Consider the following 143,827-nt stretch of genomic DNA (forward strand, 5'->3'; position numbering starts at 1 on the left):
CAAAGTCAATAACAACAAATGGGTCTAATTCAAAGGAATAAAATGACACAAATCAAATCACAAAGTTGACAAATTATGGGTCATTTCTTTCGCTTTCGTGACATGCTTCTAGAATCGTCTCCGTTGTTTTTTATGCTGTATTCATTTTTCTTTCGTCTTCAACATTATTACACAGGCATATTTGTCAAATTTTAACACTCACATTCATTATTATTATTATTAAATAATAATAATGTGACCGTTGAATTCACAGGTTCATATGCATAAAGGAAATATTAACCACAATATCCAAGCTCATGGGTGCATGAAATGGAGGAAGAACTTCGATTATAATTTGTGATAGAAATTTATGGCTCAAGCTTAAAGAAGTTTTACGGTTCAACTTTAAAAAACACCATGTTGCATGGAAATAAATGTTGGGTTGTATATAGCTAGCGTAAAAGTATGGTGAATACTATAGAGATGACAATATTACATTATATGAAGGGTCAACAAGTAAAAAATAGGTTTAAGAATGAATTCATTAGTTTAGTCAAATAGTTCGAGAAAAAGGAAAACAAAGGAGGTTGCAGTTGTACTCAGGGGCGGATCCAGACTTTCATTATACGTGGAGCTAAAATTTCTAGGTCCTTAGATTCACTATACTCAATCCAATCATACAAATTAAACCAATTCTTACAAAATCTACGTCTTTGTCTACCATGATCAGACCAAGGGTAAACGAAATTGCTAGGTTTATAACGACCTTTTTTAAGGTAAGCTTTACGTACCTCATCTTGGATGTTAGGATGATAGCTTGAAATTGGAGACCTAAGTCCTGGATCTGTTTCCAACAAATTGTAATCAACAACTTGAATACCCTCATTGGCCGAGTTAGGTGTAACTTCATTTTGTGGTTCACTTGGATGTCGAGTATTTGATGGTTCTTGACTAGCCGAAGAACTAGCTTTGTCTCTAGAAAGCACGGGAAAAAATTTCTTCATCCTATAAAAGTAAAACACACAATCATTGTTACAAGTAAGTAACAAGAATATCACTAGTCATTAAATCATAAACAAATACAAAATACATATATATCGGGATACATTATAACAGCTTCATAGAACTCTTTGTCACATTTGATATAGCAGCATTATCAATTGTTCAATAAAAGATGGCTAGTTCAACCATTACAATTCTTAGTATAGTTTTCTACCTTATGTTCATTTCACAAGGTAGTATTTTCTTCCACAATTTTTGTAAATTATTATTCAAAACTGTCATAATTTTTTTTGGTGATTATCTCAGGTTATAGCCTATGTTCATTGAAAGATATTTCAGTAACCCAGTATGAGACAGGAGTAGTGGAGAATAAGCCAGAATGGACTGTATATATCTCCAAAAAATATCATTATGCTCAAAGAAAATTGCTTTTCTGACCCAGCCACTTATTACCATTTCCACTTATTACCTTTGAGAGAGATTGCAATTTAAGAGAGAAAGAGGCGTGTTTAGTTACGGTACAGGAAGGAAATTGGAATAGAAAATGAAAGAGAGAGTGAGACACACATCTGTCTTTTGTTTAATATACCCTCTGATCACTATTATAAGCAAATGTTTGCATTTTAGATTCATTCATTGAATGATGTATGTGACCTACAACAAAGACCATATATATCATTAATTGTTGAATGAACCTAAAGTGTAAACTTTTGCTTATAATAATGACCGGAGGGTATATTTAAAAAAAAAAAAAAAAAAAAAAGGGGAAAAGCATGTGGAGCTATAGTCCCACATTGCTCCTACATGCATCCGCCCCTGGTTGTACTCCCTCCGTAATGAAATATTAGCAAAAATAATAGTTAAAAGTTGATATATCATATATGTGGTTAAAAATTTAATCCACATGCATCGATTTTTCGACTAATATTTTTGTTTATATTTCATTCTGGGTACATAAATTCCTATCTTCCCTTATCGTTGAAGACAAACATATGCAGATTCATCAAATATGCGAGTTAGAAACCCAGTTGTTTTTTTTTGGTGTCATGAAACAAACCTTTCTGGCTTTTTCCCTCCAAAGAATTTAATGTGGACAATGACCATTTTAGCAACGATGGCAACATATCATATCATGGTATAGCTTGAACACATATTTTGTTGAGCTTGGATTTCCTATCACTGCATGCATTTATGCAGTCAGAGAATAGTGACTGTCCGATCTAGATCGAACGGCCCAGATCTTGATCAAACAACCACAAATCTCCTAGTTGTGTGAATGCTTGAGTTAAAGACTGCAGGGATGAAATAACTTACTAGAATTAGTGCTCATGCCACATCTATGCCTCTGGTATATATATTACTAATATCAATTGGTTGCTTTTGTATGATATTATTAAGAAGTGTAGTATATTTGAATTATTTTTTGGAATTAATTTATAATGTAAAACTTCTTTACATATGATTGAAATAACATATCACAATCTACACAATCTAAATATTTGTGAACATGTCATAGAAACTAATATGACAAGTGACATTATTATAATTAGATGAGATGTATGAACATAAAAGTTTTGCATAGCCAGTAATCTCAATTTATTTTTCTATCTAAAATTATTTTCATAAAACTCATTCAGATTTTTGTCAGGAGAAACCCCTAAAAAGTTACCAAATATGCACTAAACTTTGATTTTAAGACAAGCACATATACCACTAGGACAACCAAATCTTAGGTTTTTGTTGCTTAAAGGGGACAATCTTTTATCTTTCATTATACTTGTATAATTCTGTGATTATTTCTTCGGGTTAGAAGATATAATCAGCTACAAACCTATCTAAAGCATCGATACCACAAGCTTAATAGGCCTGTTTGGATTAGCTTATTTTAGAGCTTATGCAAAACAACTTATGCAAATAAATACGCTTTTATGTATTATTTATAAGCTTGTTAATGTAGTTTATGAAAAAACAACTTATGAAGGTACGATTTTCGTTAGTGAGAACTTATGAATTAAGATAAAAACTTATTTATTTGCATAAGCTCTTTTTCATAAGCTCAATCCAAACGGGGATATTACTGATGTGGCTTATGGAATGAAGTGTAGATTTTTAAGTGTGACAAGAAAAAAGGTGCAGAATTATGCAGGTGAGTAAGGTGTGGCTGAAGATATGACAGAGGCAAAAACAAAAGCTGATTCCCAATTGAAGTAGCTAACACTAGCAGTTTTCAAAATTCTATCTTAGTGGTCTTGCAAATATACCAGTTCCAAAATAGCAGATTTTAACTACATGATGAAGCATAAAGGATGTACAATTCAAAATGAAATGGTCCCATCAAGCATCTTCACTCTTCAGCATCTTCTTGATCAGCCAAGTAGAGGCTTCAATCAGGCCCCATAACCTTACACCTACACAATATAAAGTACACGATCTAATCAAAATGTGGAATAATGAATGATTACTTCTCCTATCCGCATTGCCACCAACCAGTGTTGTTAAGTAGAGGCTATAGGAGCACTATAGCATAACAGAATATGAACAGATCGCTATTGTTCTACGATACGCTAATTAGTACAAAATGTTGTCAAATAGCGGCTGTAGCGGCGCTATACTCTGCTATGTCGGGGAATTATTTTCGCAATCAGTGATTGACAACACTGCCACCTAATAACTCAAGAGACAAAAAGCTAAATTAACTGATTACCTTACAAGGATAAACTTTCCTTCTTTGTACTTCTGACTCTGCTCATAAGCAGCCTCCTAAAAACAAAATAAAATATATAAATACAGGTAAACAAATAAATCACAAACCATGAGATTCAAGAACTGGTCCTTACATATTTCCACCCAACATTGGACCCACATGTAACACAGAATATGTCGACGACAGTATGCAATCCTGTGATCATCATCCGTTCTTCTTTCTCTCCGTTGGTGACATTCACACTGTCATAACATGGATTAAAAAGATGTTATTTCTAATGCCATCCAACAGTAGCAATTGCACGATTGGTACGTAAACGTACTGCAAACATATAGGTATTATTGTTTTTGGATAGAATAAGTATTAATTTTCATTTCTGTGCCAAAAGAGGTAGGAAAATACATTTATATTTTAGATGTAATCCTGATAACAAGTAACATACTAGCGATCATATATTTGGCAGAAGTATTTTACTCTGATATTCTAAGCTAAATATTTAACACAATGGTGTTTGCAGTTCTACAATGGCACCTACTAATGTTTATGTTAATTTAGCAGTGAGAAAGTCAAATAACACTTACACTTTGTCAAAAAGATAAGCCTTTCCATCCCTGCAATGGAAAGTCTAAGAGAAAACAAGGGTTAGATTGTCAGCAGGTTCTGATTTTTAACGTAATCAATGCAGAGAACATTTACTTTTTAACCAAAAAACTTTCAAATCAGGACATCCAATTCCAATTCATATTCAGATAACCACTGAAAAGACTGTAGTCCAAGAAATTCACGATTAATGAATTTTGAATACACTGACAGTGACAGAAACCCGGGTTTGAAACAAGTTCTGATGGGAATAGGGCCGTTCGAATATGGATGAAAAGTCATATTAGGAAAAAAGACCGAGGGTCAATAACTAACAAGTGTTTTAATATCGTCTATTTGAAAAAATCTTTCAAACATGACATCTTTATTGACATGCCCTGTTTGCGAAGTAAACTGATATCATTATTGAATGAACAAAATCATCTGCGCAAGGAGACTTCTTTCTTAGAAACACCATCATTCGATCTGAACAAAAATAACACTATAATGACATTGTTGCAATTATGAACTAGTGCACTCGCAATGACGTAACTTCAATCGACACTTTATTACTCCAATGACAGTATAATTAATCAAACAGATTATCCTTCTATATCTGAAGATTTACATGATGACATAATAAATTATCAACCCAGCACAATAAGAAACAAGGATGGATACCAACAAGGTAAAATTCCAAATACAGAACATGACGTTGCCATATACATAAACACTAAAGAATCAAATAAATAATTACTATTGAAAGCTGTAAGTACTATTGAGTTAAATGTGCATACATTGTCGGTGTAACACAGTGGCTTGTCATTCATTTTTCATTCGATGTCAGTGTAAAACTAGTTTGAAACACTAAAATAGTGCATATCCTTATCCAATTGTTATAGTATATGATATATTTGATTAGAGATTTCATATTAAATGTTAATATTGGAAATGTTTCACACATAAACAACAAGTAAAAGACATCACAAAAAAGCACTTATATACATTAATAATCATCTAGAAAAACCTTAATTAATATCAAATTTATCAAGTTTAAGAGAATGGAAAATAAAAACCTTGCAAATAATATCATCAACAAGAGCAAAATGAGTCTGGCACTGCTTGCAGCTATAGAAGTTTCCTTCAAGATTAAGGTTTTTGAAAAGTCTTTCCATTTCTCCTTTTACACCAATCTATCAACTTGAAACCACAAAAAAAACAGTTAACATAAAAAAAATCAGCAACCCAGAAATGTTAATGAGAAAATAAAGAGAACCCAGATAGCATAATCCTCAAATAATCAAATTGGTAAAGTAAAATACGATCTTGAAAGCATACAATGTAACGGAAATGCCAAGAAAATAGGGTTTGATGGCGTCAGTTACCGAGAGAGAGTGAAATATGGGAAGTTTCTTCCTTGTGCCCCAAGACACCCACTAATTTAAGGACTATTCTATATTTGGGGCAAAGATTCTCTAATGCAGTAACTAGTGAGTATTTAAAGTGTTTTTTTTTTTTTTTTTTTTATGGAAAGTGAGTAATTTATTTTAACCCTCCAGTTTGTTGGGAAGAGAATCTTGATATTTTAAATCAAAGTTATAAGTATAATTATAAACTGAATTCAACATAAAAAAAGTTATTATCATAATGTTGTTTATATTTGTTGAAATATCTATATATTGTATATAAGAATTAAGGTTTTTGAGTTTGAAATTATAAAATATATTCTTAGTATAAAATATTCTCATTGTTAAACTTATTTATTATGTTTAGGGTGTGTTTGGATGGAGGGTTTAGGAGGGGAAGGGAGGGGAGGGTTTGCTTTTCATTTTTAAACTAGACCACCGACCCGTGCTCCGCACGGGTCCTATCAGCTAAAACATACACAAATAAGTTACACCATTATATAACATGTTTATATGAATAGGTCTATTTGTTACGGTTGAAACAATGCACTTCACAGTTCATATGATGTGAAATATGATAAATTAAACGCATGATGGTCACATTAGGTATGTAATTAGTTGCTAATAGCCACAATACATCAATATAAATATAAAGTACTAATCACACACCAAAGAGGTTTTTATATTGACAACAAAAGTTGAACCCACAACCTTGCGGGCGAGTCAACTGAGTCAACCTTCATTGACATGCTTTTTTTTTTAAAAGGATCATTCACATGACATATTTTTATCGTTAAAATTTATCGTTTTTTTTGGTTAAAATTTGTCGTTTTTTATTTTGGACAAAAAATTGTCGTTTTCAATTACAAATTACTAATTTTCATATATGACATATTTGTGTTGGAATCCAATAGCAAAACATAATAACAATGTTAGAAATTCTCTTAAAGATAGTACGTTGCCATGATAAGAAGCATGTGCAACTTTTGCATCACATTAATAAGAAAATAGTTTCAGAGAAAGCAAACAGAAAGATTAAATTAATCTCAGCAATAAGGAAAAAAATAATCGTTGTTTTTTTTTAAACATTATCATTGCAATTAATTATACAACTCTCGTATTGTTTTGAATTCTCATCCTCTTCAAAAAAAAGGTTTTAAAAACCAAATTTAACCAAACTTGATGATTCAACATATTCAACTATGATATAATGTAAAAATTTAAAACCAAGTATCGGATAAGTTCCCGTAAACATTAAATCAAACATATGAGAGATGCAAAATTAAACATAAATAAAACAATAATAAACATTAAAAAGGTGATTTGGTAAAAGTCATTGTGATACTTGTCTACCATAAATTATTAGTAATAACAATAATTGTTTCATAAAACTTGCAACAGTACTGTTTCTATAAAAGATTAAGCAGCAGGAGCAAGATTCTGCATAACCTTCAATGCCTTATCTAGAGACCATCCTTTCATAATTAAGTGTTATCCACCATTTACTGCAACATAGACTGAACAATCCATTAATGATATTTGAGGCAAAGCTTCACTACTCCTAGAACATGCCTTTCAACCCTTGCCATAAGCCTATAATGAGTTAATTTCTACAATTGAATCAGCTCCATGACAATGTAAAAAAGCGGCACCAAACTTGCAAAATTCCTTTAAATAGTAAAGTAACATCCTGACCAGCTCCCTTGCAGCATGATTTTACAGGTAAAAGCTGTGATATTTCGCCTTCAATCCAAAACTACTTCAAGAAGACATCTTCTATTTTGAGTCCTAGTCAAGTTACTTTTAACTGCTAAGACTTTACTTTTACAAAATAGTTCAAACATTCAATCCTTGCAATTGATTTTTGGGTTCAACTGTAACAAACAACAAAGCAATCGAATGTATAAAAAGGTAATGCAGTTTGACAATATATATAAAGGGAGGAGGAGAGGACTTTCAAGATCCTGTATGAAGAAAGATATTGCACAAATCAAAAATTAATTTGATACATCTAGTACAAAAGAAACACCAGATAAAATCACCAAAGCAATTGTTGTTTGAAGCAGGCAAAAACCGATGAGCTAAAAATATCCAGCTCAAAGTGCACATGCAAAGCCAATAGCCAACAAAACCAACAAAAAACACATGATCACAGACACTTAGATAAGACTAAATACAATTTTTTTCAACAAAGTGACGTTTCATACATTTGAAGGCACGTAAAATAAACAAAAACAAACTCAGTATAGAGCTCATTACATATATCATGTTTTTGCATTTATAAATGAAAAAAATAATACGCAGACCTCAAAATAGAAAATAGCTAAGGATACACATGATTTAAAGGACTTGCAAATGAACTTGCATGGAATGCTAGGGTTAGATAGTCTTTTGACAAAACTCTATGTCATCCATTTGTGAGCATGGTGGTGGTGAAGCTTCTCTTGGTAATTGGTTTGGTTTGGATTTTAGTGGTGGCAGAGATAGTCGGAGAACACCACCTCCTAGCCGCTGTTAAGAAGATGAGGGTGTACAAAGTAGCTGTCGGAATTAATGAGAGGCAAATGTGAAATGAGGTTCAATGTTTTATGAGTGAGCACAAAATGCAGGGCTGAAAGACAAATATATAAAACAATGTCGGCAAACTTTAAAAGTGATCATTTGATGTGCGGACAAATGATGTATCAAATGAGATGATCCACTTGTACTACTTGCTATAGCAACAGTGAAACACAATAATAAACATGCAGCCACATGTATAATTTCGCTCATAGTATTTCATCTACATCATAAAAAGTCACCTTTTATAGCCTTTGTTGTTTTCCTGCTTCAATGAATGAGCACCCCCAGTTTGACTGCTCAAAGAGTGTCCTTGATAATGCTTTATGGTGCACTATTTGATGAATCACTCAAGCTTGGATGGATTTCATTTAAAGTCTTCCAAAAATGAAAATACTACTTTGGAAAGCTCGTTATTAGAACTAACACGACTCTTCATTTTCTGCTGGAACAAAATCTGATTGGAGAGAAAAGGAAGCAGTAGTGAGATAACACTTACAAATGATACTGAAGCAAAAATATTCATAGTCTATAATTTCATATGTTAAGTATAATTACTCTATTCATAGAGCAATATAAGCGCTGTGTTATCTGATATAAAATGTTAAAAGTTGAAAAGAATAGGATAGTTTAAGGGGAATGTGGCTTACATGATAGAGGGATTGATGGACCAAGCAGAACAATTCTATGTCACCAAAATCGTTCACGGTGGTCTATTGATTAGTTTGGGGCTGCGGTGAGATGGCGGCTCAACCGCTTCCTGGTTTTGAACCCAATTACCACCTCTTTTTGGCTGCTCAGCCCCACCATTCAACTTCATTTGATTCCACTTTATGCTGTTGATAACAGTTTAATAAGAAATTCAGAATAAATATATAAAATTTCATATTATAAGTTAGAAAACAATCTGAATTAGTCATATAAAAGAATGATTTTGAATAGAGGAGGGATATATTGTCACTGGTGTGCTGGAGACATTGGATTACTTTTGCTTAACTACAGCATCTTGTCAATGGAAAATACATAATCTAATGTGGAGAAGAAATTTGACGCATAGATGGAAGTCTCAATCTAAATCTCAGCTGTCAAAAGCTGATCAATCTACAACTTATAAAGATACACTGCGCATGAACTAAAAAGAAAGAAATACAGGAATTCAAGTCTCAAAATAAAGTCGTGTTTGAGCAGTGTGTATAATAATGGCTTGACTACGCATAATTAGAAAAGAGTAATGCAACTGTACAGTGATAGTTTTGTAAGCAATTGAGTCTAACCACTTAAAACGCATCTTTAAAGGAAAAATCATAGGAATTCAGATCCAATTTGAGCTGGAACTCATCCGGTAATATCATAGTTAGAGAGTTTTAAGATTTTGACAGACATACATAAAGCGACAAAATTATTCAGGAATCTTAAAATTCCAAAGTTTCATTGATGTGTACATTCAAAGCTAAGTTAAACTACTTTGGAAAAAAGAAGTTATAATGGGAAAGCTACCCCAAGGAACTACATGTGGCGAAAACATGGCCTAAATGAGACTGGCTAGATTATGTAATCTAAGGAAAGAAGAGAATGAGTGTCTCAGATGGCTAGATTCATAAAAACCACAACAGTGAAGTGAACATGTAATTGCTCACTCTTTTAACCAACAATATCATATTTGGATAGAACTGAACATATGCCCTTTAATGAGAATAAACAGAAACAAACAAACTCAAATAAATGACAGTATCATGCATTATTTGCATTCTGGAAAAAAGCAACAACTCAAAAAAGGTCATTCCTGCTAATAATACTTGCATTCTTCATTGACCATCATTCAATGGAATAAGTGACTCGTACATTAATAAAATTAATAAAATAAAAGACACGATAACAGTACAAACTATAAAAGACACAATATAAGGGACTTCCGGTGTCGTGCGAGAGTTGATGAAGAAACTGAATTGAGGTTTACAAAAGTGGCACAACACTCAATTACACATCATAAGAGAAACAAATGCATTACCTGAATGGTCGGAACCAAATCGTCACAGCAACAAAGGAAATTCTACAAACAGTGATATTCACAACCTGTCAAAACATAAGAAATTTCACATTAACAAATGCATCCACCATCCTTGAAGTGTTTCTGTCAAATTACATAGATTTATTCATATCTTCAACATCCTTTATCAATTTCTTTTAATTAAACAAAATCCTGTCATTATTTTTACCACTTTTCATTCTCAACAACACCATTGTTTACCCAATAAAACCACAAAAATACAAATTTAAATAATTTACTGTCAATTTGAATGAGACAGAAACAAACCCAAATTTTTTTTTAATTTTAGAAATTAACAGACATGCAACTGAATGTGATCGATTTAGTACCTGGAGAAATGGAAACCAACAAATCAAGATGCAGAGGATTTCATGACTGTATTTGATGTGTGATTCTCTTCAGGGTATGATCACTTTCTCAACTCACAGTTCTTGCAGCGGTTTTCGGGGAGGTAGACGGAACTGGAGGAGATGAGGATGAAGAAAAGAAGCAAAAGCAGCGATTGAGAGAGGAGAAGAGCAACAACTATTGCGATAGAAGAGCGAAAATGAGAGAGAAAAACAGAGGTTCTGATGTGAGCAGGAAGAAACTGTTGTGTCGGATTCAGATACGGTTGCGGCGGAGGTTAAATGGCCACAGGCGATGGTGCGTGTACGGCGGAGAACTGCTATCGATGGTAGTAAATTAGGTTCAGAGAATGGGTGTGACTGTGAGAGAAAAGGGAGAGAGAATTGGGGGGAGAGGGTTGGAGAAGAAACGCGTGAGAGAAAGAGAGGAAAATTTGTTAGGTTTATGTGAGGGTTAAAACAGGAAATTTAATCCCTAGGTTTAGGTTAAAATTAGGGCTTCAATATTGGCTTGGGACAACTTTTATATATAGAATGATTACGGACACTATAATATGTTTTTTAAAATGTTAACATATTAACATGATAATCAGTCATATAATACCTTGTCAAAAAAAAATCATATAATACTTAAATCACAATTAATGTATTTTAGAAAAACATGTTATATAGTTCATAATTTAAAAATGAAAAGTAAACCCTCCCCTCCCTTCCCCTCCTAAACCCTCAATCCAAACACACCCTTAATATAACAATAAAATTTTGCCAAGGTACGGTATATTAATATTTGCAACAATAATATATTATATATTATCATAAAAACTAAAATATTAGTTTTTTTTTTATAAATTAGTTGTATGTTAATAATCAGTCTTTGAAATTGGTATCCAGTGCACAACAACAAATGTTAGATTTTTTCCCTAAAAAAACAAATGTTAGATTTTTACTGGGTGTAAATAAATATAATATGTGATGTTCGGATTCTATGATATCCGTGTCAAGCACCGGGAACTAACATACTTTAAAAAAATTAATAAAAAATTATTATTTTAAACCAAATTAAAAGTTGATTTATTCCATCACACTTCACCACTGTCCACTACAATCCAAAGTCCAAACCACTTGTTACTGATGTAACAATGGTTTCGTGGTGGTGTGATCGACTATCAAGGTTGCGTCACCATGGTTTCATGGTGGCGTGATGTAACCATGGTTTGATGTGGTGTATCTCGCATGAGGATTCGTTGTAGCGTTTCTAGGTGTGGTAATTCTCGCATTTGGGTTCATAATTATTTTCTCCCTTTTAGGGGTTGTTCGCTACGCTTCTCCTCATTCGTCGGATTCGATCTATCCTTTTTCGATATGACTTTCGTTTGGTTTGTGGAACATGGTTTTGGTCGGTTCAAATTGCTTCATAATGCGTTAAGAGTTTAAAGTGAAGCATCATCATCTATGCAGCCCACACCACCATATTCAGTGGACTTTGTTTGTTGGGATTCTAAGTTTCACAATCTAGACAATATAGGTCGTATTGTTGTTCAGTTTGTTCATGCAATTGTTAGTTTCCTTCTTTCAGATTGGATTTAAACTTTTCTGGATCGAAATGGCTTTAGCTTGGCGCAACAGATGTTTTTTTGTGTTTCAGTTTGTTTAGTGGTCGTTGATGCTTGTTATTGTCGCTTTGGTCACAGTGGGTTATTGGTTAGTGGATGCTTAAGTCTTGGGGGACGGTTCATTTGACAGTTTTCAAGATCTGGTTTCAGTTTTTTTAGGCTCGTCTATAAATTGGTGATTGTGAACGTTCACACACCATATTATTTTTTTGCAATCAAGTTTCATGCATGTACACGGTTTCCTAGGTTGTGCTCGTGATTGGTGCTCATTTTCTTCGGATCTTGTTTTATACCTGTTAGAGTTGTTTGTTTATTACATGTTTTAGTTTGTTCCAATTTTGTATATTTTAGCACTATCTGCAATACCCGTTAAGGTGTGTGAATTTATTGGAACGGGTTTTTACCCCCGAGTCTTTGTATTTCCTTTTTATTTTAATATATACAATTTCTTTCGCTTGGAAAAAATTTACACAATAAAAATACATCTCACATAAAACTAGTGTATATTTAAGTTATTTGACATATAAGTCATTTAGGTTTTATTATCTAAATGCTAAAATGATCATATAATCATACGATGTTGATTCCTATGAAAATAAAACCCCATTTAAATCAATAAATAATGGGGTCACAAGTGGAGACATTGCAACTGATCAGATTTCAGCAATCAGAAGCAATGATCAGAACATCAAACTAGATGTAGCAGAACCTTGAAGAGGCAATAGAGCACGATTTGCTAAAGAGTATGGACTTGATTACATGGTCTATACAATAGAAAAGGATTCAACTAGTCTTTAAGAAGCGTCGTCTTCCTTGGATGTTGATCTATGGCAAAAGGTCATAAATGATGAGATGGATTCTCTAGAGTCTAAGAAGACCCGACATTTGATATACTTGCCCCCTAGTTGCAAACTGATAGGTTGTAAATAGATTTTGAAAAAGAAACTAACACTCGATGGAGTTGTTGATTGATTAATACAAGGCTCTCCTTGTAGCCAATGATTTTAGGCAAAGAGAAAATATAGATGTATTCGACACTTTTTCTCCAGTCACAAGGATAACATCTATTAGGGTACTAATCACTTCTGTTGCTATTCGTAATTTGGAAGTACACCAAATGGATGTTAAAATCGTTTTTCTAAATGGTGAGCTGGAAGAAGAAACCTATATGGAACAACCTGAATGTTTTGTAATCCATGAGCAAGAAACTAAGGTCTGCAAGTTAGGTAAGTCTTTGTATGGTTTGAAGCAAACCTCTAAGTAATGGCATGATGATTTTGACAACCTAATGATAACAAATGGGTTCAAGGTGAATGAAAGTGATAAATGCATTATTATAAATATGATGATAACAGTTGTACAATCATATGTATCTATGTAGACGACGACTCACTCATATTTGGTTCAAATATTCATACTGTAAATGATGTGAAATCATTATTGTCTAACAATTTTGATGTGAAAGACTTTGGAGAATCTAATGTAATTATGGGTATTAAAATTCCCAGGTCATAAAAAGGAATTTCCTTAATCAACCTCACTACGTTGAGATATCTTGAGAAAATATAATTACTTTGACTAACTGCAAACCTCCCTATACGCCATATGATCCAAGTGTAAAAATATTCAAGAACACAGGTGAAAGGGTGAGACAATCAAAATATGCAGGCATCATTTGCAGCCTTAGTATGCCACTGATTGCATTAGACTCGACATTGTCTAATGTCGAGGGACGGTTGTGCAGGTTTATCAGTAGACCTAGTAATGAGAATTGACAAGTTATTGGTAGGGTCTCAAGACACCTAAAAAAACCATGAACCTTGGATTACATCATCAAAGATTTTCTGCTGTCCTGAAAGGATACACAAATGCATATTGGAACACCTTAAACAGATTCCGGTGGATATATTTAACATCCCTGAAGCACTCATGTAACGCCACAATGTTTTATATACACTAAATATGTTCTTCTTAGTAATTTCCTTGATTCATTATTTATTTTTCTATCTAAAATAATTTTCATAAAACTCATTCAGATTTTTATCAGGAGAAAACCCTAAAAAGTTACCAAAAATGCAATAAATTAATCAATCACTAAACTTTGATTTAAGACAAACACATATACCACTAGGACAACCAAATCTATAACCAAAACTTTGATTTTTGTTGCTTAAAAGGGACAATTTTTATCTTTCATTATACTTGTATAATTGTGTGATTATTTCTTCGGGTTAGAAGATACAATTAGCAACAAACCTATCTAACGTATTGATAACACAAGCTTAATATCTAATATTACTGATGTGGCTTATGGAATGAAAAGTAGATTTTTAAGTGTGACAAGAAAAAAGGTGCAGAATTATGCAGGTGAGTAAGGTGTGGCTGAAGATATGAGTATGACAGATGCAAAAACAAATGCTGATTCCCAATTGAAGTAGCTAACACTAGCAGTTTTCAAAATTCTATCTGAGTGGTCTTGCAAATATACCAGTTCCAAAATAGCAGATTTTAACTACATAATGACGCATAAAGAATGTACAATTCAGAATGAAATGATCCTGAAGTAAGAAAATCAAGCATCTTCACTCTTCAGCATCTTCTTGATCAGGCGAGTAGAGGCTTCCACCAGGCCCCATCACCTTATACCTACACAATATAAAGCACATAATCTAATCAAAATATGGAATAATGAATGATTCCTTCTCCTATCCGCATTTACACGAACCAGTGGTGTTAAGTAGAGGCGATAGGAGTACTATAGCATAACAGAATATGAATGGATCACTATTGTTCCGCGATACGCTAATTAGTACAAAATGTTGTCAAATAGCGGTTGTAGCGGCGCTATAGTCTGCTATGTCGAGGAATTATATTTCGCGATTGGTGATTGACAACTCTGCTACCCACGTTAATAACTCGAGAGACAAAATGCTAAATTAAAAGCTAACAATTAGGCCTAAACATTGTTAATTAACTGATTACCTTTCAAGGATAAACTTTCCTTCTTTGTACTTCTGACCCTTCTCATAAGCAGCCTCCTAAAAACAAAATAAAATATATAAATACAGGTAAACAAATAAATCTCAAATCATTATATTCAATAACTGGTCCTTACATATTTCCACCCAACAATGGACCCACATGTAACACAGAATATGTCGACGACAGTGTGCATTCCTGTGATCATCATCCGTTCTTCTTTCTCTCCAACGGTGACATTCACACTGTCATAACATAGATTAAAGAGATGTTATCTGTAGGACTCATCATACACAACCAAGTCTAAAGGTGGTATAGAGTTTCTACTGCCATCCAATAGTAGCAATTGCACGATTGGTACGTAAACATACCGCAAACATATCAGTATTATTTTTTGATAGAATAAGTATTAACTTTCATTTCAGTGCTATAAGCGGAGGGAAAATGCATTATATATTAGATGTAATCCTGCTAACAAGTAACATACTAACATGGTTATATATTGTTTTTTACTCTGATATTCTAAGCTAAATATTTAACACAATGGTGTTTTCAGTTCTACAATGGCACCTACTAATGTTTATATTAATTTGGCAGTGAGAAAGTCAAATAACACTTACACTTTGTCAAAAAGATAAGCCCTTCCGTACCTGCAATGGAAAGACTAAGAGAAAACGAGGGTTAGATTGTCAGCAGGTTCCGATTTTTAACATACACGTGTAGTTTGCAAATGCTGTAATCAATTCAGAGAAATTTTACTTTTTAACCAAAAAAGTTTCAAATCAGGACATTTCAATTCCAATTCATATGCAGATAACCATTGAAAAGACTGTAGTCCAAGAAATTCACGATCACGATTAATGAATTTTGAATACACTGACAGAGACAGAAACCAGGGTTTGAAACAAGTTCTGATGGGAATAGGGCCATTTGAATATGGATGAAAAGTCAAATTAGGAAAAAATACCAAAGGTCGATAACTATCAAGTGTTTTAATATAGTCTATTTGAAAAAATCTTTCAAACAAGATATCTTAAATTTTGTACATTTTGGTTTCTGATTCTTATCTTTATTGACATGCCCTGTTTGCACAAATTACAAACTTCCTCAGGAAGAAGTAAACCAATATCATTATTGAATGAACAAAATCATCTACGCAAGGAAACTTTGTTAGAAACACCATCGTTCGATCTGAACAAAAATAACACTATAATGACATTGTTGCAATTATGAACTAGTGCACTCACAAATGACGAAATTTCAAGCGACACTATTACTCCAATGCAAATATAGTTAATCAAACAGATTATCCTTCTACAGCTGAAGATTTCCATGATGACAGAATAAATTATCAACCCAGCACAACAAGGAACAAGGATGGATACCAACAAGGAAAAGTTCTAAATACAAGAACATGATGATGCCATATACATAAACACTAGAGAATCAAATAAATAAGCACTATTGAAAGCTACAAGTAAAACAGCAACAAGTATATGGAATTTGGGACTATATCCAAATAGACGCAAGAGTTACAATAAATGTGAACTCACAAGCCAAGATAGAATAGGATTGAAAGCATTATCGATTTCGTTAGGGAAGCACCTATTAAGGAAATGATGGTAAAGACTCGCTGTAAGTGGTTTGGAGTTTGGACACATATCGAGAAGGCTAATAGAAACACTAATAAGGAGGAACAATTAGATAGAGGAAACCAAACCATTAAGAAGGATTTGAATGTAGTAAGTGTTCTGTTTCTAGGGATGATTAATGATAGAACTTCATGACATTATTTGATCCATACAATTGACTCCATTTAGTGAGAAAAGACTATAATCATTACAGATGAAAGGTTATGCACCGTCAGTGCAAAGTTAGTTTATAGTGACAACAAATCACAGCATCCCAACACTTCAAATAAAAAACTAAAAAAGGTAGTTATACAATTATTTGATGTGTTGGCAAATATTGGTTGGTTGTCGGTGTAAAGTAACTTTACCCTGACACTGCATGTCCTTCAATCTCTAATTATTATGAGTTTAATGTGTATATATTGTCGGTGTAAATCAGTTTTACACCGACATCCATTGAACCCTCAACTCTTCCATATCATACCGTTACTCTTAAAAATGCAGACAAAAAAGCGGGTGATGTGGTAAAACTGTGGGTTCTCATTCATTTTCATTTGACGTCAGTGTAAAACTAGTTTAAAACACTAACACAGTGCATATCCTTATCCAATTGTTATAATATTGGAAATGTTTCACACACAAACAACTCCTCAATAGAAATGACACTAATCCATAAACCCAACATGACCCATTTTTCTTTCACTCGGTACATCTCTCTTACCATGATCAACAAGTAAAAGACATCACAAAAAAGCACTTATATACATTAAATAATCATCAAGTTTGAGAGAATGAAAAATAAAAACCTTGGAAATGATATCACCAACAAGGGCAAAATGTGTCTGGCAATGCTTGCAACTATAGAAGTTTCCTTCAAGATTGATCAAGAAAAGCCTTCCCATTTCTCTTTTCACACCAATCTATAAACTTGAAACCACAGAGAAAACAGTTAACATAAACTCTCTTCAGAAAACCACCCAACAAGGATAAAAAAAAATGAAAAAAAAAATCACCAACCCAGAAATGTTAATGAGAAAACAAAGAGAACCCAGATAGCAAAATCCTCAAATAATCAATTTAGTAAAGTAAAAATACGATCTTGAAAACATGCAATGTAACGGAAATGCCAAGAAAATAGGGGAAAATGAAGAATAATGATAATGTGAAAATGAATGCGAAAAAGGGTTTGATAGGGTTGGTTACCGAGAGAGAGAGAGAGAGTGAAACTTGGAGTTTGTTGAATTTGCCAATGTTATGGGAAGTACACTTTCGCTGTGGGAATCATGACAGTTTCTTTTCTATTGCATATACACTACACACGTCCTTGTGCCCCAAGACACCCACTAATAAGGACGAATACTTAGGGAAAAAAAAAAAAGTTAATAGGCTTTTACCCCGTCATTTGGACGAATGTTGGTATATCCCTCGTGAAAAAAACTTGATTCCCACTTAAAACATTTTGGTGCATCCTCAAACCATCTGATCAGTAATTCGCTCAAGCTAAATACTGGTCTGATGGGAGTAAATATTTTGGGGTAAAAACAATTTTTGGTACACCCTTCAAGTCATATGACTGGATTAATGCGCTGATATGGCACGATGATGTATTATTTTTTTTAGTTTTGATTTTTTTTTATTCCACGTTGCATATATGTCATTTATTCCTAAAAAACCATCAAATTTGGTTTTACCCCCTTTCATTTAACCTAAAACCTAAATCACAAAATCAGAAAGTGAGAAGAAGAAGAGTAAATTGATATTATTAGAATGCAAATGTGATAGGAACTACTATTTTTTATGAGGATAAAGAAATAATATACGTAGAATAATAGTATGTAAGTTTATAAGTATACTTTTTTTTTACCATAAGTTATTAATTTTTTAGGACTTATTAATGTTTTAGGTATAATTTTTTTTAGAATTTCTCATCAATGTCCGGGTCAATAGTCATGGGGTCCGACCGATGACTTATTGGCCAGACCAGTGACCTAGCATCTTAACCGGGTCGATCACCGGTCCGAGTTTTAAAACACTGGTTCATCCCAACATAGCTTACACTACGGAGGTAAATGCATAATAACTTATTAGTACTTTCCCAAATTAAAATTCACATATATGGGCTATTTTGGCCAATGTAAGGAAGAGGAATGATATCAACACTCACTTTTCTACATTCCCTTAGGTACTAATGTATGTCCTGTCACTTTATGTGGGTTCAATTTTCAAAGTGTAGTAGACCCACAAATCACAATGATTTAAACCAATAAGAGAGTTAGTATTAGAGGGTGTGTTTAAAAGAGAGTGTTGATAACATTACTCATGTAATGAAACTTGAATCCAGTAAACAACTAACCTTTCAACAATTTGTAATCACTACTTAGCAAAGAAAATTATAAAGTTAATATACATTGAGAGAATCTAAACCTAACTATTCATCTAGATAACCATAAGAAATGGTTTCAGCCTTTTAGGCCTGAATTTGAGTGATGTCAATTACTGCATTAACTAAGAACTAACCAATTACATGATACGATGAACCTTTGGATGATGATACTTTGCATAACCTGTAGTATATCGAGTAGATAGCTACAATGATATACAGAATCAGAGAGAAAAATGAAATTTAAAATCATAAGAGAATGGTAAATGAGTTTTAAGATCTCATCATTGAGCTAGACCAGAATGATGAACGCCAAGAGCTAAGGCGAAATAGCCCGAGACTTGTAAGTGTTAAAGTCATTGGAAGTTGACTTGTCTGTTCTGATTCACTTGAATATCCATTTGTTTCTATCACCATCCCAAGCACACTCTATGATCTTTCGAGAATAAAGCTCAAGGTCTGAACCTTATGAAGATTTTAGATTTTCATTACGCATTTGAATCGAAACGAATGCAACTAAAGAAACAGGACAAACTATTTTAGTTGGATGCATTGGCAACAAACTAGAAGTGACCAAATGATAAGTGGAACGAGAAATATTCAATAACATGCGTATAAGTTGAAAAATATCACCTCAAAGAGAAAACCAACTGAATTCAGAGCAGCATATTTCAACTTTAAGAGACCATCATGCGTGCGACGTACATAAGGATCGTCCCATCGCCGATCATAAACTTTGTCAGTAACAACCTCCATTCACTTCAGTAACACAAGGGAAAGAAAAAGGAAAGACTCCTGTGGTCAATCACTTCTTTCTCAAGCATCTTCCATTGTTCATAGAAAGACCGTTGCTCGAAGTTTGTATCACATTAACCATAAACTTGTTAATAAGGAAAAAGACACAAATTATCAAGGTTAAAAAGTTAGAAGAAAAGCTATACAAACATTTGAACTGAAGACTATTTTTCTTTTTAATTTTGTTTATTTTCTACGGACCTTCTAAGTTGTCTTGTGCGAGGATAACTCTCAATTAAGAGTATTACTTTTCCCACCCTACTGCCTTCTCGCGCGCCCTGTAAAAATTCCAAAAATACCCCTAATCCGGATTATGTTTTCCGAACCAGATTGTTAGTTACTTCCGGAACATAAAATCCGGACCAGATGTTGTGCGCTTTTTTGTGTCTTTCTTTGATGTCAAGGGTCTCTGTTAACCGTTATATGAACCCCACACAAGCTGAAATGTTATTGCAGGGTTCATATGAACGGTCAATAATGACCATGACACCACTGACACCCCTAAAAAACTAAAAACATTTGAAGAAAATTGAAGAAAAGAGATGAAGAGATTTCCGGAAAATTAAATCCGAACAAAAACGATATGAATATTTTGTGTCTTTCTTTGATGTTAAGGGTCTCTATTGACCGTTATATGAACCCCACACAAGCTGCAATGCAATTGCAGGGTTCATAGGAACAGTCAACAATGACCATGACACCACAAACACTCCTACAAAACTTAAAAAATTTGAAGAGAATGGAAGAAAAGAGGTGAAGTGAAGAATGAAGGTATTTGTTGAAGATGGAAGCCTATTTATAGCCTAAAACAAGTCCTAGGTCATTAATACAGTCAATGAAAACGTGTTAGTGGTTGTAACCGTCCAAACCCACATTGATGGCTCTCTTTCAAAAGTGCTGAATCATTCCGGATTATACATTCCGGAATGTCCTTAGCCCTACAAAGAAGTGCCAACTTTTCCCTCGTTCACCATAATCGCATTAATCCGGAAAGTATATTCCGGAAACCAAAGGTGCATTCCGGATTGTATTTTCCGGACCACATCAGTGTCATGGCCGGTGGTCTGCACCACACGTTTTTGACAGTGGTCAAGTCAAAAAAACGTGTTTTACCATGTTTTTTGACTGCATTTATGGTTTCCCAACCATTTTTCACCCACCCTTCCCTATAAATACCCTTCCAAACCCCACCATTTCTCACACCATCCCTTTCCTCCTCTTCTTCCTTCTACAACCATGGTTTTCCATCGTTGGCCTTTCATAGATAAGGGCCTCGTTGAAAACTTTCAGGGTTTGTATGAACGTTCAATGAGGATGGAATCGCGCTGCAACGAAGGGCGGTTCACCTGTGGGTCATGTGGGTCAGTGTGGTTCTTAGCTTCGCTTGTCTGGGCGTAAGTCTGAGCACCCCCCACCTCCCTCAGGGGCATTTGTTTCTTCTTCCCGCCCTCCTCTTCCCTCCTCCTCCGGTTTTCCTCCAATAGCCAAGCTACTGCTATGTCATATCACATAGCAGTGGTTAGGCTCTTAGGAGATTAGAATTAGGCTCTTAGGAGATTAGAAATAGATTTAGGATCTTATGTAATAAGCTTAAAAAGCTTGAAAATTATTGTAATGTATTGTTCATATATTAATAAAATGAGTTGTTTTTATGTTTGTCTTTTTATTTCTGTTTTTTATTTTATTCGCATTTTATTTTACGAATTGTAGAGCTTAAAATTGCAAAAGTTCTGCTAAAATACTATTCCGGATTTTAAAATCCGGAATCATCTGAAAAATACAAACAATTCATTCCGGAATATGAAATCCGGACCAGGGGTAAAATTGGAAAAAAATAGGGCGCGCGAGGAAAGGCATAGGGTGGGAAAAGTAATACTCCTCAATTAATGGGGCATTCATATGTAAGGTCGATGATATGGGCTACAAACCCAATCCAAAACAATGTTTAACTATATCAATGTAAAAGTAAGTTGAATTAATCCATAAGTCCAAGCTCAACTGACAAAATATCGAAATTGTTACATCGGATGCCATCCCTGATCCAGAAGTTGAATTAATCCACTTGTGTGTGAGTTTAAAATGGCTTTGCCATTTCGTCTATCTACCAAAAAAAAAGTAAGTTGAATTATAAATGAGCTTTACTATTTATCTAGAGAGTTTTTTTTTTATCAAGAAAAGGTCTCAGCCAATTAAATTTGTTATTTGTCGGAAATCAAAGAGGTAATGATGTGTAATTAAGGAAATGTGTTAGAATTCCAGAGACAAAATTAATTATACTCGAAAGTAACCAAAAACACAACTAAAATAAATTATGATCCATTTAAAAGTAAAACCAGATATTCACTAAATATATACCAATTTTCCATACCACATCAATTACACATTTACTTGAAAAACTAACGGGTCTTGTTAACCAGTGCCTCGGGGGCACTGGTTAAGGAATTAAAAGTAGAAATAAAAGTTATAATTTGCATTGAAAAGAGTAATTTTTTAACTTTTAAAACATAGAATACACAAATTCCAAGGAAATGTTTCCTTTTATAACTCCTTAACCAATGCCCCGGGGCACCGGTTAACATTTCCCAAAACTAAATACTTAGTCTTCTTTGTCAGAAAAATAAATATTTAGTCTTCTTTTGAGGTCTTATTTTAGGTCTTTTTTAAAAATAAAAGAAAAAAGGTAGGTTTTGGATTTTTCATTATGCATTTTATTTAGATTTAAATAATAGGAATGATATGAATCACACAATGTGTGAGCTTACGGGCCACAAATGCATGACTTTTGTCTTTTAAACTTTAGGTTAAATATGTTTTTAGTCCCTATAAATATATCAACTTTTCGTTTTAGTCCCTCTAAAATTTTCCTTCAACTTTTAGTCCCTATAAAATTTTCAATCTTTACTTTTGGTCCCTCGTTTAAAGTAAACTCATATGTAGAATTCATATTTATAAATAAAATTTTGCAGCAAAATGTATAATATTATAAGGATCTCTCCCAAAAAAATTTAGAATTTTTTTACCAAAACATGAATTAAATATGAATTTTTATATTTTTGGCAGTAAAAAATTCATATTTAATTCATGTTTTGTTAAAAAATTCTTTTTTTTTTGGAGTGATTTTTACAACATTCCATAAATTTCTGCACAATTTCATTAAAAAATACAAAAATTTACTTAAAAATAGGGACTAAAAGTAAAGATTGAAAATTTTATAGAGACTAAAAGTTGAAGGAAAATTTTAGAGGGACTAAAACGAAAAGTTGATATTTTTATAGGGACCAAAAACATATTTAACCCTTAAACTTTTATAAACAAGACTCGACATTAGTCTTTTTTTATTCTACGCTAGACACTACATGTAGAATTTTTATTGTTCAACCGTCAACGGTAACCCTTTAGCTCTCAATGGATCGCTCGATTCCCTTTAGGGATAATATATGTTTACCCCCTCTAATATTAACGGTTTTTGGTTTACCCTCTATTAAAAATTTGTTTAGAACGTTGTGGATGATCGCTTGATGCTCTCATCAAGTGCGTCACTATATCATCAACATTCATTGAGAGCTAAAAGTTCATCCTATTTAAGCACTACCATAAGGCATAAGGATTGAAAATGTAGTGCATATATGAGTACTCATATGGTCTCGTTTGACCATAAATCGTGTTTCCACATCACTCTTCTCCCACCTCTTTACTCTCTACGACTGTCCAACACTTATAACACTCGTAATATGCTTATAAATTCATACAAATGCATCTAAAACAGCTAAAGTAAGACAACGAAAGCCTTATATGAATGATGATTAGTAATTAAAATCAAGCTTTTATGCAAAATCAAATGGAATAAGGAAAATAATAAATGTGGACTACTCGTAAAACATACAGCAACAAAGTTCATATTTCATGTTACAAAATTTAACGGTTAACTTTATACATCTACACAAGTCTTTTTTAGTCAATTGTCCCATATGTGAACAAAACCATTATTGGTTCCGGTGAAGTGTTGTCAATTTACCATTTGTAACTTTAATTTTTGACACACAGACTAATATTGATGGTCGAACAGACATGTGAATCCACCTTGTTACCATAGGAGATATACAAATGTCTGCCGCATGATATCAATGAAAACATAGCCTTGTTATATGCTTTACTAATGATTATATAACACTTTAGTAATCTGACTCCATATTTGAGCCAAATACAAGAAAACCATCGTCTGCGTCGCCACGTTTTATGCACTCTATCTATCCTTGTTGATACGTAACTTAGATAGGTTGTTGTGGATGAATCGTGTGTGGTACTATGATCATGATAGAATCATTTTATGTGTTAGTATGACAAATGTGTGTGACAAAATATTCACCAAACACAATCTCTTTTTTACGTCTGTGTTAAAGGCTGCATAGATACCGCTGTCATACAAAAGAAAAATTATGTTTCTATTCGATACGATTTGACCAACTCGTGTAGTTTGTTGCATCAAGAGTGAGGAAAGAGATAAAGAAGAGGGAAAACAATGTCTAAGGTTACGATATTGATGGTCAAATGCATGTTTTCAAGTCATCGTGTAACACAAGTACCGTTGAAAGAAGGAAGTGTTGAGACGAGATCTTTTGAAGAATATGAGTGATTTCCATAAAGGAGGGTGAGCGAGTATTATTTTGAAAGTCTTGGTTCCATTTATTAACTCTAATATGAAATAAAAAGAGTAATTAGAATGTTAAACTTAATATGAGCTATTTTCTAGTGGCTGCAACACAAGTAACTTCGAAAGAACAAAAGTGTTGAGATAGGATCTCTTTGTTTTGAAAAATGTGAGTAAAGAAACAATGTTTAATACTAAATACTTTTGTACATTATTTCCTATGGCCCGTTCATTTTTTTTTTTTGATGTAAAATTAAAGAAATAATGTCAGATACTTATTAGTAAATCAAAGTTATCGGTTGTAACCCAAAAAAGAATCAAAGTTATCGGTGTGATTAAAATGTTGTGTGCCTTTCCATCAAGAGAATAAATGTGATAGTTTTTTTTTTGGAGGGGAAATGTGATAGATATTTGGTAAACAAATATATTTTCAAAGCATATCCTCTCCAAAAATTATATACATTTTGAAATTTGAAAGCAAACTATTAAATTTAAGTTGTGTTTGATTTCAGAGAAGGAATGAAGAGATAACTGGATAAGAGAGAGTGTGAAAAGAGATAAAGAGATGATAAATATAGTAAACTTGGGGTTTCATTTGGTGTTGTTTTTGGATTTCCAAACTGTTGTATTTGGATTTCCAAATTCTATTATCTACCGAAGTTGTTACTAGGTTGAGTCACGACCAGGTCGTTCTCTTTAAGACGTTTCGTGGCACTACCCAAAATTGTGCAAGGTAGACTATCAACCACGCCGCCTCCAGGATAAAACAAGCCCAGCTACAACTGTTCGATTAACTACTGCACTGTAGAAAATCGTTCGAGATTTACATCTTCGAATATGGTACTAAGACCACTCTTTAATACTGAAACCACTTTAATATGGTATTATTACCATTCTATATGGTGCTAAGACCACTCAAATATGGTGTTTTCCACCATTCTAACCTTTAAGTTCTCCAAACTTTCAATATGGTACTACAACCACTCAAATATGGTGATACCACCATTTCTCCTCAAATAGAAAAATATTTAAATAATTTATATACTGTTAAGATCATTCATAATTCCGACGGGACATTATTATTACAAAAGGGACTATGATCTTAATAGTACTCTTTATTCCGAAGGGACTTAGATTATCGAAGGGACTATGAACTTAAGACCACTCTTAATTCCGAAGGGACATTAAACCGAAAAGGGACTATGGTCTTAAGAACACTCTTAATTCCGAAGGGACAGAAAGAGTAGAAGCAGAAGAAACTCGTTAACACAAGTCGGAGGGAGAAGAGAGAAACCGCACAGGAAGCATCAACTGTGCGGTTTGGTGTGTTTTTGAACTGAGTGGAGTCCTCTATTTATATAGAGATTCTATAACCGTTTTAGCACAAATTGCGACAACAGTTACTCTTAATGGATAAAGTTAAAATGAAGTTTATCCATTAATCAGTTCAACAACACTTGTGGATAGGATCAAAAGAAACAAATCCACAAAAGTGGAGGAAACAAATTATTGGATTTGAATGAAGGAAATATAAGAGATTTAATTAAATTCTTATTCTTATCACAACCACCATAAGCTAAATTTATGGGAAGTGATATTCTCGAATAAAAATAATAATTACTATTATTTTTATCATTATCAAGTATTTAAAATTAAATACCGCAATTTAAACACTACTAATGTGTGTGTTCTATTTTATGTGGGACCCCCACACTCTATTTTTTCAATTCACACAACATTAGATCAAAGTATGATTACTTGGTGTTTAATCTTCCAATTTATTTTCCAACATCACACTAATGTTCCAACAATCCCCCACTTGAATTTAAAAAATGGTTTCAATAATAACGTCAAAACGTTTCTATAAGGTTGCTAATAAACAAAGGTGTCGCCTACAACTTGAACCTCTGCATAGCGAGTAAAATTCTGATTAACAAGAGTTGCTTACAGCATTGAACTCTATCTCAGACATAGAACCCACACACAAACCTTTTCATAAGGTGTATTCTAAAAGCCCGTGCGTTTATGGCCTTGCACGTGTATCCCGGTTTTAACGAACGCTCTAGGTATTCTGCCCCGAATCCCATAGGAACCGGCCCTTAGTTCCACATTCGTATAGGTGAGTACTCCACTCCAAATAGAGTATAGATCTCATTAAGAGTTTCTATTATCTCATCCTTCTGTCACTACAGGAATCATGCTTTCTTACTTTTAACATAGCATGTTCTATCACTTGTGACTTGTTATTACCCATTGAACCTATTTCTTGGGATCTCCAGTCATGTAGGTTGGGTTACCATCACTTGTGACCTTTGGGCATTAGTCCCATCCTATTGGGTGTGTTTAGGACTTTCTTTTTAGTAATTTCTTTCGTCAAAGGATTGACTAATTCTTTATCAGTACGTACATGATCTAGTTTAACCGTTCCTTTTGAGAGTAGCTAGCTCTCCAATACTTTATGTGTTCATGACTTAATAATCATCTCTTACCATTGTGGTAACGATTCTCAGTTTTGTAATAGCTGCAGACTATCACAACAAATTAACACTTCTGGAAACGGTTTTATCCACTAAGGGATCTCAACTAGCAAGCATCTTGTTAACTTGCTTCTCCACTAGTTTTCTCTAGTGTTCTCATCTCAGATTCATTCCATAGTGGACTGAGTCAATATCATTTGTTTTAACAAACAACTCCTCTAGTGATGCTCAATGTGCAAACACTAGTCGCTAAATATTCATCTGAAAGATGTTCTATTTTATATCTTGTACTATTTAAGTTCAATAGGTTACTCCTAGTGAAGTAATCCTAGAGTCATAGTCTTCTTAAGGCACCTCATGACTCTTTCTATAGCATGGCAATGCTTTTCTTTTGTCTACTAGTAAACTTGCACAAGAGTTTTACGACATCGACAATGTCGGGTCTAATACATTCATTGGCTTCCCTAAGGACTGCCAATGATGCTCGCATATTCTATTTGTTTAACTTCATCTCAAGTGTTCTTACACTTGGATCATAATATATGCTTGCAAGTTTGCACTCAAATAATAACATTTTCTTAAGATCTTCTCAACTTTGTGAGATTTATCAAAAAAGTTCTCTTTTCTGATCTAGTAATCTTGAAACCAAGAATTACTTCAACTTTGTCTAGGTCTTTCTTATCAATGTTATTGATAAACAATGATTTCACATAATTCATAACATGAATCTTTAAACCAAATATGAGCAAGTTGTCTTCATAAAGACATATGATCGTGCAAATATTATTTGTCACTTTCATTCACTTTATACTCATTCGATAACATTAGAATGCCAAATTTTTCATGTCATTCCTTAAGAATTTATTTTAGACCTCACAAAGAATTATCTAACTTACATGTCTTGTTTTCTTGTCCATGAATCGCAAAACTTTCAAGTTGTTCCATATAGATTTCTTCTTCTACTTCACCATAAAAAAAGGCAACTTTCACATCCATTTGAAGTACTATCGAGTTATGAACGGCGACTAAAGGGACTATTACTCTTATGGATATGATTTTCGTGACTGGTGAATGAATGTCGAAGAAGTCTATATTTTTCTCTGTCTAAAACCTTTGACTACAAGGAGAGCCTTGTATTCATCAACCGTATCATCAAGTTTAGTTCCTTTTTTCCAAAATCCAAATATAACCGATTAGTTTTGCAACTATGAGACAAGTCAACCAAATGTCATGTTTTGTTAGACTCTAGAAAATTCATTTCATCGTTTATAGCTTTTTGCCATAATTCAGCATCCAATGAGGATATAACTTCTTTCAGGCTTAATGAATCTTCTTCCAATGTATAAATCAAGTTCATACTCTTTAGCAATTTTAGCTTTCTTACCTCCTTGAGGTTCTCTAACATCTCGTATGATGTTTCCATAACTATTTCTAATTACATGAATGTGATTAGATATAGTGCCCCAACTAGTTCTTAATTTTTTAGAAGGGAATTTATTTTGCCCCCCCACTAATGTCGTGCTCCCATTAGAGCCTCCACTAGTGCCCCCACTATTCTTTAGTTAAAGGGGTAAACATTTACATAGAAATCGACATCTTTTAAATTCTATGATCACTTTAACATTTAGGTCATAAAACCTATATGTTTCGTTATTTATCGCATACCCGATGAATACACATTCATAGGCTCTACTAGTGAGTTCAACTCTCTTGGGTGCGAAATCCGAACTTATGTCAGATAATCCCAAGTTCAAAGATAAGACAAGTTGGATTGTCTTTTCTTCAAAAAAAAATTAATTAGATTTTTTGTTCATAGACTTGGGTACTCTATAAATTTTAATTTTTGTTATAAAAATTGAACATATCAAGCGTATCAATTTTATTTTTCCAACATTGACAGTCATCAATAAATATGATAAAAATATCATTTTATCATTTCTAATTTATGTGTCATCAAATTCACACATATCATAATTTATTATGTTTAGAGATTCATATTCTCTAAATTCTGATTTATATGAACTTTTGGTTCATATATCTTGACTGTAATAAATAAAATTGTATAATCATATAACGTTGGAATTAAGTCCAAGTTATTCAAGTTTAAAATTAAACACTTGTTCATGATCAATTTTGATATGTCAAATATTAAAATCACACAACTAATGAAATAGAAGGAGAATTTAATTTTTAACATACCATCAAAGTGCAGTCTTTTCCCACAAGAATGCATGGTACACAAGTCTTTCTTTAAGTCTGAGTTAACTCAGTCTTATTCAATAGAAATCTGAAATTCAGATTCTTTCTTATTTTTATATGAAATATTTGAAGCAAATTTCTCATATAAATTCTTGCCGTTTTAATATGCTGACCAGAGACTATGTATACCCAATTTGTCAATGGTGTAATTTGATGCATAAGCTTATGGAACTTCACGTAAATTGTTTGAAAAATACATCACGTAAGAGTATTAAGTTTTATATAAAAAAAACTTTATCATTGTAATTCTTGTTACTGTTCAGTAACAAATGAAACAAATTATTTTTCTTGTTAGTAACAAGAGTACGTGACGAAACCAAATTAGTAACAAATTATTTTCTTTTGCGGTCCAAACATTTTTCATATGTTTTGTAACAAACTAAACTTGTTTGGTTCTGTAACAAATAATTTGTTTTGTAACAAATTATTGTTTCACTATATGGCTCTGATTTCGAAACCATATTTCAAACAAATTCAACGTATTTGAATTTTTAGTGTTGTTATTTAAAAACAACAATCACTTCATCGTTTCAGTCAAAAGATGTATTTCTATAGCTTGATTTACCCTTAATATATTTAGAGACAACTTAACCTTAATAAGTAACTTCTTCGGTAAACATAGTAGATCGAAACGTCTTAAAATTGTTGTTTTTGGATTTCCAAACTGTTGTATTTGGATTTCCAAATTCTATTATCTACCGAAGTTGTTACTAGGTTGAGTCACGACCAGGTCGCTCTCTTCAAGACGTTTCGTGGCACTGCCCAAAATTGTGCAAGGTAGACTATCAACCACGCCGCCTCCAGGATAAAACAAGCCCAGCTACAACTGTTCGATTAACTACTGCACTGTAGAAAATCGTTCGAGATTTACACCTTCGAATATGGTATTAAGACCACTCTTTAATACTGAAACCACTTTAATATGGTATTATTACCATTCTATATGGTGCTAAGACCACTCAAATATGGTGTTTCCACCATTCTAACCTTTAAGTTCTCCAAACTTTCAATATGGTACTACAACCACTCAAATATGGTGATACCACCATTTCTCCTCAAATAGAAAAATATTTAAATAATTTATATACTGTTAAGATCATTCATAATTCCGACGGGACATAATTCAGAAGAAACTCGTTAACACAAGTCGGAGGGAGAAGAGAGAAACCGCACAGGAAGCATCAACTGTGCGATTTGGTGTGTTTTTGAACTGAGTGGAGTCCTCTATTTATATAGAGATTCTGTAACTGTTTTAGCACAAATTGCGACAACAGTTACTCTTAATGGATAAAGTTAAAATGAAGTTTATCCATTAATCAGTTCAACAACACTTGTGGATAGGATCAAAAGAAACAAATCCACAAAAGTGGAGGAAACAAATTATTGGATTTGAATGAAGGAAATATAAGAGATTTAATTAAATTCTTATTCTTATCACAACCACCATAAGCTAAATTTATGGGAAGTGATATTCTCGAATAAAAATAATAATTACTATTATTTTTATCATTATCAAGTATTTAAAATTAAATACCGCAATTTAAACACTACTAATGTGTGTGTTCTATTTTATGTGGGACCCCCACACTCTATTTTTTCAATTCACACAACATTAGATCAAAGTAGGTGTTTAATCTTCCAATTTATTTTCCAACATCACACTAATGTTCCAACATTTGGCATTAGAGAAAGAAAGAAGAAATTAATTTCACTTTCTAGTAGTTTAATTATTTGGATTAATTTAAAGTATTTATTTATTTATTTGAAATTGTATTAAAATTAATTAATTTTGATATGTTAATAAAAGTATTTATTAAGTTAAAAGTATTTATTAAATTAAAAGTATTTATTTAAATTTCATCAAAATGTTTTTTCACACTATGTTTAACTCCACTTCAAGAAGGCCGATAATTGATTCTTGAGGCGTAGAATAAATTTAACATATTTGATTGATTTTAAGTAGAAATGATTTTGCCTCTAAAATTGATTTTTATACATAAATGTATAGTTGAATTCACTTTTAAAAGAACGTACCCAAACACAAATCACTATACTTTCAACTCAGATCGCTCAAGATCAATTCTTATAATTGTCGAACCAAACATATTGGTATATATATTCAATTAATCATGAGTGCTTATGTACTACATTCGTTGCACGTGTGTTTGCAAAAATGTTTTTTATTTTACGCATGTGTGCAACAAAAAAAATAGATAAAGGCAAACGAAAGACCAAAAAAATAATTAATGTTGTTGATATTTATTGTCTAATTTTATAATGGTAATTGATGTAATTTGTAATTGATGTATGTTTATAAGTTTTTTTTAATAAAAATAAAATGCCTTTTATTTTACGCATGTGTGCAAAAAAAGAAATAAAAATACAAAAGAATAGATAAAGACAAATGAAAGATCAAAAAAATAATTGATGTTGTTGATATTTCTTGTCTAATTTTGTAGTGGTAACTGATGTAATTTATAATTTTTTTAATGAAATAATAGAACATTGCAAAATTTTATGCAATAATTTTTTTAAAAAAATTACTTGATAGATAATAAATACAAAAATACATAAATGTAATAGAGGTTTAAAATTACAACCACCTTGGATTTTTAACATGTATAATATTAATTCTCATCTAACATACATGACACAAAAGTCATATTTAATACATGAAGAATGCGAGAGATATGCATATTTTGCTAAATTATACTTGTGGTTCATGCATGTAGTTGGTGTTGTTTGTGATTTAAATACATGACATCAAGAGTCATGTTTAATTTATGAGAATGTGTACTTCATCTAATATTCAAAATTGATTTTTTTTAATTTAAAATTAAGGGTTAATTATTGAAATTGACCCTGTAATATATGCAAAGTCTGAAAAATGACCCTGTAAAACAAAAAGCACATATTTTAACTGTGTAATTTGAGATTCTTATTATTTTTTACCATGTAATATAGTTGAAGTCTAAAAAAGATACTTAGATGTTGAATTTTTTTATAATTTTTTTCAGGCATGTTTTGGACGTTAAAATATGACTTTACACAAAAAAAGAAGAAGAATTTTTGAACTATGAACGAATTAATTATGAAATTTTAAAGCGCCAAAAACTCAAAAAACAAAACAACAAAAACTCATCCTAGATATCGAATTTTGAGTTGATTGTTTGCAAAAACATATGTAGAAATACATAAAATGGATCTGCAAAGTTTTGTAGCATTTCAAAGACGTATCAATTTATTTTAATTGTTTTTGTATCGTAAAATTTAGTATACCTATAGATATAAAAACATATCAAACCCTATTTTCTTTTCAATCAATAATCTCTTACTTATAGAGCTGTCAAAACGAGCTACCCGGCCCACGACGGGCTAGGGCATTTGCGGGCCGGGCCAAAAAGGCCCGGAAGATAAACGAGCTTAAAAATATTTGTCCAAGCTCGGCCCTTTGCGGGCTATGGGCTTTCGGGCCGGGCCGGTTAATTAAAGCTTTTAATTTAAAAATAAAATATTACACTAAAAAATTACCTACCGACAACTCAATTAGCAATTTACCACAGTTTTTTTTATAAAGTATCTCACTTTTTAGAATTGTCACTCAAATTTGTATTTATAACATTTGAATAAAGTTATTTCTTTGCTTCTCCAAAAAAAATTGAATCATGACTTCATCTTCATGGTGGGTTATAGAAAATTATAATGTCAAAACATTATTATAAATTAAACGGGCTAGCCCGTGACGGGCTCGGGCTAAAAAGGCCCGGATTTAAACGGGCCCAATTTTTTTTGTTCAAGCCCTACATTTTTCAGGGCTTTTGCGGCCCGGCTCGGTAGACCCGACCCGTTTTGACAGTTCTACTTACTTATATCAAACTTCAACCATAAGCTTTTCACAGCAAAACAATTAGAAAAAGATGATTGAACATAGAAAAGATGTTATAAACAAAACACATAAAAGTTACATGCTACAGCTGCAAGCAAAAACTGTGGCACAGTAATTTGAAAGTATGTAACTTTTATGCGTTTTCAATATAGGAAATTGACCGATAAAGAAAAAGCAAGCCATCAATTTACACAAACTCAGAGTCCTCTCAAAGAGCAAGCAATCCAAGCTAAGAATACATGCCTTAATATTTTAGGGGGAAAAAAACCTCAAAAAACTTCAATTTAGTTAAAAAGATATAATATGACAAACTAATTGTTAATGTATCTCTTGTTTAGTTGGTTAGAAAAAAGACCTCATATCTTACTCTTGTTTAGTTGGTTAGAAAAAAGATCATTGTAAATTTTGCTTTAAACCTATAAACGCATTGGATCGTCCTTCACAAACTAAAAAACCTAAGTTCAAAAGTGACAAATAATATGACACAAATAATATGGCAAAACGGTGTTGAGGACCATATCCATCTGGTATAACCAATTTGATCTTTAGTTTTTTTTTATTATTAAACCTTTGATTTTAAGGGGATGACTCCTGTAATCCAAAATTCGTTTGAGAGGTAAACAAAGTTTGATAAAAAAATACCCAAAAATTAAACTCGCTATGTGGTTATACGAGATGGTTCTGAATACGTTGTTTTGGTTCGAGGTTCGTATCTTGTGTTGCATTGTGTGTCCTGGCGTCGTTCTTGCATGGTGGTCCTTGACTTGACCCATTAATTGGGCAATTATTTCTATGCTCCTAACGAGCCTTGATGTTGGATTACCCGTATGATAATTGGGTCGAACCTTTTGAGCTCGTACCATAGCATATTTCAACTACTTTTCAAAGCACGAAGAATGTTAAAAAAGGAAAAAGAAAATAAGAAGAGTGTCTTGAACATTTTTTTTAACACTCTCTTTAACATTCACTTTGTTATTGAATGAAACACATGCGAGTCTTACTTTGAAAATTGATCTAACATAAAATTGTAAGACCTACATAGACTTCCTCCAATACAATAATGAGTGTTAGAAAGAGTATTAGAAAGATAATGTCTCTAACATTTCTAAAAAAAAAAAAAAATCTAAAACAAAACATTTCTAAAAAAATAAATTTCAGTTAATAACTAGTCCAAACTTTATCATCTCTATATCACTAAATAGTAGTCTTCTTTTGCGGTCTTCCTTTTAGGTCTTGTTTATAAACAAAAGAAAAAAGATATGTATCGAATTTTTTTTATGCATTTTATTTAAATAATAGGAATAGTGTAAATCACACCATGTGTGAGTGTGAGCTTATGGTACGGGTCGCAAATGCATGGCTCTTGTCTTTTAAATTTTTATAAACAAGACTCAAAAACATTAGTCTTTTCTATTTAGACACTAGATATAGTATTTTTATTTCAACGGTAACCCACTCGACGTTCCATTAGTATTAGTATTATTATTCCCAACGGTTAATCTGAATTAGATCACACACTCTCTCTGACCGGACTATGTTCATAAGTCATGCTGATCGTTGGATTGTACGTGTCCAAATGATTGATTTGGAGTTTTTATTTAAAGATGAATATAAGGTGTTATTTTTATTTTTGAAATTTGATTGAATATGTATTCAACATCTAATTTGCATACGAAAGTGCAAATTATTGTTGTGGAGTGCCCCTTATAAAAAATATTAATCTAAAAATTAAAATTTTAGAGAAAATCAAAAAGATTTTTTTTTTATTAATTAAAGTAGCACCATTCTACAATGAATATGCTATTTGAATTATACAAGTTGAATTTATAACAGCTCATGAATACTTTAAGAATAATATATATTCATGAGAAAATAAAAAGGATTGTATTACAAATATATCATCTAAGTTAATAATTTCATTAGCTGCTTTGAACAACTTTTTATTTTAAAATATTGGTAAAATTATATACAAGAAGTAAAACTTGAAAGAAGCACCATATTTTGATAGTTACTTTTCCAATGGAAATTTCTATAAAATATTAGTTTTTAGAAAATTTCTATAAAAAATTATTAGAAAGCTTCTTTAGATGTTTGTTATCTAAATTACTTTTTGTTTTTAAGAAATCTAAATTACTTAGTTAACTAGTTTAGAGGGCCGACATTGCCCGGGTTAGATATTAAATAAGTTTTATAAGTTTGTGTGCACGAATACACGTGTCAGTATATTAGATTGAATTTATTTAAATTTAAAATTATAATAATATCATAAAAATAAATATAAATGATGAGATGAATGTCAATGCAAGAATAAAAAGTGTAACAAAATAAATATAAATAATAATGAATTAGTCCAAGTGGTAAGAGTTTTGGGTCCCTTTAAACATGTGGTCATGGGTTTGTTCGTGGTCCATGCGTATGAGAGAGAAAAATCAATTGAAAGGGAAGAAAGTGATTGATATATATATATATATATATATATATATATATATATATATATATGAGAAATAATAAAATTGGTGTTTGGCAAACCTGAAGAAGGAAAAATGTTAGATGAAAAGAAGGTTTGGGGTTTCTCCTTGTGCTCAAAATATGTAAATATGTGATTAATGAAAATTAATTTATTTATAGTTAGCATTTGCATTAGAATATGTTGCTAAAAGATAACATAATAACTAATCGAACCTTTTTTTATCAAAAAAAAATTAATCGAACCTTTTTTTTCCTCAAATATAAAAACTAATTGAATGATATAGTGCTAAAAGATTAGTAATAACTAATTGAAGCTTCTTTTCCTAAAAAACAAAATGAACAAATTGAAGGACTTGAAAAAATAGTATATGTGATAATAATATAGGTGATTAATAATATTAAAACGCTACTGTTGAATCGAAAAGAGAAAAAAAAAATAGTATAGGTGTTAGTTCAAGGACGTGAAACAGAAACAATAGTATAGGTGTTAGTTCAAGCACCTGAAACTCGTAGGTGTTTGTAATGGATGCCAAAAACAATAGTTCAAGGACCTGAAGAAAAAAAACAATCAGTAAACTCACTCGTAGGTGTTAGTTCCCTTTTATATTATATATAAAAATAAAAATCTAAGCATAAGTAAAAGTAAAAGAAACAATAGTATAGGTGTTTGTCAAACCTGGAGAAAGAAAAAGCTTAGATCAAAAGAAGGTTTGAGTTTCAGTTTTTGCTCAAAATATGTGATTACGTGATTAAAAAATTCTACTTTATTTATAGTTAAAAAAAAAACAAACTGAAACCCTTTTTTCCTCAATGAAAAAAACTAATTGAATAATATGGTGCTAAAAGAGATAGAAAATAATTGAAACTTCTTTTCCTACAAAAAAGAAATATTTAACGGATAGTATTGAAAGTATTATATATAGTTTGTTGAGACATTTTGGCTACATAAAATATTAGGAATTAAATATAAAATTAAATAAAAATATTTCAGGTCCTGAAATATTATTATTAAAATCAAAACGCTACTGATTAATAATATTAAAACGAAAAGGACCTGAAAAAATAGTATAGGTGATTAATAATATTAAAACGCTACTGTTGAAACGAAAAGGAAAAAAAAAAGTATAGGTGTTAGTTCAAGGACTTGAAACAGAAACAATAGTATCAGTGTTAGTTCAAGGACCTGAAACTCGTAGGTGTTTGTAATGGATGCCAGCAACAATAGTTCAAGGACCTGAAAGAAAAAAAAACAATCGGTAAATTCACTCGTAGGTGTTAGTTCCCTCTCATATTATATATAAAAATAAAAATCTAAGCATAAGAAAAAGAAACAATAGTATAGGTGTTTGTCAAACCTGAAGAAAGAAAAAGCTTAGATCAAAAGAAGGTTTGAGTTTCAGTTTCCGCTCAAAATATGTGTTTACGTGATTAAAAAATTCTCCTTTATTTATAGTTAAAAAAAAACAAATCGAAGCCTTTTTTTCCTCAATGAAAAAAACTAATTGAAACTTCTTTTCCTAAAAAAAAGAAAGAAAAAAATAAAGGAAAGATTTAATGGATAGTATTGAAAGTATTATATATAGTTTGTTGAGATATTTTGGCTACACAAAATATTAGGAATTAAATATAAAATTAAATAAAATATTTAGTGGATAAGATCAAAAGTTTGCTGAGATTTTTATGTCAAATAAGATGTCAAATAAAATATAGAAAAAATATAAAAATATTGAGAATAAACGTGGAAGTGACACGTGGCATAAAAAAAACCTTACTTTATATATATACTATTGATATATATATATATATATATATATATATATATACACACACACACACACACACACACACTATATACTATTGATTGATTGATTGATGTGTAGTTTGTTGAGATATTTCTGCTACATAAAATATTAGAAATTCAATAAAAATTTAAAGAAAATACTGAGTGCATAAGATCAAAAGTTTGTTGAGATATTTATGTTAAATAAAATATTGGTTTTTAAAAATAGAAAAAATAATAAAAATATTGAGAATGAATGTGGAAGTGACACGTGGCATAAAAAACATTACTTTATATATATATATATATACTATTGATTGATTGATTGATGTATAGTTTGTTGAGATAAAAAATACTGAGTGCATAAGATCAAAAGTTTGTTGAGATGTTTATGTTAAATAAAATACAGGTTTTTTAAAAATAGAAAAAATAATAAAAATATTGAGAATGAATGTGGAAGTGACACGTGGCATAAAAAATCTTACTTTATATATATACTACTAGTTTAGAGACCCGGCGTTGCCCGGGTTAGATATTAAATAAGTTTTATAAGTTTGTGTGTACGAATACACGTGTCAGTATATTAGATTGAATTTATTTAAATTTACAATTATAATAATATCATAAAAACAAATATAAATATTTCAAAAAAAATTAAAAATAAATATAAATGATGAGATGAATGTCCAATGCAAGAATAAAAAGTGTAACAAAATCAATAATGAATTAGTCCAAGTGGTAATAGTTTTGGGTCCTTTAAACATGGACTATTACTTTCCCACCTTATTGCCTTCTCCCGCGCCCTGTAAAATTTCTAAAAATGCCCTTGTGCATTCCGGATTTTAAAATTCGGATTCATGTTTACAATATCAGATTTTATAATCCGGAAAATTCTTATGTATAATCAGCCATCAGACTCTCTCACATTTCAACAGTTTTGAGATTTCCTTTTAAAAACAACAAAAAACTAAGTAAAAAATGCTAAAAACCTGTCAAATAAAATCATAAAAATATAAAAATAGTACCAAAAAATTCTAAAAATCAAATAAAACTAATGGAAATTTTTTCGGATTTTTCTGAGAACATAAAAAATTAATAAAAATGAATGTGGAAGTGACATGTGGCATAAAAAACCTTATGTTATATATATACTATTGATTGATTGATTGATTGATTGATTGATTGATGTGTAGTTTGTTGAGATAAAAAATACTGAGTGCATAAGATCAAAAGTTTGTTGAGATATTTATGTTAAATAAAATAGAAAAAAAAATAAAAATATTGAGAATGAATGTGGAAGTGACATGTGGCATAAAAAACCTTACTTTATATATATACTATTGATTGATTGATTGATTGATTGATGTGTAGTTTGTTGAGATAAAAAATACTGAGTGCATAAGATCAAAAGTTTGTTGAGATATTTATGTTAAATAAAATAGAAAAAAAATAAAAATATTGAGAATGAATGTGGAGTGACATGTGGCATAAAAAACCTTACTTTATATATATACTATTGATTGATTGATTGATGTGTAGTTTGTTGAGATAAAAAATACTGAGTGCATAAGATCAAAAGTTTGTTGAAATATTTATGTTAAATAAAATAGAAAAAATAATAAAAATATTGAGAATGAATGTGGAAATGACATGTGGCATAAAAAACCTTACTTTATACATATACTATTGATTGATTGATTGATTGATTGATGTGTAGTTTGTTGAGATAAAAAATACTGAGTGCATAAGATCAAAAGTTTGTTGAGATATTTATGTTAAATAAAATAGAAAAAAAATAAAAATATTGAGAATGAATGTGGAGTGACATGTGGCATAAAAAACCTTACTTTATATATATACTATTGATTGATTGATTGATGTGTAGTTTGTTGAGATAAAAAATACTGAGTGCATAAGATCAAAAGTTTGTTGAGATATTTATGTTAAATAAAATAGAAAAAATAATAAAAATATTGAGAATGAATGTGGAAGTGACATGTGGCATAAAAAACCTCACTTTATATATATACTATTGATTGATTGATTGATTGATTGATGTGTAGTTTGTTGAGATAAAAAATACTGAGTGCATAAGATCAAAAGTTTGTTGAGATATTTATGTTAAATAAAATAGAAAAAAAATAAAAATATTGAGAATGAATGTGGAAGTGACATGTGGCATAAAAAACCTTACTTTATATATATACTATTGATTGATTGATTGATTGATTGATGTGTAGTTTGTTGGGATAAAAAATACTGAGTGCATAAGATCAAAAGTTTGTTGAGATATTTATGTTAAATAAAATATTGGTTTTTAAAAATAGAAAAAATAATAAAAATATTGAGAATGAATGTGGAAATGACACGTGGCATAAAAAACCTTACTTTATATATATACTATTGATTCATACTTTTATCAAAATATAATTGATTTTGCTGTTGTTAATATGCGTAGGAAGGATTGGTTCCTCTTATAGTTCATCAAATTTCGGATTTGCAATTTAACAATCCAAAATTTTGCTCATAATATACGTCTATTGAGCAGCTTTTAGAGTGATACGGGAAAGGGTTTATCTTTATCATAGGTATATGTTTTCTCTAAAAGTTGTATCAAAATCTAAAAAAAAATTTAAAAAAATTTAAAAAAGTTAGAGCGTACAAATGTAGTATATAATTTCGTTTTAAGGGGCATAATACTCTCCAATGTTAGCACCAATGAATACTCTCCAATGTTGCGTTTTTCTTTTTTGATTCCTTGTTTTTGACTTCTTTTTTGATTCCTTGTTTTTGACCTTTTCGTTGTTATGTTTTTTTGGTCAAAAGCTTAACGATTAGAATTCACCTTTTTCGAAAAGAATAATTGGTTTTCCGGGGTTCAAACCCCGATATATAATAATGCATGTTTATGTCAACTGAGCTTTGTTTACGGGGACTGCTATTTTTACTTTTACCATTGATTCTGATATATATAATAAAGTTTATGCCATTTGTCTTTTTGTTATTTTTTCATTTATTTTTAATTTTTACCATTGATCTCATGGTCATTACATACTCAAATAAAACACATAGACGGAAGTAATATCAAAATGACTCGGATTCAAATCTCAAATTTTACAAAAGATACCCATAACTAAACCACAAAGTTGCAACATCAAAAACTCATTTATTTTAATATGTGTTTATTTTATCTTATACTTTTTTAATTAAAAATTATAATAGAAAGAAGATAAACACTCTACTACAAACAATCTTATAAATTTCATAAAAAAACATCTTATAAAATAAATGATTTCAATCATATTTAAACTTGAAATCAATAAATAAGAGCTGTGTTTTTCAAACACTCATTATTTCATAAAAATAACATAAAACTAAAACAATGTTGTTTTAATTTTATGGTATTTTTATGAAATAATACTAAAACGATTATAGAATGACCAAGTAGTTAATCTCAAATCGTTAATGAGATCCATCAAATGTATAAATCATTTGAGAGAAATCGAGTTTAATTTTTGAATGGTTTTCTTTTTATCAAACTTTGTTTACCTCCCAAACGAATTTTGGATTACAAGAGTCATCCCCTTAAAATCAAAGGTTTAATAAATAAATAAAAAAACTAAAGATCGAATTCAATTGATGAATGAGTTTCAATTAAAAACGATCAGATTCATTAAAAACATCCAAATTCAAATTTTACTTGAAATAATGAAAGTGTGTATTTGGTTGAGCGGTGGTCAAACACCACCGTGAGTTTAAAGTTCTCTCTATTGCGAGTTTTAGAAGCTTCAATGTGGAGTTTCTACTCTACCGTAAATGTTTACCGGCACAATTCAATAATTCTCCAAACACTCGTTGAATCATTGTATCCTTTCAACTAAAAACCGTAGAGTTAAAAAAGTTAAAAGTTGGTAAAAAGAAAAAGTATATGCCAACATTTTTTTTTTACTGATTGGCATAAACTATTTTCTCCGAACAAAAAAAGTATACGCCAATAATTAGTAATTAATAATAATCATTGATGAGAATATCTTCTCAAACCAAAACCGGCTATAGCAGGTAAAATCCACTCATTGTGGATATGGGTTGACTCTCATTAGCGGCAAAAGTGACTAAAAACATTACCGGCTATTCCGGTCATATTTGGCTGTACTTGTAACCCTCTTTGTTTTGTTCCTAACCTTTGTCTCTTTGATTCTCTTCTTGCTGTGTCTTCGGTTCTTCTGCTTCGCTTGTTGAAGATCCTCTCTTCAACCCTTCATCCATTTTTAAGGTAACTCCTTTTCTCTTTTTTCCTCTGCTTCAATATCTCTTTTGAAACTTTTTTTATTTTTTCTTTGTTTTTTGTGTTTAAGGTTTATGTTTTTTTTAGGACATGAACAGTAAATAATGATGTTTGATGAGTTATGAGGAATAAATAGCTAAAAAACTTGATTTTTTGTTTTGTTTTGTGTTTAAGGTTTGTGTTTTTTTTTTTTTTTTTTTAAGGTTTATGTTTTTTATGACATGTAACATGAAGTTGTTAAGTTGTCAAGAGAAAAGATGCTGAATTGTTGGTCAAATATCTGAATTGAGGATTATGTGATATTTGTTCATGTTGTTGATGATTATTAATACCCCTTTTTATGATTAATGATTATTACCTTGATATTATGTGATATGGAAAAATTGAAGGGAAATTCATTTGAAAGTTTGTGATTGTATTTGTATGAATTATGCTTTGTACTTAGGTTTTAAATCACAGTCATGGTTTGGTCAAATCAAGAATTGTGTTCGAATGCGATTGATGTGACCTCAATGACAGTTGTATTATGGTCTCCAAGACGAAAAAAACTTTGGTGTTTTAATTCAAATTGTGATCACTGACTTTTTTTGTTGGAAACCCTGGCTGTGACTACAAAACACTTAAGCTTGTGAAATTGATTTTGGTGGTTGATGATTTTTTTTTTTCAACTGTAGATCGTCTTGGTACTAGAACGAAGACGATGACAAAGGGCAAGGGAACAGCAAAGACTTCAAGGGATGTTTTGAAACCAGTTGATGACCGGTTAGTTTCTGTATCATCGCACTTTATGTTAACTGATATCGTAATATGTAGTGTTTAGTTTTTCATATGACTTTGTATGTCATTGTCCGTAAAGGTGTTGGTGATTTACTTAACCATGTATAAAAGTGCTATCAATATCTGATTATAGATACTTTATAGCGGAAGTCAGAGGCCGATATTTTTTTGGACAGTTAGCCGTGGCTACCGCAAAAGTTTCTCCTCTTTAATAGATAGATATATACATTTAAGCAGTAATAAATGTGTCTATATTTTTTGCTTCGCATATTAACTATGATTGTTAAGCCACGTAGCGACAAGCAAAGGCTTTTAAAACATGAGGTTGTGAGTTGGAGTCCACCGTGGCACCTTTTTCGTATTTCTATTGTATTTTGATTCAAAAAATGTTCTGGTCAAGATCTGAAGACTGGTGTATTGATGTGTAATAAATCGCTTAGAGAGTAATAAATGTGTATATATTTTTTGCTTCGCATATTAACTACGATTGTTAAGCCGCGTAAGCAAAGGATTTTTAAAACACGAGTTTGTGAGTTCGAGTCCGCCGAGGCACCTTTTTTCTTATTTCTAATTTCTGTTGTATTTTTATTCAAAAAATGTTCTGGTCAAGATCTCAGCCTTCGCCTAGAGAGTAATAAATGTGTATATATATTTTTGCTTCGCATGTTAACTACGATTGTTAAGCCGCGTAGTGCCAAGGGAAGGTTTTTTAAAACACGAGGTTGTGAGTTCGAGTCCGCCAAGGCACCTTTTTTTCATATTTCTAACTTCTATTGTATTTTTATTCTAAAAATGTTCTGGTCAAGATCTGAACCCCTCGCCTAGAGAGTAATATTCGAGCAAAATTAACCACTAATTAATGATTTGTAACAGTTGTTTGAAATAGTTTTCTATTCATTCTATGCCTTTTTGGCACTGCTAAAAAGTTATTCAAGCTCCGCCACCGGTGGAAGTCGTATTACGGGAATAATGTACTGATGAACATATATGTCTGTTGTTTACAGAAAAGTAGGAAAGAGAAAGGCTGCTGCTAAACCTGAGAAGGTGCCAAAGACTAAGAAGGAGAAGAAGGCCAAGAAAGATCCCAACAAACCAAAAAGGCCTCCCAGCGCTTTCTTCGTCTTCCTGTTAGTATCTCTGTCTGTCACTTTCTGTTGTTATAGCTCCTTTTTAAAGTTTTCTGACTTATCTTCCATTCTTTTATAGTGAGGATTTCAGAAAGACTTTCAAGGCAGAGAACCCTAATGTGAAGGCCGTATCAGCTGTAAGTTACATGTTGAATTGCGCCGTTGTGTATCGTGATGTATCTTATTTTAATTCGTGTCTGAAAAATTTGGTGTACTTTGATTGTAGGTTGGAAAGGCTGGAGGAGAGAAATGGAAATCCTTGACTAAGGCTGTAAGCAATGCAATCTTCGATACAAATAATTGACTCATGTCTTTTTTAAATATTTTATACTCTTTATTATGTCTTTTTAAATAGTATTTTTGTTAGTAGAAGCAGTTTATCAACTGTGAAAAATGACTGCTTCTGTTGAATTTCCACTGTATTAACATATCTGTGTCTGTCGACATCATTATACTGAAAAGAGGATTTATTCTGTTGAATAATGGATTTATAATTTATTCCGTCTGATCCTAACTTTATTATTTTGAATGTAAAGGAAAAAGCTCCATATGAAGCCAAGGCTGCAAAAAGGAAAGTTGAGTATGAAAAGCTTATGAATGCTTATAATAACAAGGTAAGCATATCCCGTGTTTCTAGTTTTGTTGTTTCTGTGCTTTGATTGTCTTGTTTATGTGCTTAACTTTCTGTAATGTTGACAGCCAAGTTCAGCGGACGATGACGAGGAGGAATCAGACAAGGACAAATCTGAAGTTAATAATGAAGATGAAGCAAGTGGAGAGGTAGTCTAAATTCTTCTTCTTCTTATACTTTCATGAACTTTTAGCATCATGAGAAAAAACGCTTTGAATATTATAACGATTGCTACCCCACAACGGTGTTATGGTTGTCCATCAAACTCTAAAAGGGTACCGCTCACCTTACAAGCCAATTTTTAAGAATAAATTAGGCTCAGTTCAAAACCTAAGACGGTTCATTCTTCATATTCTACAGCTTTATCTTCCCAAAAATTTAGATGACACGTTCCAAAGTTTAAAGGGGCATAAAATTTGTTTCCGCATATTTTTCTTTGAAATAAGAAAAACTATGAAAAAAACCTTCATATGGCATAAAATGTGTTTTTTTACCATCTCTCCTTGTTGTACAGGATGACCACCAAGATGACGAGGAAGAGGATGACGAGGACGAAGATGACGACGACGATGAAGACGATGAGTGAGATTTGTGTGCATAACTTGAAATATGACGTTTCATTGGTGGAGGGAGGTTTTTATGTATTTTCTAGTAGAGCAACTCATGGATATCTGTGTTGATTGAATATTTATCTCTTATTGCTGGTATGATAATTTGCCAGCCACTTGAACTTCCCTCAGTTGTTGGTTATTGTACTTAAATTATCCTTTGTGCATTGTGCCTCAAATGTGTTGGCTAAAGTATTATATAAATTTCATTTTGATCGATGCTTTGGTATATTTGTATGTAGTGAAGTTGCCTGCACACTATGCATGCACCAAACTTCGTTTGAATAGTTTGTCGCATTTTTATCTCACTCTAGCTGTTGCTTGTTATGGATTTAGCTCCTCCAAAATAAGTACCGGTAGTTAATAGGCTTAATTACAGTTTTGGTCCCAGTATTTTCACTCATTAACGGAATTGGTCCCTCTAAATAATCTAAATAATCACTCAATTTTGGTCCATCTTTTAGATTTTTTGAACTTAAAAAAGGGGATATATCATATTTAAATTGAAAGTTTTTATGGAGTTTTGAGGTAATTCCATGGGTATACATGATTTCATATCATCTGATCATATGACAAGTCATTTAAAAAAATATAAAACATCATCATTTTCTTGTCCAAAAAATAAAACTTAAATACAACATATTTGCTTATAAGTTATGTTTCACATTTGTTTAGCTTAGTTTAATTTTTTATTGCACCTATTGGTAAAAGAATCGATACTTCGCCTTTAAAAAATAAAACACCACACTACAAAATAAAAATACATTTCAACAACGCAACGTGCGGGTCAAAGTCTAGCTGAAATGGTTATTTAGATTAGACTGAATTGTTACTGCTTTTATGAACAAGAAAAAATTTTGGACTATGAACTCTCTAATTGAATTCCAATGAAATGAGTAATAAATTAAAGGAATGCAATGACAATGCAACATGTATTTACAAATATAATCAAGTTTGAATGAGCTTCCACTAAGAGGCAACCACAAGTGATGATACCATGTGAATATAGGGTCTAGCAACAAGAGGCAACTTTTCTATGTACATAAATAGTCTTTTCAAATTCTCCTTGTTGATTGAAGCAAGATCATCTATCTCACTGCTGCTCATGTACATCCATAGGTCACCTGAGTTTACTCTTTTAAGACAGTCTCGACAGAAAGGGCAGGATTCAGATCTTGCATGCCTGAAGGACATAAAGAGAATTCGTAAAATTGAAGAAACCATCAAATCGTAGCAGTTATAAGTATAATGTAATAAATTGTCGACGCAATATAACGGATTTAGATGTCTCTGGCTCTGCAGCGGCATCCCAACCACAATTGCGGCCGCATTTTACCGCAATAACAAAATTTGCAGCGTGACCCGCAACCTCAATTTAGAATCATGTAAACAACCATTTTCTTTTAAACTAATTAAAAAGATTGTTGAGGCTGGCCAATGTAACTGCGACGTCAGTTTAGAATATTGCATACAATTGGTTTCTTTCAAACTAAAAAGATTTTGAGGCCGGCCTCAGAGAGAGCCCACTAATAGATCTTGGATAGGCTCTGATATTATCTAAGAATTTGGATTGGGTTCAACTCAACCCTACAAAACCGACGTGTAAAGTGAGAGATATCTCCCACTTATAAACACATCTTCGGACTATATCTCATATAAGACACTTATAAACTCAACCACCGACAATGCAACAAAAGATCAACATTTTACAGCATGAGATGGCCTCCAAAATGTAGATTCATGTTTGGCTTGAAACACAAAGACCACAATAATATTTTAACTCGTGGTTGCAACGAGTATGACTGTATGAGTCACATTCTACCCTGCATGTTCCACTTTCATTCAATTGTTTAGCCTTATTATCATTAAAGTTATTCTTCACAAAAAATAAAATAAAAGGTAGTCGCAAGTAACTCACCAGTCTCGGTAGCATTTGATGCACATTGAATGATTGCAATTGGGCAATACAACTATACTGGTAATCTCCATGCAACAAATATCACACTCTTCTTCTTTCTCTACGTCAATTTCAGAGCTCTTTCCTTTGTCTACTAATTCTTTAGGCTTGTACTTAGTAGCACACAGATGTTTTTGTTTCCTATCCTCAACATCGGTGATTCCTCTGTGAAGTTGCAATAAAGAGGGAAACACCACACCTGTTAATAAAATAGACTTGTATATGTAATCAAATTTGCATTGCAAAGTTAAACTTGAAAAAACTTATACCAGAAAGCTATATTCAACTTATACAAGAAACTATTGTTTAAAAAAACCAGTTATTACAAGATTCGTTTAATATATCTATATTTATTTTCGTAAGTACTTGTTGAGAAATTTGCCAAATTGACTCTTGGTAACACTTAACACTTACCATAGAACTCCTTCAAACTTGCTTTTCTTTCATGAATAGACATGGTTGTCTTCCCATCCTTATATGCCTGCCACAAACCAAACATGTACATCATTCACTAGCACGGCAACAGAATAATGTTCGTCGTGGTTTTGCACTATCATGTATAACAATTGATTGTATGTATTAAAAACATTTCATAAAAGGAAAAAGAGATAGAAATATTGACATACTAAGACCATGTTTGGATAACCAACTTAATTAAGCGGCACTTCTCATACAAGTGCTTATGTGTAAACTATTTGTACACAAAAGTTAAAATAGTGTCAAACTGTTTTCATAAAAACTATAAGCTGTTTTCGTAAGTTATAAGTTGTTTCCATAAGCTCTTCTAAACAGTCTCATAAATGCTTATGCTAGTAGATAAACTCAAAAAAGTCATTCCAACATTCCAAACATGTCCAAAGTAAAGAGGAAGGGAAAGAACCTTGTATATAAAAATTTTAAGCAATCCTAAGGCTCCGGCAAGGTGACAGTCAGTCCACTGAACCAAAAAAAGGAAGAAGTGTGCAGCTGGGCTGTAGGACAATCTCATTTGAAGGTAGGCACCATCCTGATCACTTGGATAATCAGAAGCTCTGGTTCAAAACATATTTGCCACAAAGATTAGTTAAAACAATGAATTTTTTCAAATTACTTTTGGTAGAGAAATTTTAATTTCAATATTGTAAAATTGAAGAAAACTCGTACTCTGGTATGATTTTCAACAACCCCATTAAAAAAAAAAAGTAAATTTCATTTATTAAGTATAAGCGAAATGGGAAAAGTCTTTCAGTTTGCGATTTGCAATCCAGATTCATTGCAGTCAAAGAATCATGTACATATTTACGTACGTAGTAATGCAATTTGAACTGTCCTATCAATATCAGACGGTCCACATTCCAACTTCGATAAATTGAGCCTAAAACACAGTGTGAATTTCGTAAATGCAAGAAATACAAATCATTTTGTTTCATACAAAAAGCACCGACCATTATACAAAAGAAACATAAAAAGGTGTTCTTCGGTTAACTCAGGGGTCCTCTTTACAACGAAAAGAGTCGAAATTGCCATAAACTGTGGCATCCCTGCTACAACATTGTGGAAAAACACCAAAGTATTGGAATGCCTAATCTCCTTTTTCCCCATCAAAACATGTCAAAAAGAGCTCCAATAAGGGGGAAAAGGGCTCTAGAAAATCATGCCAAAGGATTTCCTTGATTTGATCCATATTTCACAAGAAACATACACACCCCAGCTGCTTTGCTTCAACCAAAGGATGATATTAATTAACTAATCTTATTATTACCCCATTTCTACAATTAAGTCCCCACCTCAACTCATCAAGGAGACAATATTTTTTTCATTGTCTTAATCCTCTTGTTCTCTGAGAAAGGGGTCTTGATAATCTGAAGTTTACCTAAGAGGTAAGTAAAGTCTGATCAAGGGTTCCACTTACGGCTCAAACTCGTGTAGTTCTAATCCATTTCGACCTTCACCAGAATTTAACCACTTGATGATTCCTCAAGTTTAGAATTCATTTGTCTCTTGGATCATCTTTAGCAATGAGGCAATTAATTAAAAAATTACACCAACAAATTAAATAAACAAGACACAAACATAATTATATTATATAGTTTTATAATACAAGGTTCCACCAACAATAAAATATCATTTACTTAAAAAGCAAGTTATTAATTTCCAAAATGAGTAGTAACCAAAATCATATAAATCAATTCAATATTCATAAACAAAAAAAATAGTGATGAGAGGAATGATTAATTACAGTGTATTGGCAAATTGAATATCAGCTTCAAGAGCTTTGAGAGAATCCTTGAAAGACTTTCGCATGATCTCTATTGTTCCTTTTTCTTCTATTTCTTTCTTCCTTCTTTTGAGAACAAAACCCATTCATAAAACTCAAAAACTGTAGCACATTAAAATTAAAAAGCCATAAATAAATATAGTGACCAAATTAATTAAACCAACAACAACAACAAAAAAAACAAGTTACACAAGTAGAAGCAATACCTCGTTTTACATGTGAAGGAAGATCATCGAACAAAACAGCATCCTAGTACCAAACCAAAGTACTAGAAAATAGAACAGTCTCTTAGATGTAGAGAGAGAGAGAGAGAGAGAGAGAGAGAGAGAGAGAGAGAGAGAGAGGGATTAACTAACAGAAGAATGTGTTGTGTTGTGTACTCACTTGAACTACACGTAACACATTTATTTTGTACCTTTATAGTTACACGTATCACACGTCATGGTCATGCAGCTATGCTATGAGTTTCTTATTTAATTACTATAATACCACTACCTTATTTTTCCTACAAAATAGAAATAGAAAATTCATGCAAGATTTATTTCCCTATTTTCCCCGTTATCAGTGTTGATTTGTTTCTACTTACGACTAATTCTCACTCTTTTTCAGCTCTTGTGATCATTATTATTATTTTTAAGTAGAGAAAGGAAAAAAATATTAATTATGTAAATACCCCATTTTTTTTTTGTTTATTTGTTTAAGTCTTAGCAAAATTTATCTATATTGAAATCGTTTTCTATAATGCACTCACTTTAGTCCTTTTGCAAAAAAATGTAGTCTTTATTTTGACGACTAAAAAGCGGTATGTATGTGTGTGTGTGTGTGTATATATATATATTTTGCACATTGTTTTTTGATGATAAATATTTACACATAATTTTTTATATAATAAATTTAAGGTGAGGGGATAGTACTTATCTCAAAGTAAGTCCTTAGAACTCAAGGGATTTAAGGCTACCTATCTATTTAAACCTTATATCTAACAAATTATTTTATGATCTAATGATTTAGTTGTGATGCCATTTTATGTATTAATCATTAGGCCAATAGCAAGAAGAAAATCTAAAAAAGATATATTGTCTATGGTTGTGTATGCTCTCAAAGAAATTTAGTGCAGGCTAATTTAAAAATGAGTGCTTCGAATATTAATTTTTTTTCTTCCAATATTTTCTCTTTTATTAAAATTTAAATGGATTCTACCATTTTATGTTGGACTCATTTAAAATATGAGAGTAATATTGATTTCATCTAATAATGTGGTATACAATCCCTAACAAGGGGGTATACAACCTTTACTCAAAAAAAAAAGGGGGTATACAATCTGTGCTTTTGGTTTGTTGTTGGTTTCATTCATTATGGTTGTGCCATGACTCTTTAGTTTCAAGCACCCCTTGTGCCGGTTACATGATATTTTCGGTTTAATTTATTTCATTTTGTCTTCTTAAAAAAATCTAATGAGTTAGCGAGAGTTAGAGTGAATGTTGCAAAAAAAAAAAAAAAAAGAATTTTTAGGGTTTATCTAATTTATTTTAGGGACTAACATTTTTCTAATTGAAAACGGATTTAAAAGCAAGACATAGTAAAAGTGATAACAAATCTTAAGGGTGTTTGGATGAAGGGTTTAGAAGGAGAAGAGTGGTGAGGGTTTACGTTTCATTTTTAAATTACGAACACTATGAAATGTTTTTTAAAAAGTTAACATATTAATATGATAAACGATCATATAATACTTCAATCACACTTAATTTATTTTAGAAAAACATGTTATATAGTCCGTAATATAAAAAAGAAAAGTAAATTCTCCCCTCCTAAACCCTCAATCGAAACACACTCTTAATATAAAATAGTACGGATAAAAAAACTAATTATTTACTAATAATTGTAAAAAAGAACTAATTATTCACTAATATAGTATTATGTCGGTATGTCCTATTATCTTCAATACAATTGTAGTTAATCAATTTTGATGCTAAGACGGAATCCAAGCAAATTTAATCCTAATAATGTAACTATTCTTTTTTGTCCAGACGATTACACCAAAAGAAAGGATATTTTAGCCTATATTTGCAAGTTACGTGGTGAATCAGTTATTCAAGAAGCTACCATTTAATTTCTTACTCATTTGGATTTTAAAATGATGGTTGATTGGACATTAAACATTTCAAATTTTGATTGATCCTTGCGGTAAACCAAACAGCTACCACCATTTCCTATATTTTTTAAGATGCAAAAGAAATGTATGGAGGAGAAAATATTAAAGGTATTTTATGTTAGAATTAACCTAATAATCAATACATAACATGTTCAATACACATATTATAACTACAATCAATATTCAATCATACGAAAGCCAAATAAACAAATGAGTATATATGTATGCAATTTTAGGATCTATGACATATTTATCTTCGATGATTATAGGAATATTTTTGAAACACAAAAATATAAAAAATGAGTAACGATCACTCATTGACTTATGATTCTTCTTCAAGGAGACTCGTAATGTCATTGAAACTTTTAAGATAGAGAGATGAGGTAATACCCATTGTGTATGGTATATTGGGGATGATGACCAATATAAAGTGTGATGATTAAATAAGATTCTTATTATTTTGAAACGGTCATTCTAAGATTATATTCGAGTCTATATTGATTAATTAATTAATTGTCCAAATTGTAATATAATTATTCTAATTAGCTAATTTGATCGCTAATCAATTAAAGATCTTAATTGATGAAAACTAATGTAATTAATAAAAAAAAAAATATTAGCACATTATGATGAGAATATAATTAAATAATGCAAATATTGCATCATTTTAATCAATGTTTTACAATTGGATTAAATTCTTTATAAAGAAAAGGATCAAATTACTCTACTAAAAAGAGGATTAAATCAGATATTTCAACCAAATGAATTGAGAATTGACTAGTTCATAGGTTGGTTCAATTTGTTTTAACCATTGTCCAATCTAACTAAATTGAACCAATTTTGCACTACAATCAATTTTTTAAATATTTATTTATTTATTATGGTTTAAGTCATTTAAAGGAAGCGGCAAATGTAACCAAAAAAAAAAAAGGAAGCGGCAAACATCACCAAAAAACTTGCACGAGGTTTCAGTTTCAAACCCAATTAGCCCTACAAACAGGCGCCGTCTACGGTGGGAGACCTTGATAGGTCTCCTACCAGTGAGAGACCTCATTTTTTTTGTTTTTTTTTTTTTGCAAAATGAATGGAGCCATTGGATTAAATCCAATGGTTGAGTAAAAAAGGACAAAAATGATGCTTTTGTTATTTCATTCTTAAATTAGGGGTATTTTGGTAAAAGCGATAATAAATTTAAAATATTAAAATAATTTACCGGAATTTTTCGAAAAAAATGAAATAATTTTTTAAAATTGAAATTTTCGTAAAAAAATGAAATAATATATCCAGAATTTTCGAAAAAAATGAAATAATTTTTTAAAATTGAAATTTTCGTAAAAAAATGAAATAATATATCCAGATTTTTCGAAAAAAAATGAAATAATTTTTTAAAATTGAAATTTTCGTAAAAAAATGAAATAATATATCCAGATTTTTCGAAAAAAAATGAAATAATTTTTTAAAATTGAAATTTTCGTAAAAAAATGAAATAATATATCCAGATTTTTCGAAAAAAATGAAATAATTTTTTAAAATTGAAATTTTCGTAAAAAAATGAAATAATATATCCAGATTTTTCGAAAAAAAATGAAATAATTTTTTAAAATTGAAATTTTCGTTAAAAAATGAAATAATATATTTTCAAAAAAAATCAGATTTTTTAATGATTTTCAAAATTATATATTCCATTTTTTTTCATTTTTCAAAAAATTATATAATTTTCCATTTTTTTCATTTTTTGCAAGGAAAAAAAAAAGGAGGTCTCTCACCGGTAGGAGACCTATCAAGGTCTCCCACCGTAGCCTTTGCCCTACAAAACAACTCTAAATTTGAAGAGATAGAAAAAGAATGCAAACAGCACAATACAAAAGGCATCCCTACACCTACCATTTCTTATAGATGCATTTTTTAGGATCAGTACATACTTGCCAAAGAAGAACTGATCAAATAACCAACTTTAGGTCACTTTCTTAATGTGGTCCACCAATTATACACAATCAGATTCCTTATTTGAGAAAATTTACTAATAGTAATTTGTTACATCTCAAGTAGTCTCTAAAAGTGATTATAAAATCAAATGCATACCCTTTTTACTCCTACGTAAACCTCAATAGCAAAAAACATAGGGTAAAGAAAAGAACCCTAACTAGTGAGTGAAAATACAACTTCCTTTTGATATATACCATTTGTTGTAGCAAGGACAGTTGGCAATTTCTTTAGGATAATACTTGGCCTTACATTAACCACTGTTCTAGGCTACTTCACATACTAGTCTAAAGTTACCATATATTAATTGAAGAAGTAGTGATTCAACCAATTTTAATTTGTTGATAATGACATGCCAACCCCCTTATTAATTAACAATGAGGAATACCTATTAGTAGAAGTTAAATGTTGCTTGCATTAGACTACTAGGGAGATACCTAGATACGTTCTACTTAATAACTTCACACTTCATTTCACACGTGTACATGACAATATGAATAGACCCTACACACGTGTACATGTGATAATATATTTATTTCCCATTCTCTTTCAATGGATTTCATTGGTGTTTTTGAATTCAGATAGAGTATTAAAATTGGTTTTGTTTTTCATTGATTGTGTGATTTCAGGAAAAGAAAACTATAGATATTTGGCTACATTGAATTAAAATTGATTTTATCTTTAAACCTTAGTTTGCCAAGAAGTAAATAAATGTAACTCTTCGTTAGATTTATCAAGCATGTTTTTGGTGTAAAATATCCAAACATAAACAACTTTATGTAAAATTCATATTTAATTTAATCAGTTTTATAAAATCAAATTCATTCAAAATCATCACATTTGTCAAATGCTAATTCAAACACAATTTTAATTTGCTTTTACACCCTTTGCTTCTCCTCAATCCTTGTTGCTTAATTCCATAAATTATTAAAAAAAAAATACAAAACTAAAAAATCAATGTAAGTAATAAAAATTATGCAAGCTCGGAATGGAATAGTAGTGGCTAGAAATATCCCTTCATGCTTTAAAAGGAGGTGTCCAAGCGAACTTAACTCGGTTGGTAGGGACATTGCATAATATATGTAGGGATTGGGGTTCGAACTCTGAACACCTCACTTATCCACCATAAGAGGTGAATTTCTAGCTATTAAGCTACTTGATAAAAAAAAAAAATAATAAAAACTATGACGTATTATGTTCATTTAATAATTTGTCCAAAGTCAATGGCATTAATTTTATCATTGCTAAAATATTATCATTTCATGACACTACACTACAATTGAGATTTGAAAGTGGATGCATACATCTTTCTATTCTGATAGAGAAACAAATTAAAATGTGAGAGCTAGCTTAGCAAGGAATCTTTCCAAATAAGGCACTGATCTGTTATTACGATAACTCCAAACACTAACATATATAGAAACATATTCTTTACCTGCATGTATAGAAAGCACTACAAGCATCTACTTAATCATCTTTGAAGAGGAAATCAATTTGATAACATAAGTTGTAAATACTGTCTCAATTTTCTGAATAACCTCAGGTGAAAATAAATATTTTACTTTGAATGCTTGTTAATCTGCTTATGCATTGAATAATTTGGCTGATCACAGTTTGGCGTTCAACTCTCGAAAACCCCGGGATCATTAAGAAAAATGAAGCATTTTCAATCTCCACCATTTTAGAATTTAAAAAGTATTGATATCATCAATTGAAATTTCTTTGGGAACCTTCAAATTTAATTGTTGAGTATCCCATTCAGCATCTTTCAACTTTTGAATGAAATCATCAAACCTATTTTCCAATTCCATTAGGCTACTGGCAAGTTGATCACAGACGTTACCCTTTCTCTCCCAATTCTCACTAAGCCAGAATGTCTGCCATATGCTTCGCAATACCGAGACACTTGTAGCTCCAACCTTCATAAGTTCAACTAGTACTAATCATATAACTGTTCATAGCATAATTGTTGATCATATAAGTGCTTATGTAAAAGCTATTTCTATAACAAAAGATAAAATAAATTCAAATTGTTTCCATATAGACTATAAACTGTTTTTCTATCCTAAAGAGCTTATCAAAATAAGTTGTTATCATAAGTTCTCCCAAACAGTGTCACAAGTACTCAAGTTGTAGATAAGCTCAAATAACTATTTAGCTATCAACGACCATTTATCCTAAAATCTTCAACTGTAACGATCATGGAAGGTTTGTATATCTAATATTATAATCTAGGTCAAACAGGGAATGTTTTCCAATTAATTCTCATAAGCGAAATAAGGCATACCTTGAAAGAAACATAAAACTTCAAATCATCTAGTTGCTGATTTACCACAAGAATATATTTCTCATTTGCATATAACTTTAGAAGAGCCTCTACCTGCACACCATTATGACACGTATTATGAAATTCCCAAATGTAAAATAAATAATTATGAATTTTTAGGTTTCCTTCATAAAACTCTGATAATAGCAGCAACAATGATTGTATACCATAAAATGAGATCTCTCCATTCCATCCATCTTGTCTAAGGGTGAACCGAAAATTATTATTGGCTTCATGAACTGTGACCACACTAATATATTCTCTTCCTTGTTGCAATCCAAGCATCCTGAAATAATTCCAATCGGAAAATTGAAAAAACTACCTTGAAGAGTAATAATTCAAAAGAAACCACTGAATTTATCTGAATGTAACCTGGAACAGTGGAATGTAAAACATGTGATTTTACCAGTATGCGAGCACGCTTAATATTTATCTGCAAAAAATAGTTACAACAAGGTAAATAACAAAACAAATCGTTCATTAGAACAAAGATCGGTGGATTTGATTTTTCATTGTTAAGATTGGTGGATTTGATTTCTTATTTGTACTAGATTCCACATTAGCCCACACAGTACATGCTTACCGTGTTAAACTGGAGAACTGAAAGTGATTCGTAGCGTAGCCAAAGATGAAGAAGCCGTACAATCAACCAAGTTGATGAAAGTACAGTATATGATTTTACAAGGCCGGGTGTATCCTGCGGTCAAAAGCTAAAAGAATGTAACATGGCATCCAACGGTATTGTGGTGCTGCCACGATAAGAAATAAAGGTATCCTAAAAATTATGTGGTTTACCAGTATCAATATGCCCAAACCAAGACCAACCAATTGAGCTACAACTTCCCAAACTTCTTCCTGAGATATTATGATGAAACAATTGTTGTAATTTTGTCATGAATACCGGTGTATATAATGTAGAATATAATACTGTCAAAAGAAAAATAATGTAGAATATAATAAGAGTTATTATTCAAAGCTTCCTACCATTAGCATAATCTTAACCTAATTGCGTCATCAATAGCTTCCTACTTACATGTGACCCATTGGATCAGAGAATCAATTAAACCCAAGAATCTTGAATCAGTTTTTGGCTCAAATTAAGAAAAACTAGATAAGGTGTACATGAATTTTGAAATTAAAGTTAGCCTCCAACATTGCATCATTAATACAATAAATAACACAAATAGAGTTTCTCCTGATAAAAATGTATTCATAGATGGGAGAGTTATATTTGATGCTTGAAAGCATCAAACTCCCAAGGCTTTATAGATATGAAATATGATCATAAGTGAACATGAGAGCATATATTACCTTTGCTGCTACCTCTCCCAGATTTACTGAAATTGCAAAGTGGCTTTGAATCACTCTAGAAGAAGGATCTTTTAGTCCTCTTGCTATAGCCTGTTTTAATGTCAAATCCAAAACATTACACAACTGTATGCGCTTGTTTTCAATATACCATAATCATTATTGTGAATTGATAGAGAGAAAAGGAAAATTGCATCTGAATTTGTATTATAAGCTTTAGTTGATTATAGAGAAGTTTTAATAGTAATCTGCTTGGATAAACAACTTAATTAAGCACTTGTAGCATATGCGCTTATCATATAAGTGCTTATGTATAAACTATTTCTATAACAAAAGATAAAATAAAGGCGAACTGTTTTTATATAAGCTATGTTGGAGAACTGAAGGCAATTAGCTAAAAACAGCTGATGGACATGCCATAAATGGTTTCCATAAGCTCTCCCTAAAAGTACTTATGCTAGTAGATAAGCTCAAATTAGTCAATCCAAACAAACCCCAAGGTTTGAAAAGAAGGCTTTACAATCATAACATAATATAACAATCCTAACAATAAGCTACATCTTTTATACTAACCAAGAACCTTCTAGAACCTATCCTGGCAAAGACTATGTCCAGTTTCACGTGTTTAAATAGAGTTAATTACCTTAGTAAGATTTCCAAGAGATGCCAAAGGAAGAAAGTATCCGGGATATAACTGGGTTGTCAGATCAAAAATGCTGCATGAGATACCATTGTGGTAAGGGTTTCTTTAGAGCTATATTTCATTTGCACATTTCCATACAAAAACAAGAAGGCATGTTCAGACCTTCCAGCACTGCCAATGAAGTCTGCATACATTCTCCATTGTTTTGGATCATCGTCGAAAAGATTTCCAAATCGCCCACCTGGAAAAACTAATAACAGTGAGTTACAAAGTAAAACTTTAGCACACGATCATCTGCTTCCGTAAGTTTTCTTCATGAATTCCCAGACCAATGAATAAGCGCCCGACAGCTCCAATGCCGTCCTTTGAGACCCATCTAAAGATGAAAGCATAAAACATTCAACCAACGATATAAAAGTCAAAATAACAAATAGTGGCAGCATAGAAGCATTTCACATATTGATATGTGCATGAAAATGCTATATTAGTAAACAAATGAGTAAGTTTTAAAGTTGATAATTCACCTGATGGCAGCAGCAGAAGCAGCTGCTGTGGTTCCAGAGAAAGAACCAACACCAACAGCCTGCAAGTGAAGGGGAATTTTAACACAGGACAGAAACACAATCATCATTCCATACATTTGTGATAGAAAAATTATTTTTAAACATAAGATGACATGGTGAAGGAGCACATTGAATCGCACAGCACTTTGTTGCACGCTATGAAGCATTGCACTTCTGATTGAAGGGCCTGTCAAGTGTCCGGTTGTTGTCGGATACCAACATGTGTGGTTACATTCAACTATTCCATTTTCTCAAATTATTATCAATGTTGACGTGTCAGTATCCTATCCGGTGTCCGTGCATGTGCTTCATAGGTTGCATGATCACATAGAACCACAAGTAAAACCTTCCATGAAAAAGTTTATTGGAACATATACAACGACTTGAGGAGATGATTTCCTGATGTAAATCAATATACTTTTGGGAAATTCAATCAAGATATTTTTTTATAACATTTGGCCGTAAGCCTCATTGACATGCACAATGAGACTTTGGCAGTAATTATCAAACTTGCTGCTAAGAGCACCAAGTCGCACAAACCAACCATAAAATCTAATCAAATACTCACAATGCAAACATTCTTGGGAAAAAATCAAGAAGCTTGAGCAAGAATGACATGCCTTTAGGAGACTTGAAGTGACTATGGTGTGACATATCCATCCAGTCACATTGGTAGGGAACTGTAGTAACATGTATTGCAAATAATCATCTGAGACTGATCCTGCATCATATAGAGAATGGTAAGTAAACAGGTTACCCTCCAACTTCATCTAATCAATGAAGTTACAAGTCTAGTCATTTCTCCGTGAATGTGAAACATCGACTGCAGTTTTTAATATTTGTTTCTTTTAGTATTCAGCTTTTGAACTCTTGTGCAAGTGTCCCTTAGTTCAGTCCTAATTGTATCATTAGAAATTTATCTCATGTTGGATAATATTTCTGTGGCATCAAGTTTTAAAGCATTTCATACTAAAGAATGAGCAATGAACCTATTAAAGGGAAGATGTTGCAATGAGAATATGTATCCTATTTTCTAAAGCTGTGAAGTCTAACAAGAAAAAAACAACAGAAAAGTTGTTTAACATATTCTAGATAATTAATAAAAGAAATGTATGTTAATTACCGATAAAATCTTTAATCCTATCTGGAAGCCAGGATAGTCTTTTATCAGGAGAATGCAAAACCCCAAACCTGTTTTGCAGAGACCTATCCTCCTCAACTAGAATGGTTTGCAATTGCGAATCATCACCAATTACGTATCTGTTCATTAAAGAGAGAGAAAATGTAATAATTAAAGTTTGTTTTAGAGAAGGCAACCACTCTGAAATTTATGCAATAATAAAAATTTTAATAAGTTACAAGCATATTCCATGAAACAAGCAAGGTTTTAAATTGTGATTGCAGTCGCTCCCGCATTTATTCGTGATCCTTGATATTGCAGAAAATAATGGACAAATGTGGCTGCAAATGCATTGGCAGTAAACACAAAAGCCTTGGCGTTTTGGTCAAAATAGCAGTTCCGACAGCAAACACAATCTAAAACCTTGGCAACAGGCAAACACAGCCATGGGTATTTCTTATTTATAGCTGATACCTATGATACAAGGAAACATATACAAACACTAGATAGGATTAAATGTAGCCACATGTGTCGACACTGACATGTGTCAAACACCAGATACACCTTCTATAAGAAGTATCGATGCTACATAGGCTTGTGCTACATAGCAGCTATAGCGCTATAGTGCAGCGGAATTAGAACAAATCCCTATTGTTCTACCACACCCTATTTAGTACCACCAAGTGTTGTCAAATAGAGGCTATAGCGATGTTATAGCCCTATAGCGTAACTAAATTAACATTTCGTTAATGTTTTATAATAGCTGATTCAGACATTGTTTCTAACGAAGCAATTTGCATTTCATTAATTAATGTTTCATAATAAAGAAATAATTAATGTGTATAAGTATTCCATAATCTCCAAACTTCAGAAGACAACAACCACAAGCATTGCTGCTGCTAACACATACTCTGTAGCACAGACACTTCTGATGAAAGTTGTGTTAGTGTCCGATATGTGTCGGGGTAATTACATTCAAATAATTCATTTTTTCAATTTTTTTACCAGTGTCGATGTGTCGTATCCGGTGTCTGTGTTTCATAGAACACAAAAGAGAAGTACACAATAACAACAAATGGTATAGTCAAGCAAAAACCTCTTAGCAGTACCATTGCTATATCTCTCCACCAATATCACCCTTGATAATCCTTCACCTCTAAACAAAATAAGATAAACTTAATTAATACATAAAAAGTTAAAACACACATTAAACTCAAAACCTTAATTTAATTAACTCAAATCAACCCTTAAAACATGCAAAGAGGTTAGTAACAAACCCTTTATTAACATCATCATCTTTGAAACTGGAATGTTTGGAGGAACATAGAATTTGAAAACTACGAGGCTTAACTTTCTTCAACTTCTTCAAATTCAGTGAAGAAGAATTGAATGCAGTTGAAGATAATGAAAATTGCAAAGTTTGAGACATCGAAAAAAATTTAGCATGCTTAGAATAGTTTCATTGCTTCTTCTTCTTCTTCTTCAGTTCCAATATCCAAAGCTTGAAATGCAGAAAGAGCCACGAGTCGGATCGGAGCTTCTACTTGACCCGACTTGACCTGACCCATGTTAGAATTTGGAAAGTTTTTAGATAGAATTAAAATAAAGTACTTTCTGCACCCCCCATCTTTCACTATATAGCCCCCATAGAGGAGAAAGTGTTGATGGTCGAAATGCACTAATTAGAGTAAATATGCAATTACCCTCTTGAAATTGTAAGTTTCGTCAATTACCCCCCTGAAATTAACAAAACTTCAATTACCCCTCTGAAATTGCACAACGTTAATCAATTTACCCCCTCCGTCAAATTTTTCTGTTAATCAACATGACGTTTTGCAAATACCCCCCTGAAGTTTTACACTTATGTGCAAAATACCCCCTAAACTTGAAAACAAGCATCATACATCCTTTTAATGTAATTGTTCGCAAATTAGACAAAATATTGTAACATGGGAAATTGAAAAGGAAAAAAAAAACAATTGTTTTAGTTTTTCAAATCATATAAATTTAAGAACAAAGACAATTTTAATACACCAAAGTAGAATAAGTATCCTTGTTTTGGTTTTTTCTTTCCAACTGATTGTGTGTCAACTCAAAACAGTACCCTTAGATTATGCTAAACATTTCTGGATTCATGAGTATGTACCAAGCATTGTTCCTTTGGCAGCATAGCTAGCTAAAGCATTCGTCACACCAAACTGAGATATATACTATTAATGCATACAATGGTGTTATTTAGCATAGGTTTTAGCTAATTTGACTTAATAAGAAAGAACATCTCCAAGAGTTATGATCATTGATCAATTATGTTTACCAACATCTATCACATTTCTCTTTCAATTATATTAAAATTGTCTTTGTTCTTAAATTTATGTGATTTGAAAAACTGAAACAATTGTTTTTTTTCCTTTTCAATTTCCCATGTTACAGTATTTTGTCTAATTTGAGTATAATTACATTAAAAAGGATGTATGATGCTTGTTTTTAAGTTCGGGGGATATTTTGCACATAAGTGTAAAACTTTAGGGGGGTATTTGCAAAATGTCATGTTGACTAACAGAAGAATTTGACGGAGGGGGTAAATTGATTAAAGTTATGCAATTTCAGGGGGGTAATTGAAGTTTTGTTAATTTCAGGGAGCTAATTGACGAAACTTACAATTTCAGGGGGGTAATTGTCTATTTACTCGCACTAATTAATTATTTAAATTTAGTTGTTTGCATTTCCCTTATGTACTTTTTTGGCTCAATTGCTTATTTTTTCACTCAAGAAAGTGCACTTTATGGTTACAACCTCAACATCTATAGAGATGAGAATTTTTATCCAATACACTATTAGAATCAATTATGTTTATTGTATATCCATTAGGCATTTATTAGAATAAATTATGTTTATTGTATATTCATTAGGCATTATTAGTTTCTCTATCAGAATCAGAAACAATTGTATATGTATCACAATTCTCATCAATAATAATCAGGAGATTACATTTCTATATGGTATCAACTTTACCGATCCAAATCTAAAACTCTCTCTCTCCAACCACCGCTTCCCTTCCTTCAATCCTAGCCATGCCTGTGAGCACCAATCCCCCCCATAAACGATGCTGACGACACTTAGTCAGTGTCAAACCCACCTGCTCATACGACATCAAAATCAAACTTTCACACTGCTTTCTCCATTACCAACGTCAAAACCATCATCCCGGTCACGTTGGATAATGATGCTAATGTCTATCTATCCTGGTCTGCACTCTTTTTGGTGCAAGTCCGCGTTCACAATCTTCTTTATCACATCATCCCACCCTCTGATGAAACCGCTCGCAAAGTCGCGGCTGCAGCCAAGGAAAAGGATTCCGATCTATGGAATCGCCTTGATGTTGTGTTATTGCAGTGGATGTATGCAACTGTCACACAAGATATCCTTACCTGTATCCTTGTGATTAATGACACTGCTGAAGAATGTTGGAAATGTATCGCAACCATGTTTAATGACAACAAACATGCTCGTGCTGTTCAACTCGAAAATCAATTCAGCAACACCAACCTGGAAGATTTTCCATCCACCAAAGCTTATTGTAACCACCTTAAGCTTCTCTCCAACCAACTGACCAACATTGGCTCTCCTGTTACTAATACTTGTTTGGTATTAAAAATGATCGCAGGTTTCACTGATGTGTATGCTGGATTCGTGACATATGTCCAACAACATGACCCCCTTCCTACTTTTGCCGCTGCAAAATCACGATTAAAACTTGAAGAAACAACCATGCTTCAGTGTGCTTCTCGTGAGTGTAGCTCTTCCAACACAATGACACTTCTGGTCAAAATCGCCTCAGATGAAACTGTCATCCCTCCCACCCCCAGAGGTCAAAACCGCGGTAACCGAGGAAGAAGGAACCACCACAGCAGTGGTGGACGGAACATCGGCCGGGGTGGTCAAAATGGGCCTAACCACTTCGGTGGTGGTGGCCGCGGACAACAACAAAAACAGTGGCAACAATGGGGCGGCCCTTGGCAACAATGGGCTCCCTGGAACATTCCACCATGTCCTTACACATCCTACAATTGGGGTAGGCCCAACAACAATCCCAACCCTCAGCAAGGTGGAGTTCTTAGACCTCAACAAGCTGCTTTCAATGTCAACACACCTAGCCCAACTGACATTGAAAATGCCATTCGCACTCTCAACCTTGCGCAGCCGGACCCATCTTGGTATATGGACACCGGAGCCACTTCCCACATGACGTCCTCACAAGGTAATCTCTCGTCTTATTTTAAATTGAGCAAAAATAATAAAATCATCGTAGGAAATGGTCATTCTATTCCAATTTATGGTTTTGGCAGTACACAAATAGCACCCCCCCCCCCCCCCCCCACCCTCCTTTGTCCTAAACAATGTGCTACATGCCCCAAATTTAATCAAAAACTTGGTTTCTGTTCATAAATTTACTACAGATAATAAGGTTTCGATTGAATTTGACCCGTTTGGTTTTTCTGTGAAGGATTTTCAGACGGGGATGCCTCTAATGAGATGTGAGAGCCAAGGTGACCTTTACCCCATCACTACTGCCACCTCTCCTAATAAAGTCGAGCCTCCCTTTTCCTTTGCAGCTTTGTCATCATCCCTTTGGCATGATCGTTTAGGTCATCCGGGAGAAATTGTTTTAAATTCTCTTAGGCAAAATAAGTTGATTGAATGTAATAACTCTAGAAAATTACATTCTCATATTTGTCATTCATGTCCTCTTGGTAAACATGTTAAATTGTCTTTCATGAATTCTCATAATAGAAGTTTGTTGCCATTTGATATTTTACATAGTGATGTGTGGACCTCTCCTGTTTTAAGTTCAGTTGGTCACAAATATTATGTTCTTTTCTTGGATAATTATTCAAATTTTTTGTGGACTTTTCCAATGTCACATAAATCCCAAGTTTATACAATTTTTGAAAAACTAAGAGCATACATCAACACACAATTTCAAAGAGAAATAAAAACAATTCAATGTGACAACGGCGGTGAATATGTCAATAGTAATTTTCGAAAAATGTGTGAAGCTAATGGAATTGTTTTTCGTTTGTCTTGTCCTTACATATCTTCTCAAAATGGTAAATCTGAACCAAAAATAAGGTCCATTAATAATATTATTCGAACTTTATTAATTCACGCGTCATTACCATCTTCATTTTGGCACCATGCTTTAGAAATGGCAACATATCTCATGAATATTTTACCAAGCAAAACTATCAATTTTGAGTCACCTCTTAAAATGTTGTATCACAAAGATCCTTCTTACAATCACTTACGAGTGTTTGGTTGTTTATGTTTTCCTCTCTTTCTTTCATCAAAAATACACAAACTTCAACCTCATTCCACAAAATGTGTGTTTCTTGGGTATCCGTCAAACCATCGAGGTTATAAATGTTTAGATTTATCGTCAAATAAAATTATTATTTGTTGTCATGTCTTGTTTGATGAGAATACTTTCCCATATGCAAAGTTGCACATTCCCCAACCCAATACATACACTTTCCTAAACAATGAGTTGTCCCCTTATATTATACAACATCTAATGGACAAAACCCAAACTGGCCAACCTGATCCTCAACCGGCTCATCAGCCAAACCAAATCACTTCTCCTTGTCCAAACTCACCAAATATCACGTCATCCTCAAATTCAACATTACCACATTCACCCCCCTCACCTCCACAATCAAACCCCAATAGTCCCATCCAACAAAATCTTCCTCCCATTTTTCAACCAACTTTACAAGCTAACACTAGGAGTCAACATGGGATTTTTAAACCAAACCAAAAATATTATGGTTTGCACACCCATGTTACAAAATCCCCTCTGCCTAGGAACCCTGTGTCTGTACTTAAAGACCCAAATTGGAAAATGGCCATGGATGATGAATATAATGCTCTAATTAAAAATGAGACGTGGGACCTAGTACCTCGACCACCGGATGTTAATGTTATTCGGTCCATGTGGATTTTTAGACATAAAGAAAAATCTGACGGTACTTTTGAGAGGCATAAAGCCCGACTTGTAGGTGATGGTGCAGGTCAACAGGTTGGCATTAACTATGGAGAAACTTTTAGCCCAGTTGTAAAACCAGCTACTATTCGCACAGTTCTCAGCATTGCTACATCCAGATCTTGGCAAATGCATCAGTTGGATGTCAAGAATGCTTTTCTTCATGGTGAATTGAAAGAAACAGTGTACATGCACCAACTTTTGGGATTTAAAGATCCTGAAAACCCCCATCATGTATGCCTTCTTTGCAAATCACTCTATGGGCTCAAACAAGCTCCTCGAGCTTGGTATAAGCGATTTGCCGACTACGTGTCATCTATTGGTTTTTCTCAAAGCAAATGTGATCACTCTCTTTTCATATACAGGAAAAACACTCATATGGCATATATTTTACTTTATGTTGATGATATTATACTCGCCACGTCCTCAGATGATTTGCGACAATCTATCATTTCACTACTCAATTCTGAATTTGCTATGAAAGATTTGGGACCCTTAAGTTACTTCTTGGGCATTGCAGTCACTCGTCACCAACAAGGGTTGTTTCTCTAGCAAAAGAAGTATGCTGAAGAAATTCTTACACGTGCTGGAATGTCCTCTTGTAAGCCGTGTCTAACCCCAGTTGATACAAAACCGAAAATGAGTGCCACAACTAGTAATCCATGTAAGGATCCATCTCTCTATCGTAGTCTAGCAAGAGCTCTTCAATATCTCACCTTCACTCGTCCTGATATCTCCTATGCAGTACGACATATATGTCTCTTTATGCATAATCTGATGGAAGACCACATGAATGCTCTTCGACGTATCTTGCACTACATTCAGGGCACAAGCCAATATGGTTTGTATCTTTATCATTCATCCACTACTTCCTTAATTTCATATACAGATGCTGATTGGGGTGGGTGCCCCGACACCAGACGTTCTACTTCTGGCTACTGTGTCTTTCTTGGAGATAACCTGATATCTTGGTCATCTAAACGGCAACCCACCTTATCCCGATCTAGTGCCGAAGCCGAATACCGTGGAGTTGCCAATGTGGTCTCAGAATCATGTTGGCTACGCAATCTTCTCCTTGAGTTATATTGTCCCATTCACAAAGCAACCATGGTTTATTGTGACAATGTCAGTGCAATTTATCTCTCTGGTAACCCGGTCCAACATCAAAACAAAACATATTGAGCTGGATATTCATTTTGTTCGTGAAAAGGTGGCTCGTGGCCAAGTCCAAGTTCTGCACGTACCATCACGATATCAAATTGCAGATGTTTTCACAAAAGATCTTCCCTTGATATTATTCCAAGATTTCTGTGACAGCCTCAGCATTCGTCCACCTCCCGCTTCGACTGCGGGGGAGTATTAGAATCAATTATGTTTATTGTATATTCATTAGGCATTTATTAGAATAAATTATGTTTATTGTATATTCATTAGGCATTACTATTATATTGATTAGACATTATTGTATATTCATTAGGCATTATTAGTTTCTCTATCAGAATCAGAAACAATTGTATATGTATCACAATTCTCATCAATAATAATCAGGGGATTATATTTCTATATACACCTAAGTTCATTAAGAATAGGTTGAGATTACCGAACTTTAGGTTTGTCACTTTTTGGAGGGATTTTAGCCTAGTCCCCTTTTTCATTCATGTACTCATTATATATATATATATATATATATATATATATATATATATATATATATATATATATATATATTGATTATTAGTGGTGCTCTTGCTTGCATCACTTTTGCTTAAAAAAACTTTTTTTTTTCATATTTTTGTCATTTAACTGTAATACTCGCTAACAAGTGTTTTTTATTTTTAATATGCGACATAAATGCAAACACACTTTGACACTCAATTCACATTTTAATGCGTAGCCCGCCCCACGGTTAACACAGTATTAGAGTATAGTGAGAATAAACTAGAGTTAGATGATAGGTTACTTAGTGGTAACTAGAGTAGAAAGTTCGTTAGGGAGTTACTTACTCCAAATTATTATAAATAAGCTACCCCATTGTACTATTTTCACATCGTTTATTCATTTCTATCTTTGTGATACTCCTAGAGAGAATTACACAATCTATCTTTCCATTTAATTAGATTTAGAACCATGGAATCCTCTAATTCATAACAGAGAGACTTGTTGCTAGTTTATCAACATGAAAACAGTATCTAAATAAAGTGAATGTTCAAAACAATGAATCATAAAAGTCGATCTAGCTCAGTCAAAAAAAAAGTCTATTAGCAGTTTTAAGATTTTATTATGTAGTAAAATGCTGGTTTTTTTATGGACAATATATTAACAAAAGCGGACAACGGTTTCTCACCACTGCTTCTCCCATGTATTGTGTCAAAATGATTCAAAATATTTGACCTAGTCGCATGAAAAAAATATGGGAAATGTTATCTTGTGCCTTTGGGGCACAAGTTTAAAAACTAAACATAGAAATTTTTTCTTGGGAATTGTACATTCATTGCATTAAAAGTTTAAAATTTTATATTTTCCATGCAAAAGTTATCTTTTAATTCCATTTTTAGTTTCTTAACTTGTGCCCTAAGGGCACAAGTTATCATGACCCAAAAAATATTTGTAGGAAAAAGTCAATCAATCATTCAAATAGATCACAATTATCTTAAGTAAATTTGTGTCGATGATACTTGGTTTTCAAAAAATGAAAAATGTGTTGACTTTCATCATGGGAAATTGGGAAGGACATGCATAAGTTTTGTGTTTTGTTCTGGCTACTCTAGGTAATGTCTAGCAGCAATATTAATGTTATGTGTAAACAGAAAGATTTTTATCATACTACTCTCTGTTTCAAAATATATGTCCAAGTCAACCACTTCACATATGCCAATGCACAATTTTGACCGTTAATATCTTTAATTCTCTAAAGTAAAAAATTATAAAAATTTAATATTTTGAAAATATTTGTCGAGACAAATCCAACAACATCTTACATGCTAATATTTGTATTTATACATTAGTTAAAAAGTATGGTCAAAGTAAGTCAAGTGAATAGTGTTCATTGCAAAAATTGGACATGTATTTTAAAACGGAGGGAGTATCTTTTACATGAAAAACATACACCTCAGGAATTGCACTCAATGTCCCATATAATAAAGAACATCACATGATTGCACACCATATAATCCATAAAATTTTTAGGTGGCATCCTCCACATCTTTAAGAAACTTTATTAGGTGGCTACCCCATTTTTAGGTTTGCGTCCTTTTTTTTTTCAACTTCTATTTCCTTCTGTAGCAATAGTACCACCAAACTGAGCATGATACTTCTTTGAGTTCCTTCTATTTTCTGATTTTTATTTTATTTCTTTTACAATCACTTGTTTTCTATGTCAAGTCTATTTCAAGAGTATTTTTTTAAAATATTTCTAAAGGAGTTTAAAACGAATTTAATCTTTCGAATTCAATTTTTGGTCAAAATTTTTTTAGAATTCAATACTTTCAAATGAGATTGAATTCCTTAATTTCGTGTTGAAAGTTTTACTTAGCAAAATTGTTAAGGTACGTCCTTTACAATGAGTTGATGCTTATAAATTACATTTAAGATCCTTCACATTCTTACGATTAAGAAAGAGACCTAATCAACAGTAATCTTGTTGGTTGAATAAATACATTGTTATTAGGGTTAATATGTCTTTACCCCCTGTAATTTATGCGAGTTCCGGTTTTCCCCCTGTAAAAAAGATTCTTTCAATTCCAACCCTGAAATATGAAGATTCTTTTGAAAACCCCCTGATTCCATCTGCCACACTCCAGGTGCTGACGTGGCATGCCACTGTGTATTTATTATAGTTTTTAATTTTTTTTCCCATGACATGTGTGTATATACATACCACATCATTAAATCATTTTAATAAATAAAAAAACATTAAAAACTGAAAATCTTTTAAAAATAACAAAAAATAAGATTATTTTTTTAAAAAATAAAAGATTGATTTTTTTTAAATTTTAAAAATAACAAAAAATCAGATCATTTTTTTCAAAAAATAAAAGATTGATTTTTTTTTAAATTTAAAAATAACAAAAAATCAGAACTCGCCTAAATTACAGGGGGTAAAGACATATTAACCCTTGTTATTAATTGTTCGAACGTACTTACATGAATCATACAATAATCTCCTTATATTTACATCATAATGTAACAACCTTTTGTAACTTCCTAACACAGACTGACACAAACTGCTTATAATAACTAGCTAATTAACTGTATATTTATCTGCTGTAACATCCCCCCGATGGACTATGGATGTCCATGAATCCTAGCTTGGAAATACATTTATAAAACGGAGAAGGATATAAGGTTTTTCTGAAGACATCTGCAAGTTGGTTGGTAGAGGAGACAAACAACAAAAATTAAACCGTTGGTTGTCTTTTCACGAATGACATGACGAATGGCAATCGATCTCTATATGTTTCGTAGAGTTTTGGTAAATATAAGTTGAGTTTTTGTAAATAGAGATTTATTTTTTTATTGTTGATAAACTTGACACTAACTAAGTCGTCATCTCATTTTAGGACAAACAATATCGTGTGCTTCTACTTATAGTGTGTTTGGTTCCAAACATTTTCATTGCAGCTGTGCGGTTCCATGCGTTTTCAATGGGAAAATAAGAAGCTGAAATTTCTAACTTTAGGGTATGTTTGGATGGAGGGTTTGGGAGGGGAGGGTTTACTTTACATTAAGACTCCAATTTCCTTTGATCCCAGTTTCAATAAGATCTCCATGCCTTGTTAGCTGATACTGCTCTATCATTAAAAAGACAAAACCCAAACTAATAATACGATGACTCCAACACTCTATTGAACAAATTGAGAGCTTGAATAATTTCTAAAAGAAGAAAAAGACATTTTTTTTTCGCAAAATATTGTTTTTTTCATTCATATTCATGTATTTTATTTCAACAAAATCATCTAGTATTTTAAAAATGGGAACTTGTGTACTTAAGACACAAGTTAAAAAACTAAAAGTAAAAGTATTTTCCTGAAACTTATATATTTAATGTTGTAAAAGTTTAATAATTTATATTTTCAATACAAGACTTATTTCTTATTTCCTTTTATAGTTCTTTTAGAGTACAAGTTAACACGACATTTTAAAAATCTTAAATTCTCGGTAAAAGCAAAAATTTGAATAATTTCTAGTGATATATAGAATAGCCACCGATAATAATGACTCACATAAAATGGTTGCATAGTCTAATATCATCATAATTAAGCGGATCATTAGCCAATAAAATTGTAGAACATGTACTAATATTACATATTAATGCATTTTGGATAAAAGACTCGAAGTCAAAAGCATTGAGTAAAAATAACACATAATGCGAGAAAAGTTTTTCTCATTGTATCAAATGATCTCCGTCACCGCTACTTCTAAGTGTATGAAATGAGTATTAAATGAAGGAGTCGAGGTCCGAACTTATATCGCAACATCCAACTTAGAAATTTCGATATTTTATGCCGTTAAACTTTAACTAAATAACTATTAAATTATTAAACAATTTTTATTTTTTAATTTACCATTAATCATACGAAAAACTTCCTCGTGCTAAAATATATTCACAAGAAAATTTGTCAATTTCCGTTGGATTTTTTTTTTATGACAAAAAGGAAACTGTCATTTTACATTTAAAATTCAGCCGCCATTATTGTAACAAAGAGCTGACACCGACTTGCCAGACTATAGAACAGGCCAGAATAAATAATTTAGACCAAACATATGAGACTAAAAATCACACCATTAATTATTATACAACTAGGTACATTTTATACATCTTATCCAAAAAAAAAAAACATTATATATGCCAACTATTCTTTTTTGACTATTTATACATGAATACGAGGAGAACTTTTACATAGTCATAAATCCAGATCAAAAATATTTGAACAACATACAAATAAAAACAATTAGAAGGAAAATAATTTAGTCACATCATTTAACTTTATTTAGTATTTTTCTCTATAAATTTTATATATTTGTGAGTGTGTCCAAACATATCTTCGAATACGAAGCTGTTCTTAAACGGTTGTTTAAGAGAATAGAAATCAAAGAGAGGTGAATGTTTTTTAAAAACTAAAGGGTATTTGAGTAGTTTAAAGAAACCTCGGAAAATATTACTGCAATTTTCTTTAAAAATAAATTATGCTTTTACTTTTTTCCAAAAAAACACACCTTATAAACAAAAAACTGCCTAAGAAAACACCAACAAAATTTCTTAAAGCATCGAGTATGAAATCTCTTGTCTAAATGAAAGGTGCCGCAATGCACACGTAACACCATATTTTTTTGTCAAAAATAAAAAAACCAACTTTACAATGGACTGATTCTTGTGTCATATAAATACAGCTCCAGTTTCATTTAATTTCTGGTTCTATCCTTTGCCATAATCCACAAGTAAGTTGACAAAGTATCATATTTTTTCTTTTAATAGATTCCTTTCAACCAAATGATTGAACTCAAGTGATTAATAAACTCCCCTATGATGAGTCGTTTAAGAGAATCCAAATTTAATTTCTGATGGTAACAATTTTTGGTCATATTTTACTCACCAACCAACCTAACTTCTGATTACTATAGTCTCTTTCTTCACAAAATCGGAGAAATTTTTACGTAAAAAACCTTCGCAATATAAAAGGAAAAAAAACTACGGTACTAGTCCTAGTAAAATATCTTTGCATTATAAAAGAAAAAGTAGGAATACAATAGCTCTCAATGCAAAATAATATATCTCAATTTTCACCAACTAAACCGATTTCTCTTTCTCTCAATGATGATTGATAAATCTCCATTTCTCATTATGACTCTTGAATTGTAAGTCTTGGATGAGATCATGAAACTCCTCACAATTTCTAAATAGAAGAAGAATGTGACCTAGAAACTTCAAGCATAATTTTAGATGAATTGTTAGTCAATACTTGAATTTACAAGAACTCTTGGGAATCTCAAGGTTCAAAGAAAGATTCAATGGCCTTGAATTGTCCATTCTCCTCTTTCATGGGTTGGAATCATTTTGATGACTTGACCAAAGACCATTACTCCCTCCGTTACTAATTATAAGTAAAATTGACTTTTTAAGTTCATTCAATTAATGATATATGTGATCTATATTATAAACCACATACATCATTAATTGAATAAACCTAAAAAGTAAAATTTGTTTATAATTAGAAACGGAGGGAGTACCAATTAGAAGGGAATACCAACACATGACAATCAACACCTCTTCCAACAAATTCTAACATTAATTTGATAAGATATGATGTGAGAACTATCATTTTACGCTCATCCAAACCATGTTGGTTTCATCGTTTTTCTTACCCCATCAATTTATTTATTTATTTTATTTCTTTATTATATTGTACAATACTCCCTCCATTTCAAATTATTAGTCACTTTCACAAAATATATTCTCAATTTATAAGTCGTTTTACAATAACAATGAAATATTAATATTACTTTTCTTATTATAACCTTAATAATTTATTACTCTTTTTTTTTTCAATTCTTTAATTTATCTTTTCTGTACCATTTATTAAGAACAATTTTGTAAAACAACTCGTAATATCTCTATACTTAATTATATTTCTTAATACGAGTTAAATGACCAAAACAATTTATAATTTGGGACGAAATGGGTATTAAATTATCATAGTATTTTTGTAGTCCAAAAAAGTAAACTTATAATTTTGTCTTTTTCCTTTCTTCTCTTTTATACATATAAGACACCAATTCCCTTTTATTGCAATTCATTCCAGTCAGTCTTTGGTTTCAGGCCTTCTTCAATAGTTTCACCCACCTATCCATTTCCTTTCACAAGACAAGAATTAGAAGAAGATGGCAACTTCAGAAGTTGCAAATGGCAACCATTTAAGTGAGACAAAGGGAAAGACCATTACTTGCAAAGGTAGGTAGCTCACAACTTTTATATTTCAATTCTTAACATTAATTAATTTGTATTTGCCAAACTTTCTCATCACTTTCTTGAGCTTATTTGAATAATCATAATTAATTGTCATGCTTTTTGTATTAGCTGCTGTGGCACATGGTCCAGGAGAACCCTTTGTAGTGGAACAAATTCTTGTACAACCTCCTCAGAAAATGGAGGTTAGAATCAAGATCCTATATACTTCCATTTGTCACACTGATCTCAGTGGTTGGAAAGGAGAGGTAAACACAAATTCACATCTATATCTATATATAGTTATTTACAATTAAATTACCATATAGTTTCTAATTATTTTTTGTTGTTTTTCTTCTTCATCTTCTTTTTTCACCTTCATCAATCAAAGTGTGAGCCTCAACGTGCTTATCCTCGGATTTTTGGCCATGAAGCTTCCGGGTAAGAAATTTTTTATACCAACAAATTTCCTTTCGTCAATTAGAAATACGCGGTCAGAGTTACATATCTCAATTGTTCGATGAAGATTATATAACTCGTATTTTGACTTAACAAATTCAACTTTACAATACAAATCTTTTGATCATGGTTCATTTTTATATAAAAATTCAATTTGATGGAGTCTATAAGCAACTATTCAATTCATCAAATGGTCAAGATGTCTAAAATAATCTTCATATTGACTTCAAGATGTCTACACTTTTATCTTGACTTCAACATATTGACTTTTAATTAGACGATCGAGATCTAAAACTGTGTGATTGCAAATAATATAACATCAAATCAAATAATATTGAACCTATAATGTTGACTTAATTATGAGTAGTGACAAACCAATGAACTTGATATTTTTTTTGTAGGGTTGTGGAAAGTGTGGGGGAAGGAGTGAATGACTTGAAAGAAAATGACAAAGTGGTTTTAATATTCAACGGTGAGTGTGGTGAGTGTAAGTGCTGCATGTGCAAGAAAACCAACATGTGTGAGAAATCTGGAGTAGATGCAATGAAGAAGTTAATGTGTGATGGAACAAGTAGATTTTCTTCAATAGATGGCAAACCCATTTTTCATTTCTTGAACACTTCAACTTTTAGTGAGTATACGGTGGTGGATTCAGCTTGTGCTGTTAAGCTCAACACTGAAGATGATCTTAGTCTCAAAAAACTCACCTTGCTTAGTTGTGGAGTTTCCACAGGTAAGTCCTTCTTTTCTTTATAACCATGGAGTTTTTGAGAAAATTTTGTATAAATTATTCTTATTAATTACTATGTAATTTTTATTGAGTGGAGAAGTTGTGAAAACACATGATGATATACACAACGCAATAACCCCTTTATATACGGTGAGGTATACTGACTAACTATGTTTACTTGACTACCAAGTAAATTCTACGATCAAGTTAATCTCTAACTAATTAACTCAATTTTATCCAACTAACTTATAACAAACTTGTGATAATCTAAACTTATATATACACTATACATTTTGAAAAGATAGTGTTCCTAACACTCCTTTGCTAAAAAATGATCAACCAAATTTTTCACTAAAGATCATCATCAAAGTCAATGGATCGCACCAATTACGTCGTTAATTTTAATCTAGGTATGATTAAAATTCATATATTTTCAATATTTAGACAGTTTATAATTTATATTGATTGTAAGAAAGCCTCTATGATAAATAATTTTTCTCTTCCCTATTATAAATGTCATAATCGCAAAACTTGATTTTAAAGAGTGTCACACTAAATTTTCAATTTTGTTGTAATATAATTTTTCAAGTGTACCATCTAATAATATACACTTATCAATCCATAATCATTATTTTTCACTTTATGTTTATGATAATAATCAAATGCCATGATAATTGTGGGACGGTGAGAGTACATAACTTAAAGAAATGAATACACATTACATCCATGTTATGTTTTTTTGAACGTTACATCCATGTTATTAATTATTATAGTTATAATTAAGATTGGTTTTATTTTTATTATGTTCTCTATTATTTGCAACATGTTTCGTGCATATTTATATTCCTGCTACTTGTTTTTATAATGGTGTAGGACATGGTTCAGTTATCGTATTCCAAAGGGTAGTTGCGCGTCTTGCTTTCAAATTTTAATCTTACACCAAACCAATCAGGTCATTAAAAAACGATATCATCATCTCCTAAGACTTTGTTTGGAAGTTTGGAAGGAAGAGGAATGAAAGGCTAAAAAAAATCGAGAAGGGTTTCCTCCCTTCTCCTTTAAACTCGCAAACAAAGCCTAAAAAAAAAATCGATATCATCATATGAGAATGTTGTTTCAAAATTCAACTTTCGAGTTAAATCATGCATCTGCCTTCAAAATAAAAGAAAATAATATATGCATTTTAAAAAATTATAATGTTTTTTTTTTTATAAACAATACAGATTGTCATGATAAAATAACATCTCAAGCAAAAAATTCCTCGATCTACCATTTTAGTTATAATTATTTCCATCTACTTTTTTTTTTTTTTAAAGATATAAATTTCATTTGACAATTAGTTTGATAACTACGATACATCAATGATGTAAAACTTTTTTACACATACACCAATTTAAAATATGTCAAATAAATTCTTGTAGAGATATATTATGAATTAGGATTTTGCGGACGAGAGTCCTATGAGGCTCCATTTTCTTTTTTTTTTTGAAAGATATGAGGCTCCATTTTAGGTACTTTAATTCCTCGGTGTCCCATTTTTGTTATAATTATTTAATTATATTTATTTCATTGAAGATTAAATAATGGACCACTAGCCTTGACTAGAACGTGTGTCTTCTTCCTTTTCCTTTGCGTATGGGATTTGGGATAGAGTCAATTTTCATTTTCCCAATCAACATTTACACTATGTTTGGTTGGAGAGAAATAAGAAGGAGAGAGTTAAAGAAGAGAGAAATAGAAGAGAGACACTGAATTTCTTTTGTTTGGTGAGCAGAGAAAAAGAGAAGAGAGAAGACTGCAGCGTGGGCCCCACTCAAAATCTCTTTCTTCTCTCAACAGCGAAGAAAGTAGAGAGAAACACACTGGTCATTTTTTTTATCCCTCTTTTGCCCTTTTCTTTTTGGTTTTCGCGGCAACTCTCCCGCGCTTCCTCTCCTCCCACCTTTTTATTCCTTTGGGTCATTATCTTCCTCACTCATCCTCCAAGTTTGGCGATGGACCTGCAACTTCTCTTGATCTATCCTTCTTAGATCTCTACAGCACCACATCAAGACTAGATCTGGAAACTACAAATCATAGGTATGGATGTATTAAATCAATCTTTTTAATGTGTTTTTCTCTGTTCAATATAGATGATTCTGCTAATAAATGTTGTTGATCTTATATAAAAGGGCATGCAGTACCATGGATGTGGTGTGTTTGTCAAATTTTTGAAACTTTTTTTATGATGTTTTTCTTTGTTAATATAGTCATTTGATTGAGATTATCCTTTGTAAATTGGGTTGAAATGCTTAGTTTATTGTCTTACATCATATGTTGAATGTTCAATTTTAAGAATCAATTGGATTATGAATGTTCAATTTTAAGAATCAATTGGATTAGGCTCAATTTTGATGTAGATGTGACTTGAACTTTAGGCTCAATTTCAACTTATATTTAATTTCTGTTTATGTCATTTATTTTATGATTGTTATAATTACGGGTAACTATATTATTCTTTGTTAGTTATATTGATTTCTTTTTCTTGAGCTTGGTTATTCATCAATCACATTTATTTTGAGCCGAGAGTAAATTGTTACATTAAAACCTCATTTTAGCCTTTCCTAGAAATTTTGAATTTATACATTACACAATTTTGTGGTACTTATCATTGATTTCCGAAGATTCAGTTCAGTATGGTGTGAGATATCAGTTACTACTTTCACATCTTTTCTTGTATTGTGCTACACTAGTTAGTTGCAGCTCTGTAAGTACAGTGACAATTGTTACTTGTTAAATCGTTAGCTTGGCTAACTTGCTGAATTGTACCACAGTCAATGGTATAATCACATTAGAACTGTTACTTTTGCTGCCATCTATGGATGCAAATTCCATTGATGATGATGCTTCCATTTTAAAGGTATATGTAATAGTTTGAACCATGAAAGAGGACTTGAGAGAAAGCAACAACAAAGAAAACCACACAGAATTATAATGAAGTAAACAAGGAAAGTGATAACTATCTCTTGCCATTGTATTTTGTTTAGATCTTCCTTTTTTTCTTCATGTTGTTAGCCTCTTTTGGCATCTAGTTTTGGGATTTCTAGATAGTTTCAGCCTAAGGGGTTTGAAGGGGGAGCAGGTTTTGGTTGTTATATGGTGTTTGGTTATAGTTCTATGTATCTGTCATTCATATGGCAGCAATTGTGTTTATAGCTTTGTTTTCAATGGGCTGCACCCCTCCCTTGTTTTGTTTATGTACTGTTTTTGGTTCCTTTTGCTATTTGATCATGTCTTGTGTTCATGAGGCCTTAATAAATCTATGCTGTTAAAAAAAAAGTTTTGGGATTTCTATATATTAATCTTAGTAATTGTTTCATAATTTGTATTGTGTTTACAATAAAAACTTAAGAGTATATATATATCATTTCCTTTTTATCTACTCTGTATTGGAACATTTATTCAATTGCTCATTTGTGCTACATGTGGGAAGCCTTTGAGAGTGTCATATTGTTGTGGAGGTAATGTCAAATCTAGATAGTGTTGAAGACGTAAGCAATGATGAACGAATTGAAATAATAGATGAAGTGGACTTGGATGAAGATGAAATGATTGATGTTGGAATGTCTATTCAAATGCTAGTTTTAAATCATGCTAAAAAGAGATGGAAAGGAGACAACATATTGGTTCTGTTGTCTTATTGTGTCATGCTGTCCATGCATTGTATTTGAATCAAATCTTATCAACATGTATGCATAGTCGAGTCACCTATTCCCCACAAAGTGAGCATAGACGTCATGAGTTAATGAGTTATCTAGAGCACACAGATAAGTGTCGGGACATCATACGAATGGGGCCTGAAGCATTCATGCAGCTGTGTCTAAAACTAAGAGGTACTGGTATAGTAAAAGATACTATAAAGTCTACTGTAGAAGAGCAAGTGGCAAAATTCTTGCATATTGTAGGACATAATGTTAAAAATCGTACTGTATCTTTCTTCTTTTATCGTTCGGGAGAGACAGTTAGTCGTCACTTTCACACCGTGTTGCATGCCATACTTGCATTAGGGGAAGAATTTATAGTCCAACCATCAGGTGCCGATGTCCCACCACAAATACTAAACAATAGCAGATTTTATCCATTTTTTAAGGTACCATTATATTTTTTTTAAGGCATCTTCATTTTTTATTTAGTCATAATTATTTTCAACCTTTAAGTATATCCCTTATACAACTAACTAAATCATCTATGAAATAAGGATTGCATTGGAGCTATAGATGGCACACACATTCGAGTGAAGGTCCCAAGGGCAGAAGCCCCTCGTTTTCGTGGAAGAAAAGAGCACCCCACTCAAAATGTATTAGCTGCATGTAATTTCGACATGAAATTCACTTACGTGTTAGCCGGGTGGGAAGGAACAACATCTGACTCTAGAATATTAAAAGATGCTTTAACTAAAGAAGACCCTTTAATAATTCCTGAAGGTTAGTGGAAAAGTTAATATAATATACTTTTATTAAAAAAAAGCACATTGAACTTATTTCGACTAAACATTGAGTTATAATATATATTTTATAAAATTTTGTAGGAAAGTTTTATCTCGGGGATGCGGGATTTATGCTTAAACAAGGGTTACTAACTCCATATAGAAGAGTTCGTTATCACTTGAAAGAGTATTCCTCTCGTGGGCCACAAAATCCCCGAGAGTTATTCAACCTTCGACACTTTTCACTTCGGAACGTCATTGAGAGAACTTTTGGTGTGTTAAAAAAGAGATTTCCAATTATAGCTAGTGGCACTGAACCACATTATTCACTTGAAGTAATGATAGACATAGTATTTGCTTGTTGTATACTTCATAACTTTTTAATGGGAGTGGACATTGATGAAGCACTAATTGCTGAGGTTGATCATGAACTGCTTCAAAATGACATAGATAGATCCCAAACACAACAGCATGATGAAGACTACCGACTAGGATCGCTTCTTAGGGAAGCTATTACAACTGAAATGTGGAACCTGTATGGAGCTTAATGTAGTTGTGTCATGAGATAATGTAGTTTATTGGTTAATGTTAATGTAGATTATAATTATGTTTTTCTGTTAATTTAGTTCAAATGTTTTATTTGTTGTCATGTACTTGTTTCAATTGATAAATATTTGGATTATAATCTCGTTTCATCTGTCATGTACTTGTTTCTGTTAATTAATGTGATATGCATTGTGGTATCTTGTTTCTGTTGAAACTAAATGCATTTATAGGTTGAAAAATGGCAAAGGATAAAGGTCAAAGTGTAGAACCTAGACAAGCTACTAAGGACGTCTTAAGGTGGACTGATGATATGGATCAAATATTATTGAATGCTTTGATGGAAGAGGTCCACAAAGGGAATAGGCATGATGGTTCATTTTCATCTGAAGCATACTTGAATGTCGTAGCCGTTTTACGGTCTAACATTGATCCGGCCATAACAAAACAACACATAAAAAATAGAATGAAAACTTTGAAAGATCGTTTTGGTGAAGCGTATGATCTATTTGGTGGCTTGAGCGGATTTGGATGGAATTCAACAACTAGGAGGTTTACGGCTGAGGAGCCAGTTTGGGAAGAACTTATAAGTGTGAGTTTTTTTTGTTTCATTTATTAATTGTGGTGTCCTTCATTTTATTTCCTAGAAATACACAATGTATATTATGCTTGATTTGCTAACTCATAGTGTGTGTTTGATGATAGGTAAAACCACATGCTGCTAAGTGGAAAACCATGCAAGTTAAGCATTATGATGTTCTGAAGGTTCTTTTTGGGGAAGACCGAGCAGCAGGAAAAACATCTAAGACTAATAAAATGAGACACAATCAGTTGGAGAAGGAAAGGGAAAAGGAAAAAGAAAAAGAAAATGAAAATGTTAATCTGAATGACCCAGCTGATGATACTTACATGACTGACCAACGTGCTGATATACTTGATGAAGGGCAAGAAGAACCCATTGTTGACTCATACAGTCCAACATATGGGAAATCACATCAATCCATAGGAACATCTGGTTCTCGCGGAACAAAGCGTAAGGCTCCAATGAATGATTTTGTGGAGGCTCAATTCGATAGAATGACGAGTGGCATTGGACTCATGGCTGATGCGTTGAACAAAGGTAATTCAATTTCTGATCAATTGCATGATGTGGCTAAACAACAAATAGAATTATCTGCACGACAAGTTGCAGCTATTGAGAAACGCAACGAAATCTTGCAAAATTGTAGACCTCGAGTGTATACAGGAGCAGATGTATGGAATATGCTTGATGAGTTGGATCTGCTGCCACAATTTCGTTTCAAGTGCTATGAAGTTCTTTGCAATGATAGCAAAAAGAAGGAGCTGATTTTTGGTGTGCCCACTGACATGCGCTTACAGGTTCTCTTACAAATGATGGATGCTAATTTCTACCATTGATGTTGTTTGGTATCTTTTTGTGTCATGTATATGACTCTTTTGTGTATATGTAATGAGGACACATCTGGTGCCTTTAATTATGCCTTGTAACATGGCAAGTATTTTGAAACATGCAGTAGGGTTAAAAATAGGCAATATGTAGTTGCCACTTTAGGCAATTGACAGTATATGATATATATATATATATATATATATATATATATATATATATATATATATATATATATATATATATGGTATAATTATTTTGTGTTAGGCCAACTATGACATTTCTTATGGTTTAAGTGACTTATGGAAATTCAATTATCATTTTGAGAAGGTAGTTTTCTTATTATACACCTTTTTTTAGTGTTATGTGTATGAAGTTTATGACAGGTTAAACAATCTAGGATGCCATAAGTGTTTTGGTTGTTGAGTATCTGTATTTTCCGTTGTAGTTTACCGGTTTGTACAGGTTCTATTATGGGTTTTAAAGATTGATTTTTACATCTGTTTGAAGATTAATTATTTAGGGAAGAATGATTTTGAACTATGAGTGGTGTTGGGCTCCCTGGGACTATTTGATGAGGCAAAGTTAATGGTGTCCGCTTGCGTTTAGACAGTTTCGACGTTTCGGGCTGTAGGGGGTACTGGCGCTGCTGCTGTCATGACAGTGCAGCACCTGTTTTCTACTGTTTTTTGGGTCTGTAACCTGTTTTGCTGCTGCTGGTTTTGGTCTGTAATGGCCGTTGCAGGTGCCTGGGGGTTCCGGATTGTGGTGCTGCAGTTTTCGTAGGTTATGGCATAGTTATGGGTCTAAATTCCTTAGGTCATGATCTTTGGATTTCAGTGTCATATGTTACGCTATTTAGCCTTATTTCCTATTATTATGTTGTTGCAATTCACTTTTTATTGTGTTTGTGTACTTCTTCTACAAGATACAATGATAAAAAAGATACAATGATAAAAAAAAGTTTTGGTTATTAAAAAAAATCACTAAATTTTGATTGTTAAAAAAAAATTATTGAGAGCAGGATCTCACCCAAAATTAAAATAATGAGCTTTTGTAGTATTTTGTAGCAATTCAAGTTTTGGTGAGTGTTAAATTGTTTCATTATAACAAGGCTATTTTTGTCAATGTCTAAAATATTGTCATTTCTCTCTTCTCACTTTCTACTCAACCAAACAAGAGAGAGAGGAGGTTTACACTTCTCTCTCTTCTATTTCTCTCATCTTTCTTTTATACCAAACAACCTCTTAAATCTACTATATTTCTTACATATTTCTCTCTTCTCATTCTCTCTCTCACCTCTTTCTCTCTTCTTAATTTCTTCTCTTTGCCAAACATAGTGTTAATGTTGTGTGTGTATCTACCCTCTCCTTATCTTATGCTCCCTTGACTCTTAAGGCTTTGTTTGGGAGTTTGGAGGGGAAGGGAGGGGAGGGCTTTGGGGGGTTGGAAATATATAGAAAAAATGACAAAAAATTCACATAGATTGAATTTTTGAGTGAATTCATATAAACCCTCCCCCAATGTAAAGAACAGTTTTCAACATTTTAAGAGTATTATAACAACATAGATTGAATTTGAAAAATTCATATAAACCCTCCATAACCTCCCAAAACCCTCCCCCAATGCAATTTTTGAGTTCCCCCAAATGAGGGGGATTTTTTATGATGAGTAAAAAATTAACCTCCAAAGCCCTCTCCTTCCAATGTCTTTTATTTCTTCCACTTTCTCCTTCTTTTTTTCCAAAACCCTCCCCTCCCCTCCAAACTCCCAAACAAAGCCTAAGTTTTGTGCAACAAGTGATGCATTCAACTTCAAACCTTTTTCGGTCAATAACGAAACCCATATCTTCATTTACTATAATAAGGACGAGAGTATAGTGATATAGAAACGAAACATAATAGAAAAAAGAAAGAGATTCATCTTGTCAAAAACAAAAAAAAAGAGATACACTAAAAAAAGTGAGGTATTGTTAAAAGAATCAATTATACAAATTTTTTAAAAGCTTTCTGAGTCTTGTTAAAAGGATTATAATTTCTTAATAAATGGTCTTAAAAGCTTTTTTTTTTTTTTTAAAGGGAAATGGTCTTTAAAATATTTATTAGATTTTGCTAATTTTTGGTAAAAAAAAAAGAATTTAATATAATTTTTTGCGGGTCGTTATAAATTATAATTTTCATTTAGAAAATTTATAACCGTCATGTTTTTTTCATAAACAAAATAGATTAAAGAAATACAAGAAGTACCCAAATCCATCCTTACAAGAGAGTCGAAATCTTATACAGATTGTAGACAACAAATGAGATTAGACCACTAATTATAAAACTACAAGAAATGATATTTGAACAATTTTTAAGATAATTTTTTCTTTCATACTCTCATTGTATCTCTTATCATCTTTTCATTTTCTCTCTATATTGTTATTGTACAATAAAAAAGAGCAAAAAAAATTGTCACAAAAGTTGTTTAAAATAGTTGTACAAACATATTTTTTAAACTCCTAACATCTAAGTTCTCTCATGCACAGCAGCATAGCCGTCATGTTTGACTTGAATTTCAAACAATTATAACCATAATTATAAATTTCAGAGGTATTTTGCACATAACCGTAAAAAAAATCCACATTTTTTTGAAAAAAAAATTGGGGAAATTTTTTTACCCTCTGTTGCGTGGCATTCGTCGGACACGTGGCAATGTCACGTAGACAGTCAAATGTCACGTCATGTTGACTAACAGAGAAAATTGATGGAGGGAGCAAATTAACTAACGTTATGCAATTTCGGAAGGATAATTGAAGTTTTGTTAATTTGTCAGGAATAATTGATGAAACTTACAGTTTCGGGATTAATTGCCTATTTACTCAAAATTCAAACGTCAATATCATTACCACGTAATTGAAAAACAATTATTCAGTATTTAATTACTACACTACAAATCTGCAAAGAACACATGGTAGAAGAGAAATTGTCAAAAGAAAGAAATATATGAAAGAAGATAATTTTTCTAAAAAAAGAAACACGACAGCAGAGAAGAAAAAACTAATTTTCAATGGAATAAAATATATTTTTGAGGAATTCAAGGGAATATAATAGCAAGACTTGGAATTTTATTTCCCCTAAGAAAAAGACTTAGAATTTTACAACTTGAAAAGACCTATTCCACTCATGCTAAGAGCGACAAGTCAGTTTCTGAAAATTTGGTGGAACTATAATATCGCCGTCTAGGACTCTAGGTTGTCCATAAAAGAGGGGAAATAAAAGAACGAGAAAATGAAGTTTTGTCATTTTTCTTGCTACTTGTACCTTCACTTCACGTCACATTGTGTTTGTATTTTTATTACTTTTCCATGCTGAGAGGAAAAGTCTATTTTGTCGTAATATTTTTTTTATGGTCAATGTATATATGTGTATCTTCAATGCATGCATATGAATATGTCATTTTTTGAGTCGGTCCATATGAGTATATTATCTTAAAGGAATAAAGATAATGTTAATAATTAATGGTTTACAGTATAATAATATAAGTTCCTTTTTTACAAAGGGTGTTGGATTTAGCGTAAATGATTGAACTCTCACACTATAACGAACCAATGTTTTGTTGAAAGAGATGTCCACATTTCCCATATTTATTGTTCGATAATGTCTCAATTCGGATTAGCAAAATAAAACATAGTCATAAACTGCTATACCGTAATTTTTAGCGGATAAACCCAATTTAGGTTTAATAGTACATCTCAATAGGGGACGTTCATGTTTGTTCAATTTATCTATCTCTCTTAACTTGGATTCCGTGAGGAGGACCTTGAAAGTTTTAAAAGTTTTAATGCTCCTTTTTTGTGTGAAAAGTTTGCAGAATCTTTGACATCTCTTTTACGAATCTTTGATTAAAGAAAAGACAACAATAATTGAGTTGCTAAGGATAAATTTGTCTAAGAAAATGCCCTTCCAAAAAAACTTAGTCTGCATTTAACTTTAGAGTTGTATTTATATAATGCTATAAATTATTGTTATTATTATTATTATTGTATATGCTGAAAAATGCAAGATGAGCTTATAGTAATTGACCGAGTGATTAGTCTTTTTTTAATGACAAATATTAGCAGTTAGTTGTTAGATTAATATATACTCTCTTATCCGCGTTTGAACTCAGGGTGTCAAACTCCTTGGCCTTTAGTATCATAACGTGCAGGTCGAACTTTTGTCAAGAATATGTGCGTTACATGAATTTTGACGAATTTATAAAAACAGAAGTAATGTTAAATAGATGTATGAATTTGGTGGGATCCATGTGAATTTTAACCAATGAAAGAGAGTGTGTTGAAAAATGTGTGTTGCTAGCATTTCTCTTTATAAAAACGGTAATAATGTTAAATAGATGTGATGTGATTGTTAATTGTTGAAACACAAATAAATGTAGGAATAGGAGCTGCTTGGAATACTGCTAATGTGCATGCTGGTTCATCTGTAGCAGTCTTTGGTTTAGGTGCAGTTGGGCTCGCTGTAAGTTTTCTCAATGATTTTAACTTACAATGTCTTTGTTTTCACAATCACCTTTGATCTTATTCAATACCTAATAATATATGCACCAAAAACAAATTCATAAAAATCTTGGTAAGACCCTGAATTTATATCAAACTTGGGTCAGGTTGCAGAAGGGGCACGAGCCAGAGGTGCTTCAAAAATAATAGGTGTGGATATTAACCCAGACAAATTCAATATCACAGGTAGCTTCAAACACTTTGTAATTTGATTTCAAGAGTTAGGACTTCATAATTTGCCTAAGATTTTAACATAAATGTATCTTCTTTGTGCTCAAAGCCAAAACATTAGGAATCACAGACTTCATAAATCCAAAGGATGAAGAGAAGCCGGTATACGAGGTTAGTTTTTCTCTCTACTCGTTTCACAAAAGAAAATATAATCTACTCGTGCATTTTCGCGGCAAAGTGATACATTCATTTGCAGATAATCAGAGAAATGACTGAAGGAGGTGTAGACTATAGTTTTGAATGTACCGGAAATTTGAACGTTCTAAGAGATAGCTTCTTGTCTGTGCATGAGGTATGTTTGTATTCATATAGTAGCAAAAAATTACCAATAATTTCGTTCGCATAGTTTCCTTTTCTTTTAAAACTCGGTATCCGGTCAAAGAATCAAGCTAATCCAGACCTCCAATCTTATCGTCCACCTACAGGGTGCCCATTTTAAGATTTCGTCGTCATAATTAATATTTCAACTATTTCATAGACATCAAATTGTGCACACAAAATCTTATCACACAAAAAAAAGTTAAAAATTGTGCACTATCAAATTTTCATGTAAATTTTTTTGTATAATGCAGGGTTGGGGATTGACTGTACTATTGGGAATTCATGGATCACCAAAGTTGCTTCCCATCCACCCAATGGAGCTCTTTGATGGTCGCAGAATTGAAGGTTCGGTGTTCGGAGGTTTCAAAGGCAAAAGTCAATTGTCTAATCTTGCCACAGAATGCATGAAAGGGGTAATCATCATCACTACTTGCAAAAACTCAAATTACGCGATTCGTTTTATTGTGCAAATAATTATATTCTTCTATTATTTTTAGGCGATAAAGCTGGATAATTTCATCACTCACGAGCTTCCCTTTGACGAGATAAACCAAGCCTTCGATCTCTTGATTGCCGGGAAGTCATTGAGATGTGTTCTGACACTCTAAGAGAAGACATACTTTTTTTTCTTCATTCAGATAGAGAGCACTCTCCAGTTTTATGATATCTGAGTTCTTGATTAGAAGTATATATAAATATGAATATGTAATAAAGTTTGTGAACAATTATTACACAGCATTGTCTTACTGTGAAGTGTGTTTTTGCATCCTGTAAATAAATGGTTCTGTTGAAGGAATTCTAGTAAAATGTAGCAACCATTATGTATTTATGTCACTACTAAATGTAAAAATGTAAAAAATATGGTTTACAAGGGAGAGTAAAATAAACGCTTTTCTTATTTTCATACCATAAAATAAGGGAATTTACAGTTTAAAAACATTAATTGATGTGGCGATTCTAAATGTTTTAATTGGTTGCATATGTAAAGTTGTTTTGGACCGTCAACCCATCACCATTTTAAATGTTTCCCTAAAAATTAACTTTATACAAAAATACTGCCTAAGAAAACATCAACAAAATTTCTTAAAGCGTTGAGTATAAAATCATATTTTCTACATGAAAAATGGCACAATACACATGCAAGTTGCAACACCTCATAAATGGCTATTCTCTTTTTTTTGGTAATGCTATCTCATCCATCCATTTTACACATTTTACACTTTAGGTGAGCCTCATATTCCTACAATCCAATGAACAAACAAGTAGAGAGGAGGAAAATAAGGAAAGAGAGGAGGTGTAGGTTAGGTAAACAAGTGTCCACAAATTTTCCCTCTCTTTTTATGGTAAGGACTAGATATAGCAACTTCAAGTGATTCTTTTTTTCATAAATATATAGTTTCTGTTTCATTTGTCTAATTTAATCGTTTGCCATAACCCATAAGTAAGTTCACAAAGTATCATCTTACTTTGTTTTTTTTTTATTGGTGATACATTATTAATTTTTATTTCCCTTTTGTTGCATGCATTTCATTCAAGTAGGTCTTTTGGTTTCAAACCTTTGTTCATTAGTTTCATCCAACGATCAATTTGTTTTCACAAGCTACCAGAATTAAAAGAAGATGGCAACTTCAAAAAGTGAGACCAAGGGAAAGATCATTACTTGCAAAGGTAGGTAACTCACAACTTTTGTGTCTCAATTCTCGTCTTTCTAACGCGCACAAGCAAAATTGTCATGCATTATGCATAAATGTAATTTTTTACCACTGAATCAATAAGTCATATCATATCTTATTTAATTTAGTGGTGTGATTTATTAATCCAATAGTAGAAACTAACTTGTGTATGACGTAAGACATTTCTCACTTGTGCATCATAGAATTTGCCTCTCGATTACATTAATCAATTTGCATTTGCCAAACTTTCTCATCTGCTTGAGCTTATTGAATCTTAACTAATTAATCATGATTAATTATCATGTTATTGTATTAGCCTTTGTGGCAAATGCTCCAGGAGAACCCTTGGTAATGCAACAAATTCTTGTACAACCTCCTCAGAAAATGGAGGTTAGAATCAAGATCCTTTATACTTCCATTTGTCACACCGATCTCAGTGGTTGGAAAGGCGAGGTAAGCGCAATTACACATTTATTTATATCTACATTTATATGCAAAGTCTCATATAGTTTCTTATTATTTTGGTTGTTTTCTTCATCTTTTTTCGTCAATCAAAGTCTGAACCTCAACGTGCTTTTCCTCGGATTTTTGGCCATGAAGCTTCCGGGTATGAATATTTTCACACCATGAATTTCCTTTCATTAGTGAAATACACAATTGCAGAGTTACATATCTCAATTGTTCGATGAAAATCATAACTAGTTCGACTTAACCAAATCAACTTCAAAGTACAAACCTTAGGATAATACTTATTTTATAAAATTATTTGGTGAATTCATAGTGGCAATTATTGAATTCATTTTGCTCAATTATAGAACATATTTTTTTTGTAGGATTGTGGAGAGTGTAGGGGAAGGAGTGAAAGACTTAAAAGAAAATGACAAAGTGGTGCTAATATTCAACGGGGAGTGTGGTGAGTGTAATTACTGCAAGTGTGAGAAAACCAACATGTGTGAGAAGTATGGTGTAAACATAATGAAGAGACTAATGTGTGATGGTACAAGTAGATTCTCTACAATAGATGGAAAACTCATTTACCATTTCTTGAACTCTTCAACTTTCACTGAGTACACAGTGGTGGATTCAGGTTGTGCTCTTAAGCTCAACACTGAAGACACCCTTAGCCTCAAAAAACTCACCTTGCTTAGTTGTGGAGTTTCCACAGGTAAGTTACTCTCTCTTTTATTTTTAATATAGATTGTTTTATAGAAAAATTTGTTTAATTTATTCTTGGTTTTCAAAAACTAAAATAAATGTAGGAATTGGAGCTGCTTGGAATAATGCTAATGTGCATGCTGGTTCTTCTGTAGCAATCTTTGGTTTAGGTGCAATAGGGCTCGCTGTAAGATTCCTCATTTTCTGGTGCCATATAATGTAGCTATTTTTTTTATGTGTATGTTCATTTTTTTCTATGATTTTAACATAACAATGTCTTTGTTTTCTCCTCTCAAGGACAATTTCACTGCATCAGGATAATTTCATCAACTGCAGTATTTGTCTTTTTGATTTTTATTTGACATTGTCTTCATATGATGTGCTGAAGAAGTCTTTTCAAAAGAGACATGCTTGAATGAATGAAACAAATCATGAATGTTGCTACACAGTTTCTACTGTAACACTATTAAAAAGGGCCAATTTCTGAATGAAAGTCTACTTACCATTTGTTTTTATGCTGTAACAACACTATTAAAATAAAGGGCTAACCATGTAACAGTTGTTATTTCCTTGATAACTCTAATACAATTGCTATACAAAGTTTGAACTTTAAAGTATGATATCTTTAAATTGTTATCACAAACAAATCATGGTATTTTTTTGAACTTTAAAGTATGATATCTTTAAATTGTTATCACAAACAAATCATGGTATTTTCATTTTGTTCATAATTATCTTCTTTGATCTTCTTCAATATCTAATATATGAACCAAAACAAATTTATAAAATTCTTGGTAAGACCCTGAATTTATATTGAACTGGGGCCAGGTTGCACTCGGAGCACGAGCCAGAGGTGCTTCAAAAATAATAGGCGTGGATGTCAACCCTGAGAAATTAACCGTAGGTAACTTACTTTTTACGTCTTTTTCCTTGTGTGAACCCTCCGGTTCTCAAGGGAAAGAGGTTTTGCTAACTTACTTTCCAAGTCTTTTTTATTACAAGAGTTAGGACTAGATATTATATTTATGACTGCTTTACTCAAATTTCCTCCTTCCCTGATGCGACTTTAAAATTTGCATTCTAATCTAACATGAAATGCATTTTCTTTGTACTCAAAGCCAAATCAATGGGAATCACAGACTTCATAAACCCAAAGGATGAAGAGTCTGTAGTTGAGGTTGGTGTTTTCTCTCCTTGCATTTCACAAAAGAATACATCATTTGCGCATGCATGATAAATTCATTTGCAGAGAATCAGAGAAATGACTGGGGGAGGTGTACACTACAGTTTTGAATGTACAGGAAACGTGAACGTTCTAAGGGATTCCTTCTTGTCTTGTCATGAGGTATATTATTTATAGAATTCTGCTCTTTACCCAACACATTTTGCTCGTGCCCAACTGAAATACCGAAAATACCCCTGCGTGAGTGAACTCACGCAGGTGTTAAATTCTGTGCAACTTAACTCACGCTGGAATTAACATTTGCGTGAGTTAACTCACGCAGAGGTATTTTGGGAAGTTTAGTTGGGAGCGAGCAATGTTGGGTAAAGAGCAGTATTCTTATTTATATTGGCAGTAGCAAAAACTATTCTTCATAAACTTCATCCTTATATGAAAGCATGGATCCAATTCAAAACTTATCACAAAAAAAAAAAAAAAAAATTAAAAAAAAAAAATTTCTAGTTAAAAATTGTGCACTATAAATTTTATGTCAAATTTGTATAATACAGGGTTGGGGATTGACTGTACTACTGGGAATTCATGCATCACCAAAGTTACTTCCTCTCCACCCAATGGAGCTCTTTGATGGTCGCAGAATTGAAGGTTCAGTGTTTGGAGGTTTCAAAGGCAAAAGTCAATTGCCTAATCTTGCCACAGAATGCATGAAAGGGGTAATGATCATCACTAGCAAAAACACAAATTATGCAATGAGTTTTAGTGTGGAGATAATTATATTCTTCTGTTATTTTTAGGCGATAAAGTTGGATGATTTCATCACTCACGAACTTCCCTTTGACGAGATAAACAAAGCCTTCGATCTTTTGATTGCCGGGAAATCACTGAGATGTCTTCTGACACTCTAAGAGAAGATGCTACTTTTTCATTTAGATAGAGAGCACTCTCAAGTATTATGATATCTGAAGTCTTTACTAGAAGTATATCTAAATATAAGTATGTATAATAATGTTTTTGAACAGTACTTACACGGCATTATTTTACTGTAAAGTGTGCTACGACAGCTAAGAAAGAAAAGTATAAGTGTACTCGAGTTTGTTCGTCTTCCAACATTTGGTGACAGAGAATGCCTGGGACTGCTATTTCTTTTTCTTTATTTCTTTGCACCCTGTAAATATACGCTTCTGTTGATGGGAGAGAGTAAAATAGCAACCATTCGGACACCACTACATGTAAAAATGTAAAAATATAAAAATAGGACTTACAGCATACAGGTTTTCATAATCTATCACCAAAGTTAGATAAGTACAAATATCTCTGGAAAATTACAGCTAATGAAAAATTCATCAAAAGAAAATAGGACTTGCAGCATATGCCTAGCATAAGTATATATTCTACAAAATTCTTTGCCAGCGCATACAGAAACATTGGCAGCTGGATGATTGTCATTACTGCTGGCCGATAAGCTAAAGTGATTCCCAAAAAAAATAAATAGTTCTATACGGAGTATTGATTCGGGTAAAAATATTAGGAGCAAAATTGGCAAAAATAAGACGAGGTCAAAGTTCACTTTCATTGATTGTTGACGTTTTTTTGTTTGTTGCGATTTTCCTCTGTAATTGTTTGAAATTCTTTCTCACTAGCTGCAATTATGCGCTTAACAATGTCATATGAGGTAAGCTTGATGCTGCAGAGAGAAGCAAGGGTGAGTATAGAAACCTAATGCCAAGAAAGCATAAAAATGTAGCAAAAAGCTAGCTAGTACAGTTGACATCATGATCTTATTTTTATAAACAATAGGAGAAAACAGGAACCTGCTGTTTGGTAGGGTTTTCAGAGCATTGGGCACAAATCCCCGATACAAACCAGCAACTCCATCCCGTGCCACAATACCTGCATCAACATAAGTCCTCTATAATAAACAATTCTCCCTTACAATAAAATAATTCAGATAGCTCCATGTGTGTGTGTGCGCGCGCGCACAGATACTAATATCATTATATTACAACCATGACTAGCATGATTTTATTTATTTTGACAGGAAAAGAGTGTGAATTTAGAAACAATATCACAACACACGAGCCAGATTCTTTAATACATTTTTTTTATATATTTCTTATGTTAAAAAAATAACTGCATGCAAATTGAGTATGTGGCAATATAAATTTCTGACCCTAAAAAGTAAACCGGAGTAATCCTCACCTGCAAACGCTTCTAATACTGTTGTATAAGGTGTACCCCTCAATTGCATTTGTCTTCGGACTGTGTCCAGAGGATAGCATGTAAGTGTGGCTAGAGATGCCGAAAGCACAGCAGTGAGTATAGATGTCTCAGTTCTCTTTTGATACTTCTCAGGCAATGACTTCTTTAATCTATCACCCATAAAAGGTAAGGATTCTCAATTTCAATGTTCAAGTCCATTCTCCCACAAAATTACTAAAAAATACAAGATTATTAATGAACTTACAAGTCAAAAACACAAAAATTAACTGCAATGTAAGGAGCTATTGCAATAAGAGAAGGACCAAGGCCTTTGTAGAAAGATGCAAATCCTTCCTCCCTTAGCATGCACAAGGCAACCTGGAAAAACCACAAAATGGTACTGAGCCTCCTATCAGGCACATCTTCACGAACAACGATCTTGCTTAATTGCTAAAGTTCAATCATACCTCTGACATGGTTCGATAACCAGGTTCAACAGCTAATCGTAATCTCAGAACATCTAATGGGTAAGTTATCTACAAGGATATAAAAGAATAAAAATAAAAAATTAGATACATATGGAAGCAAGATGTAGAGGAAACAAAAGATTGTTTTAAATAAAAGAAATTGTTAATATGTATTAACTATGTTATGTAAAATTATTAAAATGCCTACAATATTAAACACAATAAGAAGCAAACCTATGAAACAACAAAGGCAAAGGACTTCTGATTATTTACTTACAAAAGTGGATGTCATGCCAGCAAAAGCACCTGCTGAAAGTCTTGCCACAACAGATAGCTCCCCATTCTGTCCCGTGAATAATTTCTGTAAATCCAAAAATAGAACTTCAAACATGAACAGATAATATTTACTACTAGAACTTCCAAAAAGTAGTTAGGGGTTACCTTATAAAATTCATAAGCAAAAAGCTGAACGGCACTATAAGGTATAACTCGAATCACCTGTAACATTAAAAAAGAAGCTCTAAAATGAAAACACTAGTCAATGTTTATACGGAAACATAAATCAAGAAATACGAATACATTTTTTTCCTAATTGTACTGACCTGAGGGAGGTTTCCCTTCCAGTAACCTCTAATCCCTTCTTCCTTCCCTATAACTGTTATGGCCTGTATTTTATTTTCATGTGATCAAAGAAAATTTAAAAACATTTCATCAGAGCTTAGTACATCCAAAAAGGAAATGAGTCAAGATCATCAAGCAAAGAGATGGGAGAGGCCAATAAACTAAAACTAGTAATTAATACGTGATGTCCGAATACAAATCCTTACAAACAGTAAGTAGTTGAATGAAAGTAACACTCTATTGCTACTAGTAAGCTTGCTGTTTTTTATATGCAGCTTGGCTAAATTCCCTTCTACAAGATGGCTACAATTATAAACCAGCACCATCGAAAGAAAATAGTCTAACTCTAACCAAGTCCGTAAATACCAATTACTAACCAGCAACATGAAGACAAATCTGTAAAGCATTTATAAACACAACTATAATGAAAGCACCTTTTTCTGCTGTCAGTTAACTGAAGAAAAAAAATGTATTTTCATGATAGTATATACAAATGCAATATTAGTTGAAACAACGGAGTCTACCAAGAAGGTATGGATCTTATCAACATACCACTTCAAATCCATTCTTAGCTACATCGCCTTTAATTTATTTTTCTTCAATGTTGTTAAATATAAAAACCATCGATGTTTCACCCAAAAATTTAAGCTTTTGGGATAAGTGATATAGAAACCATTCCCTCTACCTCCCATTATTTTCAAAATATAAAAAATAAAGTTGAACTGTTGAAGTTTAAAACAAGGTTGGTTGCATCAGAGCTGTGCACTGTCCACACTTCAAATCCCAGCGAGTTTTCATGTGGGATAGATGCTAGAAATAAAAGCATTCATGTCATGTGTCATCACCTAACAGCTTGAGTTTTGGGGATGTTAGGTCATGAAAAAGCTAGCAGTTAAATGGAATAATCGCCCTTAAAATTAAGAATTCCATCATAGCACTCTCCTCATTGAGATGGATGATACGATTCAAAGAGACAAGGACCTATTCTTGCAGCCTGTTGTTATTGTTATCCCAATCAATTTAGAAAAGCCTACTTTTTGACATCAATGAAATTGGATAAGAATCATAAACTCATCTCTATCATTCCAAGATTATCAACTAAAAACTTTTTTATTTCAACCCATATAGATCATTTAGAAAAGCCTACTTTTTGACATCAATGAAATTGGATAAGAATCATAAACTCATCTCTATCATTCCAAGATTATCAACTAAAAACTTTTTTATTTCAACCCATATAGATCATTGCGATATTAGTTAACTTGTAGTGGTAAATAACAGCCCAGGTAGTAGCATAATACTTGTTCATATGACAATATCATCTCCGGTAAGAGAAAAGTGTCCCTACATCCCAATTCCCATACAGATACCTAGTCACAACATAGTCCAAAAGGACATAGAGGAAGTACAGAAGCAGAATAACATTATATATCACATATCAATCAAGTAATCAACTTACACTCCTACAACATATTCGTAAACATTTGGATTGGTACAACAGGAAGATTAAATTATAAAACCAATCAACACTTAAAAGTTAGGAAGGAAACAACGAAAAGGATCAAATATTACCTCAACAAAACTTATTGCCTTCTTGGCACTTTCTTGCCCGACCCGCACACCATGAGTCTGAAATACATTGTGTGACAGTAAGTTTTTGTGTTTCATAAATTAAAATTGTCACTACAACATTAAGATTATGAGAGTGTTTACTTCCTTTTTTCTATTTTCATTTTCAATTGACATTTTATAATCTAAAAGTACAAAAATACCATCTTATTTTCATTTTATTTCCTATTTCCAATCAGTATTGTCAAATAGCGGCTAAAGGGTAGCGGGAATTTGAACAGATCACAATTATTTTGTGATACACTATTTAGTAGAATCTGTTGTCAAATAGCAGCTATTGCACATTTTGAACAAACAACTATTTTCTGCTATCTGTGATTGGCTACATTGTTTCCAACATTGAGCATCCCTTTATCAAAGACAAAGATTAAAACAACCTACCTTGAAACCCATTTGGGGTTGGCCTAGTGGTTGGCTTGGGATCTTGGAGTTTGCTCCTCCAGAGGTCTCAGGTTCGATTCCCTCTGGTGCCAATTTCGGTGGGCTAAGTATATACAGAGCTTGCTCTGGCTTTAAACGGGGCCCCCGCAAGTGGGCGGTGGGATTGGTCCCCTCGGATTAGTCGATTATTGGATCGGATACCGAGTTTTCAAAAAAAAAAACAACCTACCTTGTTTTTGAAGGTTTGATTAATAATTTAACTACTAAACATCTCGTAACATTTTGAACATAAGCTTTTTATAAACACACAAAAATTAAGCCGATCCAAACATGGAGTTTGCTAAGAGTCCTTCTCACATTGGATGAGATAAAGCCTATAGAAAATGTGTTAAGTACAACCAAAATTCTAAAATGGTTTTACAGCCTATGAAATATCCGTTGGGCCACTTTGGTAACACTCCAGATCTTTAGTCCTGGACATGAGGGGGTGAGATAAGAGTTCCAAGCTCGCAATTTAGAACATACGATTTTACAAACACGCAAAAATTAAGTCGATCCAAACATGCACTTAGTTAGGAGTCCCACATTAAATGAGATACAACCCGAAGAAAAATTGTTTATAAGTGAAAACATTTCTCACCTTACTAACCGGTTTTTGTAAGGTTGAGTTAAACTCAACCAAAATTCTAAGTTGGTATCAGAGTCTATCAAAGATCCATTGAGTCGCTCTGGAGTCTGGTCACGCTCCAGATGTTAAGAACCTATCGAAGATTCACAATTTAGAACTCATTTTTAAACTACATCTAAACGCTGCGTTTGGTCTATAGTTTCAGTTACAATTTGTCTATGAGGTAGTTAAGTTATAGTTTCTGATTCAAAAGTTACAGTTACAAGTTTCGGTTAGTTAGTTAGTTACCATTAGATTCATTGTAAGAAATAAAATAAATAAATTAAAAATTAAAAATGCGTTTTGAGCACCTGCATGAGGAGCTTGATACGGTCGAGCGGAGCAGTGAACGTCTTAGCAGCAGCGCCGGCGAATGCTCCGGCGGCAAAGAGAGCAGCATCTCTCGGAACAAACGCTAATGCAGCGAGTGGATGTTTGAGAAGCTGAGACGGCGTGGGAGCGAAATGGTTGTGAATTTTGGCTTCGGCGACGGAGATAGAGGCGAATTTGGTGTCTACGGTGGTGGAGGAGAAGGTGAGTGTGGCGTTATGGCGGAGAGGGGAATAGGAATTGGGTGAAACGACGTCGCATTTGAGGTTAGGGATTTTGCGCCATGAGATAATGGCGGTTTCGTTGTTGAAGGACATTTTGAAGAGAGGAGATAAGGCGCTGAGGAAGGAGAAGGATGGCGCGTTTCAAAAACTCTCCCACTAATGAACACCACAACTGTTTCTTAGTTGTCACTCAGATTTATACATGTAAAATATTCAAAAAATGCTGCCATGTGAAGAATAAATATAATTTTTTACACTCTCATTTAGTATTTTAAGTTTTTTTTTTTTTTTATCTCTCAAAAAAAAAGTTTTTTTTTGAAAAAGCAAAAAAACTTATATTAAATAAATCAAAAACATCTCAAAGCACAAGACATCTATAAGAATGTTAAATAATTATCGGACTTGAGCTCATACCCTCGTAGACAAGTTTGGTGCTCGTTTTCAGGTCCTTAAACCCCTAAGTGTTGTTATTCGCGCACAATTACTTGCACTTTAACAATAAATAACAAAAAGAATCACAATATAATTAGATCTAAAATAAAGGAATACAAAAACAAATGCATATTACAATAAATATTAAAGACTTGATATTAATTAACTAATTTTAGTATTATATAAGATTATAGTTATACTCTATATAATGTGCGGGTTGCCGGACAAGCTGCACTCTAGAGAGCACGCACCTGCGTTTATACCCGTTCAAATTTTGGTTAGTTACTGAAGCCCAGACCCAACACTATGGGTATTTACCCATCCAACGTGGGTACTCTCGCGAATATTCATTGGGTTCAGGTCCAATTGACATCCATATCCTAAACGTTGGTTGATTTTTTTTTTTTGTTTTTTTAGAGGTCATGGGTGTCGGTTGATATATATGCCCTCTACCCTTGTAACAAATGATATCATTCAGAGTCTTAGACTTTATGGAGGAGCGGAAGTAATTCCTGGTTTTTGTGTGATTTGATTGGATTAAAAAAATAGATGTAAGAAGCTAAGAATTAATCACTTAAAATAAGGATGACAAAAAACTCGCGCTCGCAGGTATTACAAGAGTATTAAAAACATAAAATATATTTGTCACCAAAATTAAAATCGCCTAAAGTCTCATCTTACTGTAATTTTTGTGTTTTTCATATTAAAGATGTTTTAGTTGATCAGAGAAACCAAATATCCTAAAGGTTTTGGTAGAAACTCGCGCCAGATACCAATGTATCTAGTTGAAAGAGTAAAAATCTTTCAATGAACGGTCATCTTGTTCTCCTTCTTCAAGGCTCCCACATGAAGGATATTCGCAATTGTTTTCAAATAATTTGGATAGCTTCCATTTGGATTATTTGGAAGTAACGTAATCCCATGATTTTTTTTTATAATAAAGAGTCGTTTCTTATTCAGATTGTTGACAAGGAGCTTCTTTCGTGGTGGTGGTCTAAGCTTTTGATTTTCATGCTTGGTGGAGTAATCCGTCGATTTATATTGGTTATCCCATTAGGTATTTACAACTCATTGGCTTTTAAATCTTCTTTGCCCTTTAAAGTTTTTTCTTGTGAGACCTAATTCCGGTACATTGGTAGGCACACTTTATGCTTAAATTGGTATTGCCACTTTCTTCGTTACTATACTCCATTTGGTTTTTTAAAGAAAAGGTTGCGACGTATTATCCCATTCTATTCCCTTTTATCCTCTCTTTACTCAATGTTCTCTTTCCTTTCTATCCAAATTCCTATAATTGCTAAACAAAACAAACTTTTACATGAGTTGCTTATGATAGTATAATTGTCCAAACCAGCAAATTGTGTGTGTAGACGAGTGTGGACGATGACTAGGACTTAGTGGATGACAAGTGAGATCCACTAGCCATAGAGTTAGGTGGAGGTGTGAGTGATAATTGGATACTTTTGGAGTGAGTAAACCAACCCGAGGGAGAGGGAATGAGAGTTAAATTATGTAGTTCAATCTATGATCTAATTATTCAACCAATAAATATGTGACCTCGTGATCTTGGTTTATTAGATCTTGAGTCGTCCTTTAAAATAGGTCAAATGCATCTAAAAGTCCTTTAAGTTTTTCGATTTTCCCAAAGTGGTCCTTTAAGTTTCAAAAGTCTCAAACAAGTCCTAATGACCCGCACACAAATATTCTCTATACCAACCTATCTTCTGAGGCTTCTGAACACATAAACGGCATTCATATGAATTTTAATGATACTATTGAAGATGTTGTCATCTGGAGTAATAAAAAAAAATGGTACCTATTCTCCAAAAAGTGGCTACATTTGGCTCCTTAAGAATACCGATTCAGCTGGTCAAAATCCGTCTTTATACACTTGGTCTTGGATTTGGAAGCTTCAGCTGCCCGAAAAGTATAAATTCTTGTTTTGGCTGGCTTGCCATGATGTTGTACCAACTTTATCTATGCTGAATCATAGGAATTTAGCTCCTTCTGCTACTTGCTCCCGTTGCGGTCTTCAGAACGAGACCTTTCTCCATTGTGTTCGTGACTGTACTTTCTCCACTTTGTTATGGCACCACTTAGGGTTCACTAATTCTGAATTTTTCTCTTCTATGGATGCTTACGAATGGCTTAGAAGGGGAGCTAAGGGTTCCCAGGCTAACACTTTTTCTGCTGGAGTTTGGTGGTCTTGGCGGCATCGAAATCTTATGTGTTTGGGTGGTGAAACTTGGTCTTTACAACGTCTTACTTGTAACATAAAAAATTCTATTGAGAGCATTGTAATCAGCTTTTCTCCTTCTGCTTCTGCTGTTACGACTGACAGGTACATCAGATGGAACAATAATAAATTTACAGGTGTTATTCTTAATGTGGATGGTAGCTGCCATGGTACTCCCGTTAGAACCGGGTTTGGTGGGCTCTTGTGTAATGACACAGGTTTCTTCCTTGCGGGCTTCTCTGGTTTTATTCCAGGTTCGGATGACATCCTGCTAGGTGAGCTTTCTGCTATCTATCACGGGCTGATCATGGCTAAAGATTTGGGTTATGTAGAATTTGCTTGCTTCTCTGATTCTCTTGCTTGCATCAACCTTATTAATGGTCCCATTGAGAGATATCATATCTATGCTGTTCTCATCCAAGACATAAAACAAATGCTTCAACAAACTAATGTCACAGTTTCTCACACTCTTAGAGAGGGGAACCATTGTGCAGATTACATGGCAAAGCTTGGAGCTTCTTCTAATGTGGAACTTCTTCATCATGATGTACCCCCTGCTGGTCTTGTTAATCTTCTAAGTAACGATGCAGCTGGCACTTTGTTCCTTAGGGAGTAGCTAGTGTGTTTTTTTTTTTTTTCTGTTTTGTATCCTTTATCATTGTAACCAAAAAAAAATTATTATTTTTAAGATTAAATAAGTTTGCTTAAATGAGTTGATGTGGGATATTACTGCAGAACACTTAGAGCATGAGCTTCCACATTCATGCAAAAATTTAATATATAAGGATGCCACACTTTGATAAATTTAATATAGGTTAAATTACATTAGGGGTCCTTTAAGTTTGAGGTTTGTAACAGATTGATCCTTTAAGTTGTTTTGGTCAAATTTAAGTCCTTTAAGTTTGAGGTTTGTAACAGATTGGTCTTTAAGTTATTTTGATCGCACATAAGTCCTTTAAGTTTGTAAACGTTTTCAATTTAGTCTTTCTGCCACATCATCGTTTTGGTTAACAGAAGGAATAAATTGAAAACGTTTACAAACTTAAAGGACTTATGTGTGACCAAAATAACTTAAAGGATCAATTTGTTACAAACCTCAAACTTAAAGGACCTATGTGTGACCAAAATAACTTAAAGGATCAATCTGTTACATACTTCAAACTTAAAGGACCCCAGGTGTAATTTAGTCTTTAATATATTTGGGGAGAATTTGGTATAAGACTCTATATTTAATGGTAGAGACAATAATTGGCGAGGATAAAATTTTATTGTACACAACTTTGCTCAATTTTTTTTAGGGATAAAAAGCAAAATTTAATATATTTATAAGTAACAAAAACTTATTTAATCTTAAAAATAATAATTTGAACACACTTTGGAGAATTTGGGGAGAGTCTTATACCACATCAACTCATTTAATATATTAAATTTATCACTGCCACATGGTATAAGTTGATGTGGCATCCTTTTTTTTTTTTTGAAATAAGTTGATGTGGCATCCTTAGAAACTCTAACTTTGGATGTCACATATAATTCATTCAAAAATGTGTATAATGTAAATAAAAGAATAGATATAGATAGATGTGTAAATCTCAATTAATAATGTTGATATTGTTAAATCGTACATTCTTCTAAGTTTAAATTCAGGACCTTCTAATTGAATGTGTTAATTTCATATTGTGTTTGTCACTTTGTTTACATATGCAAAAAAAATAGGCATGTCTGTACTAAGCATTGAAATGCCCATAAATGCAAAAAGATAATAATTACATCATAGTTCTTCTAAGGCTTAAATATGATTTTCGTCCCTGTAATATGTGCGTGTTTTGATTTTCGTTCCTGTAAAAAAAAAGTTTGAATTACGTCTCTGTAAAAAAAAATTGTTTTAAAATAGTCCCTGGCCCCACTTCATGGCTGACTAGGCATGTTATTCGCCACGTGGCAGTTGCTGACTCTGCAACTTTTGCCACGTTGCACTGACATGACGGTCCACGTAATTAAAAAATAAAATTAAAATTCTGAAAATTATTTATTTAAATTTAAAAAATCTGAAAATAAATTTAAAAATCATAAAAAAAATCGAAAACTTATTTTTTTGACAAAAAAACTGTTAGAATTAAAAAATGGGGAAATTACACTCACCTCCCCTGAGATTTTCTTAAACAACACTAACACCCCCTCTAGTTTTCAACAAAACACAAACCTCCCTTAAATTTTATGAAAGTGACAAATACCTCCCTTACTATTAACACCGTTAGAACACAGTTAATTATATCTTACTAAACACCTTCCACTTTCTTTCATCTTCACACAACCATGGTCTCTCTCCAACGAACTCTTTCATTCTTTCCACCGTTTGCAATAAAATATTTAATTTAATTCTGTTCTATTTCATTCCCTTGTCCCTTATCAAATTCTTGGGCAGATTTTTTATGAACAACTTGAAAGTTTGAACCTTTATTGTCAATAAACTTTATCCTCATATGTCAAATCCAATATGTGAATCAAGTGAGTCTCATTGTCTCTTCTTAATTGTTGTATCTTCAATTGGAGCTTCAGGTTATTGGCTAACGGTGAGCATGTGTAGATAAGGTGCACAATTTTCGTTCCACTTTTTAGGGACTACTGATCTTTGGCTTTGTGTTCCAATGGCAAAAAAACCTAAATTATGGGGAGTTCCTGTGGTTCCTTGATTACGTTTATATATTGTTATTCTTGGGTCAATTAATAAAGATTCATACAAGGTTTGTTGTTTGAACTTTGAACGGGGCTTCTCTTGTTATTGGAGTTACATGCTCACGGCAGTAGTGATTCTGATCAGGAGGTAACAAGGTGTTGTTGGGCTAAATTCTAGTGCTGCTCTTCTTTCCAAATAATTTAATGTGTATAAGTTCAATATTTCACAAATCGTAAACGGTGGAAGAGAATCATTGGAGAGAGACAATGGTTGTGTGAAGGTGAATAAAGTGGAAGTTGTGTTCAGTGAAATATAACTAACGGTGGTATAACAGTGTTAATTGTAAGGGAGATATAGGTCACTTTTAATAAAATTTAAGGGAGGTTTGTGTTTAGTTGAAAACTAGAGGGGGTGTTAGTGTTGTTTAAGAAAATCTCAGGGGAGGCGAGTGCAATTTCCCCTTAAAAAATTTGAAAAAAAAATGTGAAAATTTAATTTTTGAAAAATTTAATTTGAAAATTATATATTAATTTTTTTTTGAAAACAATGACAATTATATTTTCAAAAGTTATAATTTTATAATTTTCGAAAATAAATTATAATTTAAAAAAAATCTAATTTCTTGTTCTTTTATGAAAATTCTAATTTTAAAAAAAATCATTTTTTTACAGAATTTTCAGAATATATAATATTCAAAAAAATTAATTTTATTTTGAAAATTATATAAAAAAATAAATTCAGAAAATTATTTTAAAATTTTAAAATTTATTTTCAGAATTTTTAAATTGTTTTTAAAATTTTTTAAATTTATTTTCATATTTTTTTAATTTTAAAAACAATTTTCAGAATTTTTAAAATATTTTTTAAAATTTAATATTATGTGGCACGCCACGTGGCAAAAGTTGCACAGTCAGCAACTGCCACGTGGCCAAACCCAAGCCAACTCAGCTGAATAGTGAGGCCAGGGATTATTTTCAAACAAAATTTTTTTTACAGGGACGTAATTCAAACTTTTTTTTTACAAGGACGAAAATCAAAACACGCCCATATTACAGGGACGAAAATCATATTTAAGCCTTCTTTTTATTTACATCGGCACAAATGTATATATTGAATATTTTTCTTTTTTAATTATTTTGATGTGACCTTGAGATTACCAATAGAGGAGTCTTATACAAATCTGGGATATTACTGCAGAACACTTAGAGCATGAGCATCCACATTCATGACACTCATTTTCTTTGCTTAAATGAGTTTTTTCAACAATTTAAACAACTCCACATTTTCTAAATATCAATAGAACCCATAAAAAAATCTAAACGGATCCCACTAACCCTACAATATACTCTAATTTTGCCAATCAAAAAGACTTAACGTTCGTCCCAACTCTTTGGCACCGTTGCCATGCATGGATACATTGCATACTTTGGCTACTCATTTTGAAATTCAATTATCGGTGTTGCCTGACAAATGGTCATTGGCATATGTGAAGACACTTCCATAAAGTTTCCAACAATCATCCTCGTAAGTTCTTTAACTTTTGAATCCGTTTGGTTCGGGAACTCAAGAACTCAGACCAAATATTGATTTGCTTCCTGAATCCTGATAAAACAAGTAGTTTGGTTTGAGTTGTTCTTCCAGTTTGGTTCAACTTTCCTTGCTAAACCGAACTGCGAACAATTTTTCGAGCCAAAGGTAGCCGGAAGGAACTAATAAATTTTTGCAGCATAAAAATACATTTCCATAGTAATATCAAGCTATTTTTTAACTAACGGTGCCAACAGCAGTTCCCATGGGGTCTTTTTCTTCTGAACTTTGAGAGGTCAAGTGTACATACACTAAATCTCCAATGATATGTTTAATACATATGACATATACTCAACAAAAATTTCAATTGCAGCAACAAATTCCAAACTCAACGCAAGCCACATAGTACTAAAGGTATCACCAATTGACATGCCAAAACAGTCAAGTCAAAGCTAAAATTCCTAATCAGTGATTACGAAGCAATCCTTAGTATGTTGCAAATGTGAATTGGGAATGTATTTAGCTTCAGGAACAATATTTGATAAACCAACTGTAAGGGACTTTGATAATGTTTTATCTCAAACATGGCCAATATAATACCACCAAAATAAAGGAGGTAATTAATTGGTGCAATTGTAATTTCTATCCTTGCCACAAGGGACCACTAAGGAGAACAAAGTCACAAACCATTGTTGGTTAATCAAATGAACCGATTTTAAAAAAAACTCCAAAGTCGGTTTTGGATGCACAAGGTTGGATTATTTTCAACCATAACAAGGCAATTGCATTACCACAACCCCTTAGAGAAATCTTGCAGGATTGGACCAAAAGTGTTCAGCCACTATGGGAACGACCATCACATCATATTTCAAAATAAGTGATTTTGTTTTCCCAAGTGCGATCCTGGTTCCTAATGATATGCATCTAGCCCAAAAACGATAATAGTAGCACAGAGAAATTGTTCACTAAAATTCATAAAATACATTTCTTGCTAATATTAGATTACTAATAAGACCATTTGATTCCGACAAATTGCGCATTTCTCTATGTAAAAGAACAATTGGTGCAATTTGCTTGAAAAATGGTACAAGTAGATTACTGACCTTTTGCCATATCTCACCAATTTGACCTTGATTCATCTTATGTTCTTAACTAGTTTCCCTGTTTATCACGTTGAGAATCAGTATGTAGTTTAGCTCAGAAAGTCATATCCAACTCAAAAAATATTGCTGTGAGGAAAAAGAAAATTTTACAGATATTATTATATTGGTCAAAAGTAGTTAAAGCAATTAAAACAATCTACTGAGAAACAAATACAAGACAGATCAATCAGTAGTTGGTTTTTCTAATTTCTTCTGTTTTCTACTTGAATACGATACAGGTCTGTATTTGTCTTTATAGCCTGAAGAGAAGGTTTGCTCTATTTAAACCAGACAACATGAACAAACTTCAGTATCACCACAGCACTGTGATATCAACATTTTTAAGTGCTTAGTCAAGAAGTGGACTACTTACAAGACATTAGTTATCCACACTTCCCCGCAGAACACTGAAAGCCTCCAAATTGTCGAGATGGCATCTAGGACACATTCAAAGTCTATCTTAATACTCTATGACAAATAAAGCTAGTTAAAATTCAAATGTAGAGGAGTAAATCAGCACCTCATGCAGAGCTAAAATGAAATTATGTAGAGAAAGGACAGAACTGCCTCAAGAAATTAATCATCAGCATGAATGAATAAATAATCATAACTTACAATATCTAATATCAGGAAACTAGTAATCAAAGAAAACTATAACCTTAGGAAAATAGTACAAAATCAGATATGAATAGGTGATAAGGGGTATCCTGTGTAAGCTTAAGATCGATTTTTGGAGGGAGACCTTATGCTCTCAACATCAAGGAGCTCCTATCCGTTCTTTTTCTTATCAACTTGGGTTCATCACTAACTCAGGCTAAAGAGATCTAAATTGGTTCAGATGTCAGACCAAGAAATACCATGATCAGAAGTCGATGTTTTGGGGAAAAACTGCACGGTTCTAGCCGATTCTTATAAAATAGAGAGAAGTCTAATCTTTTACAAATTTAGGAGAGATTACAGGATATTGTCCTAAAGCTAACCTAGTATTTCCTTTTTCTATCAGTAGTAGGCTAAAATCTTGTCTGATGTTAACTATGACAGCATCTGAAAGTGGCAGCCACCATGTCACGTTTAAATTATTCACAAATCCATCCCTTCATCTTCACAGTTTGATCTTTCCATCAATTGCGTTTAATAATCAGTAACAAAACAGTTGATGTGGTTCATTCACCACATGTGTAACATTAAGCCATTGAAGTTGCCTTCATCAGTGTCACATTAAGCAATGACTTTGGTTAAAGTCTTTACCAATGGATGTTATAAGTAACTCATAAGAAATATGTAGAGACTTGGGAAATGGACATCCACCAAAATATTCATAACAATTAATGCTAGTATTTTGAAAAGATACATTGACACTTTACAAACATGATAACCCTTACTATAGGACGGATAACCAACAAACAATTAACGATAATGATGTAATTGACAAAAACTCACACCGAGTCTGTTAGCAGACTTAGTTAAGCTGAGCTGGCAGTGCCATCTATTCGACCTAACATACTGAACTAGTTTTGCTAAGATTACAGCACTTCAAATGCATATTTTGGTACAAATACACATATTCTAACAGGATACAGTAGCATTGTGCTACTAATATAAGCATGCATTCATCAAAAGATCAACATATAACTTGCATATGCTATTTAGTTCTACTTGTAAATGTTTAGTAAATGAAACTAGAAGTTTAAGATCACTGAAATCAGTTCCAAAAGAAGTAAATCTATGCACTTTGTCAGAGGGAACGAATAAAAGCAAAAAAGTATCTCCTTTTTCAACACATGTATCCTTAGTTCCGTAGTTTGTCCAAAGTTCACTATGCATCAGTGCAATAGCGTGCTTTAGCCACTATCTGACAACATTTTATATTAAGTATCATATCGCGGAACAATGACGATTTGGTCAAATTCAGCTACGCTATAGCCGCTATTTAACAACATTTGGTGCTTCTCATAACCCACAATTTTAGTAACATTAAGCAAAGAAGAAAATCATTACCTATAACAGTAGGAGGAATGGCAGAACCTTTACAATCTGCATATTCTACCGCGTCAATGTCGCAAGTAATGACGCTCTCTTGAAATTTCCTGTCTTAAATGAGCATCAGTAACTGTGGTAAGGTTGTGAAAACTGAGGCTATAAAAAGGTACACTTTGCCAACTTCTACGTTGAGTGTTAAATAAGTGACTTGGTGCAAGATCATGAGTGAAAGTTACCATATATGTTTGAAAACATGCCTCATGTATGATAAAGATTTTATATGGCCAAACTTCAATAGTTATGCAATATTGTGAGGATTTTCACAAATATAATAACAACCTCAAAGAACTTGCCCCAGAAAAATGCAAATATGTAAACATCCAAATGAATACAAAACCAGTACAATGTTACGAGCATAGAAAGCAGAATCACAATATAATCGAATTACAAAATTAGTAAAACCAAGTTATTTCATACAAACTATATATAATATGCTGGCAACCTCTGGATAAAGATTCCAAATCAGATTTCAGAACAGTCATATCATTCTAAGTTAACGACACCCTTAACTGCAACCGATCACATATTCAATCTCAACCGATCGATAATTAAAGCAAAAAACCATTACAACAGAACGAGAATAGGAGATTGTAATTAACACTACAACGAAAAAGAGAAAACAATAATAAAAAAGCATAAAAATATAAAAAAATAAGGAGAAAACATGAAAATATGAATGTGTGATTTATTAATATATTTAACAGAAATCATATCCAAAGCACAATCAAAAGAGGTGACTAAAGTTAGCCATCACAATATCACAATTAGAAATAAAGAATGCAAAGCATTGAACTACGAAAGTAAATAATTTCAGGACATGTCGAATCTGGTAAAACAGAAACTACCTAAACAGCTCTCTTCTGCAATTCCGAATTGCATCCGATTGCCTTTAGCTAACTTCCTTTCTACCATTGCATTCTTCTCCTTCATCTTCCTAAGTCTACGACCACCTCTTTTCTTCTTTTTAGGCTCAGCATCAGGCACCGGAAGTGATTTTGGTCGCTTAGCAGGAGGGGGTTCTTGCCACTTATCAATTTTAGTGAGGATCTCATCTTTAAGAGTTGTTCCAACTTTCCCCGACGGGTCCCCATGTATTAAGTCTACTCGTGCAGCAAGGGTAGATTTTGCAGCTAATAGTCTGTAAGCTCGCATCCTCAGAGGCGGAGGAGTAGCCTGCATAATCTCAGTCTCCTCTAAGTAACAATCATGGAATCGCGATGTTGCATTGGAGAAGCCGACAGTGTTTATTTGTTTGGCTCCGAGTAGTTGAACATTGCAGGCGGGCATGTTTGCAAGAGAAGATAAGCCACCCGCTGCTACAATGAGCTTTGCTGCTACACTCCCAGCAACAGCAAAAAGATTGGGGGCAATGTAACTAACTCTACTTTCTACCAAATCAACAATTTTGTTCTTCAATGAATCAAGAGCAATGGCTAGATCGCAAGCATCAATTGTCTTGTTAAGTACTTCGTTTGGAAGTGGCTTTCCCGATGTAGTTGAAGATGTAAGTGACACAACCATTATAATAGACGAGGGTAAGAGCCCTTGTAAACGAAAGAGAGATGGATCAGTTTGATTTCCTATGTTCTTAACGACACGAGCATAATCAATCGGATGATGTACTATCGACTCAAGTTCTGGAAATCTGAAACGATACTTATCACGAATAAAATTGTGTAAGATGACAATTTCATTCTCAATTTCAACTGATAGAGCATTGCATTCTGCAATTAATTGGTACTCTGAGGCATGGTCTGAACCGGGTTCCTGCAATTTCTGTAGTGTCCGTAGGATATCAGTATATCGCTGCAGGGATCGGTGCAACATGGACAAATCATCATCAGCATCCTCATCGTTATGGTTTATGCAACCATCAAAATCAGCATTATCGACGACGACATCAAGGTTGTCGAGATCGGCGAGGAAGGTTTCGTCAAAAGAAGCCATCATTATGCAGCTTAGAATGAAGATGGAATACAGTAAGAAAACGAGTGTAGTTCGATCGATATAACCGAAACTCTCACCGGAAGGAGCAACAATGATAGATTGATTTATTTTTCGGATTGTCCCTTTTTATATGCGATTTTAAATGGGCTTTTTTTTATATGAAATATTGGCCTGTTTATTTACAATTGTTTTTAGGCTTAATTACTGTTTTGGCCCCCTAAGTTTTCAAATGTTGTGATTTTGGTCCCCTGGAAAAAAAAAAAAAAACAACTCTTTCCAAGCCTTCTATGTTTACTTTATGTTGCAATTTTTAACCCCCCAGGACAATTTTGACCCAGTCAACGTACACGTGTGTAATTTTTTTTATTTTTTTTAATTAATTATTTTGTTTTTTTAAATTTTAAAAAAATATAAAAATTTAATTTTTTTAATTTACGCATTTACAGGAGCAATTTTTATTTATTTTTTAAAAAAAATTACACACGTGGCGTTCATGTGTGCGCCACGTATGCATTGACTTGGTCAAATTTGGGCTAGGGGGTTAAAATTGCAACAGAAAGTAAACATAGAGGACTTGAAAATAGTTGTTTTTTTAGGGAGCCAAAATCACAACATTTGAAAACTTAGGGGGCCAAAACAGTTATTAAGCCTTGTCTTTAAACACCTCAAAATTGCTCACTTTATTGAAATATATTGTGAGGAGTTACTAATCGACTTTTAACATATGATAATAGAGGATCGAAAGTTAAAAACCGATCGGAATCAAAATTGAATGAAGAATCAGATAAACAATGAGATGCCACAAATAAGGTTGAAATTACAAAAAAAAAAAAATTACAAGGTTAAATCAGAATTCGCTCAAATTGTAGGGGAAAATTTCATTTAACCCCAATAAATTAAATAATAGATATAAACTAAGGTACAACTAACCTAAACTAAGGTACAACTAACCTAAACTTTAGGTTAACCCCGGGGGCACTCGTTAACATTTCCTTAAAAGAATCATTTGGAATTCAAATTAAATGAAATATATTCCTAAAAAAATAGATATAATATAATTTGGAATTCATCTAATATAACATTTGAGTTTGTGTAAAAAGTACGTGGGGATTTGTTTTGAAAAGAATATTTGAACCTAATCAAAGAAGAATAATCTACTTCACTCACCAATATGTCCTTACGCACGACCATCTAATTATATAAACAATATTTTTCAAAATATAAATAACAAAGAGTTTCATGAAGGTGAGGATGACATCTGGAGTAATGAGAACTTTTTAGCTCTAGTTTAGAGGAAAATAAATTTTTATTTGATAAACATTTTTGGCCTGAAAAGCAAAGTTCTTTTTAATAGAGAAAATGATAATGATCTTTAAAAATTTACACGTATAAATGAAAGAGTCGGAGTTTGAACCCTGATCACGATGTTCAACTTAACAATTACGATGTTTTTTAAGTTGAAATATGACCATTTTTTTCAATGAAATATGATTTGTGGACGATAAATCATTGTATCCCTCTCAAAAAAATCATTGCATCCAATTTAAATAAGTTTCTTCTGCTTTCGTAAAGAAAAATAAAACCGAATAACAAAAGATTAAGCAATTCAAAAGGAATAATCATGCTAAAGCAAACCCAAACTCATGAGAACAATTCCATTTATTTGATATCCAATGCAATGCACGATCAGAAAACAACCCCTTCAATCATATACCAATAGGACACAAAACATATGATTAAAAAAATCTTAAAGAGGCCTATTCACAAAGCTTGCAATAAAATTTCATAGCACACTGCAAACTTTTTGTTCCCTCCTATCTGGATGTGACAAAATGAACCAATAACCAATGTATTGAATCTGCATTTGAGTTTGGATATATGCTGCCATCCTTCATTTATGGAAGGAATCAAAATAGGCCAAGGCCTGAAATTAATTCAAATTCACATAGTTAGCTAGAGTCATACAATTAAATTGCACAAAATTAATTAAAGGATTATATCACATAACATAGACTTACCTATTAGGCACTTAAAACTGCATCAGTGACTGATTTAATTGTGATGTTATTAACACCATTTGGGTCTGTGGAAAAAAGGTGATAAAATTTTTAGATACATGAATTACAAATTCAGAATTTAAAAGAATGGTATATAACAATATGTTTGACAATTAATGTAAACTTAGGTATAGTTATACATATTTTACTTACCATTGGGTGTTCTTTGCACAAAGAAGCAAGCACCAATAACAAAGTAGCAAAGTAGGAGAATAAGGCCTTTCAAGTAGTGAGAAGTACCATCCTACAAATAAAATGGTGGTTATGTCAAGACTTTATAATATTTCATTAAGAGATTGATAATAAAAAAAAATACAAAGTAAATATTTGATGTTTTCTTTAATTTAAATGTGAAGCATACCTGCAAAGTGAAGCCTGTGACTATAATTGCCAAAGCAAGAGAACCTGTCTCAAGGAGGTTGAAGTTCAAGTCCATTTTCACACCCATTATCCAAGCAACAATCACACAGAGAGGAACCTATATATTGAAATATATTAGCTTCCATCATTAATTCAAATAAAGAAGACTATATGAAAATTGTTTTAAATTCCGGTCAGCAACCGCAATTGCAGCCGCGATACAAGAGACTTTTTATGTGTCCGCATTGGTATCACAGACGCAATTTCAACCGTATCTGCCACACTTTTCCGCAATATAAAAGTTTGCAGCGTATCCGCAACCGCGGACCACAACCATAATTTAAAACTAAAGTATTCATAATTCACATTGAATAGGTGATAGTATATTTACCGCAAACATTGAAATTTGAGTAGCAGAGCCCAATGCAACACCTAAGGAAATGTCCTGCAGTCATGAAATTCATTTCAGTTTCACTAGAATAATGTTTTTTTCATTCATCAACTTTATAGTTTTGCCAATATGAATTTAATTATAGGTTAGATGAAAGGAAACATACGAAATTGATAATACTGTGACATTGTCGAAAGTCTCACCAGCTTGTTCTTGAATGCAAAAATGATTGCTCCTGCATGTTCAGCTGCATTGCCAACTATTGGTAGCAAGATTATGCTGAGGAAACTGACAGACAAACCCCATGAATCTGATGCATCCTGTTAAGAATGAAATTTTTGTTATAAGTTACAATAATACAAAAACTTAGTTGAGTGCTTATAGCATATGCGCTTATCATATAAGGGCATAACATAAACTCTCTCAAACAGTCTTACAAGCGCTTGTGTCAGTAGATAAATTCAAATAAACTAATCCAAACACGCTCATAGCTTATACACAAGTCATAAATGCTTAATTCATTTGTTTATCCAAAAGCACACCAAATAAGCCTATAAACAGTTTAGTACAATTACCTGAATTGTATCAACCACATATTCAGATAACAAAGCAATGAACACAGTCATTCCAGCCAACCAACCAAAGCTACTCCAAAATCCAATCACAGCCTCTTCTTCTGCCTCATTGTTCTCACCTTCACCTTCCTGTTCAACAAAGTATATCATGTTATAAACACTTATATTAAAATTTAAAATTGCAAATCAACAATTCATCATTTTCATTTATGGTTTAATTTCGAAAACATACATCTTCAGCTTCAAATAATTGCCTGTGTGTCCATAGTTGAAAGATCAAGTAAGCAAAATATGCAGCCAACATCACAATGCTAGCAGATCTTGACAAGTAGAGTGAAGGCTCTACTGTGAGTGCAGGTGATGCAGCACTGAATGTGAATAGTAATGGAAGCAAATGGCATAACAATGCCAATAACAGCATTAGTGAATTCACATCTGCTTGTCTCTGCAAAATTCAACACTTTAACATTAGCATTATTCCACTGTAGAGAAATTAAAGAACTAAAAAAATTTCAATCATTAGGTTAAACCGCGGAATTTGAAAAAGATATGCAACTATAATTTAGGCTGCAATATCAATATTTTTTATTATCCAATCCTGGTTATCCGAAGTTCGGCCAGGAGGTAGGTAAAGAATGGTCAACGAGTGTTCCAACCAGGATTCAAACTCGGGTTCTCCTGAACGATTTGTCGAACTCACTATCGACATAAGATCAACCACTTGGTTAAATACCTCGATTTAAAACTATGGAAGTGTTAATTGGATTTTAAGGACTTACTCTGTCATATTTTTGCTCCACTCCAAGGTTAGCAATGCCACCACAAAGTAGAGAGGTTCCAAGCACAAGAAGTAGGTTTGAAAGGATGGAACCCAAAAGAGAATACTTGACAACAGCAATTTGGTTGCTGCTAAGAGCAAATATTGCTATTATCAGCTCAGTAATATTCCCACATGTTGCATTAAGAAGTCCTCCCACTGTAATAAGAGAGAGTACATAAACATTTAGTTCAACACAATCAATTATATTCAATTTAGTTCAAAATTAAACATTAATTAATGAGTTATGAACAATTTTATATACCTGTAGGACCAGTGAAGAAGGCAATTTGTCTGCAATATTTGAAGTAACAATCAGCAAACAGAATCAAATCAATCCAGAATCAAATATTAAAAATAAAAATCATATTTAATTTGTATGCTAACAATGATTCAAATATAAATAAGGGTGCAATAAGTTCATTGGATTCCTTACTCTGTGAGAAAGCTCACACGTTCAGCAAGTGGTGTAAGCCCAAGTAAGCTCAGTATGAAAACCCATGGCTGTTTGCAATAATAAATAATAAAAAAAGTAGTTAGTTATAATCATCATCATTACTTAATATAATTGATATAGATCATGACAAAAAATAATCATTAACTTTCCTAATCATAGAATAGAATAATACCCAATTTTTTCTTGTACCAAAAAAAAGAATAGAATAATAATATTTTTAATGCTCATCTTTACTTTCAAATTATATATTCAATCCTTGTTTTAATTAAAAATTAGTATTTGACTAAACTATATATAAAAGCCTTATTTAAAACAAAAAGGGAAAAAAAAATAATCTTTATTAATTAAAAATTATATTTTGAATGAAACCCTTTTTTGGATCAAGAGTCTATTGCCACGCCGCACACAGATTAGACTAGTTGAATCAAGATACTTTGATCCAACCATAGTTGTAAATTATTGTCACAACTGCAATTGCGGTTACAATATAACAATTCTCAATGTTTTTGCAACGGCAGTTGCAGTTGTGCATCAATCATTTACACCTGAACTCAACAATTTTGTGACAGACATATGACACTAGAAAATAAATAATAATAACATCATTAAAATTTAGTCGGTTCAAGAATATTAAAACAAAGACGTAAAAGATATATATAAATTAAGATGAACTTACTCTTCCTAAGCCAAGGTAGTGAGCAACAATGGCAGCAGGAATGGCAGGGAAGAGAATGGACAGCTTGGTACCAAGAATAACCTCTTGGATGTTAACCAACACGACCCTAAGCGAAGCACATCGAACCTTGGACACAAGAGTATGATCAGATTTCTTGCGCAAGGACTGAGAAGACATGTTATGCGCGGTCCGGCTCCGGCCATGTCCATGTCTTGCTTCCTTGGTCAAGACCTTTGGATTACCATTCTCCAAAAGCCATGGTTGTTCTTCTTGAATTTGACGAGAACCCATTGTAAAAAGAGGACAAAATCTTAAAACTACAAAAAGTGAAGGTGTAGCTTATAGTACTTGTCTCACTTGCTATGGCTACTATCTTTTTTTTTTTTGCATGTATTCTTTTGTTCATGAATGTGTATATATATTGTAAATGTGACCTTCCACGAAGTTTCCTCAAATATATATTTAAGGATTTTTTAAAAAATTATGTATTAATTATATTTATTGAAATACAAAAAAAAAAAACTAGGGGAAAATGTTAGAAATTTGATATTTTGATTTTTTTTGGGATTTTTTTTTTTGACCAAATTGGGTATATTTTTCAAAACAAAAATGAGTTACTTTAAAATTCTCTCATTTATTTTAAAATTTATTATTATACATTGAATTTGAAAAATTATTTTTCAAATTTAAAAAAATTTGATTGGTGCTATTCGAAATGGTAACAGAAATGAGTAGTTGCGGCTGGTTATAACCGCAGTGGTTTTGATTGATACAATAATTCTATGGATTGAGCTCTAGAAAGAGTTTAGGTATATGTTTGGATTGACACAGTTATAATGCGTTAATGTAATTTCTGTAAAACTGTATTCTAAATTTTTAAAAAATTACGGAAAAAACTGTAATTTCGGGCAACTCATCCCGAATCCAACGTGTATAAAAGGTTTTATTTCATCTTTCACCTGTGAGACTCTATAATAGTTAAAAAAAAAAAAAACATAATTTTAAGAGTTTTTTTTAGTGACAATGTAACGAGGCAAAGAGAAAAAGAAAACAAATTAGAAAAAGAGGAAAAAGACGAAATTAAGTTCCAAGCTTATCTCTCCGAATGAGAGATTCCATGCCAGGCGGAGGGCAGTTCCAATGAGCAGAACATTTTGCATGTGATCCTTCCTTAACCATAAAATTTGCACACATATTTTGTTCCCTGAGAACATGAACCACTGTTGTATTTCTATTTTCATGTAAAACATCTCTATACGAAGGATGTCAGTAGCATAAGTGTGCAAGGTATGATCACAACCAGCAGTAATCAGGTCAACTGCTTCCAAACAATCACTCTCACAAATAATGTTGACATAACCTCTTTTCCTACAAAAATCAAGACCTATCTGAATAGCAAGTAACTCAACTAATAACGCATCACCTCCAACTTCATAGTGAGAAAAATCAGCTATCCAATCTCCATCGTGGTTGCGAACAACACCACCAGCACCTAAGCAACCAAAACCTTCTAGAAAGCTACCATCAATATTGAGTTTAAGTGTACCTTCCGGAGGGGGGATCCAATGAGCTAAGAGGTGCGATGAGTGTGAGTCCAAACCAGGATTGGGATAATAAGAAATGCATTCATCATGTAGCAAAAAGGTCTTAAGCACCACATCTTGAATACACCAATGTTGATCCTAAAAAATAGTATTGTTTCTCCAACACCAAGCATACCATACTCCTGTAACAAACAAAATAGAGGAAGTACCCTTGGTCATCTCATGAAGCCAAACCTTGACATCGAATTCAGAGAAAAAATTACTATAACTCCTCATATTCAAGCGGAGGCAAAGCTTTCTAGAGTGCAGACAATCACGTAAACAATGAAGAATATCCTCTATGGATGAAGAGCAACGGGTGCAGCTTGGAGAAGCTACCATGTTGCAATGATGCCGACGAGCATTAATATGGAGAGCATTATGAAAACAAAGACATAAAAAGTGTTGGAGTTTTGCTGGTACTTTAAGGCGCCAAAGCCAATTCATGTTACAATTCACATTCCAATCTCTGTTTTGTTGAAGAAGCCAATAGTATCCACTCGAGCAAGTGTATTCACCTTTCTTTGCATGCCTCCAAGTCCACGCATCTTGAAGTCGTACATTCAAGTTATTAGGAGCTCGAAGTTAAGAGTTTGACATCTGTTGAAAGATGACATGAATAATTGTTTATAAGTGAAGGCAATCATCACTTCACAAATTAATTTTGTGGGATTGTGTTATGTCCAACCACAATTTTTAACCAATTCTCTTTGATTTTTTTGTTTATTTAATTTAGTTTAACGGTATTTATGCCAACCGAAATTATCTAAATTTTCAATTTCGATAAAAATATTGTATTTTTTAAATTGATAATTAAAATGCTTGATTGTAGTTTTGATCCCTTAATTTTTACCAACTCGTGAAATTGATCTCCATTTTAAAATCATCTAGTTTTGCTTACTCTCTCAGGGGCACCGATTAACATTTTTCTTTATATATTTTACGTACTAGTATAAATTTATAGAGTAAATTAGAGAGAGCAACTGTTAGGATTAATAAACTAATGATTTGTTTTTACAAAATTGGAGTTTTATTCTATACAATGCATAAAGTCACTTAAATAATGTTATCTTTTCACATTCATCTCGCTATTCCATTCCATTACTATCTTCATTATTTAATCTTTATTATAGGAGATAAATCATTTTTAAGTTCATTAAATAATTGAGGTAACTAGTCTATATGCTAATTATTTCAACTATTCAATAAATCTAAAAAATAATTATCTTTTGTAATAAATAATGGATATAGTATCTTTTGGTCAAAGGAGGTAGTAATATTTTATTCACTAATTTGTATCAAATTTGTACCACTTTTTTTTTTTTCTAAAATAATTCAGACATACATGCATCTATAAAATATAGCACACGTAAAAAGAACATAGAATTTTCAAACAGTTAATGCATTCAACACTTAATTTTAAATATTTATCTCCTTAAATTCTTTTTTTTCTTCGAAAAACTATCTCATATAATTTCTAATAATTGCATGTTTTGAGCTAAAATTTGAATTTAATGACTTTTTGGTTTATTTATTATTTCCTCTGGTCATATTTGTAAGAAACACTTATGTCAACAAAATGTGATGTATCTGGTTAAGAGTTTGGACCAAATACATCAATTTTTGTTGAACTAAATATCTCTTATTAATAGAACAAGAAGGAGTAATTAACAGACCAATGTAATATTAATAACAGTTAATATAAATATTATATATCTAGCCCATGTTTGAAAATGTTAGCATTGTTATTTTTTTTGGTTAAATTGTAGTTTCAGATCCCCATTTTTTGTAAAAACAACATTTTTGTATCCCATTTTAAATTTTCTGATCAATTTATAATTTTGACCATCTAATTTTACTACTTGACAATAAATTAGGTGATTGGACATAAAAACGAATGATTTAATTGCCCGAGAGTCTTAAAAAAATGGGGTGCAAAAATGATGTGATTAACATATGAAGTCAAGTGAAGATCAAATGAAACGATCAATATAAAGGGTTCAGAGTGGACACTTTACTTGTCATGTTTTTAAATTGGATGATCAAATTTAAAACAATAGACCAAAATTATACAATTAAAATTGGACGGACCAAAATAGATGGATCAAACGTTATTTTTTATGACGGAGGTGGGGATCAACTAATTGAACTTCTTTTTTTTTGAAGGAAACTAATTGAACATTTGAACTTCTTATTATTTCACTTTATAACTCCTCCACTCTAACCACCAAATTAGTCATATATCTCATGTTTGAAAATATTTATTTGAGACATACCTATTTTCTCAAAAGCTTGTGGCAAATAAAAAGCTTTTCAACCGCATATAAGATAATTTAAACAAATAATAAACTACAAAACAAATAACTAATAAACCTAACTATACCAACAGTGTATATAAAATGTTATAATATTTCTTTACAGTTTTATATATTGCTTCTCACAATTTTTTTGATTTCATATTTTTCGTTATACTTTTTTATTTTTAATGGAATATTTTGCGTTCTACTTAAAATTTCATTTTACGATTTCATTGTTGATTTAGAGTACAACAAATTCTTTAAGGATAAAGAATCTGTTATACTCTAAATCAAAGTATAGGACCACACATGTAAATCACGTTTTCATCATTATTGAGTACCATTAAACTAATTAATTTAATAAAAGCATCAATTAAATTATTGATTAGTAATATTAAATATATTGTTTGTAAAAAAAATAGATTAAATATACTGTGTTTTATTTACCAAAAAAATAGATTATCTTATGACATATGATCATGAACATGGGGACTAACATAAGATAATGACGCCCTTGCTAGCAGATTGGCAACACTATTTGCTTGTCTCCTAATAAAACTTATCTTAAAGTTTTTGTAGATTCTAAGTGAAGCTTTGCAGATATCAAGAATAGCGCCAAACATGAAATTGGTGTTGAGTCCCCTAGCTATGTCGTTAACCACTTGCTTGCAATCAAGTTCGATAGACACCTGAGATTGACCCATACTTCCAAGCCATTTTACCGCCTCTTTTAGTCCCCTAGCCTCTGCTTCGTGTGGTTGTGGTACTCCTAAGAACCAAGCCATTTTTGCCTTTATGAACTCGGCGAGCCTTCCTCTGATACACATTCCTATTCCATAGCAGCCATGTTCCTTAAAGATTGTTGCATCAATATTGAACTTGACCTCTCCCGCATTCGACTTGCTCCACTTGTCATGGTTATGGATTGTTGCTCCGTTGGAATTGCTCGCTCCGCATTCCTATGAGGTAGCTGCTCAAGTAGTTGAAAGAAGAAAGATACAAAACCATCCGCTGCTTCTAGATTCTCTTTGATGACATGCCACAACCCCGCTGCTTCTCACACTGCTTCTAATTTCTTGCACCCGAAGAAAACATGCCAATCATCTTCATACGACCTGTCACACATCACACAATGATCACTACACTTAACGCCACATGTTTGTAGGCGATATCTAGTTGGTAGGCAACCATGCGCCACCCTCCATAGAAAAACCTTCACTTTTTGGGGTACTTTGAGATGCCATAGTTTTGTCCAGTTACCCTTCACATGTAAGTATGTGTTATCAACTAAATTTTCCATGATGTATCTATATGCAGAGCTAACAATGTATTCACCATGGGGTGTAAAATTCCATATGCGTTTGTCCTCCTCCACATCATCGACGATAGGCATGGCAGTAATAGTTTGTGCATCTCTTGCATTAAATAGCCCATTGATGATGTTTGTCCGCCACACATGTGCATTATGGTCAATTAAATCACTCACAACCAAGTCCTCCGATCCTATAGCTATCAGGCTTGTTACAAACCCCCTACCTTCATCTCGCAGCCATGGATCATACCAAACCTTAACTTTTGAACCATTCCCCACCCGCCATCTGAGACCTCCTTTGACCACTGCCTGTGAAGCATGGATACTACGCCAAACAAAACTCGGGTTGTGACCCAGCCTTGCATTAACAAAACTCCCCTTTGGAAAATATCTAGCTTTGAAGGCTCGTGCTACTATAGTATCTTGGTTGGTTTCTAGCCTCCAACCTTGCTTCCCTAGCATAGCCAAATTAAATCCATACAAATGTCGAAAACTCATGCTACCGTGTTCCTTTCTCATGGCCAACTTCTTCCATCTTAACCAATTTATTCCTTTTCCATTTTGTCTATTCGACCCCCACCAAAAAGAATTAAGCATTTGTAAAAATTGAACTTAAAAATAACTAAATCATATCAAATTACATATGTAAAGCAACTAAAAGTAATTATTTTTTTATTAAAAACAACTATTTATTTTCTTCAAAAACAATTATTTATTAAAAAGCTACGAATTTAATATAAAATGAACAAGTTTCAAGTCATAGAAATTACTTTAAACTTCTTAACATGTAAAAATTTGCATATGATAAAATAACTCTTGATTTGATTGTTCTCATGAGACGTGGGTATAGTTAAGTTGATAGGGATATCACATTTTATATGTAGATGGACTGGGGCGATAATTCAAATTTCTAATTTACCACTTATTCATTCACCATCAGAGTGAATATCTAGTCATTAAAAAAAAAACACTACCAAAAAAAAGTCATTTAAAAAAAAAGTGAATATGTAGTCACTAAACTATTTAAAAATAAATTGTATTCCTTCCGTTTCAAAATGAGTGTCGTTTTAGCCAATTGCACACAGATTAAGGAATGAAATAAAATAATCATTAGACATAACACTTTTACCAAACTGCCCTTACTTTATAAGAAAAAGACAAACTTAAAGTTGCATTGAAAATTTTGTGAGAGAAAAGTTTGAGTATTTATTGAGGGTAAAGTTGGAAGAAGTTGTATTGGAAATGTAAAGTGAAATTCATTTTGAAACAATTTTTTTTAGCTAAAGTGACACTCATTTTGAAACGGGGGAGTATATTGTTTTAACTTGAGGATATCATTGCCTTTTTAAGGAATAATAGTATACCTTTCTCTTTATTTCTTATACCTTTCTCTCTCGTATCCAACTCTTTCACGTTTTTCTCTCATCTCATTTTCTTCCACATAACCACACTTCACACTTATCCAAAACATATCAAGAATCCATAAATGAATCTTTATCAATTGGAGATTTGTTGCTTGCGTTAGAAATTACTGCTAAAGAAAATAACATCATTCTTTGTCCATTTCCATTGGGAACTGTACATATGACAACTGACACTGACAATTCAGAAAACGAGGTACAAGTATCCTTAGATAATTATCATGTGATCAATACTCCCTCCGTCCCTTAATGTAACCACCCATTTGATTTTATTTTTGTCCCTAAATGTAACCCCCTTTTCAAATTACTAGATGCATTTATTACTTTTTTCCTAAACATACCCCTAATTAATACTACTAACTTATCTTGAAATATGAAAAGTCAAATTTAATACACATACAAACAAAGGACAATTTGGTAATATTAATACACAAAACAGACACATTAATTACACTGACAACTTTTCTTAAGAAATGTGAAAAATGCAAAGGGGGGTTACATTAAGGGACGGAGGGAGTATATATTAAGGATCCAAATGTAGAAGTTTTTTCTTAAAAATTGTGTATTCAGTATCTTAAAAGTTTTCAAAGTTATCTTTTCAATCTAAAAAGAGTAATGATATTTTGACATCCATTTGATGACAACTTTGTAGACAACCTTGTTTTTCCCACTTCTTATTGGTCAAAAACAATGGAGAGAGAAAAAGGAAGAGAGAGAATGACAACATCATGTGAGTATGAGAGAGAAAGTTGTCCAAAAGTTGTCAAAAAGTGGTTGTCAAAATATCATTTCTCATCTAAAAATTACTCCATCCGTTTCAAAATGAGTGTCGTTTTAGCCAAAAAAAAAATTGTTTCAAAATGAATGTCACTTTCAGTTTCCAATGCACTATTAATTACTTTTTTCCAATAGTACCCCTTAATTATTATTATGCACACTACTTCCAAAGTACAACATTTTACTTTAATTTATAATGATGGGAAATGCACCAATAGTTAACAAGGCTATTTTAGTAAAAGTGGCATGTCTATAGATAACATTATTGCATTTCTTAATATGTGTGTAACAATCTAAAACGACACTCATTTTAAAATGGAGAGAGTATTACTTAATTCTATTTTAAGTTTCTTAACTTGTGCCCTATAGATGCAAGTTAGCCTAAACCATATATTATAGGTGATGGGTAAATATTGATTAAAATATTATAATGTTAAAGAAAATTGCGGTTTTATTTGACCAACAAATTTGTGCTTAGGATTCTTCAAAAAAATGTGTGCTTAGGAAGGTGTCCTTATATCCAATCTTACAAATACTAAAGCAAAAGAAAAATTTGAAAGCCACAACTTAGTTTTTTTGTACTGATGCAAATAATAACTCTGAAATATCAAAATCAAGTGGTCACCTTCTAAATTAAATTCTGTCCTGTTGGGAAAGCCAAGAATGAGGTAGAAAATTCTCAAAGATTTTTTTAGCAGAATATATAATAGTGGTTGATGCAGTAACCACGCATTTTTGTATTTTTTTTTTCGATCTTTTGTTTGATTATAACCACAACTTTATTATGGTACTTGAATAAGTACAAACCGTTGTACGGCCTATATGTACTCCGTGAGTAGCAAACTTCTTGACGGCAAAGGTCAAAACTAATTACTAATAATTTTATTTTGAGAGATCTAATTAATACAACTATAGAGAGTTTTACTTTCTTAATTTCTGAGTATTTTTTATGATAAATACAATCCATAGTTATGGTTGGGGGAGCCCCTGTATAAGGCAACTGCGTGTCATTCTAAAGACACTCTTTAATGAGTAAATAGTTAATTACCTTTTAAATTGTAGTAACTTTTATCAAAAACTCCTTTGAATTTTACGAAACTTCAAAAATACTCTTAAAATTGTCAAACGTTGTGTCTAACAAGTAGATGTGGTTGTTAACTGCCTACCTGACACTGCCATGTGGTCAGAAAATTTGTGTCACATCATACGGGATAATTGACTATTTTTCTTAAAACTGATTTTTTGTTTCTGACCTAAAAACTTATGTGCAAATACCCCCGTTCAAATTTTACACTCATGAGCAAATACCCCCTTAAATTTAAAACTTAGCAAATACCTCCATCAAATTTAAAACTAGAGTAAATTACACTCCCCTCCCCTAATAGAAGCTTAAATTACACTCCCCTCCCCTCTTATGTTAAAATATACACTCCCCTCCATTGAAAAGTAGAATTTATACTCCCCTCACTTATAAAATGCTTAAATTACAACCCCCACCTTTAATAATTAAATATGCGCTACACTTTAATCTATTTTTAACATAAATAAATGTTTTTGTGATATATATTAATTTTGAACTACCATTTAAGAAAAATAAATTCATTTCTTTATAATTTAAATGTCAATGATAATTATATTTAAATATTTTTCTATTGATTTTATATTTTAGAGTATAAAATTAACTTTTAAATAACCATGTTTTATTGTCTTTAGTAATTTTTCACATATTTTAATTTTATTTTGGATTGTTTCATATTTTATTAAAGGGTTTAAAACTACACGTTAATAAAATTGTGAATAAAAAATAGTGAAAAATACGTATTCAAATTTTGATTATATTAAAATAGACCTGCAATACTATTTTTTTCCGAAGTGTGTTAGATTTTTATTTATTTGCTAGATTATTAGAAATAAAAAAATACTCCTTCAAAAAAAATATTGAGGGAGTAAAGTGTAGATTTTAACATAAGAGGGGAGGAGAATGTAATTCAAACTTCTTTTAGGGGAGGGGAGTGAAAAAATTTCTAATATGTTTTGAATAAGAGGGGAGGGGAGTGTATATTTTAGGCTTAATTGCATGTTTGATCCCTTATGTTTATTTTAGTTTTCAAGTTGGTCCCTTATGTTTTAAAAGTTTCAAGTTAGTCCCTTACGTTTTAAAAGCTTCAAGTTGGTCCAAAACGTTACTCGCATTGGAATAAGTTAGTCCCTTCCGCGACATGATATTGAGTTTAATAAAACAAAACAAAAAAATATTTTAAAACTTGTTTTCTAAATAAGTTAAGTTCCATCACCCATATTGTCAACCCGAATCTTTAAACGTTAAGTGACTACCACATCATGAGTGTTATATTTGAGAAGGTATTTGCACATAAGTTATCTGGTCAGAAAAAAATTCAGTTTTTTATTGATGTTGTTGTTGTTGGTGGTTGTTGTTTCTGGATTTTTCTCGGTATGTTGATGAATGTGATGATGAAGAAGTTGAGGGAAGAAGATGAAGAAAAGGAAAATTAATTAGATGTTGTTGACTCACCGTAAGATAAAATAGACCTTTGTAATCCAATGGTTCTCCTTTAAAAAAAAAATTTAACGGTTTAAATTAAAAACATTAATAGGATCTATGATGGACCATTCTTAAGGTTGGTCCACCATAGACATTTGAGGTTAAAGTTAACGGTCAGGGATTTATTTGACCAACGGAGGTAAACTTGAGGGACCAAAACATGAGTTTTATTAGTTATGGGAGCAAAATGAAAACTTGAAATTAATTAGGTAACCAAATGACCTATTAAGCCATATATATATATATATATATATATATATATATATATATATATATATATATATATAGTCAATTACCCCCATATGATGCGGCACAACTTTTCTGACCATGTGGCAGTGCCACATAGGCAGTTAACAGCCACGTCAGCATATCAGACGGACGAAACTAACGGAGGGGGTATTTGACAAATGTTTGACAATTTCATGGGGGATTTTGAAGATTCACAAAATTAGGGGTTTTTTACGAAAGTTACAATTTCAATGGGGTAATTGACTATTTACTCCTTTTTTTTACCGCTTTTTACGAACTCTTCTAAAGTTTTCTCTAGATTCTTTCTTGTAACATCATTGTACTCTCATCAGAGAACTACCTCCGTCATGAACTGGCATAACATTGCCGCACTGACGAACCTTTTGTACGATACTTTCAATTGAATACATATGATCAAGTATACACCAGATAAAGTTTGGAGGATACCTTTTGGTATGGTTTAATAGTTTAGGGGAGAATTAGAAAATCCAATGTTAATTTAGAAACTAAATTGTTGCTTTATTGTTTTTTTTTTTTGGTAATGTAGAGAGCCAACATGCCTAAAAAGAAAGATACAGGCAGATTGAACTAGGGGTAGTAATTTCAGACATATCAACTACTAACAAATGATCAATCTGAGTCGGACATGACTCATAAAAAATTCAGAGGCCATCTAAATCACAACGTAAGTTAGTCAGCATATCTGCACATCGGTTAGCTTCATGATATGAGTGATAAGTCATGAATTGTTAAGATTATTATGTTATACCTAGTGACTCTATATAAACTAGTAAGCTCTTGTAATAGATTCAAACTTGACCTTTACTTTGAGATAATCAATAATATTGAGCAAATAGAGCTTAAAAGTCTCTCTTCAATGGAATTCAATTTCCCTTTCCACACAAATTAATTGGATTTAGGTTGGATTTGTAGAAACACACATAACATTTGGGCAATTCATTTTTTTTCTTGTTTCTCCTATTACACTAATTGTTTTTCTTGTTTCTCCTATTACACTAATTGCACGTGTTTGCTAGTACAAAAAGAGAAAAACATCTACATCAATGCTTGAAGTACTCCCCAGAGAAAGTGGTAAGAAATTTCCAAAAGCAAGCACAATAACTTTTTTCAAAAAAGTACTATTCATCTGCTCTATATAATGCAAAACACCAGTTTTACTTCACAACAAGAAGAAAATTGTGCAAAGAGTTTTGGTTAGGAAACCAAGCAAGACGTAGTTTTACTTCACTTCACAATCACAACTTGTGTGAGAGAGGGTGACAAATCTCTTAATTAAGGTACTGTCCTACACACTTCTTTATTCACGGACTTCTTGAAGGACATACCTACATTCTACATTTTAAATGTTTTTATTTTTATTTTATTTTATTATTTGTGTTAGGTGAAATAGGGGTTGGTTATTACTTTAGGGGCGCACAAATTGGATATTTCATATTTGGTTAACAATAATTTAATTTTATATTAGCTATAAGTGTTAGCTGAATTGCAAGTGTTACCACTAAGGGTTATTTGATTTTTTAATAATTCTCTTTTTTGCAAGCTCATAACTTACAATTCAATCATTGTTTAATAGTTCCCCTACCAAAAAAAAAAAAAACATTGTTAATGGCTGTTGTATTTTGGAATATTTTCACGTTACTTTTCTTGTAGATAAGGAATTTCTACAGACATGCTTGCTAATAATTCATTGTCATAGAATTTATGTTTGTCTCGAGAAGCATTATATATGTTTTTTTTTTCTGAGATATTTGTATATCTGTGCAAAACAGTATATAGACAAATATATTGTCTATATAGATAAATATGAAAAGTTTGCCCTCTACCTCTATTATTGTTGCATATAGTATCTTCTAAAGATTCATCATTCTTGCACTTGCTCTGTCTACAATGTAGGCACGGTTTTATTCAGCTTACACCTCTCTCTCTCTCTCTCTCCCAAGTGAAAGGATCAATATCAAATAGCTAGGGACCACAACCATTTGTCGTACATAGTAATTATTTCAAATTCAAATCTAATTAATTAACACACTAAACTGGTTGATAAGCCTCTAATATGAAGAATTTTTTTTTCAAGTGGAGTTAGCTAGGTTGCTCTCTATGTGGCTTGACTCTCTATGTTGCTTGATTGAGGAGAGGAGACAAGAGATTTTAATGGAGGGAGAGATTTTAAAGTATCTTGTTAAGCAATAATGGATTTTAATCTTTCTTTATTAGAATTTAGATTGAACCTAATTCAACCTCTACAAAGAAGGTTTTTTAGGTTGAGGATTACATATCACTAATTATGAAGACATTTTTAGGTCATATCTCCTCTAATTTGGGATTCTTAAGAAGCTTGTTCACGTCAAGGACGTAATATCTGAATCATGTCCAATAGTGGTGACCCAATGAATCTTGGATAACTCTATTATTTTATTTAGAGAGTGTTGAAAAGAGAGTGTTGCTAGCACTATTCTTTGAATTAAACACAACTTAGCCACTTGAAAATTGATTTATAAAGTGAGAAAGGTGAGGAATATCCACCACTTATAAATACAATTAAACACCCCTCATCACTATGTTTAAATTTTGTTAAATGATAGGCCAAGTTGGAATACACTTCCAAATTGCAATTACAAATTAGATCCAAGATTGATTCTGACTGCCTATGCAAAATACACCAAATATTTAGGAATTCACATGAAAACTACATTTACTCCCCAATAAATTGTGGGACCATTTCCATATCTCACAAGATTTGTAGAATATTTCACAATAGACTCTATTATAACCATATATTCATTATTAGTTTTGTCATATGCATAAGTCTATCATATAATTACTCATCACCTATGGGGATCACATGCTTGAAGTAGCAACAAACTGATTCACTTTGTTTTGTTTTTGTCATTGTCATTGGACAATGGAGGCCAATGTATGAGAATTCAGAATTCCCAAAATGTTGAAAACTCTCAATATGTTGGCATGGTTATCACATTATCACTTCCCTCCAAAAAATACATACTGATTGGTTCCAGTCCCATCCCTCTCTTGGTAAATCTCCCTCTCCTCTTCACCCTTCAACATACCCAATAGCCACCATGTATATATGTTTGCATTAACCCCACATGCATTTGTATTTAATTTCAACAATATAATTTAAAAATACACAGCTTCTAGGAAGCTTCCTACTTTCCCTTCAAATATAATTTCATCCCAACATGATTTTTATGTCACCCTTTGCCAATCTATGCAAGTAACTTGTTTTTCCTTATACAAGACACATGTCACATTCAACAATATAATATATTGTTTGTTTGAAATTTAATGTACATACACTGATAGTGTAGTATAAATCAGTTTAAACAATGTCATAATACAAGGATACTTTGATGGCTAAAGTGAGGAAGTTAATTAATGAGTGGAGTGATAAGGAGATTAAAAGTTCGATCAACACTTTTAGCATAAAAACTAACAATACTAATATTGACAATTTTAGGAAATAGAAAAACTTACCCTATCATTCAATGTATGGACGGAGCTATAAATTTAGCTTAGTGGAGACCGAACTTAAGAGTATAACTTAGTAAAGAAAAAACAAATGTTCATATGCATAACATATTCAAGAAATTTAAGAAATCATATGATATATCAAAAAATTATAAGAAATTTCAAAGATATATGAAAGATGAGAGACTCGCTTAAGTATGACGAGACTAAAAATTGAATAGTAAAGAAAGAAAAAATGAAACTACAAAATACAAAGATAAGAGGATAAATTCAAGATAGAATCATGAGCACTGAATCGTTGATATGGGACTGCGTAAATAACACCGTATGCAATAAGTAAAAAAATATTCACGAAATTGCAACAAGGAATCATAAATTGATATTCGTTAAGGATTAATTTTCTTTTGCAAATTGCAAACAAAACTTTATTTTATTTTTCATTGTTATGCATTAAAAATAATAGTTGGTATAATTAAGCTTAGAAACTTGAATGCTCAAAGCTAAGTAAATTGAGTCAAAAAAAAGTTCATTATAGAATATCATATAAAGTTCACAGAAAACAAATACGTACTGTGACAAAAAAAATAGGGTTAATTAAGTTTTTAGTCCCTATAAATATTCAGAATTTTGTTTTTAGTCCCTACAAAATAAAATCGCATTTTTTAGTCCCTATAAAATTTTCCATCAGCCTTTATGGTCCCTATAAAATTTTTCCATCAGCATTTGAGTCCCTGTAAAAATTTTCCATCAACATTTTTGGTCCCTAAAATGCTTAAGGAAAATTTCAGAGGGACTAAAAAGTGTGATTTTATTTTGTAGGGACTAAAAACAAAATTGTGAATATTTATAGAGACTAAAAACTTAATTAACCCAAAAAAATAATATAGCATATTAATATAAAAAAAATTATGAAAATCTAGGAGGGATCGTGACCTCTGTTGGTCCACCTTTTAACTCCATATCTGATTCAATGAAATATTTATTTATTTATTTATTTATTTTGGTAGAAATTTATATTTTTTTTTTTATGCATAGTACTATAAATCTCAAAATGCCTTTACTAAAGAGATACTGAATTTTAGTTTTAAGTAGGAGTTTGAATGTTCAAACCTGAGAGATCATCATAACCACTAATTAGTAATTGCTAATATTTTACTAATTTTTCTAATTTTAAAAAATAGCGAATTCATATTGGATGTTTCTGCATAACTGATGTATACTTACCGTGTGTATATATTTTAAATTGATATTGTTTTTAGACATATATGAATGATTGTATAACATCAGTTGGTTAGAGAATTAATGATTAGAGTTGTAATATAATCCATAGATACTTTTTCAAATAAAAAATGCATACATATTTAAAGTAATAATTTATGAAGTTGGATTAAGAGTATCCATCATGTGAAATATATATACCTAATATTATTGCTTAAAAGAAACTAAAAACGCAACTTACGAATTTTCCTTGAACTTTCCTTAGTCACTATCGTTACTAGGGAATACTTACGTTTATGTATACTTGCATAGTAGTGATTGGTGTTGAAAATGGGGCCATGCATCTTTGTGTGTACACGCATGGTTGAGCAGCATCTGTGGGTGTGGGGTTCAAATGCTACTCTATTGCTAATTATATGGATGCATGATTGATCAAATGCGTGATGGAATAGGTTTTGTAAAATTGATTGCATTCAATATGCTTATTTGAATGAATTGTTTTATTCTTAAAATCAGTTACATAAAAAAAAATCTTGATATCATCGATTAAAATTATGAATAGATGTCCACGTGAACATAGTTTAGTTGATCGTCCAAATTTCTTTACAAATTTTAATTTTTTTTAGTAGTGTTTTAAGAATCAATCTCTATGTCGATCAGAAAATCATTGAGTAAATTACACTCCCCTCCCCTCTTATGTTAAAATATACACTACCCTCCCTTGAAAAGATAAATTTATATTCTCATCCTCTATAAGATGCTTGAATCACAACCCCTTTCCTTAATAATTAAATATGCATTACACTTTAATCTATTTTAATATAAATAAATATTTTTATGATATATAAAAAATTTGAACAACCATTAAGAAAAATTAATTCATTTCGTTATAATTTAAATGTCAATGATAATTAAATTTAAATATTTTTCTATTAATTTTATAATTTAGAGTATAGAATTTACCTTAAATAACCATACTTTATTGTCTTTAATAATTTTTCACATATTTCAATTTTATTTTAGGTTATTTCATATTTTATAATAGGGTTTAAAACTAAATGTTAATGCAATTGTGAATAAAAAATAGGGAAAAATATGTATTTAAAATTTCGATTATATTAAAATAGACCCGCAATACTATTTTTTTAAGTGTGTTAGATTATTAATTCTTTTGCTAGATTATTAGAAATAAAAAAAAAATTGAGGGAGTAAAGTGTAGGTTTAAACATAAGAGGGGAGGGAAATGTAATTCAAGCTTCTCTTAGGGGAGGGGAGTGAATTATTTTATAATATGTTTTAAATAAGAGGGGAGGGGAGTGTATATTTTAACATAAGAAGGGAGGGGAGTGTAATTCAACCATCTTTGAGGGGAGGAGAGTGTAATTTACTCAAAATCATTTAAAAAAAATTTTAAGGAGAAAATCATTTAAAGAATTGAGAGTATGTCAAAAAATAAAACTATGTATTGATAAATATGCCAATTATTTCTTAAAAAATTGAAAATTAATTTTTCTCGATAAATTTTTGATATTTGTGAAATTCTAAACATGTAATATTATGACACATGTTGACATCATCCTAAAGAATTTAGTGTCTCATGGTCATATACCTTACTTAGTGTGTATCAGATTAATCTTTTTATGGGTTTTGGTTCCATGCATTAACAGCATTGATATTGTTTTGAGCTTTTCGTTAAAAGAAAATCTATGTGGCCTGTTACAGATGCTTACATGTCAAGTCCAAATAGAAAAAAAAGAATCATTTTTTTTTATTAAAAGATATAAAATTCATGGTTAGGGTTCTAAGTCAAACAAAAAAAACTAAACTGACATGGGTGGTGAAATCATGGATTCAATAAAGTTGGGTGAAGATGGTATGTGTTGATAAGAAAGCTTTGAGATTGAGGCGTTATGCTACCATGAGAAATGTTTTTTCCGTCCTTAATTATAAGATCATCTATAAAAAAAAATCATAAATATAAGATCCTTTATAAAATTTTAGATGTATTTATTACTTTTTTTTGTAATATATCCCTAATTAATACTATCAATTTGTGTCTTAAATATGAAAAGTTAACATTGAATATATCTATTCATAAAGGGTAATTTAGTAATAATCACAAACTTTTAAGACAAGTTTCTAGCTCTAATTTTTCTTAATACCCGTGATTTTGTTAGATAGTCTTATTGATGCTTTGAAAATAGTGTTTATTTTCAATACATAACAAAGTGCAACTATCCACTATCGCAACAAGTAATACAGAGTAAGTTGACTATCGATCGCACAATGATTGGAGTGGATAAGTTCTAAGTATTTTCAAGTTATTCAAGATCCAAAATGACAAATAACAAAAAGATATAAGATTTTAAGATTCTAAGACACTAAAATAAAATGTAGAAGTAATAAATAAAACATGTAAAAATGATTTAACAATTCAAGTGAAAAGAAGTGGTTACAGAATTAACTTGGTAAAGATAGAGGTTTACAAGATTTAGAAAGCTATAACTCTGAGTTATGGAAGCTATAGATTCGTACAACTTCCTCTCAACTTGGTGGTCTTCGGGGTTTTTCAACTCAACCATCATGCTAAGTGGGTGGCGACATCCCTTCGTGGTACACTATTTTCACAATACTAAGCATGCACAAATATAGGTTAGGTCTCGATATTTCTTCTCATAGATAGGCTGAGCTTTTTGCATACGACAAGAAATCTAGATAGATCTTTGCTCTTTGAGTTCAAAGATATGTGTTCATATCAAGCAGACTTTTAAGTTTCCATCTACTTTCAGTCTCAGGGACGTGTCTCATATAAGACAAACATTTTCATTCCCATCTTCTTCCAGTCTCAGGGAATTTGACAATAAAGATAAAAAGTAGCTAAGGTTTACTTTAAATATTAGCACTAAAATAGTTTGTTTAAAAGAAGCTTAAAGTTGTAACAAACATAACTTACAAACATAATTATTACATAATCATTCCTTAACCACAAAAGTGGTTTAGCTCATAATGGCCTTAAACACAAAAATAGAAATGAAGCATATAATGGATAAAAACACAATTGCATAAATCATTAAAAGAGATTAGAGTTTAACAAATAGAAGTTACAATCCTTTAAGGATAAAAATAAGTTCTTTGCAGCACTCACTTAATGATTTACTCTTATGACTCTAAACAGGGTCGTCCCTATGAAATAGGAGGCTCGGCTCTCTATTTAAAATAGGCACCCAATAAAATAAAAATACAATTTTTTTGTGTAGCTAAGTTTTATTAAAAAATCAGAATCAGAAGGGATTCTAAACATGAAATAAAATACAAAAAAATTAAGCGAAAGAGAGGTAGAATTTACTAACGGCGTCGTTTGGATTTGTCACTTATCCGTTGTGGGAAAGGGAGAAACGAATGGTTTATGTGAAAAAGAAATGATTGTTGTGATTCTTTCAATGAAATAGGTTTTCAAATTGACTGCTTAAGTGATTATACAAATTGGGGGTGGTTTGATAGTACATGATTTATGTCAAGATAGGAGAACTAAAGTCTAGAAAAAACTCAAACGTGTACAGAAGTAACACATATATTTTTTTATTTAAGTGAGGGTGGGTATTGGAGTTAATTTTTTTTTTAGGTCCATAGCTTTTGGAGGGCCGGCTTGATTGAGCACCTTGCACTCCCTCAAGGCCGGGCCTGACTCTAAAACTCTAAGACCTAGATATTATGCTTTCAAGGTAAAATAGATGAAGAAATGTGATTTGAATATCTAAAATGGGGGATAGTGTTGATTGGTGGTTTCTTTCTTCAATCTTTTATTCTATTTAGCACAACATAACACATCGCTAACACACACCTTGCAAATGAAGGCCTGTTGTCCTTTTATAATACAAGTCATTTCTTATCCTCTTGTGTCATTTGGTCTTTTCTCATGTGATGGTCTTTTCCTTTAGCATTAAGCATATCTGCATATGAATATTCCTTATCCCTTTGTTGTATTATTCAATCATTTAAGACTCTTTTATCTTCCTTTCCAAACATAAGATGTTATGGCCCAACTTGAGTGCCTATTTGAAATGATTAGTTCGATAGAAATAAACTATCAAATGCCTAACATTGTGTCTCTTTCACAATGAAATATTTGAAATGGCTCTCGTTAGGCATTTGGTAGACATTTCTCCCACCCGTTCTATGAAAAACATATTTGAAATCGCATTGGATTTATCAAAATTATGGTAATTCACAATGATTCTGTCATATTCATAATGTACCTAAAAATATAGTATTAGATAGCATGTTTGATATTACAACAAATAGGTTAGGATTATGTGATTCATGGGAATTATGCTAACATACGCTAATTCCTTCAAAAAGAAAATTCAAACATTATACATACTAGTCAAATTACAAAGACTTCCGTACTGTAGTAGTACGTACCGTAAACAAAGTGAAGAGAGTTCCGTACAAGGCTACAAGCAAGGATAACTGGATAATGACTAGTGGACAGTCGCTATTATTAGTAGTTAACAAGTCAAAGTTTAGGGATAGATGAAAATTATAAAAGAAAGTGTGCAACTTATAAAACAAGTCAAAGAAAAAAAATTAACAAGTCAAAGTTTGCCAAACTAAAACACCACACAAAAAAAGTGTGCAGCTAAAATATGGATTCAGATCGGGTGCAGTCAACACATATGATTGCCTCTTGTCGAAAAGACTAGAGTCGTTTGGTTTTGATCGGATGATTTAAATTTTAAGATCAAAATTTTCATATTTTAAAAAATTATAACTGCATTAAAATTTGATCCATTTAATTTGCTTTGGATGATTTCAAGTTGGTAATTGCAACTTGACTTGATCGGATGATTTAAATTTTAAGATCAAAATTTTTATATTTTAAAAAATTATAACTGCATTAAAATTTGATCCATTTAATTTGCTTTGGATGATTTCAAGTTGGTAATTGCAACTTGACTGCATGTGGAGCGACTACACTCAATCCATTTCCGCTAAAGCATCAAATAGTTACAGCGATAGTCAAGTTATATCGTCTTTTGAAAAAAAATGTTAACAAGAGTCTTTAAATCACATATTGAAAAATTAAACATAAAAATATTGTATTGTCTTTAAATCACGTATTAAAGAATTAAACATAAAAATATTGTATTACATCTTTTAATATGTTTAAAAATAATCTTTTAAACAAATACTTTTTTTCCTCAAAAAAAAAAAAAAAACAAATACTTTTTATTTTTTTTATTCTTCAACAAGTATCCATGTTGGTAACACCCTTTAAAAAAATTGGTTTGGTTAGCTTTACGTTTGTTTGCCAAATTTGGCCTCAAAAAGAAGTTTTTGTAATGACAAATTATTATATTATAACAAACTGTAAGAGATACTTCAACCCAATATAAAATGTTTCTAGAAAAACAATTAAGACTACACACCTAGGCCAAAACAGAAAAACAACCAAAAAGGATTAAAAAAATGTCCTAAAAAATAGACCAATGAAAAAATAACAAAAAGGTGAATTCACACACAACCAAATGAGAGCCATGAAGGGATGGGAGAAATGTCTACTAAATGCCTAACGAGACATACACAAAGATAATAAAAGAGACACACGTCGGTGTGTTTGTAATTTTGTGTGTTCGATTCCCTCTGCCGATGTGAGGGCAGTATTGGTGGGTGATCTATAAGTACCTCTATAAGTGCCCTTTGGACCCGGAGGCGTGCCCTGACCCTGGTGGTGACCGGAGCCGAACCCACCTAAACTTTTTGTAACCGAAAAAGACCTTTGACTACAATCTTACAACAGTGCCCTTTGGACCCGGAGGCGTGCCCTGACCCTGGTGGTGACCGGAACCGAACCCACCTAAACTTTTTGTAACCGAAAAAGACCTTTGACTACAATCTTACAACAGATTTATTTATGGTCCTAGTCCTACACTACGTACCATGTAGGTAATAGTCAAGGTCACAATTGATTTTTATTGAAAAGGAAGATTTGATATATTGATACACTATAAGCATTTCGTATACAACTACACCTTGAATTGCTGAACTAGTGCAAGACAAAAAAAAAAAAAAAAATCATCATTGATTCATCATCCTCGCGAAGATGGTATGACTTAAAATACTGGAAGAGTATTAAGAAGAAGATATAGTTTTTAATCAATAATGCTGAGTTAAATCTTTTTCATTTTTTCTCTCATTTGTTCTCTCCATTACTAAGGTTTTTTAAATAGGAAAATACTTATCGTTACGAAAGCTAATCTAACGAAGATCCACAAATACATCCATCTTAGCCGTTAATTCTATCTTTAAAGCATCCATGTTTCCCGCTCACGTTCCTTAATTTGATTTGATTTGATTTATTTTTCAAAGAAAAATTCTTGCATTTTTTTTTTGGGTACATACAATTGTATTTCTAGCGGATACCTTTCGTAACAATAAGTCTATCCTAAGAGCAATGGTTAAAGAATCCTTTAATAGAAAGTTTGTCTTGAAAATATAAGTTTTTATTTTTGTTTTATCAATAATTACACCACTTTTTAATGCAAACTTACTAATTTTAACACTTTAAATAATGCCTTAAGGACACTCATTAGCATTTCCCAAAAAGATTTAGACTCATTTAATGTCACATTTTTGCATTTGTATTTTTAAAACTATAGTAATGGAACAAATGGAGACAATTGAAAATGGAGAGGATCTTAACTCATCCATGTTGCTAACAATTTTCTCCTTTAAAATTAACTACTACGGACTACCATTTACCTATAAAAAAAGAATCTAATTTTATGGTGAAATTGGTTCCATTTTGAAACTATATATAGATTTTTATTTTATTTTATGAATGTTAAAATATTTTAATCAGATTTTTTCTAAAAAACAAATTTGTATAATAAAGTGTATCTAAAATTAGTTTTACAAATTTCAATCAGATTTTTATCTAGTCAAATAAAAATTAAATATAAAAAAAAAGTATCTAAGAAAAAGTCTAAGAAAATCCGTACAATAACTTCGCTAAAATTAATCGAAAGTTATACTCTGGGAATTTTGATTGTTAAACTATTTTCTTTTTTACGATAACTGAAATTTTATTAATGCAAATCCAAACCTAACATCATAGTGAGAAAAACTCTACCCACCTTTTATGAAGCGTTGTAGAGATGCCAAACAATCATATGCTTATCTCAAGGGATCAAGAAAACACGATCTAACATTCTTGCACTTGAATCTGCTACTCCTTTAAACATGTGACATTAGTAAATTGCACAACCATAATGCAGTATCAACACACCACTCCGGCCTATAAAATCAATCCCCAAGGATACTAGAAAATGATTCAAACCAGGAGCTTTACTGCACAGGTGAAGACACCAAGTTAATTTGAGGATTCACAACACCTATATCAATGATCTTGCACTAGTAATTTACACCAATGCTTGCAAGCTAAGCCACCCTCAAACAAGCATAAACTGACCTAAACCAGCACCCTGACCTCTGCAGCCTCATAAAATTCTACCCTCCCAAATATTGACAACTACTCCTATATATTTTTTTAGAGAGGCTTCTCCTATATCTTTATTCTATTTTTGAAAGATCAACCGTGTTATTTGGACACATAAAATCCGACACGGTATTGCATCATCATATACGAACGAATGTGGATGCTTAACCCGAGAAGAGAGAAAAAAATAATATAAAAAAGTCATGAATCGTGTAAATATAGGATATTTACACCCCCACCTCTCGCTCATTAAGTTTTTAGAATTTCTAAGTAAAGGGATGAGAAAGAATTATGAAATTTGATATTTGTACCCCCTAAAAAAAATTGTAATTGATCACAAGAAGATTTCAAACATGTAAATGTTGTGTTTGAATTATAATACCCAATTGCGTAAAAATGACTTTTTTTAGGGATGCGTAAAAATGACTTAAACCGTTAAAATGTTATAACTTAAACGTATAGACATTAAATAAGTAGTTAATTCCAGTTCAACCATGACTTGGCCATTGTTTGGATGTGCGGTGGAGGCATGATTTTCATCTCCCAAGGCAAAATTAAACGTGATATTGTGATGCTAATATTTATGACTTCTCAGTAAATGCACGTCTACTCTCGCTAACGCACAAACAAACGGGCAATTAATCGGCCGTGGCTAGTTTTTCTCAAAAATCCAAAAAATAAGCAGTATTTTGGACATGAGTATTATTTTTCCCACCCTATGCCTTTCCTCGCGCGCCCTATTTTTTTTTTCCAATTTTACCCATAGTCCGGATTTCGTATTCCGGAATGAATTGTTTAGTATTTTTCAGATGATTCCGGATTTTAAAATCCGGAATAGTATTTTAGCAGAACTTTTGCAATTTTAAGCTCTACAATTCGTAAAATAAAATGCGAATAAAATAAAAAACAGAAATAAAAAGACACAAACATAAAAACAACTCATTTTATTAAGAGATTAATTAGAATACTCTGACAGTGTAAAACCACTTTACACTGTCAACCAATTAAAACCATTCATTAAGACACATCAGCTAAGTATTAAAATAGAAAAAATCAAATAAAATCTGGGATAATAATTATCATCACTCCAACTTTAATCTTTTACGGTTTTGATACAATTTCTTAGAATGTTTTAGATCAAAATGAATCATCATTAAAAAAAAAAAACTAGCTTGATCAACAAAAAAGAAACCAGAAAAACATGAGGTTATGGCATAAAAGGATATCATCGTCAAAAACTTCCCAATCAAAATTACTTGGTTCATGCTCTCAAACTCTTATTAATACTTCCTATCTGCCACTATTACAATGATCCAACAAAATTACAAAGAAAGCAACCATTTGTCGTGAATCGAATTGAGAAATTGTATCCACCATTAAAGCTTGGTATGAAAGGTGAAAGGATTAAGTAGCATTCTGAGTATCTATCTAAATGAGATTGAATCAAAATTGTAAAAAATTAAACGTGGAGTGATGGCTATTCGTTACCCAGATTGTATTTGATTTTTTTCCTATTTTTAACATGTAGCTTACATGTCTTAATGGATGATTTTAATTGGTTGACAGTGTAAAGTTGTTTTACACCGTCAGAGTATTCTAATTAATCTCTTTTATTAATATATGAACAATACATTACAATAATTTTCAAGCTTTTTAAGCTTATTACATAAGATCCTAAATCTATTTCTAATCTCCTAAGAGCCTAACCACTGCTATGTGATAGGACATAGCAGTAGTTTGGCTATTGGAGGAAAACCGGAGGAGGAGGGAAGAGGAGGGCGGGAAGAACCACACTGGTGCTCAGACTTAAGCCCAGGCAGGCGAAGCTAAGAACGACACTGACCCACATGACCCTCAGATGAACCGCACTTCTTTGCAGCGCGGTTCCATCCTCATTGACCGTTCATACAAACCCTGAAAGTTTTCAACGAGGCCCTTTATCTATGAAAGGCCAACGATGGAAAACCATGGTTGTAGAAGGAAGAAGAGAAGGAGAGGATGGTGTGAGAAATGGTGGGGTTTGGAAGGGTATTTATAGGGAGGGGTGGGTCAAAAACGGTTGGGAGGCATTAAATTCAGTCAAAAAACGTGGTAAAACACGTTTTTTTTGACTTGACCACTGACAAAAACGTGTGGTGCAGACCACCGGCCATGACACTGATGCGTTCCGGAATATACAATCCAGAATGCACCTTTGGTTTCCGGAATATACTTTCCGGATTAATGCGATAATGGTGAAGGAGCGAAAAGTTAGCACTTCCTGTAGGGCTAAGGACATTCCGGAATGTAAAATCTGGAACGCTTCAGCATTGGATTCTTTTGAAAGAGAGCCATTTATTTGGGTTTGGACGATTACAACCACTAACACGTTTTCATTGACTGTATTAATGACCTAGGACTTGTTTAAGGCTATAAATAGGCTTCCATCTTCAACAAATACCTCCACTCTTCACTTCACCTCTTTTCTTCAATTTTCTTCAAATGTTTTTAGTTTTTTTAGGGGTGTCGCTGGTGTCATGGTCATTTTTGACCATTCCTATGAACCCTGCAATAGCATTTCAGCTTGTGTGGGGTTCATATAACGGTCAACAGAGACCCTTGACATCAAAGAAAGACACAAAAAAAGCACAACATCTGGTCCGGATTTAAGTTTCCGGAAATCACTAACAATATGGTCCGAATTATATAATCCGGACTAGGGGTATTTTTGGAAATTTTGCAGGGCGCGCGAGAAGGCAGTTGGGTGGGAAAAGTAAAACTCTTTGGACATTTCTCTTTAATTAACCCTACCAAACATAAATAGCCCAAATAGAACATATGTTAAGCCCAATACAGCAACATCCACTTCCAGACAAAACCGCGTCATCCTCTCTCGATTTTATAATTTGTCCTAACAGCCTGGTTTGAATTTCTCTCACACAGCAAAACATCCCCGCCAAATTACATATATACCCATCCCACTTCCACAACCCCCACTCTCTTCTCCATAACTTCCACAAGGACATAACCGTAACTCCATCTTCCCCATCATTTCCCATCACCGTTACCGTAGCAAAACCACCACCACCGTTAACCAAATCCCTCCATTCCCCAAATCAGATCCAAACAAACAAACAAACCCTAACCCTAATTCCCAATTCACAAAATCCCCAAATCGAATTTCACTAATTCGATTCGATATGGGCGATTTCAACCTCGCCCTTGTGATCGTCGCCATTGTTGTATGTGTAATCGTCTTTCTCGTCAATGTGTATCTTCTCGTGAATTATCAGCATCCTGATGATGTTAATCAGGCTTATTTTCCTAAATTTGTTGTTGTTTTGGGATTATCGGTTGCGGCGATTTCGATATTGATGCTTCCGGCCGATGTGGCGAATCGGCAAGCTTGCCGGCATGCTATTTATAACGGCGCGTGTAATCTCACGCTCCCGATGAAGAATTTGTGGCTTGCGGTTTATATTATCGATGCTATTCTTGTGTTCTTCGTCATTCCTTTTGCAATGTTCTATTATGAAGGAGACCAGGACAAGTAGGTTGTTTATGTTTTGGTGAAGATTTAAAAAAATGTTTTTTTTTTTGTTTTGTTTTTTGAATTTGAAGTGTTTTTGGTGTTTGTGGAATTTGATTGCAGGAGCATTGGTAAAAGGATTAAGAGTGCATTGATGTGGATGGTGTCGACGGCTGTAGTTTGTGCTCTTGTTTTGGGAATTTTGTATGGTATGGATCATCTGATCTTTTGTTTGATTTTGAACTATGTATTGCTCATTTTTCTCTTACTATGTTTGTCTCAGTTGAAGTGTATTTTCAAGGATAAAGAGGATTATGTGAACCCTGATTGGATTTGTTTGAAAATAAAATGTGGCGTTCGAGTGATTAATGCATTTGGGTCAATAATTGGAACTAGATATCGAGTGAGACTTGGTACATTATCTGGGTTTTTTCTGGGAAGGAAGTAAATTTTAGTAGGGTTTTCTAGAGCATTGCAGGTGTGTTGGGCATTGTGGTTCTTAGTTTAGTGAATGAGTCTTGGGCTAGGTGCTCAGTTTGGTGACAGGATTAGGGAATTGTGGTGACAGTGTGTGGCAGGGTTGAAAGACCATACTGTAGCTTCGCAAATTCCGTGGCAAAAGGCCATTGAGACATGAGAATTTAGATGCGGCGTGATTTCAACACATAACTAAACATATTGGTGACAGGATTAGGGAATTGTGGTGACAATGTGTGGCAGGGTTGAAAGACCATATTGTAGCTTCACAAATTCCGCGGCAAAAGGCCATTGAGACGTGAGAATTTAGATGCAGCGTGATTTCAACACATAACTAAACATACGCTAGGAAGATCATGGGAAATGGGAAGTTATTTGTGTCTGCTTTAGTTGTTAATATTGGGTGTTAGCCTGTTAGGAATAGATTGAATTTGTTTGACGGCTGTTTTAGTACAGTTGCCTCTTAATATGGAAAAAGTAAGTGTTTTTGGGTGAGTTAGTATAATAGAAGTGGAGTAAGAATGTAGATTAGTTTTCAAATATTGCTGATTTTAAAGGAAGTGATGCTCAACAAAAAATTTGTTATTTATGACTAGTTTTTGGTGATGGATTAATAAAATTAGTGGTTTAATATGAGGTTTGTTTGATTGTAATTTTATTGTGTGGTTATTTAATAGGGCTTGTTGGTAAGGTGGATTTTACTGTTAGGCATCTCTCTTCATCGACAGAAGCATTTCCTGGCTCATGGGGACTCAATAGTGGTAACCCATGTGTTGGAAATGGTGTCCATCAGGTATTTTCCTCCTGTAATAGTTTATTATTTTTCTACTTCTGTTATTTTCAGAAGTACTATTTTGAATTTTTATTCTTACTCATTTTGGTATTCTGTCCTCTTTGTCCTTAACAGTGCTCTGCATACTCTGCTAGTCCTTCATCAGAGAAAACATGGACCATGCGATCAACCTTTCCTGAATATGTTGTGGCTCTTGCTACTATCGTTGGATCTGTGCTTTTTGCTGTAAGTTCATCATTCATAAAATAAAACTTATTTATAAAACCTGCTTCATATTCAGCATAGGTTAAGCTTGCTTGTAATACTCTGATTAACATTATTATATTAGTGAATGCTACAACTCTCCTGTAATGTTTATCAATTAGAATTTTATGTTGTTATATTCTCTTTACGGAATGATATTGTGTTAATTTTCTAGATATAAAATTACTGCACTCAAGAAGCAGTCTCTTGTTATGATTTACATAAGCCTTCCGTAGCGCATTATATTAAGTACTAGTTTTTCTATTCATGACATTAACCATTGTGTTCTCACTATTCAATCCAGATATTTGGTGGTGTTGGTATTGCTTGCCTTCCACTTGGACTTATATTTTCATTTATCCGGCGTCCAAAGGCTGTTATCACTCGCTCACAGTATATCAAGGTGATATATGTTGTTACTTAAATAGTTATATTAAGTTGTTGTTTATATGTACAATTCTTTAATGATATGGCATACGATATTTATGATGCGGTTGGATATTGCAGGAAGCAACCGAACTTGGTAAAAAAGCAAAAGAATTGAAGAAAGCAGCTGAGTCACTCCATCAGGAAGAAAGAGGTGGTGCAAAGGGTAGAAAACATCGTAAAAATGTTAAAGCAGTAGAAAAGGTAAGGAAGTGTTGGCGATTTATCATTAGCTTTTATTGCGTTATTTTTAGGTGGATATCCTTGTTGGCTTGGGCTTTTGAAAGAATAATAATTTAACACATACAGTTGAAGTTTGGGAAAGAAATTGTACAGTTACTGAAGTGTTCATAGGCAGTGTTGTGGTTCTAATAATTTGCTTATCGAAAATAATTTTTCAGGAGTTGTATCAATTAGAAGAAGACGTGAAGCTTCTTGAAGAGATGTATCCACAAGGGGAAAAGGTCGTTATTCAGATTGCTTACTTTTTAACTTCCTGGCATAATCAATGTGTAATGTTTTCCCTGCTAACTGATCCTGCATGAATGCAGGCTGAGACATCATGGGCACTAACAGTTCTTGGTTATCTGGCGAAACTTGTTTTGGGAATTCTAGGGTATGCAATGATACACAACAATAAAAGTTGCTATGATTCATATAAATGCATGATGCTTTCTTACATTATAGCAGTGCATAGTTTTACAAAGATTGCTTTGTTACGCAGGTACGATTCCCATGTAATATCTAACCCAAGTTTTCGAATTATTTGACAGGCTGATTGTTTCAGTAGCATGGATTGCTCATATTATTATCTATTTATTAATTAATCCTCCCCTTTCTCCTTTCCTGAATGAAGTTTTCATCAAGCTAGATGATATCTGGGGTATGTTGGAAATTGGAATGCGCATTCTAGCTTTTCTATATGTTCTCTTTCCTCAGCTATGTATAATTACTGATTTGTGTTATGCTGATTTTAATAGGTCTGCTTGGCACAGCCGCGTTTGCATTTTTCTGCTTCTACCTTCTCCTTGCCGTGATTGCTGGTGCCACGATGCTTGGGTTGAGACTAGTGTTCATCACCATACATCCCATGAAGTAATTCAAATGTCCCGTCACTTTCATCATTTTATTTTCTGTTTTGGGCGTTTTAATGCATTTTACTCATAATTCAATGTGAACATGCCTCTTGCAGGTGGGGAGCAACTCTCATGAACTCTTTTCTGTTTAATGTGGGCCTTATCCTTCTTTGTTCCATTAGGTCAGTATAATCTGTACCTTCAATTCCAAGTATACTATTATGTTTATATAATCTAAACTCTATAACTCAGAGCATGGTAAAGTTTTTAATATTGCTTTATTTTTCTTTAGCTACATATAAAATATAAAGAGTTTCGGAAGAATGAAATTTATATAATATAAAGAGCTTCGGAAGAGTGAAATTCAAAATGGTGATGATACTGTTGGGCTTTGATTTCCCCCTTTTGAATTTTAAAATTTATAAGTGGCAAAAGGAATTTGCTTGATTAATTGTTTGACTAGTATTACTAGTGTTTTGTAGTGTTGCAAACAGTGTTCTACATAGTTAAGGCGCTTGTGTTTCCGTGATAACGCCATGCTGCATCAACCTTGCTGAAAGTTTTGTTGTTTTACCTTTTCAGTGTGATTCAGTTTTGCTCCACGGCATTTGCCTACTATGCACAAGCAACTGCAGCCCAGGAAATATTTGGTCACACTTTGCAGTCTCTTCGTGGAATTAAATATTTGTACAAGTGAGTTAAGCTGGATTTCTCGTTTCTTCTGCCTCTTCTTCCCTGCACTTTTACTGGCAGAGTTGTACCTTATTTTGGTAACTAGTAACTAGTAAATTCAGACCACACGGTGACAAGCCTTATTATTTTTCCATCTTCCCATTTGATAAAAACCCATATTTTTAATTGAAGTCCTTTATAAAACCTTGCTTCAAAACCAAAATCGACAAACAATAATATCTAATAGAAGGCTGTCGTCAGACATGTACAGTAAAAATTGGCATGACATGTTTTAATCAAAAGGCCAGTAGAACTTATTTCTATTTATTTATCTTTTAGAAGTAGTCTCTATGATGCCCAAATTGGTTTAGTTTTTGACTATTGTCTATTA

General features: G+C 32.4%; 12 protein-coding genes and 2 long non-coding RNA genes across 16 annotated transcripts in view; 5 read left to right on the forward strand and 9 right to left on the reverse strand.

Annotated features, from left to right (window-relative positions):
• Positions 1-3,173: 3,173 nt before the first annotated feature.
• On the reverse strand, positions 3,174-5,993 carry LOC146907983 (protein yippee-like At3g08990). Its single transcript, XM_085726836.1, has 5 exons — positions 5,341-5,993; positions 4,267-4,310; positions 3,819-3,927; positions 3,686-3,741; positions 3,174-3,389 (listed from the first exon to the last, which is right to left on the reverse strand). The coding sequence occupies exons 1-5, from the start codon at positions 5,437-5,439 to the stop codon at positions 3,365-3,367; spliced, it is 333 nt and encodes a 110-aa protein (XP_085582962.1). The 5' UTR covers positions 5,440-5,993; the 3' UTR covers positions 3,174-3,364.
• A 959-nt stretch (positions 5,994-6,952) lies between these two features.
• On the reverse strand, positions 6,953-10,526 carry LOC146907984 (uncharacterized). Its single transcript, XR_015019141.1, has 4 exons — positions 10,238-10,526; positions 8,880-9,065; positions 8,472-8,686; positions 6,953-7,544 (listed from the first exon to the last, which is right to left on the reverse strand). It is a non-coding gene; the product is annotated as an uncharacterized LOC146907984 (long non-coding RNA).
• Positions 10,527-14,640: 4,114 nt separating this feature from the next.
• On the reverse strand, positions 14,641-18,144 carry LOC146907985 (protein yippee-like At3g08990). 3 transcript variants are annotated; one of them, XM_085726834.1, is made up of 6 exons: positions 18,050-18,144; positions 17,653-17,766; positions 15,836-15,879; positions 15,352-15,460; positions 15,219-15,274; positions 14,641-14,882 (listed from the first exon to the last, which is right to left on the reverse strand). In XM_085726834.1, the coding sequence occupies exons 2-6, from the start codon at positions 17,746-17,748 to the stop codon at positions 14,819-14,821; spliced, it is 369 nt and encodes a 122-aa protein (XP_085582960.1). In that variant the 5' UTR covers positions 17,749-17,766; positions 18,050-18,144; the 3' UTR covers positions 14,641-14,818. The 3 variants fall into 3 exon arrangements, with proteins under 3 accessions (XP_085582960.1, XP_085582961.1, XP_085582959.1); XM_085726835.1 differs by lacking the exon at positions 18,050-18,144 and adding an exon at positions 17,864-18,025; XM_085726833.1 differs by lacking the exon at positions 18,050-18,144 and adding an exon at positions 17,864-18,025 and having other exon boundaries at positions 17,653-17,773.
• Positions 18,145-41,725: 23,581 nt separating this feature from the next.
• HMGB1 (high mobility group B1) lies at positions 41,726-45,187 on the forward strand. The gene is made up of 8 exons (XM_085727864.1): positions 41,726-41,813; positions 42,500-42,587; positions 43,607-43,729; positions 43,809-43,866; positions 43,956-44,000; positions 44,266-44,343; positions 44,429-44,509; positions 44,875-45,187. Exons 2-8 carry the CDS (start codon positions 42,526-42,528, stop codon positions 44,944-44,946), a joined length of 519 nt encoding a protein of 172 aa, XP_085583990.1. The 5' UTR covers positions 41,726-41,813; positions 42,500-42,525; the 3' UTR covers positions 44,947-45,187.
• A 658-nt stretch (positions 45,188-45,845) lies between these two features.
• On the reverse strand, positions 45,846-49,573 carry LOC146907987 (E3 ubiquitin-protein ligase AIRP2-like). The gene is made up of 6 exons (XM_085727865.1): positions 49,389-49,573; positions 49,144-49,284; positions 47,806-47,956; positions 47,340-47,406; positions 46,887-47,124; positions 45,846-46,151 (listed from the first exon to the last, which is right to left on the reverse strand). The coding sequence occupies exons 2-6, from the start codon at positions 49,266-49,268 to the stop codon at positions 45,938-45,940; spliced, it is 795 nt and encodes a 264-aa protein (XP_085583991.1). The 5' UTR covers positions 49,269-49,284; positions 49,389-49,573; the 3' UTR covers positions 45,846-45,937.
• Positions 49,574-54,667: 5,094 nt separating this feature from the next.
• On the reverse strand, positions 54,668-60,761 carry RUS5 (root UVB sensitive protein (Protein of unknown function, DUF647)). The gene is made up of 15 exons (XM_085727866.1): positions 60,555-60,761; positions 60,374-60,433; positions 59,281-59,417; positions 58,778-58,878; positions 58,119-58,177; positions 57,924-57,970; positions 57,757-57,835; positions 57,595-57,667; positions 56,955-57,044; positions 56,439-56,498; positions 56,227-56,340; positions 56,016-56,076; positions 55,811-55,929; positions 55,605-55,697; positions 54,668-55,236 (listed from the first exon to the last, which is right to left on the reverse strand). The coding sequence occupies exons 1-15, from the start codon at positions 60,704-60,706 to the stop codon at positions 55,006-55,008; spliced, it is 1,476 nt and encodes a 491-aa protein (XP_085583992.1). The 5' UTR covers positions 60,707-60,761; the 3' UTR covers positions 54,668-55,005.
• Positions 60,762-73,104: 12,343 nt separating this feature from the next.
• Positions 73,105-86,867, forward strand: LOC146907989 (alcohol dehydrogenase-like 4). Its single transcript, XM_085727868.1, has 10 exons — positions 73,105-73,265; positions 73,392-73,528; positions 73,651-73,700; positions 74,120-74,451; positions 85,281-85,363; positions 85,509-85,587; positions 85,682-85,743; positions 85,829-85,924; positions 86,205-86,366; positions 86,451-86,867. Exons 1-10 carry the CDS (start codon positions 73,196-73,198, stop codon positions 86,559-86,561), a joined length of 1,182 nt encoding a protein of 393 aa, XP_085583994.1. The 5' UTR covers positions 73,105-73,195; the 3' UTR covers positions 86,562-86,867.
• LOC146907990 (uncharacterized) lies at positions 82,191-82,833 on the forward strand. The gene is made up of 2 exons (XR_015019899.1): positions 82,191-82,262; positions 82,651-82,833. It is a non-coding gene; the product is annotated as an uncharacterized LOC146907990 (long non-coding RNA).
• Positions 86,868-87,437: 570 nt separating the features above from the next.
• On the forward strand, positions 87,438-91,068 carry LOC146907991 (alcohol dehydrogenase-like 3). Its single transcript, XM_085727869.1, has 10 exons — positions 87,438-87,621; positions 87,943-88,079; positions 88,184-88,233; positions 88,460-88,791; positions 88,886-88,968; positions 89,610-89,685; positions 89,900-89,958; positions 90,031-90,126; positions 90,513-90,674; positions 90,756-91,068. The coding sequence occupies exons 1-10, from the start codon at positions 87,573-87,575 to the stop codon at positions 90,864-90,866; spliced, it is 1,155 nt and encodes a 384-aa protein (XP_085583995.1). The 5' UTR covers positions 87,438-87,572; the 3' UTR covers positions 90,867-91,068.
• A 151-nt stretch (positions 91,069-91,219) lies between these two features.
• Positions 91,220-96,649, reverse strand: LOC146907992 (thylakoid ADP,ATP carrier protein, chloroplastic-like). Its single transcript, XM_085727870.1, has 10 exons — positions 96,237-96,649; positions 94,821-94,877; positions 93,230-93,292; positions 93,069-93,125; positions 92,905-92,988; positions 92,628-92,696; positions 92,426-92,538; positions 92,161-92,330; positions 91,773-91,851; positions 91,220-91,645 (listed from the first exon to the last, which is right to left on the reverse strand). The coding sequence occupies exons 1-10, from the start codon at positions 96,570-96,572 to the stop codon at positions 91,531-91,533; spliced, it is 1,143 nt and encodes a 380-aa protein (XP_085583996.1). The 5' UTR covers positions 96,573-96,649; the 3' UTR covers positions 91,220-91,530.
• A 7,771-nt stretch (positions 96,650-104,420) lies between these two features.
• On the reverse strand, positions 104,421-108,615 carry LOC146907993 (U4/U6 small nuclear ribonucleoprotein Prp31 homolog). The gene is made up of 4 exons (XM_085727873.1): positions 107,379-108,615; positions 106,492-106,584; positions 104,867-104,930; positions 104,421-104,512 (listed from the first exon to the last, which is right to left on the reverse strand). The coding sequence occupies exons 1-4, from the start codon at positions 108,481-108,483 to the stop codon at positions 104,500-104,502; spliced, it is 1,275 nt and encodes a 424-aa protein (XP_085583999.1). The 5' UTR covers positions 108,484-108,615; the 3' UTR covers positions 104,421-104,499.
• Positions 108,616-110,121: 1,506 nt separating this feature from the next.
• Positions 110,122-114,203, reverse strand: LOC146907994 (vacuolar cation/proton exchanger 3-like). Its single transcript, XM_085727871.1, has 12 exons — positions 113,814-114,203; positions 113,117-113,184; positions 112,946-112,974; positions 112,643-112,839; positions 112,096-112,308; positions 111,864-111,992; positions 111,492-111,608; positions 111,289-111,342; positions 110,899-111,015; positions 110,691-110,781; positions 110,499-110,563; positions 110,122-110,404 (listed from the first exon to the last, which is right to left on the reverse strand). Exons 1-11 carry the CDS (start codon positions 114,102-114,104, stop codon positions 110,502-110,504), a joined length of 1,368 nt encoding a protein of 455 aa, XP_085583997.1. The 5' UTR covers positions 114,105-114,203; the 3' UTR covers positions 110,122-110,404; positions 110,499-110,501.
• A 665-nt stretch (positions 114,204-114,868) lies between these two features.
• LOC146907995 (uncharacterized) lies at positions 114,869-115,738 on the reverse strand. Its single transcript, XM_085729205.1, has 2 exons — positions 115,567-115,738; positions 114,869-115,473 (listed from the first exon to the last, which is right to left on the reverse strand). The coding sequence occupies exons 1-2, from the start codon at positions 115,736-115,738 to the stop codon at positions 114,869-114,871; spliced, it is 777 nt and encodes a 258-aa protein (XP_085585331.1).
• Positions 115,739-139,215: 23,477 nt separating this feature from the next.
• The window catches only part of LOC146907996 (LIMR family protein At5g01460), a 5,283-nt gene continuing 671 nt past the window's right edge, over positions 139,216-143,827 (forward strand). Inside the window, exons 1-12 of the mRNA XM_085727874.1 lie at positions 139,216-139,770; positions 139,873-139,958; positions 140,904-141,019; positions 141,134-141,244; positions 141,567-141,665; positions 141,770-141,892; positions 142,090-142,152; positions 142,240-142,304; positions 142,462-142,571; positions 142,669-142,783; positions 142,881-142,946; positions 143,347-143,457. Of these exons, the coding sequence (XP_085584000.1) occupies positions 139,421-139,770; positions 139,873-139,958; positions 140,904-141,019; positions 141,134-141,244; positions 141,567-141,665; positions 141,770-141,892; positions 142,090-142,152; positions 142,240-142,304; positions 142,462-142,571; positions 142,669-142,783; positions 142,881-142,946; positions 143,347-143,457 (1,415 nt within the window). The 5' untranslated portion in view covers positions 139,216-139,420. The remainder of the gene's footprint in view (positions 139,771-139,872; positions 139,959-140,903; positions 141,020-141,133; positions 141,245-141,566; positions 141,666-141,769; positions 141,893-142,089; positions 142,153-142,239; positions 142,305-142,461; positions 142,572-142,668; positions 142,784-142,880; positions 142,947-143,346; positions 143,458-143,827) is intronic.

Source organism: Medicago sativa, chromosome 7 (assembly GCF_051527215.1).
Source record: "Medicago sativa cultivar Bolivia chromosome 7, Bolivia_mono, whole genome shotgun sequence".
Taxonomy (NCBI): domain Eukaryota; kingdom Viridiplantae; phylum Streptophyta; class Magnoliopsida; order Fabales; family Fabaceae; genus Medicago; species Medicago sativa.

Coding starts and splice junctions, on each gene's coding strand:
- LOC146907989 (XM_085727868.1), top strand. CDS start 73,196: ATGGCAACTTCAGAAGTTGCAAATGGCAACCATTTAAGTGAGACAAAG. Junction 73,529..73,650: donor TCAGTGGTTGGAAAGGAGAG/GTAAACACAAAT, acceptor CATCAATCAAAG/TGTGAGCCTCAACGTGCTTA. Junction 85,925..86,204: donor GCTTCTTGTCTGTGCATGAG/GTATGTTTGTAT, acceptor TGTATAATGCAG/GGTTGGGGATTGACTGTACT.
- LOC146907995 (XM_085729205.1), bottom strand. CDS start 115,738: ATGGTAGCTTCTCCAAGCTGCACCCGTTGCTCTTCATCCATAGAGGAT. Junction 115,474..115,566: donor GCTTCATGAGATGACCAAGG/GTACTTCCTCTA, acceptor GGTGTATTCAAG/ATGTGGTGCTTAAGACCTTT.
- LOC146907987 (XM_085727865.1), bottom strand. CDS start 49,268: ATGGGTTTTGTTCTCAAAAGAAGGAAGAAAGAAATAGAAGAAAAAGGA. Junction 47,407..47,805: donor TTAAAATTTTTATATACAAG/GTTCTTTCCCTT, acceptor GGTTTGTGGCAG/GCATATAAGGATGGGAAGAC. Junction 46,152..46,886: donor ATCAAATGCTACCGAGACTG/GTGAGTTACTTG, acceptor TATGTCCTTCAG/GCATGCAAGATCTGAATCCT.
- RUS5 (XM_085727866.1), bottom strand. CDS start 60,706: ATGTCTCAAACTTTGCAATTTTCATTATCTTCAACTGCATTCAATTCT. Junction 57,836..57,923: donor TGTCGGGCGCTTATTCATTG/GTCTGGGAATTC, acceptor TAGTTTTTCCAG/GTGGGCGATTTGGAAATCTT. Junction 57,668..57,756: donor TTCATTGGCAGTGCTGGAAG/GTCTGAACATGC, acceptor TATCTCATGCAG/CATTTTTGATCTGACAACCC.
- LOC146907985 (XM_085726834.1), bottom strand. CDS start 17,748: ATGGGAAGGCTTTTCTTGATCAATCTTGAAGGAAACTTCTATAGTTGC. Junction 15,880..17,652: donor TTGGTGATATCATTTCCAAG/GTTTTTATTTTT, acceptor GTTTTCTCTTAG/TCTTTCCATTGCAGGTACGG. Junction 15,461..15,835: donor GCTTATCTTTTTGACAAAGT/GTAAGTGTTATT, acceptor ATGTTATGACAG/TGTGAATGTCACCGTTGGAG.
- LOC146907992 (XM_085727870.1), bottom strand. CDS start 96,572: ATGTCCTTCAACAACGAAACCGCCATTATCTCATGGCGCAAAATCCCT. Junction 92,989..93,068: donor TTGCTTATGAATTTTATAAG/GTAACCCCTAAC, acceptor TTGGATTTACAG/AAATTATTCACGGGACAGAA. Junction 92,539..92,627: donor GTTATCGAACCATGTCAGAG/GTATGATTGAAC, acceptor TGGTTTTTCCAG/GTTGCCTTGTGCATGCTAAG.
- LOC146907994 (XM_085727871.1), bottom strand. CDS start 114,104: ATGGGTTCTCGTCAAATTCAAGAAGAACAACCATGGCTTTTGGAGAAT. Junction 113,185..113,813: donor ACTACCTTGGCTTAGGAAGA/GTAAGTTCATCT, acceptor TATTGCAAACAG/CCATGGGTTTTCATACTGAG. Junction 112,309..112,642: donor TGGAGCAAAAATATGACAGA/GTAAGTCCTTAA, acceptor TGAATTTTGCAG/AGACAAGCAGATGTGAATTC.
- LOC146907983 (XM_085726836.1), bottom strand. CDS start 5,439: ATGGAAAGACTTTTCAAAAACCTTAATCTTGAAGGAAACTTCTATAGC. Junction 3,928..4,266: donor GCTTATCTTTTTGACAAAGT/GTAAGTGTTATT, acceptor ATGTTATGACAG/TGTGAATGTCACCAACGGAG. Junction 3,390..3,685: donor GGAAAGTTTATCCTTGTAAG/GTAATCAGTTAA, acceptor TATATTGTGTAG/GTGTAAGGTTATGGGGCCTG.
- LOC146907993 (XM_085727873.1), bottom strand. CDS start 108,483: ATGATGGCTTCTTTTGACGAAACCTTCCTCGCCGATCTCGACAACCTT. Junction 106,585..107,378: donor TGCAGAAGAGAGCTGTTTAG/GTAGTTTCTGTT, acceptor TGCTCATTTAAG/ACAGGAAATTTCAAGAGAGC. Junction 104,931..106,491: donor CATTCCTCCTACTGTTATAG/GTAATGATTTTC, acceptor AATGTGTCCTAG/ATGCCATCTCGACAATTTGG.
- HMGB1 (XM_085727864.1), top strand. CDS start 42,526: ATGACAAAGGGCAAGGGAACAGCAAAGACTTCAAGGGATGTTTTGAAA. Junction 43,867..43,955: donor ATGTGAAGGCCGTATCAGCT/GTAAGTTACATG, acceptor CTTTGATTGTAG/GTTGGAAAGGCTGGAGGAGA. Junction 44,001..44,265: donor GGAAATCCTTGACTAAGGCT/GTAAGCAATGCA, acceptor TTGAATGTAAAG/GAAAAAGCTCCATATGAAGC.
- LOC146907991 (XM_085727869.1), top strand. CDS start 87,573: ATGGCAACTTCAAAAAGTGAGACCAAGGGAAAGATCATTACTTGCAAA. Junction 87,622..87,942: donor AAAGATCATTACTTGCAAAG/GTAGGTAACTCA, acceptor TTATTGTATTAG/CCTTTGTGGCAAATGCTCCA. Junction 89,686..89,899: donor CCCTGAGAAATTAACCGTAG/GTAACTTACTTT, acceptor TTGTACTCAAAG/CCAAATCAATGGGAATCACA.